The following is a 112,337-nucleotide window of genomic DNA, read 5'->3' on the forward strand; positions in this document are numbered from 1 at the left end:
GTGCCACCAATAAGTACAGACAGTCGTATGTATAAATCCCCTCGCATAGTCCCCGCAGCCGGGCAATTTTCTCATGGTTTCTGGAAGGAAATGCTGCTCAACGGTGTCGCTCATTCAGCTGACAGATACTTTCAAGCGGTTCTCCCCATTAAGCAACGAGTCAGAGTCTGAGTCTTCTCTGGTCTCTCCTCCACCCGTTACGGGGTCTGAGACGCCGAGGCCTCCCACCATTAGCTCTGACAAATTGAACACCCTAGTCATTGGCGACTCCATTACCCGTAGTATTAGACTTAAAAATAACCATCCAGCGATCATACACTTTTTACCAGGGGGCAGGGCTACCGACGTTAAGGCTAATCTGTAGATGGTGCTGGCTATGGCTAAATCTGGCATGTGTAGAGAGTATAGGCATACTGTTAACCACGTCAGCACCAACAATGTTAGGTTGAAACAGTCAGAGGTCACCAAGCGCAACATATCTTCAACGTGTAAATCAGCTAGAAAGATGTGTCGGCATCGAGTAATTGTCTCTGGCCCCTCCCAGTTAGGGGGAGTGATGAGCTCTCCCAAAATATATAATTTGTAGTTAATTGGCCTTCTTTCTGGGACTCATCCACAAACAGGACCAAGCCTGGCCTGCTGAGGAGGGGGGCTCTCATCTTATCTATGAACATAGACAGGGCTCTAACTCTAGCTCCACAATGAGATAGGGTGCAGGCCAGGCAGCAGGCTGTTAGCCACCCTGCCAGCTTAGTGGAGTCTGCCACTAGCATAGTCCGTGTAGTCAGCTCAGCTATCCCCATTGAGACCGTGTGTGCCTCAATCTAGGTTGGGCAAAACTAAACATGGCGGTGTTCGCTTTAGCAATCTCTCTGGAATAAAGACCTCCTCCATTCCTGCTATTGTTGAAAGAGATTGTGATATCTCACATCTCAAAATAGGGCTACTTAATGTTAGATCCCTCACTTCCATAGCAGTTATCGTCAATGAACTAATCACTGATCATAATCTTGATGTGATTGGCCTGACTGAAACATGACTTAAGCCTGATGAATTTACTGTGTAAATGAGGCCTCTCCTCCTGGTTACACTAGTGACCATATCCCCCCCGCATCCCGCAAAGACAGAGGTGTTGCTAACATTTACAATAGCAAATTTCAGTTTACCCAACTGTTGGGGTTAGTTCCTTGTTCCTTGCCAATCATTGGCTCATTGGTGAAATTATCATTCAGACAATATCTTTAATTAAATCAATCAAAAACCTTTATTAATGCAATTGCAGACAGACGTTGACAACAGGAACATAGCACGCATGTTTCCGAGTAAATAGAAAAGGGCCTGCAAATCGAAAGCAGTTCTGGAACGCCTTGGCTGTGAACAGCATTGCTGAGGAGTGACATGGAAGAGCACTGGAGAAGTTTTACTTAAAAATGAAAATGTTACAAAAAAATGAAATGTAACTATTGTTGGATGTTGTCAACTGTAGCTAAATGTCATTTGGTCCTCTTATGAAAATGTAAATATGTTTAAAATGAATTCTTAGTGTCACGACTTCTGCCGATGTCGGTCCCTCTCCTTGTTCGGGCGGCGTTCGGTGTTCAACGTCACCGGCCTTCTAGCCCCCGCAGATCCACTTTTAATTTTCCATTTGCTCTGTCTTTGTCTTTCACACATGGCTTCACTCAACCAATTACTTTTTTTTATTTAACCCTCTGTTCCCCATGTTTTGATTGTGAGTGATTGTTCTTTGTACACCGGTCTGTTTTTGTGGGCTCGCTATGTTGCTTTGTATTTTTGTAATTTTGAGTAAAAGTACGTTGATTACTCATATCTGCTGTCCTGCGCCTGACTCTCTACACCAGCTACACACAGGACCATTACATAAAGTTGTTATTTATTCAAAATAGTCTATGTAAGTGTCATTTGAAAAAATTATAATATAAAAATTTTTTTATTTAAAATCTCATGGTAATTTTTTATAATTAGCATTACCCTACATCATACTTTTATCATGTTCCAATACATCATTATATATTACAAGATAGGTAATCATTTAATGTAATTCAAACAATTGCAGTGCTGCTTTTCACATTTATTCTTATAACAAGACATGGGCTACTTGTATAACACAGTATGTAATGTGACTGACGCAGAACCTACATCTCCATGTAAATGCAACTGGTACGCAGTTTCAACTCTTGTTACACTGTAAGTAATTACACTGCTCTTTTATTAATAGCATAAATGAGAAGTATAATAAACTAACAAATGAAAATGGCAGATACTGCTCTTTGCTTTGGTATTACCCTGCAATTTGTAACATATCATGGCAAGGAAGAAGACAGTAACTGTCGTTTAAGGGTCAAAGGTCAAGTCAGAGGTCAGGGTCAACATGGATAAAACATTAACTCATAGTAAGACATCAGATCACCACATCTCCAATGATCTCCCAATAATTTTGGCTGGATAATTAAAAAACTTTTAAGCTGTTTTCTCAGTTCCATGCTATGAGCAGTTACTGCATTTTTGCTTGGAAGGGTAGTATAGTATCCTTAACTAGCATTGAAAAAGATAATCCATGATTTTCAAATAAAAAATCTCTCCCTAATTTCTGAATCACGCTTGTAAAATCAGTAGGCTCTAGTAGCCTATGTTTCGGAGGGGGAGGGGCAGGTAGACACACTGGCAAAGATTTTCAGCTGGCAGGCAGACACTGGAATAAGGTTCTGAGTGACAGAGCAATGGCTCTGCATAGGCGCTTGGTTGCGTTTTTTGTGGGACTGAAAAAATGCCTAGAATGTAAAATAAGAACCAGTTCCCATGATTGTTTTTTTGTTTTTTGATGTTCTTTTTCTGTTTTCGGTTCTGTTCTCTGAACCAGTTCCAACCCCTGGTTACAATAGCGCGCAAGTTGTGTAGTATAATGTTATTAAGTTATACAAAGTTTTATAGAGTTTAGGAATTTTCAAAGATTATGAACTGTCATTACTGATTGTAAGTAAGTAAGCTAGCTAGCTATCGTTAGCTTATTATAACGTCTGTCAATACTGAAAATCATTGGTTAAATAAAATGTGTGAGTTAAAATTAACAAGCAACCTATGATACTCTTCTAGCTTAATAAATATAATGAACAAAAATATCAAAGCAACATGCAACAATTTTCTAAAATGTTACTGAGTTACAGATCATAATAAAATCAGTCAATTTAAATAAATAAATAAGGCCCTAATCTATAGATTTCACATGATTGGGCAGGGGTGCAGTGCCCACTCACTTGGCCGCTAGGCCCACCCACTGAGGAGCCAGGTCCACCAATCAGAATTTGTTTTTCCCTCACAAAAGAGCTTTATTACAGACAGAAATACTCCTCCTTGTGGGGAAAACGAATTCTGATTGGCTGGATCTACTTATTTAAAATTTAGAGGGACGACAATTTTCTGATGATCTGTAACTAGCTAGCTAACATTACATTTTCAGATATTACACATTTTCAGATTTTGACAGAAAGTGGTTTAATTTCTAGCTAAAAGTGTACTGTTAGCTAGCTAGCTAACGTTAGCTGGCTGGCTCCCTAGCTGATGTTATTATTCGTTTCCCAGAGCCGCTAACTAGCTAACATTGAACATGGCTGGTTAGCTCCCAACACTATGGCATTGTTGTCACTGTTTATTGTTTAACTAGCTAACGTTGGCTGGCTGGCTCGTTAGCTAACATTACGTGACGTATATACGAAACCAGTTGAATTTAACTGGTGTCAGTAAACATCTGCAAAAAAAGCGTAATGAAATTGTTGCCAGCAGAGCTGGTTAGGCTGTTTTCACGTTATCCAGAGGTAAACAAATCATTGGCCAGAGCGTCAAGTGTGCGCTTCGAGAGCGAAACGAGATGGGTGAGGGTGTGAACAATGCTGAATGGGTGTAGACAAAGAAGAGATCTTCACTACATAGCAAAACATTCGAAGGCGATTTTCTGAAAAGTGAGTTTAAAGTTGATCAACTTTCAAAGCATAATTACTTTCACATTGTTCCTCAAATGCAGTGTATGATATACCATTTTGTAGCTCTGAGTCTCTACTTTATATAATGTAAAAAACTACAAATTTTGCTACATGAGACCGAATCCAGGTGGTGAGTAACATTTAATCAGCTTCTTGATATGCCACACCTGTCAGGTGGATAGATTATCTTGGCAAAAGAGAAATGGTCACTAACACCAACAAATTTGTGCACAATATTTGAGAGAAATAATACTTTTGTGCATATAAAACATTTGTGATCTTTTATTTGAGCTCATGAAACATGGGAACAACACTTTACATGTTGTGTTTATATTGTGTTTGGTGTACAGTACCAGTCAAAAGTTTGGACACCTACTCCTTCCAGGGTTTTAGCTTAATTTTTATTGTAGAATAATAGTGAAGACATCAAAACTATGAAATAACACATATGGAATCATGTAGTAACTAAAAAAGTAGCCACCCTTTGCCTTGATGACAGCTTTGCACACTCTTGGCATTCTCTCAACCTGCTTCATGAGGTAGTCACCTGGAATGCATTTCAATTAACAGGTGTTAATTGTTAATTTGTGGAATTTCTTTCCTTCTTAATGAGTTTGAGCCAATCAGTTGTGTTATGACAAGGTAGGGGTGGTATACAGAAGATAGCCCTATTTGGTAAAAGGCCAAGTCCATATTATGGCAAGAACAGCTCAAATAAGCTAAGAGAAACAACAGTCCATCATTACTTTAAGACATGAAGGTTAGTCAATCCAGAAAATGTCAAGGACTTTGAAAGTTTCTTCAAGTTAATTCGCAAAAACCATCAAGCGCTATGATGATACTGGCTCTCATGAGGACTGCCACAGGAAAGGCCCAGAGTTACCTCTGCTCCAGAGGATAAATTCATTAGAGTTAACTGCACCTCAGATTGCAGCCCAAATAAATGCTTCAAGTAACAGACACATCTCAACTATTCAGAGGAGACTGCGTGAATCAGTCCTTCATGGTCAAATTGCTGCAAAGAAACCACTACTAAAGGACACCAATAGGAAGAAGAGACTTGCTTGAGCCAAGAAACACCAGCAATGGACATTAGACCAGTGGAAATCTGTCCTTTGGTCTGATGAGTCCAAATTTTAGATGTTTGGTTCCAACCACTGTGTCTTTCTGATATGCAGAGTAAGTGAACGGATGATCTATGCATGTGTGGTTCCCACCGTGAAGCATGGAGGAGGAGGTGTGGGGGTTCTTTGCTGGTGACACTGTCAGTGATTTATTAGAATTTAAGGCACACTTAACCAGCATGGCTACCACAACATTCTGCAGCGATATGCCATCCCATCTGGTTTGCGCTTAGTGGGACTATCATTTGTTTTTCAACAGAACAATGACCCAAAACACACTTCCAGGCTGTGTAAGGGCTATTTGACCAAGAAGGAGGGTGATGGAGTGCTGCATCAGATGACCTGGCCTCCACAATCACCTGACCTCAACCCAATTGAGATGGTTTGGGATGAGTTGGACCACAGAGTGAAGGAAAAGCAGCCAGCAAGTGCTCAGCATATGTGAGAACTTCTTCAAGACTGTTGGAAAAGCATTCTTCGTGAAGCTGGTTGAGAGAATGCCAAGAGTGTGCAAAGCTGTCAAGGCAAAGGGTGGCTACTTCGTAGAATATAAAATGTAAAGTATATTTTGATTTGTTTAACACTTTTTAGGTTACTGCATGATTCCATATGTGTTATTTCATAGTTTTGATGTCTTCACTATTATTCTACTATGTAGAAAAACCCTGGAATGAGTAGGTGTGTCCAAACTCTTGACTAGTACTGTATGTGATAAAGTGAACATCTGACCCTAACACACACATATAGAAAATACACTGTTCAGTCAGATGTTTTGACAGGCCTTTTTAGATAGGCATGTTAAAATTTCCAACATTTTGGTAGACTATTTGTTAGCCAACTTGTCTATGCAGCTTCTCTTCCGTCATTACTTGTTGCCCTAGAAGATGAAATAAACCCTTACTCACCAAAATAATGTCATAAATCGATAGAGAGAATGCATCAATCTAGTTGACATGGGTAAAGGTAGTCTTCTCTTTTCTTTCATCTGACAAAGGAGCTGATCGTGGACTACAGGAAAAGGCGGGCCGAACATGCCCACATTAACATAGACGAGGCTGTAGTGGAGCGAGTCGAGAGTTTCAAGTTCCTTGGTGTCCACATCATCAACGAACTATCATGGTCCAAACACACCAAGACACATTTTCCCCCTCAGCAGACTGAAAATATTTGGCATGGATCCCCATATCCTCAAAAAGTTCTACAGCTGCACCATCGAGAGCATACTGACCGGTTGCATCACCGCCTGGTATTGCTCATCACCGCCTATAACTGCTCGGCATCTGACCGTAGAGCTCTACAGAGGGTAGTGCTTACAGCCCGAGTACATCACTTGGGCCAAGCTTCCTGCTGTCCAGGACCTACAGTTGAAGTCGGAAGTTTACATACACCTTAGCCAAGTACATTTAAACTCAGTTTTTCATCATTCCTGACATGTAATCATAGTAAAGATTCCCTGTCTTAGGTCAGTTAGGATCACCACTTTGTTTTAAGAATGAAATGTCAGAATAATAGTAGAGAGAATGATTTATTGCAGCTTTTATTTCTTTCATCACATTCCCAGTGGGTCAGAAGTTTACATACACTCAATTAGTATTTGGTAACATTGTCTTTAAATAGTTTAACTTGGGTCAAATGTTTTGGGTAGCCTTCCACAAGCTTCCCACAATAAGTTGGGTGAATTTTGGCCCATTCCTCCTGACAGAGCTGGTGTAACTGAGTCAGGTTTGTAGGCCTCCTTGCTCGCACAAGCTTTTTCAGTTCTGCCCACACATTTTCTATAGGATTGAGGTTGGGGCTTTGTGTTGGCCACTCCAATACCTTGACTTTGTTGACCTTAAGCCATTTTGCCACAACTTTGGAAGTATGCTTGGGGTCATTGTCCATTTGGAAGACCCATTTGCGACCAAGCTTTAACTTCCGGACTGATGTCTTGAGATGTTGCTTCAATATATTCACATAATTTTCCTTCCTCATGATGCCATCATATTTCTCCATTCCTTCTCAGTCTCTCAGAAGCTGCCAGTGAAGGTGCAGGAGGTTGGACATTGGCCTATACTTTCCCAGTTACTAGATGCCAATTCCTTGAAAATGTATAAAAAAAACTAAGTCAACAAAAGTTGCAGCTGTGCATATTTGACAACTTAATGTCCACCCAGCAGTAGAAAAAGTATTGTTGTTGCACTTCTGTACCTTTGTGTAATAAGTGTTGTTAACAGGAAGCTCATCTCGGAGGCAAGGTGTAAGGTGTATAGGTTCCCTTTCATCTTCCTTGCATGTACAGTGGAAAGAAAAAGTGTGTGAACCCTTTATAAATACCTGGATTTCTGCATAAATTGGTCATAAAATGTGATCTGATCATCTAGGTCACAACAATAGACAAACACAGTCTGCTTAAACTAATAACACACAAACAATTATACATTTTCGTGTCTTTATTGAACACACCGTGTAAACATTCAAAGTCCACGGTGGGAAGAGTATGTGAACCCTTGGATTTAATAACTGGTTGACCCTCCTTTGGCAGCAATAACCTCAACCAAATGTTTTGTCAGGAGGAATTTTGGACTCTTTGCAAAACTGTTTCAGTTCAGAAATATTCTTGGGATGTCTGGTGTGAACTGCTTTCTTGAGGTCATGCCACAGCATCTCAATCGGGTTGAGGTCAGGACTCAGACTGGGCCACTTCAGAAGGCATGTTTTCTTCTGTTGAAGCCATTCTGTTGTTGATTTACTTCTGTGTTTTGGGTCGTTGTCCTTTTGCATCACCCGACTTCTGTTGAGCTTCAATTGGTGGACAGATAGCCTAACATTCTCCTGTAAAATGTCTTGATAAACTTGGGAATTAATTTTTCCATCGATGATAGCAAGCTGTCCAGGCCCTGAGGGAGCAAAGCAGTCCCAAACCATGATGCTCCCTCCACCATACTTTACAGTTGTGATGAGCTTCTGATGTTGGTGTGCTGTGCCTCTTTTTCTCCACACATAGTATTGTGTGTTCCTTCCAAACAACGCAACTGTAGATTCATCTGTCCACAGAATATTATGCCAGTAGCGCTGTGGAACATCCAGGTGCACTTTTGCAAACTTCAGACGTGCAGGGGATGGAGCTCAGCCATCTCCTCAGACACACCCAGAGGGGGATGTAAATGCTAAGTGGGATGCTTGGGATACCCAATCTGATTTCACCCTATTGAAGTTGAGATTTAAAAGTGTAAGGTTAATGTTAGGGTAGGAGGTTATGGTCATAGCAAGGATTTCACTTAGCATATATTCTTTCATTTTCAAAAAGGCTTTTGTGGATAATTTGTTAGAGGTAACATCTCAGAAACAACATACAGTGAATTTGGGTTCCATGTAAAAACCCTTTAAACAGAGGGATCTACCTGGAACCAAAAATACTTCCGCTATGGGGACAGCCGAAGAATCCCTTTGGAACCATTTCTTCTAAGAGTGTATGGAACAGTGGATTCTTACAATAACAGTATACTTCTATGCTTACCACTTTCCACAGAATAAAGATATTAATACATTCAACTCTGCCTCCTGACTATTTGATGTTCTTTGGATGTGAATATTGAGTTAAAATAAAAAGATCCATGATTCTTACCTTGAAGCCACCTATATCCATCCAGTCAACCCTTTCTGCCTATCACGACCTATGCTCCCAATTGAAATGGCTAAATAGCTTTGTGTTTGCTCAATTAAACAAATATCACCAAGCAATAAAACAACTGTCATTTTTGTATTTTCTATTCATTAAAGGAAATCAAACTACCTGCCTCTGTGCACATATGTGCCCGTGACAACACAACATCATGACTGACTGCACACTATTAATAAAAGGGAATAAAGCCATCTCTCCGTCTGTGTGCATTCGTTTCCGTGGCAGCACAACATGATGACTACACACACAAGCACATAGCAGCTACATTGTAACTGCAATTGTGAGACAGTTAGTTATGGGGTCAGCAGTATCTGATAAATATGACACTTAATCTCTGCCAAGCTAGCCAACTAGCAATGTAAATATGTCACATACGTTGTTTAGTCTGTTGCCTCGCGTGAGAATTGGATCGCAAGTTTTTTAGTTCGACAAGACGTGAACCAATAACTGACTACCCGTAGAAACCCGAAGAAATAACCCGCCCACCGTTGGGTCTTGGTTCGAGCCACATGTTTAACCCCGCCCTGTTATGCGGACCGCAGCCAGGGGTACTTTTTATTTGCCCCGAAAGTAGCTCAGATGTGATCCAGCAGCCAATAGGAGTCGGGGAGAAAGCAGTAGGACTTTAATCGTACCGGGGTTAAATAGCACTCCGAAATATCATTCCCCCCAAGCAGTTGTTGTTTAAACGTTTTCATTTAAGATGGACGAGGATAGAGGGAAAGCAAACGATCAAATGAAGTTATGGAAAGAGGGCCAAAGCGTTAAGGTTGGTCAATTTTTATTCTTAGTTTGTGTTGTGCAGATCTTTTTAGAAATGAGTGAGAGATCATCCAGGGTCGCTTTCTGCCTCCTGGACTACTTAGCTATAATGCTAATGTTAGGTAGTTAGCTACACATTTACTGAACCATTATACTGTTCAATTCCACAACCAAAGAATGCATATTTTGTATTTGAATTGTCTTTTTTTTGATCGTGCAAGAATTGTTAGCTGGCTGCTGCCTACAACTAACGTTACCCTATTACTACTAGCTAGCTTGGACTAGCAGCTGGTCGTTACTAGCTGCTATACCCACAATCACAAAGTCAAACCCTGCCCATTTCTAACAAACCCATGCAGTTCGAGCTTTCTTGACATTTGTAGAATACAATTTCAAAATAATTCCAATGTTATCTAGGGTTTACTTGAAAATAAAATCTAGGGTTTACTCCCATACTCTTGTAATATGTTGAGGTAACATAACTGCAGAGTAGCTATTTGTTTTGATTAGCTAACTAACGTCAACTACCTACCTAATGAAATGCCAAGAAGAAGTTGACTGCTTGTGTTTTAATTTGCTGGTTTAACGTGAAAACATTGCAAGATGAGAATAGAATAATCAGTGACACTAACTGGATGATTATGGACCTTGATTTGTTGGGATAAGAAATGTAGCTAGGCCATTGTCTTGCCTATAGTTTAGCTTGGACTTTAGCCATGTCAAATCATCGTTATCTAATCATTAGTGCGCAGGAAGGGCATCTTTAATGGATCAACATTATGCAAGATTGTCAGTAAACAAGGCCTATTTCACACATACCTAATGGGACCATTGAGTCCTTTGCCCAGGCTATTAAGTGTCAGGTGCACAAAGTATACCTGTACATTACTAGTCTTATTGTGTGTGTGGTTATGTCTCCCGAAAACAAGTACATTAAGAGAGTGTAAGTGTAGCTGATGTGGAATCAGGGAAAGGACTGCCAAAGGAAAATGGAGAGAGTAGGCCTAATGACTGTGTAAATAAAGTGTGTAGTGCAATGTCTTATGTATGACGTCTATGTCATTGCTTCCCCTTCAGAGGCCAGACAACCTGACCACTGGGGCTGGTCACCCGATAGGGGACAAGCTGAATATAATAACAGCGGGTCCCCGGGGGCCCCTCCTAGTGCAGGACACCCCGTTCATAGACGAGATGGCCCACTTCGACCGCGAGCGCATCCCAGAGAGGGTGGTACACGCCAAGGGAGGCGGTGGGTGTCCACCAATACATTTTAACAGACACTGATTAGCATTTATGCAATATACAGTGAGCTCCAAAAGAATTACATCCAACAATTTTGTAAAGTCACAAGCTTGATGTAATCAATGTGTGTGGGGGGGACCGACCATGTGCTGTCATTTCTAAACGGTTCACCCAATATGGATGAAAATACTCTCAAATTAAAGCTGATAGTTATTGTATCATTTCAAATCTAAAGTGCTAGAGTACAGAGCCAAAGCAACAACAAAAAATGGTCATTGTCTGAATTATTTTGGAGCTCACTGTATTTGTCAAACGTTTTGAAGACAGGCTGGAAAGAGTCAGACGCTACTAGATTTGTTCTTAAAAGTGGACCCTCAAAGTAATGGTATAGGGAAATACTTCCCCCAGACATGCCTATCACATTTGAAATAAACATATTAAAGTGTTGGCCTACTTCTGGCTCTAGGCCAAAATACAAACTCTAACTCGTTAGTCTACTCGGGGCAGAATATTATAGGACCATACTTGATCATGTGATGTTCTGTGTTGGTCCACTATACAGAAGGGTAAAGTGCACCATGTGTATGGCATAAGTTGGTGTTTACTAACTAGCTAGATGTACAGTACCAGTTAAAAGTTTGGACACACCTACTCATTCAAGGGTTTTTCTTTATGTGTACTATTTTACACATTGTAGAATAACAGTGAAGACATCACAACTATGAAATAACCAAAAAGTGTTCAAATCAAAATGTATTCTTCAAAGTAACTACCCTTTGCCTTGACAGATTTGCATTCTCTCAACCAGCTTCACCTGGAATGCTTTTCCAACAGTCTTGAAGGAGTTCCCACATATGCTGAGCACTTGTTGGCTGCTTTTCCTTCACTCCTTCAACTCATCCCAAACCATCTCAATTAGGTTGAGGTTGGGTGACTGTGGAGGCCAGGTCATCTGATGCAGCACTCAAGCACTCTTCTTTTTGGTCAAATAGCCCATACACAGCCTGGGTGTGATGGGTCATTGTTCTGTTGAAAAACAAATGGTAGTCCCACTAAGCGCAAACCAGATGGGATGGTGTATTGCTGCAGAAAGTTGTGGTAGCCATGCTGGTTAAGTGTGCCTTGAATTCTAAATAAAGCATCTCACCACCTCCTCTGTGCTTCACGGTGGGAACCACACATGCAGACATCATTCGTTCACCTACTCTGCGTCTCACAAAGACACAGTGGGTCGAACCAAAAAAATTCAAATTTGGACTCATCAGACCAAAGGACAGATTTCTACCGGTTTAATGTCCATCGCTTGTGTTTCTTGGCCCAAGCAAGCCTCTTTTTATTATTGGTGTCCTTTTAGTAGTGGTTTCTTTGCAGCAATTCGACCATGAAGGCCTGATTCACACAGTCTCCTCTGAACAGTTGATGTTGACGTGTCTGTTACTTGAACTCTGAAGCGTTTATTTGGGCTTCAGTTTCTGAGGCTGGTAACTCTAATGAACTTATCCTCTGCAGCAGAGGTAACTCTGGCTCTTCCTTTCCTGTGGCGGTCCTCATGAGAGCCAGTTTCATCATAGCGCTTGATGGTTTTTGCTGTTTTATTTGTTTATTTATTTTAACTTTTTTTTTTTGCAACATTTTTATTTAAATAGACAAGACCGTTAACTTTCAAAGTTGTTTTAATTTTACGGATTGACTGACCTTCATGTCTTAAAGTAATATTGGACTGTTGTTTTTCTTTGCTTATGATGGATTCTGGGTTCTGACTCCTAAACTTGGAATAGTGTTAATTATCAGGTAACCTATTGAAATATTGAGTGCTATAGTCTAAGGTCTACACCAGAAGTTAATGGTTATCTGTAGGATGAATGTATATGGTGTAGGCAATTAAGCTTGGAATATACTGAGTGAAGGGAAGATGATCACATGTTGGCAGGCACTGGATAAGGGTGGCGAGATGTGGATTAGTGAGGAAGGGGTGCTGTTAGGTCACGTTAAGGGAGAAGGAACAGTTTATTGCCTGCGTCACTTCATTTCCGGCCTAGCAACAAATATGTAATGTTTAGAGGAGGAGAATCCACCTCAAGTTGGGGTATATACACATACTACCACTGGCGGAACCATGCTTTTGTCTTATGCAGTTGTATGACCCAATGGGTGAATAGACTTGGTTTAAGCTTTACTAATCGTACATGAGTTTTACTAGACTCATTTAGAACTTAACACTTATTTGAGCTGTTCTTGCCATAATATGGACTTGGTATTTTACCAAATAGGGCTATCTTCTGTGTACAACCCGTACCATGTCACCACACAAATGATTGGCTCAAACACATTAAGAAGGAAATACATTCCACAAATTAACTTTTAACAAGGCACACCTGTTTAATTAAAATGCATTCCAGGTGACTACCTCATGAAGCTGGTTGAGAGAGTGCCAAGAGTTTGCAAAGATGTCATCAAGGCAAAGGGTGGCTACTTTGAAAAATCTAAAATAAAACTTTTTTGGTTACTACATGAATCCATATGTGTTATTTAACAGTTTTGATGTCTTAACTGTTCTTCTACAATGTAAAAAATAGTGAAAATAAAGAAAAACCATTGAGTAGGTGTCCAAACTTTTTACTGGTACTATATACTCATTAACTGACAACTTTTTGCCTCTTCCTACACAGGAGCTTTTGGGTACTTTGAGGTGACACATGACATCTCTCGCTACTGCAAGGCCAAGGTGTTTGAGCATGTGGGCAAGACCACGCCTGTGGCCATTCGCTTCTCCACCGTGGGTAAGACATTAGCCTACATTCCATTTTCTTTGAACACAATTTTTTTCCCCTGGTATTTTGAGGCCGCTCACTCCGGTTTTTCTATAAAACTGCTACAAACTGTTACTTTTGTTTCCTTAAGGACATGCAAAAAGAAACCCTATTGGATTTGCTAGCTACCAATTTGACTACTGCCACTGTACAGGAAATGACTATGAGCACGCTTGTCTGCAAGAGCAGTGTTTGCCGATATCTGAATTCTGGACAGTCAGGTAGCCTAGTGGTTAAGCGCGTTGGCCCAATAACCAAAAGGTCGCCGTTTCAAATTCTGAGCCGACTAGGTGAAAAAGCTGTTGACGTACCCTTATTGCTCCTGTAAGTATAAAATGCAATATATACACTAGATGACTGACGGAGGGGTGCTTTCTGAAGCCAACACGCCTCCATCTTGGCACTTCCCAACCATTGTAAAAAAATAAATATAGAAATGCATTTATTAATGTCTAAATTTGTTTTTGCTATATTGATCTTTGACGTTATGGGGCTATTTTGCTTCCACTGGTCCTGGGGCTCTTGGTCAACGTTATCATGAACTTTACCCAGTACAAGAATGTATAATGTAAGTAGGTGACGTAATGACGCCACGAAAAATACAGCGCTACACAGAACAAAAGCAGAAAAATATTAAGCCCACACTTCCAACAAGTTCAAGTCGAGCAGTCATTTGAAAGAGTAAGAACATTTCAGTGAACTCAAAGGCGAAACCCATTAACGGCAAGATAATGGAATTCATTGCCCTTGAAAATCAACCATGCTCTGTCGTGGATGTTGGCTTTTGCCAACTGGTCGAGCCCCGGTACACACTATTTTTCAGATGTTGCCCTACCGGAGTTACACAATATTGTTGAAACTTGCCTCCGAGAGTCACTGCTATTAGCTTCACAACTGACATTTGGGCAAGCAATGTCAGCCCTATGAACATTATGAGTCTGACAGCACAGTGGGTCAATGAGGATTTCATGCTGAGGAAAGCCATATTGCATGCTCAAGAATGTGCTGGTTCTCATACCGCTGCTGCCATTTCATTGGCATTTGAGAACATGTTTGACACTTGGAAACATGAACACTCCTAGCTCCATTCGAAAAACTCACTTGAGAAAAAAGCTCAACTGCGTGTGCAGCAGACGCGATATCCTGTCATGACATTGAAACTACTGCTCAACAAAACTGCCGACAGACCGCGGGGTTAAAACGTACGAAAGTACTCGGCTGTGAACAAGCGATTTGGTGGCGTTCTCTCTGAGCCTCTACTGTGTCGCCACCATGCTCAATGCTATGTACAAGGACCGCTACTTCCACGCAGGCAAGAAGGAGCCTGCCTGTTACGCGAATGCAGTAAGAAGCCAAGGTAAGTTGCTAGCTAGCATTATACTTATCTTAAAAAACAATCAATCATAATCCCTAATGGTTGATATTACTAGTTTATCTAGCGTGTCCTGACTTGCATATAATCAATGCGCATTTGCGAAAAAGGATTGCCGTTGCTCCAACGTGTACCTAACCATAAACATCAATACCTTTCTGAAAATCAATACACAAGTATATATTTTTAAACCTGCATATTTAGTTAATATTGCCTGCTAACATGAATTTCTTTTAACTAGGGAAATTGTGTCACTTCTCTTGCAACAGAGTCAGGGTATATGCAGCAGTTTGGGCTGCCTGGCTCGTTGCGAACTGTGTGAAGACTATTTCTTCCTAACAAAGACAGACAACTTCGCCAAACGGGGGCTGATTTAACAAAAGCTCATTTGCGAAAAAAGCACAATCGTTGCACGACTGTACCTAACCATAAACATCAATGCCTTTCTTAAAGTCAATTATCAGAAGTATATATTTTTAAACCTGCATATTTAGCTAAAACAAATCCAATATTTCTGTGTTCTGTTAGACTTAATTATGTTTTGATAGAGCAGTCTGACTGAGTGTTGGTAGGCACCAGCAGGCTCGTAAGCATTCATTCAAACAGAACTTTCGTGCATTTTGCCAGCAGCTCTTCGCAATGCTTCAAGCATTGCCCTGTTTATGACTTGAAGTCTATCAACTCCCGAGATTAGGCTGGTGTAACCGATGTGAAATGGCTAGCTAGTTAGCGGGGTGCGTACAGAGAGAAATAGTCCTATAACCTAAAACTTCTTACCTGGGAATATTGAATACTCCTGTTAAAAGGAACCACCAGCTTTCATATGTTCTCATGTTCTGAGCAAGGAACTTAAATGTTAGCTTTCTTACATGGCACATATTGCACTTTTACTTTCTTCTCCATCACTTTGTTTTTGCATTATTTAAACCAAATTGAGCATGTTTCATTATTTATTTGAGGTTAAATTGATTTTATTGATGTATTATATTAAGTTAAAATAAGTGTTCATTCAGTATCGTTGTAATTGTCATTATTACAAATGTAAAAAATCGTCCGATTTAATCGGTATCGGCTTTTTTTGGTCCTCCAATCGTATCGGCATTGAAAAATCATAATCGGTCGACCTCTACCACAGACAGACTAAGCTGAAAAGCTCCATTGCATGATGAAATCCTGGTTGAGAATGAAATGACTGAACAATGAAACAGCACAGCAAGTAAGTGAAAGAAATAGGTTTTGATTATGTTTTACTGGTAATGTGGACATACAGTGGGGCAAAAAAGTATTTAGTCAGCCACCAATTGTGCAAGTTCTCCCACTTAAAAAGATGAGGCCTGTAATTTATCATAGGTACACTTCAACTATGACAGACAAAATGAGATTTTTTTTTCCAGACAATCACATTGTAGGATTTTTTAATGAATTTATTTGCAAATTATGGTGGAAAATAAGTATTTGGTCAATAACAAAAGTTTCTCAATAGTTTGTTATATACCCTTTGTTGGCAATGACAGAGGTCAAACGTTTTCTGTAAGTCTTCACAAGGTTTTCATTTTGGCCCATTCCTCCATGCAGATCTCCTCTAGAGCAGTGATGTTTTGGGGCTGTTGCTGGGCAGCATGGACTTTCAACTCCCTCCAAAGATTTTCTATGGGGTTGAGATCTGGAGACTGGCTAGGCCACTCCAGGACCTCGAAATGCTTCTTACGAAGCCACTCCTTCTTTGCCCGGGCAGTGTGTTTGGGATCATTGTCATGCTGAAAGACCCAGCCACGTTTCATCTTCAATGCCCTTGCTGATGGTAGGCTTAGTTACTTTGGTCCCAGCTCTCTGCAAGTCATTCATTAGGTCCCCCCATGTGGTTCTGGGATTTTTGCTCACAGTTCTTGTGATCATTTTGACCCCACGGGGTGAGATCTTGCGTGGAGCCCCAGATCGAGGGAGATTATCAGTGGTCTTGTATGTCTTCCATTTCCTAATAATTGCCCCCACAGTTGATTTCTTCAAACCAAGCTGCTTATCTATTGCAGATTCAGTCTTTCCAGCCTGGTGTAGGTCTACAATTTTGTTTCTGGTGTCCTTTGACAGCTCTTTGGTCTTGGCCATAGTGGAGTTTGGAGTGTGACTGTATGAGGTTGTGGACAGGTGTCTTTTATACTGATAACAAGTTCAAACAGGTGCCATTAATACAGGTAACGAGTGTAGGACAGAGGAGCCTCTTAAAGAAGTTACAGGTCTGTGAGAGCCAGAAATCTTGCTTGTTTGTAGGTGACCAAATACTTATTGTCCACCATAATTTGCAAATTCATTAAAATTCCTACAGTGATTTTCTGAAATTCTTCTCATTTTGTCTGTCATAGTTGAAGTGTACCTTTGATGGAAATTACAGGCCTCATCTTTTTAAGTAGAATAACTTGCACAATTGGTGGCTGACTAAATACTTTTTTGCCCCACTGTATGTAAATGCCAACAAAGTAACATTTTTTGTGTGTGTAACCTTTACTTAACAAGACAAGTTAAGAACAAATTCCTATTTACAATGGCAGCCTACCCCGCCCTATGGGACTCCCAATCACGGCCGTATGTGATACAGCCTGGATTCGAACCAGAGACTGTAGTGACGCCTCTTGCACTGAGATGGTGTGTGTTTACTATTTAACTGTACTAGAATGCTTAAAAGGCTGCAAAAATTGTAATTATCAGGGTTTTTTTTTTTTTTTTTTTTTTTTTGCAAGGTAAATATCGGGTATCGGCCAAAGATGTCATATCGGTGCATCCCTAGTATACAGTCATTTTTGCTTGTGTTTATCAAGGGAGTCGATCATTTCAGACCCCACTTTACATCAATACACCATTGAATAAATACCAGAAAATACACAATGTCATATTTTTAGTCTGCAAATAGTGTATTGTGTTTAAACTGGTTGTCATGTGTGTTTCTTATCAACCTATTTTTGTCTCTAACTCATGTAGCTGGGGAATCGGGCTCAGCGGACACAGTGAGAGATCCACGTGGCTTTGCAGTCAAGTTCTACACTGACGAGGGCAACTGGGACCTTACTGGCAACAACACCCCCATATTCTTTATCAGGGATGCAATGCTGGTGAGTTCAGATGTGTGAGTCAAGATTGCGCCTGGGTGTGCCTTGCTTAGATTCAGTCTGACACATGACATGGAGTACAAGGACTGGAATGTTAGCTGAACAGACTGGCAACCAGGCTAGTACATTAGTCCGTCTCCCTGTATGATATTAAATACCATTACCACATCTCTCTAATTTCCCTTTGTTTGTGCAGTTCCCATCATTCATCCACTCTCAGAAGCGCAACCCCCAGACTCACCTGAAGGACCCAGACATGGTGTGGGACTTCTGGAGCCTGCGGCCTGAGTGTATGCATCAGGTACTGCATCTGCTCCTCTCTACTCGCCACCAAACCTGTACACGCACGATAGTTAGAATCATAAAATGCATTGTATTTTCTGATTTCACCCCACACTAAGCCAAATTCTAGTAAGAACTTAAAAGCTGTGCCAGTATATCTAGAAATGGTGGTTGCTGCATTAATTTAAATAGAGTATTATATAATTCTAATCTCATTTACTTATCACAATGGCTAAATTGCTTATGACTATGTGCCTTTGTTCAAAATTGTGTCTTAATCTCTGCGAAGGTGTCCTTCCTGTTCAGTGACCGTGGTCTGCCCGACGGCTTCCGCCACATGAACGGCTACGGATCCCACACCTTCAAGCTGGTGAACGCCGACAGTCAGCCCGTCTACTGCAAGTTCCACTACAAGGTTAGAGCATAACTAAAAAAAATCTCATCACATTCTATTGGTCAAAGACACATGGTTAGCAGATGTTATTGCGAGGGTAGCGAAATTCTTGTGCTTCTGCTTCTGACAGTGCCGTAATATCTAACAAGTCATCTAACAATTTCACAACAACTACACACAAGTGTAACGGAATGAATAAGAGTATGCACATATATGGATGAGACATGGCCGAGTGGCATAGGCATGGTGCAATAGCTGGTATACGGTACAGTGTGTATATACATATGAGTAATGTAAGATATCTTAACGTTTATTAAAGTGGCATTGTTTAAAGTGACTAGTGATCCATTTATTAAAATGGGCAGTGATATGAGTCTATGTAGGCAGCAGCCTCTGAGTTAGTGATTTTGGTTTAGCAATTGGATGGCCTTGAGATGGACGCTGTTTTTCAGTCTCTCGGTCCCAGCTTTGATGCACCTGTACTGACCTCGCCTTCTGGATGGTAGCCGGGTGAACAGTCAGTGGCTCGGGTGGTTGTTGTCCTTGATGATCTTTTTGGCCTTCCTGTGACATCGGGTTCTGTAGGTGTCATGGAGGGCAGGTAGTTTTCCTCCCGTGATGCGTTGTGCAGACCACACCATCCTCTGGAAAGCCTTGCGGTTGAGGGCGGTGCAGTTGCCGTACTAGGCGGTGATACAGCCTGACAGGATGCTCTCGATTGTGCACTTTTAAAAGTTTGTCAGGGTTTTAGGTGACAAGCCAAATTTCTTCAGCCTCCTGAGGTTGAAGAGGCACTGTTGAGATTTATTCTCTATGCTGCCTGTGGGTGGACCATTTCAGTTTGTCTGTGATGTGTACGCCGAGGAACTTAAAACTTTCCACCTTCTCCACTACTGTCCCTTCCATGTGGATACGGGGGTGCTCCCTCTGCTGTTTCCTGAAGTCCACAATCATCTCCTTTGTTTTGTTTTCGTTGAGTGAGAGGTTGTTTTTCTGCCCTCGCCTCCTCCCTGTAGGCTGTCTCGTCGTTGTTAGTAATCAAGCCGGCTACTGTTGTGTTGTCTGCAAATTTGATGATTGAGTTGGAGGCGTGCATGGCCACGCAGTAATGGGTGAACAGTGAGTACAGGAGGGGGCTGAGCACGCACACTTGTGGGGCCCCAGTGTTGAGTGTCAGCGAAGTGGAAATGTTTCCTACCTTCAGCACCTGGGGGCGGCCTGTCAGAAAGTCCCTGACCCAGTTGCACAGGGCGGGGTTGAGACCCAGGGACTCCAGCTTAATGATGAGCTTTGAGGGTACTATGGTGTTGAGGGTACAATGAACAGTCAATGAACAGCATTCTTACATAGGTATTCCCCTTGTCCAGATGGGATAGGGCAGTGTGATGGCGATTGCATCATCTGTGGACCTATTGGGGTAGTATGCAAATTAAAGTGGGTCTAGGGTGGCAGGTAAGGTGGAGGTGATATGATCCTTGACTAGTCTCTCAAAGCACTTCATGATGACAGAAGTGAGTGCTACAGGGTCGTAGCCATTTAGTTTGCCTTCTTGTGTACAGTAGCAATGGTGGCCATCTTGAGTCCTTGTTAGCGGGCCACAACGGTGGCACTGCACTGTATTATCCTCAAAAAAAGATGCTACATGACTAGTGAAATGTACTACACTTAAATAGATATAGGAGTCGACTATACTTAATTAACTGAAGGATGAAAGAGTAATAGTGGGAAGAAGTAAACCTAGTTCGAAAAATTGGGACGTGTCCATAGCATCCTTCCTCTGCTCTCCTCTCAGACCAACCAGGGTATCAAGAACATGAAACCTGAGGACGCCGAGCGCCTGGCCTCCACCGACCCGGACTATGCCATTCGAGACCTTTACACCTCCATCGCCAACGGCAAATTCCCTTCCTGGTCATTCTACATCCAGGTCATGACCTTTGACCAGGCCGAGAAGTTCCAGTGGAACCCCTTTGACCTGACCAAGGTATCATAGAGATACAATTTTAATTTATTCAATTATGTGGGGACCCTAACCCTTATAGTAGGTGCATTCCTTAACATTTGATCAATACTTTGTTGTTTTTTAAAGAATGTGGCAGAAATACCTGAAATGTCTTAGTATTGTACTTTGTTAGCAATTTAAACACGATTTCCCCAAAAATATTGTCCATACAATGCAGTACTCTGACTTTTCCACCAGAGGGGGGACTTACTCCACATAACCTCTGAAAGTGGTCTGAGCTCTTATCATTGCGTTTGTGAATGGTAGAATAATGGGTAACTGACTGAATAGCTGCAATCTTTTCGGGATAATAATTAGGTGAAAATATAGGGTAGGGGCAAAATCTTTGTCCTCTCTTGCACTGCTATGCACCTTGGGTGGCCTGAAGTAGCAACACTTCTCTTTTTCCTTAGGTGTGGTCTCACAAGGAGTACCCCCTCATTCCGGTGGGGAGGTTGGTGCTCAACAGAAACCCTGCCAACTACTTTGCTGAGATCGAGCAACTGGCCTTTGACCCCAGCAATATGCCCCCTGGCATCGAGCCCAGCCCCGACAAGATGCTGCAGGGGCGTCTGTTCTCCTACCCAGACACACACCGCCACCGGCTGGGAACCAACTACCTGCAGCTGCCCGTCAACTGCCCCTTCAGGACCCGTGTGGCCAACTACCAGCGAGACGGGCCCATGTGCATGTTCGACAACCAGGCTGGCGCTCCCAACTACTTCCCCAACAGCTTCAGTGCTCCAGAGACCCAGCAACAGCACGTGGAGACCAGGTTTAAGGTGTCCCCAGATGTGGGCCGCTACAACAGCGCTGACGACGATGATGTCACACAGGTAAATGTATCTATGTAGCGCACAATGGATTAGTTCACTGAGATGGGCGCGAATCAAACAGGTGTGCCATTTAAAAAAAAAAAAAAGTATATATATTTTTGCTTCTGCTTGACAAAATAAAATCTTGGTCGACCAACAGCCTATCGACCAGTCAACTAAATGGGGTCAGCCCTAGTTACATTAAAGTAAACCAACGTTTTGGAAATACACTGAACATAGTAAATACAACATGTAAAGTGTTGGTCCCCTGTTTGATGAGCTGAAATAAAAGATCCCCGAAATGTTCTTCTTTCATCCTTGTTACTGATCATTTCTCATTTGCCTAGATAATCCATCCAGTCGACAAGTGTGGCATATCAAGAAGCTGATTTTAAACAGCATGATCATTACACAGATGCACCTTGTGGAAGGGACAATGAAAGGCCACTCTAAAATGTGCAGTTTTGTCACGCAACACAATGCCACAGATGTTTCAAGTTTTGAGGGAGAGTGCAATTGGCATGTTGACTGCAGGAATGTCCACTAGAGCTCTTGCCAGAGAATTGAATGTTAATTTTTCTACCGTAAGTCTCCTCTCTCTGTTCATCTTTGCCTCGACCCTGACTAGTCTTCCAGTACATTCAGGCCAAAGAGTTCAATCTTGGTTACATCAGAGAAGAGAATCTTGTTTCTCATGGTCTGAGGGTCTTTAGGTGCCTTTTTGGCAAACTCCAAGTGGGCTGTCATGTGGCTTCTGTCTGGCCGGATTGGTGGAGTGTTGCAGAGATGGTTGTCCTTCTGGAAGGTCCTCCCATCTCCACAGAGGAACTCTGGAGCTCTGTCAGTGACCATCGAGTTCTTGGTTACCTCCCTGACCAAGGCTCTTCTCCCCCGATTGCTCAGTTTGGCCAGGTGGCCAGCTTTAGGAAGAGTCTTGATGGTTCCAAACGTTTTCCATTTAAGAATGATGGAGGCCACTGTTCTTGAATCTTCAATGATGCAGAAATGTTTTGGTACCCTTCCCTAGCTCTGTGCCTCGACACAATCCTGTCTCGGAGCTCTACGGACAATTCCTTCGACCTCATGGCTTGGTTTTTTTCTGTGACATGCACTGTCAACTGTGGGACCTTTTTAAAAATATGTTTTTTTATATAGACAGGTCCAAGATCTGTTTTTTATTTTTTAGAAATGTAATGAACTTTGTCATTATGACCTTGCGTGCGTGTGTATTGCAGGTGCGTACCTTCTTCACTGAGGTGCTGAATGAGGAGGAGCGCCAGAGGCTCTGTCAGAACATGGCTGGGGCCCTGAAGGGGGCCCAAGTCTTCATCCAGAAACGCTGGGTGAGTTCTCATCATTATGATTAAGTCACCATTTTCATCATCATTGGGCTCAGCAATCATGTTATTTCTATCCTCATGTTTTTTTTAATCATTACTATTCAAATCGAACTCACTCTTCTCCACCACACTGTCATCAAAGTATTCACACCCCTTGACTTTTTACACATTTTGTTACAAAGTGGGATTACAATTTGATTTAATTGTCTTTAATTGTCTTTTTTTGTCAACGGTCTACACAAGTCTGTGGAAGAAAAAAAAAGTATATTTGTAAAAACAATTTGGTTTAAATAATGCAAAAACAAAGTGTTTGGAGAAGAAAGTAAAAGTGCACTATGAGCTAACGTTTCAGTTCCTTGCTCAGAACATGAGAACATATGAAAGCTGGTGGTTCCTTTTAACATGAGTCTTCAATATTCCCAGGTAAGAAGTTTTAGGTTGTGGTTATTATAGGACTATTTCCCTCTCTACCATTTTGTATTTCATTAACCTTTGACTATTGGATGGTCTTATAGGCACTTTAGTATTGCCAGTGTAACAGTATAGCTTTCGTCCCTCTCGCTCCTTTCTGGGCTCGAACCAGCAACACAACGACAATTAGCGCGCGCTAACTAGCTAGCCATTTCACTGGTTACACGAGCCAACATACTTAGAGTTTAATGGCTGTGATAGCAGAAAACTAACTGTTTTAAAGTCACCATTGGCCTCATGGTGAAATCCCTGTGCGGTTTCCTCCTTTTCTGTCAACTGAGTTAGGAAGGACGCCTGTAAATCTGTAGTGACTGGGTGTATTGATACACCATCCAAAGTGTCATTAAAAACTTCACCATGCTCAAAGGGATATTCAATGTCTGTTTTTTTTTTTTTTTTATCTACCAATTAGGTGCCCTTTGCAAGGCATTGAACAACCTCCCTGGTCTTTGTGGTTTACTCTGTTTGAAATTCACTGCTCGACTGAGGGACTGAGATACTTTTATGTGTGGGGTACAGAGATGAGGTAGTCGTTAAACAATATTGCACAGTGAGTCCATGTGACTTGTTAAACACATTTTTACTCCTGAACTTGTTAAGGCTGGCCATAACAAACAGGTTGAATACTTATTGACTCAAAACATTTCAGCTTTTCATTTTGTATTAATTTATAAATATCTAGAAAAACAATACATTTTGACATTATGGGGTATTGTGTGTAGGACACAGTGGGATAATTATTTTTAAAAATTAAATTCGGGCTGTATAACACAACAAAATGTGGAAAAAGTCAAGGGGTGTGAATACTTTCTGAAGGCACTGTATATTTCCCAGCCATCTTCCTCACTACCACGAAGGTCATCTTTGCAATGCAATATTGTATAATGTATCTATTTTACTGCCAATCGCTAACACTTCTGACCATCTCTCCCTGGTCTTGCACCCTGTTTTTCCAGATTCAGAACCTGATGGCTGTGCATGCAGACTATGGAAACGGGGTTCAGGCCCTACTCCACAACACTGAGCCCACCAAGGTAAGTCCATTCTTGTCAGCGGACACTAAAACTTGTGTCATTTAAAAGGGTATTTGCCTATTTCAATCAAGGTATAGTTAAAATAGGAAAAGCATGTATTTTTATTTTATACATGTTTACTTTTTTCATATTCCTTTACATTTAGTATATTTTTGTTGTAACTGTTTCTCTCAGGACCCCTCATAAACAAGATTGTGTTTTACTTGTTTATTTCCAGAATTCTTGTCAAATTAAATGAATGGAAGTTTAGCATTGGGCTCTAATTTATTTTTGTCTTTCTCTCCCTTTGTCTCCTTCCCTCCTCCTCTCTACCAGGACACTGTGAGAGTGTACACTCGTGGCGGTGCCTCTGCCGTCGCTGCCTCCTCCAAGATGTGATGCCTTAACTTCCACCTGGGGGCAGTTCTACCTGTTGCACTTACCATCCGCTATAGAAGATCTTACTACAGGCCGTCAGTAAATACTATAGCTAATTAAATGGCAAACTGTCATGATTGTTTTTGTAATTCCTCAGGCTACCTGCTGCACAGATGACGAGAGACAGCATTGCTGTCCGTTCTTACATGTAATTTCCTGTCCATTTTTCCTAAGTTCACACAGCCCTATGGGAGCAGATCTGTTCCCCAAATCAGTCAAATACACTGGCGCTATCTGAAAAGCCATGCCTTTATTCAGTTGCTTATAGTATAGTTTTCATTCCATTGTCAGTATAGTGTTTCATCTTTTTCCCAATGACTTATTGTTTGTGTATCCAGGCCTCATGTATGCCCTGATAGTTAGCTTAATAAACAGGTATGCTTTAGCTAGCCTATATGCAAAATATGCACGAAATATGGCATTTAAACAAACCACCAACGTTTTCAAATAAGATTCATAATTAATTTTATAGTATATCTAGCTGTTTAAACTTCTGAGTTCTCTTAACATTTTTCAGTACTTATGCCTACATCATATTTCTTGGTTATATCAGAAATGGTTTCAGGCCATCGATTTAGTGCGATTCACTAAATGTTTTCTGTAGATACTCTGTACCAGAATGAATCACTGAAGAGATGTTTGAGTTGGGGCTGGAGAATTAACAACCACCACTGTTTCCTGGGAAGGAAACTTAGTCGTTATATCTTCTCGCAAGCCTCCAGACTCACTTGCTATTTTGCGCCTTATCGCTGTTAATGTTTCTATGTTAGGTAGCATTCCCACTCATATCGCCTGTCTGAAGAGAAGTGATTTGTTATATGAATGTAAAATGGTGAACTTTTTTTTAACTACAAAATGAGATTGTAATAAATCAAAAGGTAATGCTGTTTGTCTGGTTTAAAGCAGGCTGATCTTAACTCCAGGGTATGCAGGCTTTTGTTACAGCCCAGGACTACACCTGATTCTACATATCGAACCCTTCATTAGTTGAGGTGTGTTACTGGGCTGGAGTAAAAGCCTGCACACCCTGTTGGTCTCTCAGACCAGGATTGAATACATTGAGCATGTTTATGGGGTTGTCATCTATGATGCAGTTCAAACTGTGAATGGTGGTTTGGCCTTTGGAGTGCCCAGCATTTCAACAAGTCATTCAGCTCCATTAGAAGATTTACATATGCAAACAGACACGGGAGAGTGGCTAAGACTAAAGTAAGCATACCAGACACTCAACAGACAGAGTTAAGGGTAAACACTTTGACAATGACTGATTTCAACTGTACAAAACACTCAAGCCAGGTTCACACTTAGTTCCCATCAATACATTGAACTGTATGCCTAAATTGTCTGAATAGTAAGTAGGTAGCAGCATTTTCTTCAGTGTAACCAGTTGATAATATTTTCTAGGTAATGTGGGGGAATGAGTTGGCTTTGTTGTATATTTCCCCCACCTTTCTTTATAATGTATTTGGTTACACTGTATCAATGAATCATAGCATCTCAATTGCCATGGTACCAGACTTTATTTTTCAAATATGTAAAAAAAAAAACTTTAGTTCCTGTTTGAGCTTGCCTTGCCTAACGTAGCAGGAGTAAAAGAAGCGCTTGCCTGCCATCTCTCTTAATACACCAATAGAAATGTCCCAACCCTGTAACCCAGGCCTGTCTAGCACTCCATGCAGACTCAAGCAAACACTCATTGGAAAGGAATGTAAGTATTTTGAACTCTGTTATACAGTGCCTTCGGAAAGTATTCAGACCCCTTGACTTTTTCCACCTTGTTAGGTTAAAGCCATATTCTAAAATGGATTAAATGTTTCTCATGAATCTGCACACAATAACCCATAATGACAAAGCAAAGAGGATTTTTAGACATGTTTCCTAATTATTATTTGTTTTAACTGGTCACATTTACAATATTCAGACTCTACTTTAACTGATCACAAGTATTCAGACTCTTTACTCAGTACTTTGTTGAAGCACCTTGGGCAGCGATAACAGCCTCAAGTCTTGGGTATGGCGCTACAGGCTTGGCACACCTGTATTTGGGTAGTTTCTCCCATTCTTCTCTGCAGATCCTTTTAATTTATTATTTTAAGATGTATTACATTACTTTCAAGAGTGAATTATATTGTATTTATTTTCTAAATTGTGTTAATGCTGTGATGTCATCAACGGGAGTGTCATATATACACATATTCATATACATAGCTCATATATCAAGCACATATATTAAGCCGCCTGACTCAAGTCATTGCACGCACCCCTGTCCAAACAGGAAGCACCCTAGCCCCAGCCATAAACTGCCAGTTTCAGTTCCCCTTATCTCACGACTCCTGGACACACAGACACTTCATCGCACGAACACACACAGCTCACTCCCCCTCTACTGGTCAGGTGCCAAGACCAGAGGACTCTGCTGTGCATCAAATCTGTTGCAACCTCTGTCTAGGTCCCTCTTTTCAGCTGACTCCTTACTGAGTTATATGACTAGGTCTGTGCACGTTAAACTGCAGGACAAGATATCTTTTGACTCAATAAACTGCCTTTTTGTTACAACTGAAATCCACTCTGTCCAGCGTCCATGATTTGGTCTCACTCTCCTGTAGTTAATCATCAACAGAAGCCATGCTCTGTGTTGCCAACTTACAGACTTTGTCGCTATATTTAGCGAGTATTCAGACCCCTCTAGCGACTTATTTTTAAAAAATCGACTAGTGACAAATCTAACAACTTTTTCTGGTGTTATTGGAGACTTTTGGAGACTGATGTGAAAGCATGTACCATTCTTACTCTTAGGCCCCCGTCCCAAAGCCCTCACAGGTGGCCCAGTCCTCGCGCAGCATTCCCTCCCAGCTGCAGTCAGAGCAGGAGATGTTCACCCCTCCCCGACCAGACTGCAAATGAATCGAGCATGCGGGAAGCCGCCGCTGGCTGATCCCGCCCTGGCTTACATTTAGGGCGGGATATAAATGTAAAATGTTCTTTGTCTAAAATAAATCACTGCACAAAAAATAAATCACTGCATTTGACTCACACAGCCTCAGTCACTTACTCACCTTGTCCACTGTGTGTGTGCCTCTCTGTGACATAAGCTAAACATCTAGCTGGCTAGCTCATCATGTCTCAGTCTAAACTGTACACTCAAAAATACAGAAAGGAGTGGGAATCAAACCCTGAATTCAAAGGCTGGTTGAAGCCGTTTATTGGAGATGATACACGGGCATACTGCCTGTATTGTAAGGATGATTTCTACACTAAACTTAGTGATGCAAAAAAAAAACGTGACAACTCAAAAACATACTCAAAAGGCAAAACAGTTCCACCCAAAACAAGCTGCCATTTATGGTTAAAAAATTGACTGCCAAAAAGGCTGTGGCCACCATGGCATTAGCTATCGCTGAACACTGTTCCATGCTGGCATGTGATCACATTGGAGAAGCATGTAGAGCTGCTTTCTCAGACTCCACTGCTGCTACCCACTTCAAAATGCACAGGACAAAGTGCACAGAGATGATTAATGGTGTTCTAGCACCATACTTTCTGAAAAAGTTGGACGCAGATGTGGGTGACCAGCCTCCTCCTCGATGAGTCCACGGATGTAAGTGTTTCTAAGTACCTGGGTACTTTGTATCAACATTTCTGGGGCTTGTTGAGTTGGAGGGAGGAGATGCCAAATCTATAGCCCGTGCTGTTGTGGCTTTTCTGAGGATTCTGTGTTATGCAATATAGACCGTTACCATATATGTGATTGAATATTATCTGCTGTTGGCTTGTGTGGATGTATTTATGTGTTATGCAACATAGTTGACTTGAAACATTGTTAACAGTTTCAGGGCCATGGGCCTTTCTCATGATGGAAAAATACAGAATAACATGAAGACAGGAACTGTGCAATGAATTGTGGGGGCACATTCAGAACGTAGTGTTGCGAGAACAAACAGTCTTTTGTTAGATAACAGGAGCCAGGTGCGTGACTGTATCGAGCATGGGCGCATAGATATTCTACACAACTACAACGACTGACCGCTGAAGCGCCTAGGGGGCTGGGACCAGCTCGGGCACCAACAATCAACGATAGGCTGAGTGAGTTTAAACCACGCCCAGTCTCTACTCTGACAGGCCGGCTCGGAAGCAGGAACTACTTCTGTCAGAGTATATTATAATACTTTTGTCAGGAACAAGTCAGTTCTCTGTTTGCCCTGCGAGGTGTGACAGAGAGCCCGTATATACGAAAATTGCATGTACCACTTATTGCTTAGCTAATAAAAAATACATAGCATACAATCGGTGACTCAGTGTCATACTTATCCTGATACCAGATTCGATTGACGCAACCTTTAACAAATGTGACGATTTTGTATTTCATGTTCAATATGCCTAGTTAGCTGTCGTTCATTTTGTTACTTGCCCGGGCATGTCAAAACTGGCGTTGTTGCTCCATTGGTATGCTTCAGGTATAATGGTACAATAGTACACTCTCTAAGAAATATTTTGCACTTATTAGCAAATTATTGGTGTACAACATTTAGAAAATGTAATGAGTCTTGAAAATATGAACATGTACATTTTGTACAATGTATTGTTTGTTTATACTCTTACTACGGAGTTTGCTCCGAGCATGATGAGGAGAGGCAAATATACTTGTATGGATTCCAGACTGCAGCAGTATTTTTGTATTTGTATCCATTCCATGCAGTCATTAAAAGAGAGACAACTGGCTGAATTGTGTCCAGAGCCTTATCTTCCACCTACACCTTACCAGAACACAATGCAGAAATGTACCGGTGAAGAACCGTTTGCACTAGCATAGCTAGCTAGCCCCCATTTAGCTAGCTAGCAACCTCACTAGCAGAAAGTCTGAGATGAAATAAATGCTTGCCAGCTAGTTAGCATAAAATGATGTCTGCTAGCATAGCTAGTTAGCAGGATTAGGGTTAGATAGGGACCAGGATTAGGATTAGAATAGGGGTTAGTTTAGGGTCAGAATAGGGTTTAGGTTTAGATTAGGGGTCAGTCCTCCACTGTTTCTAAAATACTTAAAAAATATATATTTTCAGATGAGAGTTTACAAGAAAATATGTGATCATGGTGGCTATGGCTAAGATGAGCTTCGTTGTGCCCTGAATGCTATTGAAAATGGGCAGGGCATTAAGATAGATGCCCATGCTTTTAATGTACCACCCAAAGCCCTGAGGCGCCACCGAGACAAGCAAGCCAAAACCCCAGGCCACAGCCATTTGGGTGGGTTTACCAGTCTTTACTATCTCTTTCAAATGTGACCTGGTGAGTCATATCCCAAAAATGTAAAGAGGCCTTTTTGGACTTACATCATGTGATGTGAAAACTTGCCTTTGACCTAGTGGAGTGGATGGGAATACAAAACACATCAAATAAAGAAAGGCAGTTGGCAGGCATAGACTGGTTTTACAGTTTTATGAAGCGGCACCTAGGGTAGCTGAGCAAAATGCCCCTTTCCTAAAAATTATTTTAGGATTATTATAATTATAAGAAACTATTATTATTAAATAACTATTATTAAATATCTAAAAGTCTGTTAAATATAGAAATGTATTTCCTTTATAGTTTGTTACCCTAAGCATCACCATCATCCACCTTTGCTATTTTGTGTCAGCAATTAGACATTGATCTTAGGGGGGGGGGGGGGGGGGGCGTCTTACCCCATGTTACCCTGTGATTGCTAGTTAGACTATTGCAAAACTGGACAAATGATCCACTTACCACTATTGTCACTATGAATGGTAGATAGAGGGCAGGATAGACATACTGGTATAAGTGCTGAGTGATTAGTGATTAGTGCTTTCTAAGGTCGTTTTGGTGTGTGTTAAATTATTCAAAAATAGTCATGTTTTTTTATTACAAATTATATATATTTTTACATTAAATGCACTATGCATTATGTGCGTTAGATGCTGTAACACAGAATAAAACAATAGAAGTCCCATGATGGTAGTGACTGCCCTTTACTGCTTATCACTTACAGTTGAAGTCACAAGTTTACATACACTTAGGTTGGAGTCATTAAAACTCGTTTTTCAACCACTCCACAAATTTCTTGTTAAACAAACTATAGTTTTGGCAAGTCGGTTAGGACATCTACTTGGTGCATGACACAAGTAATTTTTACAACAATTGTTTTACAACAGATTATTTCACTTATAATTCACTGTATCACAATTCCAGTGGGTCAGAAGTTTACATTACTGTGCCTTTAAACAGCTTGGAAAATTCCAGAAAATTATGTCAAGGCTTTAGAAGCTTCTGATAGGCTAATTGACATAATTTGAGTCAATTGGAGGTGTACCTGTGGATGTATTTCGAGGCCTACCTTCAAACTCAGTGCATCTTTGCTTGACATCATGGGAAAATCAAAATAATTCAGCCAAAAATGTGTAGACCTCCACAAGTCTGGTTCATCCTTGGGAGCAATTTCCAAATGCCTGAAGGTACCACGTTCATCTTTACAAACAATAGTACACAAGTATAAACACCATGGGACCACGCAGCCGTCATTCCGCTCATGAAGCGTTCTGTCTCCTAGAGATGAACGTACTTTGGTGCAAAAATTGCAAATCAATCCCAGAACAACAGCAAATGACCTTGTGAAGATGCTGGAAGAAACAGGTACAAAAGTATTTATATCCACAGTAAAAGGAGTTCTATATCGACATAACCTGAAAGGCCGCTCAGCAAGGAAGAAGCCACTGCTCCAAAACCGCCATAAAAAAACAGACTACAGTTTGCAACTGCACATGGGGACAAAGATAGTACTTTTTGAGAAATGTCCTCTGTTCTGATGAAACAAAAATAGAACTGTTTGGCCACATTGTCTACTGGTATGTTTGGAGAAAAAAGGGGGAGGCTTACAAGCCGAAGAACACCATCCCAACCGTGAAGCACGGGTGTGGCAGCATCATGTTATGGGGGTGCTTTGCTGCAGGAGGAACTGGTGCAGTTCACAAAATAGATGGCATCATGAGGTAGGAAAATTATTTGGATATAATGAAGCAACATCTCAAGACATCAGTCAGGAAGTTAAAGCTTGGTTGGACAATGACCCTTCGCATACTTCCAAAGTTGTGGCAAAATGGCTTAAGAACTACAAAGTCAAGGTATTGGAGTAGCCACCAATCCTATAGAAAATGTGTGGGCAGAACTGAAAAAGCGTGGGTGAGCAAGGAGGCCTACAAACCTGACTCGGTTACACCAGCTCTGTCAGGAGGAATGGGCCAAAATTCATAAAGTGGTGATCCTAACTGACCTAAGACAGGGAATTGTTACTAGGATTAAATGCCAGGAATTGTGAAAAACTGAGTTTAAATGTATTTGGCTAAGATGTGAGAGGAAGTCTAGTGTGAGAAGATGGAACTAGGTGAAACTTGGCAGACATTCTAACCAGTTAGAGGGCAGGATAGACAGACTGGTATACCACAGACAGAAGTGGTAACCCAGACATGTCACAGGGGCTATAAAGCTGAAGCATCCGTTCTTAACGTTATCTCATGACCAAATATGGTAGTGACAGGAAGTCCAGTCAAATATCTTTGGGTATACACTCCCAAAAGCAGCACAAAACGTTTGGCAATCATGCTATTGTGCAAGAGAGGGGGAGGGCCTCCAGAAATCAAAACATACACATTTACTGGAAACAGTGCTAATGACGCCATCATTCACCACCCACTCCTCTTATAAAACCTCCACCTCACCTCACAAAAGAAACGTCTCTTTGGGTCTAAATTTCTCGTTTGCACTAGAAGCTTTGATTATTTTTTTTAACACGAGGCTAAATAAGTAGCTATATTCGCTTGCCATGGATCAACCACCACCGTACCAGCCAGAGTTTGTCCCAATGAAAGGAAATAAGTACATGCGTCTTGAAGACACTCACGGAGCGCCCAAGTTCCAAAATACCGTCGTCTTGGGACAGCCACAGCCCGTTGTACCTCATCCCAGGGATCACATTATCTGGTCACTTTGCAGCCTCGTGTACTGCAACCCATTCTGTCTCGGAATGTTAGCGGTGTATTTCTCCATAAAGGTGAGTTGGAATTTTCCTTATATAGCTTTTTATAGCAATGTCTGGTGTTGGTGCTTGTATTGTCTGGATTTTGAAGTTGAGCAAGTTATTATATAGGCGACCAACTTTGAACTATGGAAGGAGGACAGCATAACAATTATCTACATTTGCGTTTCGTTTTCTTGTTATCAGACTGTTATAAAAATGTGTAGCCTATACTTCATCTATAGGCTCTATAGATCTTTACTCCAAAATAACTTTTTTATGGAGTATTAAACCACTAAGAGGGTAATTCATCACTGAGGTCATCTCATTAGTGTGACATGTCATGTGTGCATGTTGCTAACTAATATGCATAGCTACATAAACACAATCAGCAACACATGAAGGATTCTATAATATAAATTATTCTACATTTTGTCTTCCAGTCGAGGGATAGGAAGATGGTTGGAGACTTGGAGGGAGCAAGAAAACACGGGAAGACTGCATGCTGCTTTAATACTGTGACTCTGACTTTGGCAATCCTCGGGCTGCTCTTCTTCATCACCTATGGTATCATCATCTACCAAGTTGCACACTGAGGAGATCCAGTCTTTGCTTTTGTAATTTTTTTTTAATTTGAAGTCTTGGCAGGTGTTATACATCTCTAGGATTGTGTCCTGATACATTTCAGCTCATCTCTTTAATACACACACGCCACAGATGTTCCTTCAGCACTGTGTACCAGATCTTATTTGCTCTTCTTTAGTTTTGTGTTTTAAGGACGCAAGATGATTTTTTTGAAGTTCCATTCAAATGTATTTTTTTATGAATAAATGAAACCTTTTTGTAAATGCATTACATTTCAGTTTTTATAGCCGTGAATGGATGTTAACGACTCTGTGAGACTCATCCCATATAGACATACACTCACTTAACAAGAAAACAATTCCCATGGCTTTGTATCTACTTGGCAGAGACAGCGTAACAGAACTTGGCTCGGGTCAGCAATTAAACTGTTTACTGAATCTGAGAGGTCCATGAACATACATATCCTGACATGGCTTGTCTTTGTTGAATGAACAGTATTAGGTGTTTTTGACCTATTACTCTGATTCAACATCTGTTAATAATTTGTTAAAGTGGAATTTCCAGCAGTGTTGAAAGTCCAGGCCTGGTTTCCGGAGACAAGCTATGTCACCAGGAATCCCTGGCTGGCTGTGTACTGTGGTACTCTTGAATATCTATTTTCCATCTGGAGAAATATGCTGTGTAGGTTTGATGGGTAAAAAAAACACTATTCAATTCATGGCCCTGTTAAAATACTTACATTTATCATTCAGCAGGGCTTGTAACAAGGATGCAAATTTATAGGGATTCACACAGGTTTCCTCTTGTCAGTATAGTTCTTGAAGGAAAGCAGATCAGTAGAGTGAATTGAACTAGATCAGATGATTGGGACAAAGCTAAAAATAAATAGTGTGAGCTGGGGGCCATTTTCAGGCTCCTTGCAAAGCTCGATAGCCTGCAGAGTTCTGGGCCCTTTCGGGGCTAAAAGGAGGAGGAGACTATGGCTTAATGTTTTTATGCCAAGAGTGTGCCAAGCGTGTGCCAAGCTGTCATCAAGGCAAAGGGTGGCTACTTTGAAGAATCTCAAATATAAAATATATTTAGAGTTGTTTCAAAGGATCGGGTTCCTTTTTTAAAACTTTTTCTCTTATGTAATATGATATATCCAAATCTAACTGCCTGTAGCTCAGGACCTGAAGCAAGGATATGCATATTCTTAAACTTTTATTTCGTACCATTTGAAAGAAAATAATTTCTAGCTGCCATCCATATGTTTCCACTGTGCTGTGATGTTTCAAAAACCTTTATAATCTCAGAGTATTATATGATTGATTGACTTTTCCAATCACACAGCAGTGCTATTTGCAGAGTTAGCTGCAAGTAAATGTTGCAATTTTTCTGCCTTTCCTGTGCCTGCGACCAAAAACAAGCTGCATATGGGCATTACCACAACAAGTGATCTAATGATTCTATCTCTTCGAAGCACAATGTGCAGAGCTGGGATGGTTGTGTCCCCCATCTATAACATTCTATTAGTTGCAAAGAATTTTGTATAATAATTTAAATAGGTAATGCTGCAAACAGTTCGTTGTCATTTTGGATAGAGCAGACATTTCCACATTTCCCTACAAACTATGGGTATTGATCATATTCCGGCCTCTAATAGAAAAGGGGGCCATCTTAAACAGTTAAACCATGGGGAAAGTTTTGGGATTTACAAACTACAGGCCACTAAATACCCTGGTTTAAATGAAGATATGGATTTCTCACCCTTACTGTAGGGTCGTGATGGATCCATTTGCTGTCATCTAGTGGACATTTTGCTCAATTGGCCTCAGCTATGGTTAGACTGTTGTTGTTCATGTTTTGCTGTGTTCTAGTGTACTATGGAATATATAGCTTTCTTATTCTTGACACTTCTCCCAGTCATATTTAAGGTTAGAACTACCTTTTAGTGTTCTGATACTTCTAGTTTGGAGTTGTATTTTTATGATAACATAGCTACAGTATTTCACATTTTAATGTGTATAGTATTGCTTACTAGGTGTGTCCAATCAATTGTGTAACCACTCCCTCTTCCAATTAAGGCTAATTGAAAAGCTGTTAAAAAAGAGGACCTTGTATTCCTTTTTTTTGTACTTCCTGGCGAAGGCCATGCAGCCGAATCGCGTCAGTTTTTGAAAAACTTTGTTTCTATTGAACATGCCATACTAAAAGGCATTTTAAATCAATTATATGAAGAGTGCCTTGGTCCTCCTTTCTTTTTGATGCACTGTATATGTAACTTGAAATCACCTGAGATCACAATTTTGTTATTTGGATGAATGATTAACAGAAATTCTGAGAAATCAGCTAAGCAGAGTGGGACATGGCTTTCGTGGTCTATAGAGGGTTTCGACAAGCACAGATCATTGTCATTTTAACAATACAGCATGATGTTTAAAGTAACTGAGGTGACCGACAGATGTCCCTGCCATTTAGAGCATTTGAAAAATAGTGACTGTCACTCCACCTTTTTTTTCTCTCCCTTGTCTCAAATAATTAAAAAATCTATAGTTCGGTGAAGCTTCAATAAGACAAGTTTCAGTTAGAAACATGCAGTTCTAGATTGTGCTCTGGAATAAGTTTTATTAGAGTGATCTAACATTAACTAGTCCCATCCTTATGTTGACAGGGATGCCCTGTCTTTAAGGAAGCTGCCTTGAAATAGTTAATGCAACAGGCACAATATTTCTCACATTTGATCCAGGCTGTTTTGGTTGTCTAGATAACACCCGTGTGAAGCTAGCCACAATAAGGAATAACCACGATAGAGGAATTTGCAGTTCACCTTAAAAAAACAAAAGGGGGGCGGGGGGTAGTGTTAATGGTGAATATACTGAAAAGACAGGGCAAACAACAAAACACACAAACTGTCACAACATGTGTAGACTTCACTGTGAAATGCTAACTTACAAGCCCTTAACTCTTCTTGAACTGCACTGTTGGTTAAGAAAATATTTACAGAATAAGCTAAAGTAAAAAATAATAAAAAGTAACACACTAACGAGGCTATATAGAGGGGTTACCGGTACCGAGTCAGTGTGCAGGGGTACAGGTTAGTTGAGGTAATTTGTACATGTAGGCAGGGGTGAAGTGACCATGCATAGATAATAAATAGCGAATAGCAGCAGTGTACAAAACAAATGGGGTGGTCAATGTAAATGGTCCGGAGGCAATTTTATTAATTGTTCAGCAGTGTTATGGCTTGGGTGTAGAAGCTGTTAAGGAGCCTTTTGGTCCTAGACTTGGCGCTCCGGTACTGCTTGCCGTGTGGTAGCAGAGATAACAGTCTATGACCAAGGTGACTGGAGTCTCTGACAAGTTCATGGGCTTTCCTCTGACACCGCATATTATATAGGTCCTGGATGGCAGGAAGCTTGGCCCCAGTGATGTACTGGGCCGCACGCACTACCCTCTGTAGCGCCTTACGGTCAGTTACCATACCAGGCAGTGATGCAACCGGTCAGGATGCTCTCAATGGTGCAGCTGAAGACATTTGAGGATCTGGAGACCCATGCCAAATCTTTTCAGTCTCCTGAGGGGAGACTGTCTTGGTGTGTTTGGATCATGATAGTTCGTTGGTGATGTAGACACCGCTCCACTACAACCCCATCGATTAATGGGGGGCTGCTCGGCATTTTCCTGTAGTCCATGATCAACTCCTTTGTCTTGCTCACATTGAGGCTGTCTCATCATTGTCGGTGATCAGGCCTACCACTGTGGCGGCACCGGCGCGGGACGTGGACCCCACTCCACCATAGTCTTAGTCCGCTTTTTTAGCGTCCTTTGAGTGGCGACCCTCGCCGCCGACCTTGGCCTAGTAACCCTAACAAAGGACCCACCTGGAGTAAGGGGTGCCTCATTACTGAGGAAGCTCAGGACCGAGGGGTAGCTCAGGACTGAGGGGTAGCTCAGGACTAAGAGGTAGCTCAGGCAGGTTGACGGCTCTGGCGGATCCTGGCTGAATGGTGGCTCTGGCGGATCCTGGCTGAATGGCGGCTCTGACGGTTCCTGGCTGACTGGCGGCTCTGGCGGATCCTGGCTGACCGGCGGCTCTGGCGGATCCTGGCTGACCGGCGGCTCTGGCGGATCCTGGCTGACCGGCGGCTCTGGCGGATCCTGGCTGACCGGCGGCTCTGGCGGATCCTGGCTGACTGGCGGATCCATGCTGACTGGCGACTCTGGCGGCTCATGACAGACGGGAGACTCTGGCGGCTCATGACAGACGGGAGACTCTGGCGGCTCATGACAGACGGGAGACTCTGGCGGCTCTGGACAGACGGGAGACTCTGGCGGCTCTGGACAGACGGGAGACTCTGGCGGCTCTGGACAGACGGGAGACTCTGGCGGCTCTGGACAGACGGGAGACTCTGGCGGCTCTGGACAGACGGGAGACTCTGGCGGCTCTGGACAGACGGGAGACTCTGGCGGCTCTGGACAGACGGGAGACTCTGGCGGCTCTGGACAGACGGGAGACTCTGGCGGCTCTGGACAGACGGGAGACTCTGGCGGCTCTGGACAGACGGGAGACTCTGGCGGCTCTGGACAGACGGGAGACTCTGGCGGCTCTGGACAGACGGGAGACTCTGGCGGCTCTGGACAGACGGGAGACTCTGGCGGCTCTGGACAGACGGGAGACTCTGGCGGCTCTGGACAGACGGGAGACTCTGGCGGCTCTGGACAGACGGGAGACTCTGGCGGCTCTGGACAGACGGGAGACTCTGGCGGCTCTGGACAGACGGGAGACTCTGGCGGCTCTGGACAGACGGGAGACTCTGGCGGCTCTGGACAGACGGGAGACTCTGGCGGCTCTGGACAGACGGGAGACTCTGGCGGCTCTGGACAGACGGGAGACTCTGGCGGCTCTGGACAGACGGGAGACTCTGGCGGCTATGGACAGACGGGAGACTCTGGAGGCTATGGACAGACGGGAGACTCTGGAGGCTATGGACAGACGGGAGACTCTGGCGGCTCTGGACAGACGGGAGACTCTGGCGGCTCTGGACAGACGGGAGACTCTGGCGGCTCTGGACAGACGGGAGACTCTGGCGGCTCTGGACAGACGGGAGACTCTGGCGGCTCTGGACAGACGGGAGACTCTGGCGGCTCTGGACAGACGGGAGACTCTGGCGGCTCTGGACAGACGGGAGACTCTGGCGGCTCTGGACAGACGGGAGACTCTGGCGGCTCTGTACAGACGGGAGACTCTGGCGGCTCTGGACAGACGGGAGACTCTGGCGGCTCTGGACAGACGGGAGACTCTGGAGGCTCTGGACAGACGGGAGACTCTGGCGGCTCTGGACAGACGGGAGACTCTGGCGGCTCTGGACAGACGGGAGACTCTGGCGGCTCTGGACAGACGGGAGACTCTGGCGGCTCTGGACAGACGGGAGACTCTGGCGGCTCTGGACAGACGGGAGACTCTGGCGGCTCTGGACAGACGGGAGACTCTGGCGGCTCTGGACAGACGGGAGACTCTGGCGGCTCTGGACAGACGGGAGACTCTGGCGGCTCTGGACAGACGAGGCGCACTGTAGTCCTGGTGCGTGGTGCCGGCGCTGGTGGTACTGGGCCGAGGACATGCACCTCAGGGCGAGTGTGGGGAGGAGGAACAGGGTGGGCTCTGGACTGGGCTCTGGACACGCACAGGAAGCCTGGTGCGGGGGGCTGCCACCGGAGGGCTGGTGCGTGGAGGTGGCACTGAATAGACCGGACCGTGCAGGCGCACTGGAGCTCTTGAGCACCGAGCCTGCCCAACCTTACCTGGTTGAAGGCTCCCGGTCGCCCTGCCAGTGCGGCGAGGTGGAATAGCCCGCACTGGGCTGTGCAGGCGAACCGGGGACACCATGCGTAAGGCTGGTGCCATGTACGCCGGCCCAAGGAGACGCACTGGAGACCAGATGCGTAGAGCCGGCTTCATGGCACTTGGCTCGATGCCCACTCTAACCCGGCCGATACGAGAAGCTGGTATGTACCGCACCGGGCTATGCACCCGCACTGGGGACACTGTGCGCTCCACAGCATAACACGGTGCCTGCCCGGTCTCTCTCGCTCTCTGGTAAGCACAGGAAGTTGGTGCAGATCTCCTACCTGGCTTCGCCATACTTCCTGTGTGCCCCCGCCCAATAAATTTTAGGGGCTGACTCTCGGGCTTCCTACCGCGCCGCCGTGCTCGTTTCTCCAACTCCATTCGCCTATAACCCTCCTCGCACTGCTCCAGTGAATCCCAGGCGGGCTCCGGGACTCTCCCTGGGTCGACCGCCCACCTGTCTATCTCTTCCCAAGTCGTATAGTCCAGATTCTGCTTCTCTTGCTGTTGTTGCTGTTGTTGCTGCTGCTGCTGCTTTTCACCACGCCGCTTGGTCCTGTTGTGGTGGGTGATTCTGTCACGGCTTTCTTCCTGGTTCCATGGTTCTTTAATAAGATACAATTAACATGAACAAACTACAAAACAATAAACGTGAAAACCGAAATAGTCCTAACTGATGCATAATACACAAAGACAGGAAACGATCACCCACAAAATACCCAAAGAATATTGCTGCCTAAATATGGTTCCCAATCAGAGACAACGATAAACACCTGCCTCTGATTGAGAACCACTCTAGGCAATCATAGACTTACCTAGACAAATAAACTGAACACAACCCCATTATTCTAATAAACCCCTAGACAAGACAAACACAATAAATCACCCATGTCACACCCTGGCCTAACAAAAAATAATAAAGAAAACAAAGATAACTAAGGCCAGGGCGTGACACCTATTTGGGGAAAAATTGTGTTTGTACATGAGGTTCCAAGTTAGAAGTACTTGTTTATGAAAGTTTGCAAGCATAATAGGGATTTTACCCATATCAAAGTTGCATTTCAGTAAGAATTCTAGACCACCAATCTGTTGGAAAATTTAATTAGGGATGATATTCCAAATGCAAACCTTATCTCTGTAACGGCTGTTGGAAGGAGAGGACCAAGTTGCAGCGTGGTACATGTTAATGCTTTTATTAGAACTGAACACTGAAATAACAAAAATAACAAAGAGAATGAACGAAAACAGAAACAGTCCTGTCAGGTGCAGAAAGACACAAAACAGAAAATAGAAAAGGGATCGGTGGCAGCTAGTAGACCGGTGACGACGACCGCCGAGCACCGCCTGAACAGGAAGAGGAGCCACCTTCGGTAGGAGTCGTGACAATCTCTTAAATAGTTTTGTATCCATTTAAACTTAAATATTATATTAGAGGTTTTAAAATCCAGAATATTCAACCCTCCCTCACCTTGGGTGCTACATATTACCGCTTTTCTTAAATAATGATGTTTATTCCTCCATATGAAGTTAAATAATTTAGGATCAACCATTTTAGTTACTGACACAGGAACATCCAAGGCAAGGGAGGTATAAACTAATCTGGACAGACCTTCACATTTTAATAAAAGTACACATCCAGATAAAGAAAGATCTCTTAATAACCAGGAGTTAAATCTCTTTCCAATTTTCTCTACAATAGGAGAGACATTTAAGTTGGCCCTTTCTTTCTGATCTTTGCTAACTGTAATACCAAGATATGTGATCACATCTTTTACGGGGATATTACATACTAGGTTTAAGTCACATCTTTTCAAAGCAAATAATTCACATTTCCTAATATTCAAAGATAAACCTTATACATGTGTGAAGGCATTAATACACTCAATAGCCTACTTGACTTCATTATGATCTTTCAAAAAAATGGTGGTGTCGTCAGCCAATTGTGAACATTTGATCTCTTTGTCTTGTATCTGAATACCCCTAAAACTGTCCTTATTTATATACGGTGCAATAACTTGTGTGACCAATAAAAATAAGAAAGGAGAAATTGGGCATCCATGTTTAAATCCACGTCTAATGTCAAATCTTTGTGAAGTTCCATGGGATAATTTAACAGAGACTTTATTATTGTAAAGTGTCTTAATTACACTTTGAAATTATTGACCAAAACCCAAAAAATCGACGAGTCTCAAAAATAAAGTAATGTTCAACGGTATCAAATGCCTTGTAAAAGTCTACAAATAAAATTAAGCTATCTTCCATAGTGTGCTCATTGTAGTCTATCAAGTCCAATACTAGTAAAATATTATTACATATATGTCTGCCCTTAAGGTAGATACCCGTGATTTTAATGTATCAAGCACAAGGTGAGACCCAGATGCAAAGACAGGACACAGATGGTTGGAGTCTTACAATATTTATTCATCCAAAAAGGGGTAGGCAACACAATGGTCGTGTACAGGCGAAAGGTAAAAACCAGTTCAGAGTCCAATATGTACCGAAGGGCAGGCAGATTCAAGATCAGGGCAGGCAGGATGACCAGGCAGGTGGGAAGTATTCCGGAGTCAGGCAGAGGTCAAAACTGGGTTGACTTGACTAAACATACAAGACGAACTGGCACAGAGAGACAGGAAACACAGGGATAAATACACTGGGGAAAATAAGTGACACCTGGAGGGGGTGGAGACAATCACAGGGACAGGTGAAACAGATCAGGGCATGACATAATGTGCCACACAAAACTCTGAGGCGCCACCAAGACAAGCAGGTCAAAACCCCAGGCCACAGCCATTTGGGTGGGTTACCAGTCTTCATTAGCTCTTTCAAATGTGACCTAATGAGTCATATCCCAAAAATGTAAAGAGCCCTTTTTGGACTTACATCATGTGATGTGAAAATTTACCTTTGACCTAGCGGAGAGGAAGGCATTTGGCAGGCATAGACTGGCTTTTATAGTTTTATGAAGCGGCACCTAGGGTAGCTGGGCAAAATGCCCCTTTGCTAAAAAAAATCTATTGTATTAAATAACTACAAGTCTGTTAAATGTAGCCATTTATTTCCTTTATAATTTGTTACCCTAAGAATCACCATCATCCACCTTTGATATTTTGTGTCAGCAATTAGACATTGATCTTAGGGGGGGGGGGGGGGGGGGGGGGGGGGGGGGTCTTACCCTATGTTACCCTGTGATTGCTAGTTAGACTATTGCAAAATTGGACAAATAATCCACTTACTACCATTGTCACTATGAATGGTAGATAGAGGGCAGGGATAGACTGGTATTTGTGCTGAGTCAAAAATAGTCATGTTTATTTATTACAAATTATTAAAAAAATTACATTAAATGCACTATGCATTATGTGCGTTAAATGCTGTAACACAGAATAAAACAATAGAAGTCCATTGATGGTAGTGACTGCCCATTACTGCTTATCACTTATAGCTGAAGTCGCAAGTTTACATACACTTAGGTTGGAGTCATTAAAACTCGTTTTTCAACCACTCCACAAATTTCTTGATAGCAAAACTATAGTTTTGGCAAGTCGGTTAGGACATCTACTTGGTGCATGACTCCCTGATTGAGAATCATACTTAGTTAGCCTGGTTTCACTTTTGAGTTGTGGGTGTTTGTCTTCCGTGTCAGTGCTTGTTGCCACACGGGACTGTTTTATTTATTCACGTTTATTGTTTTGTTCCAGTGTTCTGTTGTGTTTTGATTAAACATTATGGACACTTACCACGCTGCGCATTGGTCCTCCGATCCTTCTCGCTACTCCTCCTCAGAAGAGGAGGATGAGATCCGTTACAGAAACACCCACTACCAAAGGACCAAGCAGTGTGGTAACGGGCAGCAGCAGCAAGCGATCGCAGGACTCCTGGACATGGGAGGAGATTCTGGATGGCAAGGGACCATGGGCACAGCCGGGAGAATATCGCCGCCCCAAGGCAGGGATAGAGGCAGCGAAAGTCGAGAGGCAGCGTTATGAGGAGGCAGCGCGGCTGGAAGCCTGAGAGGCAGCCCCAAAACTTTCTTGTGGTGAAGTCAGGTAGGAGACCTGCGCCATCTTCCCGTGCTTACCGTAGAGCGAGAGGGACCGGGCAGACACCGTGTTACGCGGTGGAGCGCACGGTGTCCCCAGTACGCGTGCTTAGCCCGGTGCGGTACATTGCAGTGCCTCGTATCGGCCGGGCTAGAGTGGGCATCGAGCCAGGTGCCATGAAGCGGGCTCAGCGCATCTGGTCTCCAGTGCATCTCCTCGGGCCAGGGTGTACATGGCACCAGCCTTACGCATGGTGTCCCCGGTTCGCCAGCACAGCCCAGTGCGGGCTATTTCACTTCACCGCACTGGCCTGGGTACGGTGAGCATTCAAACAGCTAAGGTTGGGCAGGCTCGGTACTCAAGAGCTCCAGTGCGCCTTCACGGTCCGGTCTATCCGGTGCCACCTCCACGCACCAGCCCTTCGGTGGCAGCCCCCCGCACCAGGCTGTCTCTCAGTCTTCTCCCTACAGGTGCTCCCGCCTGTCCAGCGCTGCCAGAGCTTTCCTCTTGCCCAGCGCTGCCAGTCTCCCGTCTCTCCTGAGCTGCCAGAGTCGCCAGTCTGTCCTGAGCTGCCAGAGTCGCCAGTCTGTCCTGAGCTGCCAGAGTCGCCAGTCTGTCCTGAGCTGCCAGAGTCGCCAGTCTGTCCTGAGCTGCCAGAGTCGCCAGTCTGTCCTGAGCTGCCAGAGTCGCCAGTCTGTCCTGAGCTGCCAGAGTCGCCAGTCTGTCCTGAGCTGCCAGAGTCGCCAGTCTGTCCTGAGCTGCCAGAGCCGCCAGTCTGTCCTGAGCTGCCAGAGCCGCCACTCTGTCCTGAGCTGCCAGAGCCGCCAGTCTGTCCTGAGCTGCCAGAGCCGCCAGTCTGTCCTGAGCTGCCAGAGCCGCCAGTCTGTCCTGAGCTGCCAGAGCCGCCAGTCTGTCCTGAGCTGCCAGAGCCGCCAGTCTGTCCTGAGCTGCCAGAGCCGCCAGTCTGTCCTGAGCTGCCAGAGCAGTCCGTCAGCCAGGAGCTGCCAGAGCCGTCCGTCAGCCAACAGCTACCAGAATCGCCCTTCACTCCGGAGCTGCCGGAGTCTCCCGCCTGTCCGGTGCTGCCGGAATCTCCCGTCCGTCCGGTGCTGCCGGAATCTCCCGTCCATTCGGGACCCGTGGCTAGGGTCCCCAGTCCGAGGTCGGCAGCGAGGGTCGCCGCTCAAACGAGGCCACGGAGGCGGGCTAAAAGGCGGACAAGGACTATGATGAAGGGGAGTCCACGTCCCACGCCAGAGCCGCCACCGCGGACAGACACCCACCCAGACCCTCCCCTATAGGTTCAGGTTTTCAGGTGCTCCCGCCTGTCCAGCGCTGCCAGAGCCTTCCTCATGCCCAGCGCTGCCAGAGTCTCCGGTCTGTCCTGAGCTGCCAGAGTCTCCCATCTGTCACGAGCTGCCAGAGTCTCTCGTCTGTCCTGAGCTGCCAGTCGCCATTCTGTCCTGAGCTGCCAGAGCCGCCAGTCTGTCCTGAGCTGCCAGAACCGTCAGTCAGCCAGGAGCGGCCAGAGCCGTCAGTCAGCCAGGAGCGGCCAGAGCCGTCAGTCAGCCAGGAGCTGCCAGAGCCGTCAGTCAGCCAGGAGCTGCCAGAGCCGTCCTCCAGCCAGCAGCTACCAGAATCTCCCTTCACTCCGGAGCTGCTGGAGTCTCCCGCCTGTCCGGTGCTGCCGGAATCTCCCGTCCATTCGGGACCCGTGGCTAGAGTCCCCAGTCCGAGGTCGGCGGCGAGGGTCGCCGCTCTAAAGAGGCCACGGAGGCGGGCTAAGAGCCGCCACCGCGGGCAGACACCCACCCAGACCCTCCCCTATAGGTTCAGGTTTTGCGGCCGGAGTCCGCACCTTTGGGGGGAGGGGGGGGTACTGTCACGTTCTGACCTTAGTTCTGTTATTATATCTTTGTTCTAGTATGGTCAGGGCGTGAGTTGGGTGGGTTGTCTATGTTCGTTTTTCTATCATTTTGGATTTTGTGTTCCATACTAGGCCTAGTATGGTTCTCAATCAGAGGCAGCTGTCAATTGTTGTCCCTGATTGAGAATCATACTTAGTTAGCCTGGTTTCACTTTTGAGTTGCGGGTGTTTGTCTTCCGTGTCAGTGCTTGTTGCCACACGGGACTGTTTTGTTTATTCACGTTTATTGTTTTGTTCCAGTGTTCTGTTGTGTTTCGATTAAACATTATGGACACTTACCACGCTGTGCATTGGTCCTCCGATCCTTCTCGCTACTCCTCCTCAGAAAAGGAGGACGAGATCCGTTACAGGTGATCCTAACTGACCTAAGGCAGGGAATTGTTACTAGGATTAAATGTCAGGAATTGTGAAAAACTGAGTATAAATGTATTTGGCTAAGGTGTATGTAAACTTCCGACTTCAACTCTATTAATTAACATGACTTTAAATATTTGTTTTATTTTATTACTTTATTATTTAATTACAAGTCATCTCATCTCTGTAGAGCTGCTGCCTATGGTGTCACAATTTGAGTAGTGATTTCAAAGTAAATAAGGCATACTTTTATGACTGCTGAACACCAACTATCAGTCACTTAGTTTATGCATTTTCAGGCTCGCGAAGCAACTGCTTTTTATCACTCGAAATCGTGTCTAATCTATTGATTTTACCACAGGTGTTCTCCAATCAACTTGTAGAAGCATCTCAAGAATGGTCAATGGAAAAAGGTTGCACCTGATCTCAATTTCGAGTCTCATAGCAAAGGGTCTGAATACTTATGTAAATTAGGTTTTTCAGTTTTTAAAATTTTTATACATTTGCAAACATTTCTAAAACACTGTTTTCACTTTGTCATTATGGGGTATTGTGTGTAGATTGATGAAGCCATTTTTTATGTAATCAATTTTAGAATAAGGCTGTAACACAAGGCTGTAACACAAAAAAGTCAAGGGGTCTGAATACTTTCCGAATGCACTGTACCACAGACAGAAGTGGTAACCCAGACACGCCAAGAACATATGGTAGTGTTAATGGTGAATATACTGAAAAGACAGGGCAAACAACAAAACACACAAACTGTCACAACATGTGTAGACTTCACTGTGAAATGCTAACTTACAAGCCCTTAACTCTTCTTGAACTGCACTGTTGGTTAAGAAAATATTTACAGAATAAGCTAAAATAAAAAATAATAAAAAGTAACACACTAACGAGGCTATATAGAGGGGTTACCGGTACCGAGTCAGTGTGCAGGGGTACAGGTTAGTTGAGGTAATTTGTACATGTAGGCAGGGGTGAAGTGACTATGCATAGATAATAAATAGCGAATAGCAGCAGTGTACAAAACAAATGGGGTGGTCAATGTAAATAGTCCGGAGGCCATTTTATTAATTGTTCAGCAGTGTTATGGCTTGGGTGTAGAAGCTGTTAAGGAGCCTTTTGGTCCTAGACTTGGCGCTCCGGTACTGCTTGCCGTGTGGTAGCAGAGAAAACAGTCTATGACTAAGGTGACTGGAGTCTCTGACAAGTTTATGGGCTTTCCTCTGACACTGCCTATTATATAGGTTCTGGATGGCAGGAAGCTTGGCCCCAGTGATGTACCGGGCCGTACGCACTACCCTCTGTAGCGCCTTACAGTCAGTTACCATACCAGGCAGTGATGCAACCGGTCAGGATGCTCTCAATGGTGCAGATGGAAGACATTTTAGGATCTGGAGACCCATGCCAAATCTTTTCAGTCTCCTGAGGGGAGACTGTCTTGGTGTGTTTGGATCATGATAGTTCGTTGGTGATGTAGACACCGCTCCACTACAGCCCCATCGATTAATGGGGGACTGCTCGGCCTGCATTTTCCTGTAGTCCACGATAAACTCCTTTGTCTTGCTCACATTGAGGCTGTCTCATCGTTGTCGGTGATCAGGCCACTGTTGTGTCGTCAGAAAACTCAATAATGGTGTTGGAGTTGTGTTTGGCCATGCAGTCATGGGTGAACAGGGAGTACAGGAGGGGACTATGTACACACTCCTGAGGGGCCCCAGTGTTGAGGATCAGCGTGGCAGATGTGTAAAGCATAGCTGTGAATGAAGCAATTCTGAATATGAGTCCTGTATGTGACATGTATAGTATGAGGTCCTTATTTTTTAAGACTTTGAGAGTATGGAAACCCAAATCACTCTATAAGTCACAATGGCCCTGTAAACACTCAGGTTGTACAACACATTTGACAATGTTAGCTATAATAAAAAATAAAAAATGTTTTATGAGTTTGTCTGCACACCCTTTTTTTTTACACTATCATGTCAAATTTGTTATAAGCTACATCAGTTGTACAACCTGAGAATGTACAGGGCAGATGTCTGCAAAACGTTACCTTGAATAAATAAGTAATAGTCTATTGTACACCGTCTTAACTTTTGCTGTCCCCTTTCGGTTTGGAGTGGGACAACAGCATTACGTTCAATGAGTAGGGCAGGGGTAATTCAACTCTTACCCTTCAAGGTCCAGACCCTGCTGCTTTTCTGTTCTACTTGATAATTAATTGTACACACACCTGGTGTCCCAGGTCTAAATCACTCCCTGATTGGAGGGGGACAATGAAAAAAAAAGCAGTGGAACTGGCTTCGAGGTCCAGAGTTGAGTGAGGGGAATAGGCGATTTACTTCAAACCATGAAATCCAAATGTAACAATCAAATATTTGTGTAAACAAGCAACAAATAATGCAGTGGTGTGCTGCCTCATAACTATCAAGCTGAACCACCATTGTAAAAAAAAAAAAAAAAAAAAAGTTAGCCTAGCAACAGGTTGCAACATATGACACAATAAGTCATTTTTATTTTACTGAGAAGCTAGTGCCCTTTCATATTTTACACAAATGCATTACAAAAGCCCTGATTTACATTTGACATCGTAAACGTATCCCACCGGGCACAGACGTCAATTCAATGTCTATTACACGCTGTTTCAATGTCATTTCATATAAATGACGTGGAAACAATTCTGATTCAACCAGTGTGGTCCAGTGGGATAATATTCAAAACAGGTTAAGCTGGTTTACCCAAAGGAAACACAAGACCTCTTTTAATCAGTTGCAGATGAAGTTAAACTGCATTGGGGATTCATTCAGAATGCTTATGCTATATTGGAAGTGTGAATCAAGTTTAAAAACAACACCACAATGAGCTGTTTTCACAGACATTGTTCTATATTGATGCCACACCTATAACACTGTTAACATTCTGAGAGAAGCCACATTGTGGTGTCCCTATCTGTCATTGATTGAATTGGAGTCTTGATGTCAAGCATATTGGCACAGTATTCCAATGCATCTCAGTCAAAAGGCAGTGTCCATTTTAAAAACCCTCCCTTAAGAAAAAATAATTGTTGTTAGAGTGCAGTAGAACTGCAGTATGCTGCAAATACTGCTTCCAAAATAACACTGTTTATTTTTACTGCAGTAATTTTGCAGTGTAACTACAGTTAGAGTGCAGAATAACAGCAGTACACTGCAGTTAATTCAGCAATTATTTTGTCCAAAATACCAGTCGACTGCAGTTACTGCACTTTAACTGCAGTTTCAAAACTTATCTTATTTTTTTTATAAGGACTGCTGTCGCTAGGGTGAATGGCCAGAGAAAAGGGAAGAAGCACCATTTTGTTGTGAAAACAAAAAACAAAGGCACAGATCCATGCTACCATGCACACGACTAAGGCCTCTCTTGTTGGAGGGATGTTACACAAACGTTATGTACAATGGGATACCTATGTACAGTGCATTCAAAAGTATTCAGACCCCTTGACTTTTCCCACATTTTGTTCAATTACAGCATCATTCTAAAATTGATAAAATATTATTTTTTCTTCAATCTACACACAATACCCTATGACAAAGCGAAAACAGATTAAAAATAAATAAATAAATACAGAAATACCTTACTTACATAAGTATTCAGACCCTTTGAGATTCGACATTGAGCTCAGGTGCGTCCTTTTTCCATTGATCACCCTTGAGATGTTTCTACAACTTGATTGGAGTCCACCTGTGGTAAATTAAATTCATTGGAAATTATGATTTGGGAAAGAACACACCTGTCTACTGTATATAAGGTCCCACAGTTAACATTGCATGTCAGAGCAAAAACCAAGCCATGAGGTCAAAGGAATTGTTTGTAGAGCGCCAAGACAGGGTTGTGTCGAGGCACAGATCTGGGGAAGGGTACCAAATAAATGTCTGCAGCATTGAAGGACCCCAAGAACACAGTGGCCTCCATCATTCTTAAATAGAAGAAGTTTGGAAGCACCAAGATTCTTCCTAGAGCTGGCTGGCAGGTCAAACTGAGCAAATCATGGGAGAAGGGCCTTGGTCAGGGAGGTGACCAAGAACCTGATGGTCACTCTGAAAAAGCTCCAGAGTTCCTCTGTGGAGACTGGAGAACCTTCCAGAAGGAAAACCCTCTCTGCAGCACTCTACCAATCAGGCCTTTACGGTAGTGGCCAGACTGCAGCCACTCCTCAGTAAAAAGGCACATGACTGCCCACTTGGAGTTTGCCAAAAGGCACCTAAAGGACTCTCATAAGAAACAAGATGCTCTGGTCTGATGAAACCAAGATTGAACTGTTTGGCATGAATGCCAAGCGTCACGTCTAGAGGAAACCTGGCATCAGACTGGGGCGATGGTTCACCTTGCAACAGGACAACGACTCAGGTGTGCCAAGCTTGTAGCGTCATAACAAAGACACAAGGTTGTAATCGCTGCCAAAGGTGCTTCAAAAAAGTACTGAGTAAAGGGTCTGAATACTTATATAAATGTTATATTTGTACTTTATTTTTTATAAATTTGCAAACATTTCTAAACACCTGTTTACACTTTGTCATAATGGGGTATTGTGTTTAGACTGATAAGGGAATTAAAAAAATTAAAATAAGGCAATAACATAAACATTTCTAAATGCACTGTACATGTGCCTTGTCTCAATGTACCGTTTAATTAATAATTTCAAATGTAAGGATATTTATACGTATTTATTTATAAAATCACTCCGACTATAATAGTTTGGAAGACAACAGCTGTATCATAACACACAATAAACAGTTTATTTGAACAGTCCTTAGAGTTAAAAGTAAAACAATAACAAAAACACCTCTGTTCAAAACACTTTTCAATCCACTGCCTCAATGGAGGTTCAGGGTTAGGACAGAGACTGTGTCCCCTCTCGGCTCATACACCAGTGGTGTCCCCATAGTCCTTGTTCCAGCGCACATACAGGTCCAGCGTTTGTGGTCCGACACTCCTCTTGATCTTCTTCAGTGACTCCACGAAATCAGAGAACCTGATATTCCTCACCTGCACAAAAGGCACAGAACACTACAGCGATGAAGGGTGCAACAACAGCAGGGTGGTTCATTCATTCACATCAAACGTAAGAAAACCGAATGAAACTGAGGGAACACCTTAACCTGTCCAATGAGAAGCGCTCATTTTCATTTTCTGTAGGAAAAAAGTTTTGCAACCATTAAGAGTTATTTAAAAAATGTAACCTTTATTTTACCAGGCCGTCAATTAGGAACAAATTCTTATTTACAACGATTGCCCGGCAATAGGCAAAAGGCCTCCCGTGGGGAAGGGTGCAGGGATTTTTTTTTTTTTTAAGTAAGACAAGATGGACAACACAGACAACACAGGGTTTTTCATTAAAAGTATATATTTAACTTTGTGAATGATGCACATTGTGAATGCTGCAAATACTTGAGCTTGCCTGTTGCAATGGAACCAATAGAGGTCCTGCAGGGGCCACACCACTGCCGAAGCCCCAGCAAGTTGAAGGAGGAAGGGGCCAACTTGAAGGACAAAGAAATTAGTCTGAAGAAGGATGGGACTAGGATCCATTATGTCAGAGGAACTATGTTAGACTCACTGTATTGAGGCATCTAGAGGCTCAGAAAGAGTCATAGACGCTGGAAGATTTTAGGGGGAAGATGTCTGTGCTACAGACAGCTATATTGGTCCACCAATACAGGACTAGTGAAGTACTACTTTTGTGACAAATATATATATATATATATTTTTTATTATGATTTTTCAGGGGGTGCTGCAACACCCTCCCTTAGTACCCCTACTCCTTGTGGCTATGGAAAGAATCAGAGAATCCTGGAATAATCATTTGACCTTTTACAGGTGACAGACTTGAGGATTTTTTGCCTAAATTCTGTTAATTTTTCCCCCAAATTCCATTTTCTCTATTTAGTTTTTACAAGTTTTGGATTTTCCCATTTTTTTCTTTCAGGCCTTTGATCTCACTTTTTTAATAGAAAATCAACTAAATTGAATGTACTAAAGTCCACAACAATGCTTAAACCACATCAGGAGATCATTTTTTTCTTCATTTTTGGGTGTAAATACCAGTTGGGTTCAAATACATAAATTAAATTCTCTCTCCCAGTAAATTCCATTTAATTCAATTCTAATTCCAGTCCTCTGAATTCCAATGTTAGGTCAATTCCAAGAATTCAATTCCACAAATTCCAAATTGAATTCAATTTCTGGAATAATTATACTGGAATTATAATAATATAGGTTGAAATTATTAAAAACAAATCCTACAGTCCATGTCGTATACTATGTGCATTAACTTCATTAACTGGGAAATGTAAAAATATAGAATTCCAATTAAATTAATTTTCAAAGATTAAACACAGAGCCGCCGCCATGGGCTCCCACCTCTCACGAAACCAATGGTCACTCTGACAGCTCCAGAGTTCCTCTGTGGCGATGGGAGAACCTTCCAGAAGGACAAGCATCTCTGCACTCCACCAATCAGGCCTTTATGGTGGCCAGACGGAAGCCACTCCTCAGTAAAAGGCACATGACAGCCAGCTTGGAGTTTGCCAAAAGACACCTAAAGGACTCTCAGACAGTAGTGAGAAACAAGATTCTCTGGTCTGATGAAACCAAGATTGAACTCTTTGGCCTGAATGCCAAGCGTCACGTCTGGAGGAAACCTGGCACCATTGCTACGGTGAAGCATGGTGGTGGCAGCATCATGGTGTGGGGATGTTTTTCAGTCAGGATCAAGGAAAAGATGAACAGAGGAAGGTACAGAGAAATCCTTAATGAAAACTTGCTCCAGAGCGCTCAAGACCTTAGACTGGGGTGAAGTTTAACCTTCTATCAGGACAACGCCCCTAAGCACACAGCCAATAGCTGTGCAGCAAAGCTCCCCATCCAACCTGACAGAGCTTGAGAGGATTTGCAGAGAAGAATGTGATAAACTCCCCAACTATAGGTGTGGCAAGCTTGTAGCTTCATACCCAAGAAGACTAAAGGCTGTATTCATAATATAGCTAGCTAACGTACATTTGGAGGAAACAAGTTATAATTAACTGGCTAGCTAACTAGCGTTAGCAGTCTTTTCAATGGTGGCAAGTCCAGCTAGCTAACCAGCTAGAAAACAACAGAATGAAAGTATAATTTTGGATTCGAAAACTAGTCCAACAGGCTCTGCATTTCAGGAATCACAATCGTAAGTACCCCTGGTGCACTGATAAATTATTTACCATTTAAACCATTTATTTAAACAATTTATTTGTTGATGAAAACTCTGTTTTGCAACTGCAGTCATCGGCTTCCTTGCATTTCAAATGTGACCTGGTTGGATTGGATTCTGGTTAGTGGCGGTTGCTATCCAACGGAGCGCTGTGATTGGTTGCACAAATATTCTGTGGCGGGCTTAGCGAAGGGGCAATTCCCACCCCATCCTCTGCATCTAATGACTTGAGGGAAATCTATCAAATGTTCATACCCTGACTACACCGCTCACGTTGCGTGCGCGAGCATTGCAAAATAAATGTAGAAATATATTATTCAATTATTGCACCCACACTGCTCGCGTGCGCCAACGAGCGTCTGCGTTGCCAAGGGCTAAAATAGAAGTCGGTTCTATTTGTGACACAGATCGCGCTGCAAGTCCTGCCTCTCCCATCTCGTCATTGGTTTATAGAAGCAGGTACCCACGTGCCATCTCATTGGTTATGAAAGACGGAAAGACGAACGAGGTCAGTGGCGGTAATGCACCAAATTTATGAAAGTTGCCAATCGCAATATAAAGTCCAGAGAAGAAAAAGCCTGGAAGGAGGAGAGATGACTAGAAACGATTTGGTTCACCGTTTTATGTGTGGATTAATTGTCGGAGTAAAGGACCTTCTGCATTTCAGGAAAAATAACAACTCAATATTTATATCCCAGGACAAATTTGCTAGCAACAGCAAGCTAGCTAAATAGGACAAATTAGCTAGCAAGTGCAAGCTGGCTAGCTAAATTGCCATAAATGTTTGTTTTGATATTTTAACCTGCGTGTCGTGATTGCGTTTGGTGTGGGGGGGCTAACTTAATTTATGCACGATGGCGCACGCGCGCAGCCGGTTTGGGTTACTTGTCAGTCTGCTCTGGTCGCGTCTGGTTTTCCAGGGACCTTAACAAAGAGTCAGCACACTCAACCCCAGCAATTATTAACTCAAACCCTGGTCCCTATGACTAATTCAAAAATGATTATATGGAAAGGTTAAGGTGATGTCTCTAGATGTTACATTAAGGTTGTTTAGTGTTTTTACAATGGATTCACTTTTTTTTGCATCACTTTTCAAAAAAAGTTAATAAAAAACTCATATGGCTTTTTTAAAAATGAGAATGTGACTATAATAAATAAGCACAAAAATAGCACAGTATGGAATTATAGGTGAGCTAATATCAGATATTTGGAGTAGCATATCGTGGAATAGATTTTCCCAAATATCGCCCACCCCAAACATGCCCTAATAAATAACACGCCAAGATTCATAGGTAGAACTTGCTGCCAAGGGCGCCAAGTTGGCACAGGAGGACCACTCTGTAGACAGGCTGCCGAAGGGTAGTCAACAACTAGAGCGTTGGACTAGTAACCGGAAGGTTTCTAGATCGAATCCCCGCGCTAACAAGGTAAAAATCTGTTGTTCTGCCCCTGAACAAGGCAGTTAACCCACTGTTCCTAGGCCGTCATTGTAAATAAGAATTTGTTCTTAACTGACTTGCCTTTTTAAATAATGGTTACAGTTTTAAAAAAACTTGAAAAAAAAACTAGCCATTGATTCTCAAACCGAACACTATCACTCAATATGCGCGTTCACGTGTCAATCTCAATTGCTAGTTGTCGAGTCTACGAGGGCTCCACTGAACCTTTGGCAGCCTCTTTACTGAGTGGGTATACTGTGCCGATTCAGTGTCCTTGGCAGCAACTTTTATCCATGAATTTTAAACCGTTACCTAGCAACAACATGGCCACTACTATTTTGCCCTCAAAATTGTCAGAATGAATCTAAGATAATCATTTGTTTAAGTTTTTGCCGAGGTCTTAGTCTTGCAATTTTACATCTAGCTAAGGTGTTTTGTGCTTGAAGGAGTAGTATTTTTTAAGTTTTAAAAAGTGCATGAAAACAAGTTAGTGCAGTAGAGAGTCTGCTGTGCTCAGCTGACCCGACACTGTTTAGAGAAACATGCGGTTCTACAGACTGATTTATGAGAACACGTCTACAACTTTATCAGCATGCTGGAATTGAAGGACAAGCTCATCAGTGCCCAAAATCAATAGCTTGTCACTAGCTTGTTATGTTCCATCCTTGTGTTTGTCAGGGAAGCTAGCCATTAGAACTAGCTAGCAGACACTATGAGCAGGCAGACTAAGTCAACTGGCGAGTTGCTTTGGTGCTATTTGTGCTGCAGTAAAGAGATGCCGTTTTGCTTCATAACGTATCATGCTACAAAACAGGTCACAGAAGGAGACAATGCTTGCAAATGGGTTTTGAATTTTGGAACATTGACAAGTGGCAGTTGGGATACAAGTGGTTGATTGGTCGAAGTGTTTGGTTTATTATTCAGCCTTAGTGTGATGTATACAGTGAATAGTGTAAACATACCTCGTTTGCGGCCATGTTCCTGACTTGTTCTGGACGCAACTCTTGAGAATTGAAATAGATTGCATTAGGAAACAAATAGACACATTTGTAAAGAGACCAATTGCTGTATCGATTCAAATGAATGAATTATGCCGCTTACCTCTGATGGGACCGAGGGACGCATCTTTGGCCAGCGAGGTCAGGTCACTGCCAGAATAGCCTTCTGTCATTCTGCAAGGATTACACATATACCAAGTATTTCCATTATACCACAATATTAAGTTAAGTTTGGGCACAGATAGCCTAGTAGTTAGAGCATTGGGCCAGTAACCGAAAGGTTGCAGGATCGAATCCCCGAGCGTACAAGGTAAAATTCTGTCGTTCTGCCCCCTAAACTAGGCAGTTAAACTACTATTCCCCGGTAAATAAGAATTTGTTCTTACTTAAATAAAGGTTAAAGATATTTTTTTATTTATCTACATCTCTATACAGTCAGGTCCAAAATTGTCACCCTTGATAAAGATTAGCAAAAAACGACTAAAATAAATAATACAAATACTGAGCTATATTATGAGCTATATTATATATTATATATATTATATTATATATAATATATTACTTGTTAAACAATCTGAGCAATTGTTTTAGTATAAAATAATATAAATAAATAACTGGAGCATTCGCGAAAAAAGCACATTTGTTGCACAAATGTACCTTACCATAAACATCAATGTCCTTCTTAAAATCAATACACAGAAGTATATATATATTTTTTAACCTGCATATTTAGTTAAAATAAATACATGTTAGCAGGCAATAGGGAAATTGTGTCACTTCTCTTGCGTTCAGTGCAAGCAGTGTCAGGGTATGTGCAACAGTTTGGGCCGCCTGTCTCGTTGCGAACTTTCTTCTTAAGAAAGGCCATAATTAATTTGCCAGAATTTTACATAATTATGACATAACATTGAAGGTTGTGCAATGTAACAGCAATATTTAGACTTAGGGTTGCCACCCGTATGATGAAATACGGAATGGTTCCGTATTTCACTGAAAGAATAAACGTTTTTTTTTCAGAATTATAGTTTCCGGATTTGACCATATTAATGATCAAAGACTTGTATTTCTGTGTGTTTATTATAATTAAGTCTCTGATTTGATATTTGATAGAGCAGTCTGACTGAGCGGTGGTAGACAGCAGGCTGGTAAGCATTCATTTAAACAGCACATTACTGCGTTTGCGAGCAGCTCTTAGCAGTGCTTGAAGCACAGCGCTGTTTATGACTTAATAAATAAATACAAAATCGTCCGATTAATCGGTATTGTTTTTTTTTGTTGTCCTCCAATAATCGGTATCGAAAAATCATAATCAGTTGATTCTGTGCTCTCCAGTGGGGATTTTAGCATGTAAATCTTGGTGGGAAAACAAAACAAAAAAATGTGGGATGCATGCCAGCAAAGCCACTACACAATACATTAATTGCACTATAACGCTGACAAACGATGCCCACAAACTTTTGGGACTCTGCTGTTGGGGCCCTAACACCTTACCACTGCTACACCTGGCTTTCAGCGGAGCCTTGTCTAGCGGTGAAACAGTTCATCCAGCCTCATTTACTGCCTTTAAAAAAACATAGCTGATATGGCTGACTTGCTTAAACAAATGTGGTTTCTACTGACAATTGAAATGTACAAACTATGGCATAAGGGGGCGAGAAGCGGATAAGAGGCAATCCGTAATTTTGATTAAGACTTTAATGAGCAAGCGACGAAGGACGTAGTCAGTATAACTATTTGTTCAGCACTTTTGAAATGTACAGCGACAGAATTCAGAACATTGGCCGTTCTTACAGTACTGTACAACAAGTCAGAACCGTAGGATAAACAAAGGGGGCATATAAACAGAATGAAAGCTCTTACAATATTCAATGACTACATTTCTCTAAAACAGGTTAAAGGCTTCATGTGCACCACCAAGTTAGAACAGTAGGCAAAATTAAGAGCTGAAAATATACCACATTTTTAGGGTGAGGCACATGGGCTACTAACAGCTTACTACACAACATACACTTAGTATTACTTTCTTAGCTACAGTATACATATCTCCCTTGCATCATTTATGCAGCAGCATACAAGACATTTTTGGACTCACCTTGTGAAGGTGGCGCGGCGGTCCTTTGTGGGCAAATTTTGTCATCAAACTTTGTCATCAAAGTCTGGCATTCTCTGGATTTATGATGGGAACTCAAACAAAAATAACACACAGCCACTCCATTGAATAGCAGGCGAACGTTAGTGGTTGCTTTGCAATGCTTGCAGTTAGTCACTGATTCCTTCCAAACAACTCATTGTTGAATTTGTGATTTCCAACTTGTTGTGTAATCTTTATGGCCGATGAGCACCGTTACGTTTTATCTATAATTTATCTTCATTATTTATCTTCATATGAAAAGGATTTGCCAGTAGATTGTCGACTTGATTCATGATGATGACTGCTAGCTAAGACTTTGAAATTAAGATGTTGACATGATCAGTCCAATCAAAGCTACTGTACATATAACGTGATTTGACGTAATTTTATCTGTGGCCAGTGACCTTGAGCCTTCTTGGAAGGGCACTTGTAATAACTCCACGGCAGGACCCAAAGGGCTGAAATTTTGGATGTCTACCCTTACTAAGGACATGAACTTGGCGATGGCGTAGTGTCCCCATGAGTGACAGAACACTGAGCCAATCACGGCACAATGCTCCTATTTTCTGCTGGCTCGCCCCACCACCAACAGAAAGCACTGAGCAAGGCTGAAATAACTGCATTTTGGAGCTGCCTTACTCAAGAAAACAAAAAAAGAGACCATGTGTGTATGCAGCTTTATTAACTGAATGACTTATATATATTTTTTACATTGTTTGCAAACTGATATGTGATACGTATTAATGCCAAAATAACAGGCAAAACAGGCAAGCCCCCACAAAAAATATATGGATAATATATATTTTCAAAACAATTGCTAAAAATGTGGGACCTGCGCTGAATGAAGGGTCGCCACTGGTGTTCTTCAATCTCATAAAACATTTGAGAAAAAGGCTCAGTCCCATAGGGCGGCGCACAATTGGACCAGCGTCGTCCAGGTTTGGCCCGGGGTAGGCTGTCATTGTAAATAAGAATTGGTTTTTAACTGACTTGCCTAGTTAAATAAATAAATAAAAAATTAAATAAATACCATTATCAAAGCGGAGGGTGCCGGAGTATTGAAAACTATCTTTTTTAAATTACTTGTTAAAGAAAATCTTTCACTGAGCAATTGTATTAGCATACAATAATATAGTTTTGCTCATCTTTATCTAGGTTGCCGATAATTTTAGACGTGACTGTATATCTCTGTATGTCATTCTGAAAGCATAGAGAGATAGCAAACATTTCAAATATAACATTATGTCTCTATTCTTCTCTATATATTAATATATCTATTGAAATCTCTTTATTTATCCATCATTTTGAAAGGATTACAGTGGACAAAACATGTTATATTATAAAGATATATGGATATACACAGGCAGTTAGAAAAGCCAAGGCTAGCTTTTTCAAGCAGAAATTTGCTTCCTGCAACACTAACTCCAAAAAGTTCTGGGACACTGTAAAGTCCATGGAGAATAAGAACACCTCCTCCCAGCTGCCCACTGCACTGAAGATAGGAAACACTGTCACCACTGATAAATCCACCATAATTGAGAATTTCAATAAGCATTTTTCTACGGGTGGCCATGCTTTCCAACTGGCTACTCCTACCCCAGTCAACAGCACTGCACCCCCCACAACAACTCGCCCAAGCCTTCCCCATTTTTCCTTCTCCCAAATCTGCTCAGCTGATGTTCTGAATGAGCTGCAAAATCTGGACATCTACAAATCAGCTGGGCTAGACAATCTGGACCCTTTCTTTCTAAAATTATCTGCCAAAATTGTTGCCACCCCTATTACTAGCCTGTTCAACCTCTCTTTCGTGTCGTCTGAGATTCCCAAAGATTGGAAAGCAGCTGCGGTCATCCCCCTCTTCAAAGGGGGTGACACTCTTGACCCAAACTGCTACAGACCTATATCTTTCCTACCATGCCTTTCTAAGGTCTTCGAAAGCCAAGTCAACAAACAGATTACCGACCATTTCGAATCTCACCATACCTTGCAATCTGGTTTCAGAGCTGGTCACGGGTGCACCTCAGCCACGCTCAAGGTCCTAAATGATATCTTAACCGCCATCGATAAGAAACATTACTGTGCAGCCGTATTCATTGATCTGGCCAAGGCTTTCGACTCTGTCAATCACCACATCCTCATCGGCAGACTCGACAGCCTTGGTTTCTCAAATGATTGCCTCGCCTGGTTCACCAACTACTTCTCTGATAGAGTTCAGTGTGTCAAATCGGAGGGTCTGCTGTCCGGACCTCTGGCAGTCTCTATGGGGGTGCCACAGGGTTCAATTCTTGGACCGACTCTCTTCTCTGTATACATCAATGAGGTCGCTCTTGCTGCTGGTGAGTCTCTGATCCACCTCTACGCAGACGACACCATTCTGTATACTTCTGGCCCTTCTTTGGACACTGTGTTAACAACCCTCCAGGCAAGCTTCAATGCCATACAACTCTCCTTCCGTGGCCACCAATTGCTCTTAAATACAAGTAAAACTAAATGCATGCTCTTCAACCGATCGCTACCTGTACCTACCCGCCTGTCCAACATTACTACTCTGGACGGCTCTGACTTAGAATACGTGGACAACTACAAATACTTAGGTGTCTGGTTAGACTGTAAACTCTCCCTCCAGACCCATATCAAACATCTCCAATCCAAAGTTAAATCTAGAATTGGCTTCCTATTTCGCAACAAAGCATCCTTCACTCATGCTGCCAAACATACCCTTGTAAAACTGACCATCCTACCAATCCTCGACTTTGGCGATGTCATTTACAAAATAGCCTCCAATACCCTACTCAACAAATTGGATGCAGTCTATCACAGTGCAATCCGTTTTGTCACCAAAGCCAAATATACTACCCACCATTGCGACCTGTACGCTCTCGTTGGCTGGCCCTCGCTTCATACTCGTCGCCAAACCCACTGGCTCCATGTCATCTACAAGACCCTGCTAGGTAAAGTCCCCCCTTATCTCAGCTCGCTGGTCACCATTGCATCTCCCACCTGTAGCACACACTCCAGCAGGTATCTCTCTCTAGTCACCCCCAAAACCAATTCTTTCTTTGGCCGCCTCTCCTTCCAGTTCTCTGCTGCCAATGACTGGAACGAACTACAAAAATCTCTGAAACTGGAAACACTTATCTCCCTCACTAGCTTTAAGCACCAACTGTCAGAGCAGCTCACAGATTACTGCACCAGTACATAGCCCACCTATAATTTAGCCCAAACAACTACCTCTTTCCCTACTGTATTTAATTTATTTATTTATTTTGCTCCTTTGCACCCCATTATTTTTATTTCTACTTTGCACATTCTCCCATTGCAAATCTACCATTCCAGTGTTTTACTTGCTATATTGTATTTACTTTGCCACCATGGCCTTTTTGCCTTTACCTCCCTTATCTCACCTCATTTGCTCACATCGTATATAGACTTGTTTATACTGTATTATTGACTGTATGTTTGTTTTACTCCATGTGTAAGTCTGTGTCGTTGTATGTGTCGAACTGCTTTGCTTTATCTTGGCCAGGTCGCAATTGTAAATGAGAACTTGTTCTCAACTTGCCTACCGGGTTAAATAAAGGTGAAATAAAAAATAAAATAAAAAATATCATGATCTATCGCTATATCTAATGGTCTATCAACTACCTATTGTACAAAGTTAATTCATACCATGGTAAAGGATATCTAAAAGTACATAACATATAGGTAGGTTTCCAAGTCAGTTTACCTGGCTAGCTGTGACAGTTCTTTCTGTGCGAGAGGATTTCCGTGCTTCTCCAAAAGGTTCTTGACCAGTTTTAGCCGTGTCTATACACAACACACAATTATATACATTTTTTGCAGGGAAATTGTATGGGGGAATGTGATTTGTTTACTGTATGGCTACAATTGTAAATTGAATTAATAGGTTTCTTAACATACCTCTTCTGTTGGTAAAGCCACATACACCCGTTTTGCAAATCGCCTGTGAATAGAAACAGTTTGAGAACATGTACCATTGGGTATGCCTTGAAGACTTAAATGACAATTCCACCACTTTATAACCAGTTATTATGCTGTTAGGATACACTGAGTGAACAAAACTTTAGGAACACCTGCTCTTTCAATGACAGACTGACCAGGTGAATCCAGATGAAAGCTTTGATCCCTTATTGATGTCAGTTGTTAAATCCACTTCAATCAGTGTAGATTAAGGGAAGGATACAGGTTAAATTATTTTTAGGCCTTGAGACAATTGAAACAATTGAATGTGTGCCATTCAGAGGGTGAATGGGCATTACAAAATATTTAAGTGCCTTTGAATGGGGTATGGTAGTAAGTGCCAGGCGCACAGGTTTGGCTGTGTCAAGAACTGCAACGCTGCTGGGTTTTTCACACAACAGTTTCCCGTGTTCACACAACAGTTTCCAGTTTCCCCAAAGGATATCAAGCCAACTTGACATACAACATGGGCCAGCATCCCCGTGGAACACTTGACACCTTGTAGAGTCCATGCCCGGACGAATTCAGGCTGTTCTGAGTGCAAAAGGGGTGTTCAACTTAGACCAAAGGATGTTTGTACAAAACATCCTTTGGTCTAAGTTGCACACAGTGTATATGAACTACTGTAGGATTTGATACACATTTTGATGTTTTATCATTTTTTGTTAGTCGTACTGCATGATTCCTCATTTTTGAAACCTGTGCATTGCCCTCATCTACAGTATAGTCAAATCACATTTTATTTGTCACGTGCCGAATACAACAGGTAGACCTTACCGTGAAATGCTTACTTACAAGCCCTAAACCAACAATGCAAAAAAAAAATTTAAGTAAGAAAATATTAGCAATAATATATAAAAATAAACTTAAGTACAAATAAAAAGTAAAAAATGAACTACAATTTCTGGGGTGCATTTCACCTCCCACAATGCAATACTCTGCCTAGTCTGCAGTTAGCTTAGCTCGCTAGCAAGCCCAGATGAAGCTTATCATAAGTTAAGTGCATTTCACATTCCTTTTGGGTTGTAATAATATTATTATAATGCTTGCATGAATAGAATTCTGAATATATGTTAATATCATTGTAACCAATCGACTGCATTACACACAAAAAAAAGGAGTTAGATGCTAACAAATGCTAACCATAAGTTACCGTATCTGATGGTTAGCAAGTATGCTAGCTAGCCCAACTTCTACATCAGAAATACGTTTTTCCAACAATCACAGTCGAGTTAAACTTAGCGACTCTCTTAAACAAATGTCCAAACAACCTGTTAGAACATTTATTAAGACATTTACAGGCAAATCACTATGGAATCCTAGTCTCTCATGGCTAAGTAGCTAACCCTGCTGCATCTGAAATAAAGTGTTTTCAACAATAACAGCCAAATACAGCCTGTCCAAGTAACCATCCAATAACACTGTAGGCCTATTAGAACTACTAAAAAGTATGACATTTATAAGTAATTCACTACAAAAATATAGGCTATTTGGAAAAGGGCGCAATGGCCGGAGTGGTTTTGCCAAATGGAATCATGGTAGTTCGAGCCTTGAACAACAGAAAAATATTGGAGTAAGCCAACTAAATATCATTCTATAGGTTCTTTGAGCGTCACCTTGCAAGCAAAACATTTTAACCGCCTCCCTCATGACAGCGAAGACAAAAAATGTATGTTTTGAAGTAAATTTTTTGGAGGCGGAGAGAAGATTTAGCAATTTTGTAACTCACTTCATACAATTCTACACATTTTTCCATAGGGTGGAGGAAAATGTTGGCAGTTTTTAATATGATAACTGAAGATCAAAGGGCCCACCCCGGTTGGTAATTTGACCATACTTACTACAAGTTTAGATAGCTGGCCACTAGACTAACTTATCAATCTAAAACATTTAAGCTGATGTACTAATTTAGTTACTGGCGATGCACAACCACCATTCTATTATTCTAACTCTCAACAGTAAGTTGAGACACCGACTGAGTTTCAAAATACATATTATTTATAGAAAATAAATATTGGTCCAATGGTCTACATTGCTGTATTAGACGAAGACAACCAGAGCAACACATAGCAGGGAGTTCGAATAAGATCATGTTCTATAAAGAGTTTTTTATTTTTATTTAACCTTTATTTAACTAGGCAAGTCAGTTAAGAACGCCCGGGTTTGGCCTAATCCAGGCGCCGCGCCGCCCTTTGACTCCCAATCACAGCCGGATGTGTTTCAGCGTTGATACAAACTAGGGACTGTAGTGACGCCTCTTGCACCCTTGCAGTGCCTTAGACTGCTGCGCCACTTGGGAGCCCCATAGATAGCTGAAAATGGCTGTCTATAATGTATTTGTATTAGTCATCTAAGGGATCCTACTTGAAAAAAAAACAGAGAAGCAATTTCCAGTTTTGCTCATCACGAAACAGTCATTAGCCATGAAATCACAAAATTACACTAAAAAAACTGTTTATGACATCACTAAATACTTCATAATTACAAACCAAATGTTACATGTGGCAGAGTTGCCCTTTGACAGTGCTGTGGCAGAGAGACCTTAACTGAAAAGTAAACCTGGGTTGTGTTCAGTAGGCACACAAAAACGGGTAGGGCGGTACTACATGAACAATTTGCATGTTTTCCATTGCAATACCCTGTGTCCTATTGAAAACAACCGTGGCATACTAAAAAAAAAACTGGGCATCCCCTGCCCCAGCCACACTGGCCTACAGTACCTAAGAACAGCTTCGTCCAGCTCCTGAGGTCTGTTGGTGGCTCCCATCACCAACACCCGCTCATCCCCACCAGACTGCACCTGAACACACACACACAAATAAATACTATTGGCAGAAACAGTGAGACAATGTATCTCTTGGACAGATTTAATGTGGAAGATGCAAAATCTTTCTGCAGGATATGGACAAAAAAATCCAATCAAAAGTTTATTGGTCGCGTACACAGTTTAGCAGATGTTATAGCAGGTGTAGCGAAATTCTTGTGTGACTAGCTCCTAAACAGACATGGCTGGTTGCAGGATGTGGCCAACACACAGAATCCCTCCAGGGACAAACATTGCATACACGTGTGCATACGCTCATGAACTCATAAAACAAAACAAATAAACAGGTCACAAAATTAACACTGGAACACACATGCATGCATACGCAGAAACACACACAGGGAGAGACCTCCTTACCCCATCAAATTCAATCAAGAACTCAGTCTTGAGTCGTCTGCTGGCATCATGCTCTCCCTCTCTCCTCTCACAGAGTAGACTGTCAATCTCATCTGTGTGGGGTAAGTAACTATAGTCATAATCTGAATGGAAGGGTCCCATTATCCTAGTATTCTATGCATAGTCGCACACTCCATTTCCATCAGTTATTAAATAGAAAAGTCTTGCCAACATGCTACAATGCAACTTTCTTGCATACAATATCTGTGCTTATTATTAGATTGCAGGTAATGAAACATCATTATCGTTATGTGCTTTCTTGACCAGTTCATTGCAGTTGCGCATTCATCTTGGTTCATCTAACAAAGTCAAAGTTACCTATGAAGATGATCGAGGGTTGCAGTTCTCTGGCGACGGCAAACAGAGCGCGCACCAGCTTCTCTCCCTCCCCCACCTACAGGGAAAGACCAAAAGAATAGTGAGTTTACTCTTTTTCTACAAGGGTCTACTTGAAATGACTGATATATGGTTGTTTTTCTGCTAAACTCAGCTGAATGCACTGACTAAGTTGCACTGGATAAGAGCATCTGCTAAATAACTAAACATGCAAAGTAATGTCAAATGTAACAAATTAAAGTGTAAAGAGGTCTCTACGCTAATAATGTACTCACATATTTCGAGGTCAAGCTGGCTGCACTTATGTTGAAGAATGTGGCGTTGGACTCCATGGCCACTGCTTTAGCCTATCCGTAAAAGAAAGAGCAAAAATGTCAAATGCAGAACATTATACTTATGAGATATTTTCAACGATATGCTCTATAATCCTTAAATTTCCTGTTCGCTTGGTTTTAAATTTGATAACATATCCAAATTCCTGCTCTATAGAATCACCATTTGTTTTAATGCAGGTCAGACACATTTTGTGAGATTGAGTACATACTAGAGTACATTAATGATGGCTAAACTACATTCATAATGGATAATGCAATGTTGTATGACAAAAAAAAACACAAAATATACATTTCCACGGATTTAGCCTATCCTTACATCATTCTGTGCCATCGGTCATAGTACTCTACTGTCAAAGTACTACCATATAAAATGTACTTACAACCTTAGACCTAAACCAACTCAACTCTTGGACAAAGCATCTTGTAGTTAGAGGATGTCTCAACCAGCTAATCCAGTGAAAAGACTATATCCACTGTCTATATTAATTATATTAGTCTTGTATTATAAAGATTTTACAAATGCATCGTTTTGTGCATTTTCTACGGCAGTTGTTATGTTATATCATGATCACTTGTGATCTTTGTGAGCCTAACCAAGACCCACTCTCCTAATCATTTCTCATTCGGTCTCTTGCCAATACCACATGGCACTGCACCACACTCACCAGCATCGTCTTTCCGTTGCCAGGAGGACCGAAGAGCAGAAGGCCTCGTGCTGGAGCCCTCAAGCCTGTGAACAACTGGAAAAAAACATCTACTCAGCACTTTTTCATAGTCCTGAAGTTCAAAATTACAGAGCAATACATAGTAATTTATTGATTCTGATAGGCTGATTTAACATTTACTGTATGCATACAGTATGAAGTGGGTAAAACAGTACATAAACATGACTAAAGTTACCAGTGTTCAATGACTATGTACATAGGGCAGCAGTCTTGAGTACCTGGTGGTAGCCAGCTAGAACAGTGACTAAGGTTCAGGGCAGGGTAGTGGGCGGAGGCCAGCTAGTGGTGACTGTTTAACAGTCTGATGGCCTGGAGATAAAATATGTTTTTCAGTCTCTCGGCCCCAGCTTTGATACACCTGTAATGTCTCTGCTTTCTAGATGGTAACGGGTGAACAAGCCGTGGCTCGGATGGCTGAGTTCCTTGATTTTCTTGGCCATTCTGTGACACCAGATGGCGTAGATGTCTTGGAGGGCAGGCAGTGTGCTACAGGGTGATGTGTTGGGCTCATCGCACTGCCATGGATGGCACAATTGCCGTACCAGGCTGTGATACAGCGTGACAGGATGCTCTCAATGGTCCATCTGTCGAAGTTTATGAGGATCCTAGGGGCCAAGACAAATTTCTTCAGCCTCCTGAGGTTGAAGAGGCGCTGTCGTGCTTTCCGCACCACACTGTCTGTGTGAAGGGACCATTTCAGGTTGTCAGTGATGTGCATGCCGAGGAACTTGAAGCTTTTGACCTTCTCCACTGCGACCCCATAAAAAAAAAAAAAAATCCTGGCACCACTCTGCCAGGGCTCATCATTGTTGGTAATCAGGCCTACCACTGTTGTCGTAACATGACTGAACAAGGCGTTAATGGCCCACAAATAGTTTTAGAATGGCTTGCGACATGGTTTAAGAATGTAAAATGCAGCCCACCGATGGAGATGCATCCAGCTGCAGCGCCAATGTGCAATAGAAGGGAGAAAAACATAGCGCCGGTAATATGGTCACAACTTTCAAACGGTTTGGGCTAGAGACAAGCGCTTTCTTTGTAGAAATGGTGCAACCGAAGCGCTGGCTTTGGCACACGGAAACAAAGTGGTACAACGAAGCCTAATCATTACAACAATTGTTAGCGGGCATATTATTTTTCTAGGTGCACGCACTGGTGCTACAAAATAAAAATTCCCTCCTATAAAGCTTGAACACATTTGCTCGTATCCACGGTTCCCCCTTATTCATTATGATTGAAAAGTCAAAACCGATCCTAGATTAGCACTCATACTCTGAGACACCTTTGTAGGCCATCATTGTAAATAAGAATTTGATCTTAACTGACTTGCCTAGTTAAATCAACAGAACAAAAAAATACAGACCAATATGTTAGGACTGCCCACATTAACGGTTGCTGCTCAACATTTTTACTGACGATGTTACTGAGAGGTGATACTTTGTAAGAGGCTGCCCATAACAGCCTGTGAAAAAAGACTACCATATACACTCCATTGTCCAGTGAATTGCTGTTCCTCTCCAATCTCACCTCTGGCCTCAGTGCAGGCAGGATGACTATTTCCTGTAGGGCCTGCTTAGCCAGCTCCTGGCCAGCAATGTCCTTGAACCTCACTGATGAGCCACTGGAACACACACACACACACAAACACACACATACACACACACACACACACACACACGAGACTGGTCTGAGTGCTCATTCCCATACAGAAATAAAGACATACTCAACTCTGCCTGGGTTGTATAAATTAGGCAGCAAAGACAGACTGAAACAGGCAGGCAGATCTTTTCAGTGTCAAAACGTTATAAAAAGTGTGCCCTATTGAACATGACCCAGGTCAAGCAGTCAACATCTATTGTGTTCCAAACTGAGACACCTTGCAAAGCACATGCTTTAAGTCTAGTGAATAATACATAACACTCCAAATCATTGTCTTTCACCTGTCTATGATCTCGCTGAGGATGAGGTTGGCACGCTTGCTGTCTACATTCTTCAAGTTCTTCATGTCCCGGTTCTTCAGTGGGGACATAGATGTGGGAGTGGTGGTGGTGGTGGGTTTACAGCCCGCTTTACCCTATAACAAAATAACCATGAATTCAGATTTGGTTACGATTTTAAACAAGCTAATCTCTTGTGACGATGATTGGAAATTCTCCTATTTTATTAAGTTTGTTAATTTGGTCTTCCTTTCATTAAAAATTTATATAGACTGGACATGTTCTTTTAGTATTCGTTTTTTTATTCCAGCTATTTTATAGTCCATGGCTGTAGTGCTAGTCTAGGATCAGTTATTCCGTTCAGAGCATAATTAATCAAATTTACATTGACAGAACTGGATCCCAGATCAGCATTCCTACTCTGAGACACTATAAATATGGGCCCTGGACTCTTGGCTAGATGTTGAGGAAAGACAATCTGTGTCTCACCTTGTTGCTGTTGGACTGGGGGGCCGGTCTGTGCTGTGTGAGACTGCTGGAGGGCCCACTGAAGCTGGGGGAGTGCTGGTGGCCCCCGTGGCCTGCCGCCAATGTTTTTTTTGCCGTATGCTTTGGTCGTGGGAGGGAGTGACTGGAGTGAGTAGTCAGGGAGTCCCTCTTTTTGGGTACAGCTCCACTTACTGCCAAGAGCAAGGAGACTGTTAAAACAATCAAGATTAATGATCGATGATTTATCATTAGGGTAGTTTTAGGACATTTAATTAAGCTGTGTGTGAGCTAATGTCCCTTCAGTAGAGGCATAATGATTCTCCAGGCCTGATTTAGTCTTAGACTGTGTGAATCTGAACAGGTCCAACAGACTTCAAACTTCAAGTCCATGTAGTCACTGGACAAAGCTGGATAAACACCCACCAGTGTTTCTATGAAAGAGAAATATGACTGTAGTTTGAGGTAGCCATCAGTGTCAGTGTGAAGAACATATTGATAAATACACAGACAAAGCAGCAGAAAGAGTAAAATACATCAAATCGTTAACACTTAACTTGGAGGAAGCTTACTGTACATTGGCATTCAAAGATGAAATAGGAACAAACAGGAAAAGTAGGTTTGGACGTAGATCAATTTCAATTATGTATGAAGAGAATAAAGCCAGAAAAACTGGAATTCCTGAATAAGGAGGAACAATTACACCCCTGAAAACAACACTTTTAAGAAACCAGTCATGACAACTGAAAGCAGATTCCCAGTAAGCACCCACCTGAGCGTAGATGGCCGTTATGGTACGACTGGTTTGAGCTCTCTGTATAGATGTCTCTCTGAGCTGGCCCTGAACACAGCTTTGCTATACAACAGGAATGACAACAACAAAAACAAAACGAAATTGGGAAACGGAATAGGAGAAGGGAGGGAAAAGGAGAAGCAAAGGAAATTATATTAAAATAAACAAATAAGATAAAGGGCCATGATTCTTTAAATGGGGGACAAACAGCAATGTTTTGGGAGGGTGCCTAAGTGAAGTTGTCATGCCACATCCAAAAAAGAGGCATATGGGGTAGGGCTGAGAGGATTGTCAGTGTCTTGGGCAGCAATGCCAAACATAGCAGCCATATGGGCTCCTGAGTGGCGCAGCAGTCTAAGTCACTGCATCTCAGTGCAAGAGGCGTCACTACAGTCACTGGTTCAAATCCAGGCTGTATCACATCTGGCCGTGATTGGGAGTCCCATAGGGCGGCGCACAATTGGCCCAGCGCCGTCCGGGTTTGGCCAGGGTAGGCCGTCATTGTAAATAAGAATTTGTTCTTAACTGACTTGCCTAGTTAAATAAAAGGTTAAATAAAAATAAATTAATAAAAATTCCAAACAGGACGAATCAAAACACCAAGAGTAGGGTCCTGTTCATTAGAGAAATGTTTTAAAACGTTCTGCAAAGCAAAAGGAAAATGATCATTTCTTATTGGACAAGTCTTTGTTATCTTAGGTTAGGTGCCTGATGAACATGACTCAGGATAATGAGCCAGCTGTGGAATGACGAGAAGCTTCTGAAAGAGCTTTGGGGGACCACGGAGTGGACTTTTACCCTAATTGACTAATTCTGTAATTTAAAGGAGTAAATCATGTTTTGGGGTGTCCATTACGGGTTTAATAAAAAGGTACTGGAGTATTTAGGGCCTAATCCCTTTTGGTGCATGAAGTACATTGTAGTTTGGAAATGATGTCAATACAAAAAGTATGTATGCGAATATACACTGAATTGCACCCCCTTTTGCCCTCAGAACAGCCTCAATTTGTCAGGGCATGGACTCTACAAGGTGTTGAAAGCAATCCACAGGGATGCTAGCCCGTGTTGACTCCAATGCTTCCCACAGTTGTGTCAAATTGTCTGGATGTCCCTTGGGTGGTGAACCATTCTTGATACACACAAGAATGTTGAGAGTGAAAAACACAGGAATGTTGCAGTTCTTGACACACTCAAACCGATGCGCCTGGCACCTACTACAATACCCCGATCAAAGGCACTTCAATATTTTGTCTTGCCAATTCACCCTCTGAAAGGCACATGTACACAATCCATGTCTCTCTGAAAAATCCTTCTTTAACCCATCTCCTCCCTTCATTTACACTGACTGAAGTGGATTTAACAGATGACATCAATAGGGGATCATAGCTTTCACCTGGATTCACCTGTCATGGAGATGTTTTGTACACTCAATGGAGACAAGGCCTACATGTTATTTTCCCCCCAAGAGATACAAAGCTATGGAGCGATTTCAGTGCCAACAGCAATTGTACTGGATTTGGATATTTAATTTTAATTAAATAATTTTGAATTTGTAATCCACAAATGGAATGAATAATTTCATTCAGTTTTAAAATTCAATTTCAATGTGATTGAATATTCAAAATTCTCTCTAAAAGCTCTCTAAATTCAGATTCAAAACCAGAGACAACATCATGGTACTTAGGCACAAATTAATCTGAAACAACCAAAACAAACAACAATGCATTCAACAAGTTTGTACAGTCACAAGCTTGCTGTAGTCATTGTGTGCTATGAATATGGGAGCAAATACTTACATAAGTTACTTTGTCCCAATACTTTTGGTCCCCTTAAATGGGGCGACTATGTACAAAAAGCGATATAATTTCCATATCGGTTCACCCGAGCATACAAGCATACAAGTATCTAAGTATCTGACTGAGCCGTGGTAGGCAGAAGCAGGCGCGTAAACATTAATTCAAACAGCACTTTCGTGCGTTTTGCCAGCAGCTCTTCGTTGTGCTTCAAGCCTGCGCTGTTTATGACTTCAAGCCTATCAACTGCCGAGATGAGGCTGGTGTAACCGAAGTGAAATGGCTAGCTAACGTCACTCGCTCTGAGCCTTCTAGTAGTTGTTCCCCTTGCTCTGCATGGGTAACGCTGCTTCGCTGGTGCTACCAGGCGGTTTCAAAAGGAAGGCCCTAAAAATTGCCAGACTCCAGCCACCCAAGTCATAGACCGTTCTCTCTGCTACCACACGTCAAACGGTACCAGAGTGCTAAATCTGGGACCAAAAGGCTCCTGAAGAGCTTCTACCCCCAAGCCATAAGACTGCTAAATAGTTCACCAAATAGCTACCTGGACTATCTGCATTGACCCTTTTTGCACTAACTCTTCTTGACTCTATGCACACACAATGGACTCTAACCACAAACTCACACATACAGTACTGCCACTGACACTCCAACACACACGTACACACAGGCACATATTCGCCACACACATCACATACGCTGCTGCTACCGTCTTATTTATCCTGTTGCCTAGTAACTTTACCCGTACCTATATGTACATACAGTATCTACCTCAATTTCCTAGTACCCCTGCACATCCACTTGGTACTGGTACCCCATATACATAGCCAAGCTATCATTGTTCATTGTCTATTTATTCCTCCTTGAACTTTTATTTTCTTCCTATTATTCTTCAATTCATTGTTGGGAAGGGCCCGTAAGTAAGCATTTCACTGTTAGTCTACACCTGTTTACGAAGCATGTGACAATTAAAATGTGATTTGATTTAAATACTGAATTTGAATATTAAAACAGAATGCAATATTCATTCAATTCAGTTTCAAATCTGGAAATTCAAGATCAATATATGAATTCAATGATTTAATTTGTGCATTACACATTCAAAAGTATTTCATTCAAATTCAAAAACAAATTCAAAATTATGGAATTCAAATACAATTTCTGTTGGCACTGAAATCGGTCCATACAAAGCTAACAGTATCTAAGCTAGCATGATGAAAAACAACAAATGTCACACAATCAACATGCATGTAGCCGTTCAGAAGGTGCCATGCGGTATCAATGTGGACACGCAAGGCAAGACCTTCAAATGTGTCCAAATGCTTGATTCTCACCTAAAAGCTCCAGGCGATCCTTTGCCATGATCAGATTGGTGATCATCTTGGCCTGTAGACGTTTATCACGTTCATATTTCTCGCCTGGAAGAGAAGAGAGATTAAATACAAATCTATTAGTAAAATAGCTGTATTCTTCCTTGTTTTCCACTACTGATTTTTAGTTTGTTGCTATAGCAGAGGTCGCCAACTCCGCTCCTATAGTTACTGGATATGCAGGTTTTTGTTCCAGCCCAGCAGCCACACACTAGGTGCTTACAATAATCAGCTGAGCATGGTCTTCAATCAGGACCGCGACTAGCTGAACCGTGTGTGTTAATGCTAGGTTGAAACAAAACCCTGCATATCACTAGCTCTCCAGGAACAGAGTTGTTCAGGAAATCTGCACTATAGGTCCTAGGGAATACAAAATACAGCAAAAGTGTGCACAGTCAACTCACCGTTTTCAGCTACCTTGATCGCGATGCCCCTCTCGAGCTCTGCGATTCCGCGTTTGTACCACTGGACTGCCTGTTCCTTGTGCACTAGTAACACACAAACCACAAGTCGGGACAGTCAGACGGGCAGAGAAAAAAAGCAATTTGAGGTACAACATACAAAGAAATTGCTCACAGTCAAATAAGATCCAACAAAAGTCAATGTAAACGGATTAGATATTTAGTACTTTTGCAGTAGGCTAAGCATCCTTTAGTGTACAATACACATTTGCCATGCATTAGGCTACATATTTGACATGATTTAAGTGTTGCATAAAGGTATAGCATCTCAAGAGGCATTGGAAGAGTAGTAAAAAAAATAAATGTGCATGACAGTCAATCATGACCTCAAACAAGGGTACAGAGACTCGTGGATCAATCAGTGCATAAACCATAATGAAGTGAACTATAATGAATCATTTCACATGACTGACCCGGTCTCTTAAACCCCTCTGGCCTGGAGCAGTGTTAAGTCATGGGACTGATTTTCATAGCTGTGGGAATATACAGCATATCCACTCCTTATGAGTGATTGAGTATTATTGAGACAGGGGCTCCCTAATCCCCAAGGCAGGCAGACAGACCCTAAAATTCTACTGGGTTCAGCTGAGTTGCGTTCATTAGGCACTAAACTGAAAAATTGCCTGAAACGGGGAGGAATTGTCATAAGAATTGCTGATTTAAAAAAATGTTAATATATTTTTTTATTACGTTGCATGCCTTGATCTATGTATTGCTTCCATTAGGATCTTAGCTATATGAGAAATGTCATTGTATCCTCTCTAGCCACTTAAGGACAATGATAGCTGCCACTCCAGCCATCCCCATTTCAATATATAAATAAGGTGGATTTGACTTACACTTCAAACCACCACTCATCTCTACCGGTTTAGGTTACTTAGGGGCATGATATAGGCCAGAGCCTTTAATTGCAAATAAATAGAGGGATGTGATATACAGTAGGGGCAAAAAAGTATTTAGTCAACCACCAATTGTGCAAGTTGTCCCACTTAAAAAGATGAGAGAGGCCTGTAATTTTCATCATAGGTACACTTCAACTATGACAGACCAAATGAGAAATAAAAATCCAGAACATCACATTGTAGGATTTTTAATGAATTTATTTGCAAATTATGGTGGAAAATAAGTATTTGGTCACCTACAAACAAGCAAGATTTCTGGCTCTCACAGACCTGTAACTTCTTCTTTAAGAGGCTCCTCTGTCCTCCACTCGTTACCTGTATTAATGGCACCTGTTTGAACTTGTTATCAGTATAAAATACACCTGTCCACAACCTCAAACAGTCACACTCCAAACTCCACTATGGCCAAGACCAAAGAGCTGTCAAAGGACACCAGAAACAAAATTGTAGACCTGCACCAGGCTGGGAAGACTGAATCTGCAATAGGTAAGCAGGTTGGTTTGAAGAAATCAACTGTGGGAGCAATTATTATTGGTCTTCACAAGGTTTTCACACACTGTTGCTGGTATTTTGGCCCATTCCTCCATGCAGATCTCCTCTAGAGCAGTGATGTTTTGGGGCTGTTGCTGGGCAACACGGACTTTCAACTCCCTCCAAAGATTTTCTATGGGGTTGAGATCTGGAGACTGGCTAGGCCACTCCAGGACCTTGAAATGCTTCTTACGAAGCCACTCCTTCGTTGCCCTGGCGGTGTGTTTGGGATCATTGTCATGCTAAAAGACCCAGCCACGTTTCATCTTCAATGCCCTTGCTGATGGAAGGAGCTTTTCACTCAAAATCTCACGATACATGGCCCCATTCATTCTTTCCTTTACAGTCGTCCTGGTCCCTTTGCAGAAAAACAGCCCCAAATCATGATGTTTCCACCCCCATGCTTCACAGTAGGTATGTTGTTCTTTGGATGCAACTCAGCATTCTTTGTCCTCCAAACACGACGAGTTGAGTTTTTACCAAAAAGTTATATTTTGGTTTCATCTGACCATATGACATTCTCCCAATCTTCTTCTGGATCATCCAAATGGTCTCTAGCAAACTTCAGACGGGCCTGGACATGTACTGGCTTAAGCAGGAGGACACGTCTGGCACTGCAGGATTTGAGACCCTGGCGGCGTAGTGTGTTACTGATGGTAGGCTTTGTTACTTTGGTCCCAGCTCTCTGCAGGTCATTCACTAGGTCCCCCCGTGTGGTTCTGGGATTTTTGCTCACCGTTCTTGTGATCATTTTGACCCCACGGGGTGAGATCTTGCATGGAGCCCCAGATCGAGGGAGATTATCAGTGGTCTTGTATGTCTTCCATTTCCTAATAATTGCTCTCACAGTTGATTTCTTCAAACCAAGCTGCTTACCTATTGCAGATTCAGTCTTCCCAGCCTAGTGCAGGTCTACAATTTTGTTTCTGGTGTCCTTTGACAGCTCTTTGGTCTTGGCCATAGTGGAGTTTGGAGTTTGACTGTTTGAGGTTGTGGACAGGTGTATTTTATACTGATAACAAGTTCAAACAGGTGCCATTAATACAGGTAACGAGTGGAGGACAGAGGAGCCTCTTAAAGAAGAAGTTACAGGTCTGTGAGAGCCAGAAATCTTGCTTGTTTGTAGGTGACCAAATACTTATTTTCCACCATAATTTGCAAATAAATTCATTAAAAATCCTACAATGTGATGTTCTAGATTTTTTTTTTCTCATTTGGTCTGTCATAGTTGAAGTGTACCTATGATGAAAATTACAGGCCTCTCTCATCTTTTTAAGTGGGAGAACTTGCACAATTGGTGGCTGACTGAATACTTTTTTGCCCCAATGTAGGCTTAGCCTTCATTGAATAAGTCATGACCTTTTCAATGAAGGCCAAGCCTATATCAATGAATTCCAGATCTAATTCCATTTATAAGCTAATGCCCAACCATGATAAAAACAAAGTAGGACATTTAGATGGAGCATTCCCAGTCCCTGTTTTGGTCTATCTTTCAATGAGACTAACCTAGATTTCGCTAACCCAGTCGTTTTTTTCAAAAGATGTGGGCCAACAGTGCTGCATACTGGGAGACTCCTGTTCAAAGTTATGGCATTCTCCACACTCCCAGAGGTAGAGCAAAGCGTTCAAAAAAGTCCAGGGCCCTCAACCAGGCCCTTTGTTCCGTGATGCCAAAACCATTTTCTCTCCCCATCCCATCACAATGGTGCTACACAGGGAAACGGGATGTCTAATATGGGAGGGGCCTGGTTGAAAAAGAGCATAAGGCTTTCTACACTACAGTACAGGCCTACTCCAAAAAACAGTGGTAGAAATATACTCCGGAGGTGATGGCTGTGGTTTTACGATCTCCTAACCTATTGTGTGTGTGTTTTATCGCATTATTTTACAATTATTTTGTACATAATGTTTCTGCCACTGTGTGTTATTACTCAGCCCGTACTGGAGGAATACTTTTTCTTCAATGAGTCAGACGGGAAGGATTTACTTCAGAAGCCCGACAAGGCCCTCATCATTCGCAGGACAAAGAGACAGAGCTATAGGGGACGTAGATCTGGGTGCCTTTTAAGGCTCTGACGCCGAGCGGGTAATCTCCCTTTTCCATCAGTCCTATTAGCCAGCATACAATCAATGGTAAATAAAATAGACGAACTACAATCACGTATAGTTGAAGCTGTAAGTTTACATACACTTAAGTTGGAGTCATTAAAAGTTGTTTTTCAACCACTCCACAAATTTCTTGTAAGTCGGTTAGAACAACTACTTTGTGCAAGACACAAGTAATTTTTCCAACAATTGTTTACAGACAGGTTATTTCACTTAATTCACTGTATCACAATTCCAGTGGGTCAGAAGTTTACTTACACTAAGTTGACTGTGCTTTTAAACAGCTTGGAAAATTCCAGAAAATGATGTCATGGCTTTAGAAGCTTCTGATAGGCTAATTGACCTGTGGATGTATTTCAAGGCCTACATTAAAACTCAGAGCCTCTTTGCTTGACATAGTGGGAAAATCTAAAGAAATCAGCAAAGACCTCAAAAAAATTGTAGACCTCCACAAGTCTGGTTCATCCTTGGGAGCAATTTCCAAATGCCTGAAGGTACCACGTTAATCGGTATAAACAATTGTAGGCAAGTATAAACACCATGGGACCACGCAGCCGTCATACCGCTCAGGAAGGAGACGCGTTCTGACTCCTTGAGATGAACGTACTTTGTTGGGAAAAGTGCAAATCAATACCAGAACAACAGCAAAGGACCTTGTGAAGAAGCTGGAGGAAACAGGTACAAAAGTATCTATGTCCACAGAAAACAAGTCCTATATCGACATAACCTGAAAGGCCGTTCAGCAAGGAAGAAGCCACTGCTCCAAAACCACCATAAAAAAGCCAGACTAAGGTTGGCAACTGCACATGGGGACCAAGGTTGTACTTTTTGGAGAAATGTCCTCTGGTCTGCTGAAACAAAAATAGAACTGTTTGGCCATAATGACCATTGTTATGTTTGGAGGAAAACGGGGGAGGCTTGCAAGCCGAAGAACACCGTCCCAATTGTGAAGCACGGAGTCGGCAGCATCATGTTGTGGAGGTGTTTGCTGCAGGAGGGACTGGTGTACTTCACAAAATAGATGGCATCATGAGGAAAGAAAATTATGTGGATATATTGAAGCAACATCTCAAGACATCAGTCAGGAAGTTAAAGCTTGGTCGCAAATGTGTCTTCCAACTGGACAATGACCCCAAGCATACTTCCAAAGTTGTGTCAAAATGGCTTAAGGACAACAAAGTTAAGGTATTGGAGTGGCCATCACAAAGCCCAGAGCTCAATCCTATAGAACATTTGTGGGCAGAACTGAAAAAGTGTGTGCGAACAAGGAGGCCTACAAACCTGACTCAGGGGATTTTTACAAGGATGAAATGTAACTGTCTTAGGTCAGTTAGGATCACCACTTTATTTTAAGAATGTGAAATGCCAGAATAATAGTAGAGTGATTTATTTCAGCTTTTATTTCTTTCATCACATTCCCAGTGGGTCAGGAGGAATGGGCCGAAATTCACCCAACTTATTGTGGGAAGCTAGTGGAAGGCTACCCGAAACGTTTGACCCAAGTTAAACAATTTATAGGCAATGCTACCAAATACTAATTGAGTGTATGTAAACTTCTGACCCACTGGGAATGTGATGAAAGAAATAAAAGCTGAAATAAATCACTCTACTATTATTCTGGCATTTCACATTCTTAAAATAAAGTGGTTATCCTAACTGACCTAAGACAGGGGATTTTTACAAGGATTAAATGTCAGGAATTGTGAAAAACTGAGTTTAAATGTATTTGGCTAAGGTGCATGTAAAATTCTGACTTCAACTGTATGTGAGAATACTATTCATTGACTACAGCTCAGCGTTCAACACCATAGTGCCCTCAAAGCTCATCACTAAGCTAATGACCCTGGGACTAAACACCTCCTTCTGCAACTGGATCCTGGACTTCCTGACGGGCCGCCCCCCAGGTGATAAGGGTAGGTAACAACACATCCGCCACGTTGATTCTCAACACAGGGGCCTCTCGGCGGTGCATGCTCAGTCCCCTCCTGTACTCCCTGTTCACTCATGACTTCATGGCAAGGCACGACTCCAACGCCATCATCAAGTTTGCCGACGACACAACAGTGGTAGGCCTGATCACCGACAACGATGAGACAGCCTATAGGGACAGGCCTACAGACAGCCTCATGGTCCAAACACACTAAGACAGTCGTGAATAGGGCACGACAAAACCTATTCCCCCTCAGGAGACTGAAAAGATTTGGCATGGGTCCTCAGATCCTCAAAAGTTTCTACAGCTGCACCATCAAGAGCATCCTGTCTGGTTGCCTGGTATGGACTCTGCTCGGCCTCCGACCGCAAGGCACTACAGAGGGTTGTGCGTACGGTCCAGTACATCACTGGGGCCAAGCTTCCTGCCATCGAGGACCTCTATACCAGGCGGTGTCGGAGGAAGGCCCTAAAAATTGTCAGACTCCAGCCACCTGGAGTCAGACTGTTCTCTCTGTTACCACATGGCAAGCAGTACCGGAGCGCCAAGTCTAAGTCCAAAAGGCTTCTACCCCTCCAAGCCATAAGACTCCTGAACAGCTCATCAAAGGGCTACCCAGAACGCACTTTTACACTGCTGCTACTCTCTGGTTGTTATCTATGGATAGTCACTTTAACTCTACCTTCATGTACATATTACCTCAATTACTTCGACTAGCCGGCGCACATTGACTCTGTACCGGTACCCCTTGTATATAGCCTTGCTGTTGTTATTTTACTGCTGCTTTTCAACAAAAAGAAATTACTTATCACTTTTTCATAACTTCTTAAAGTATTTTTGGTTAAGGGCTTGTAAGTAAGCATTTCACTGTAAGGTTGTTGTATTCTGTTGTACCTGTTGTATTCGGCGCATGTGACAAATATGATTTGATATACAATATCCAGTCAACCCCTGAGTGTCTGAAATAGTTTGGGACTGGTGTGACTGTGTGCACTAGGATAAACCTGAGCAAGTACAGTATAGTGGTAGAGTACAGTAAGCCCCTTGGCACGTCGCTCCAGCCAGTGCAGTAGGTCAATCGAACATTGGCAGAGAAGACGAGGATGCAGATGTGTGGGTTTCCAGGGCTGGAAGATTAGGCTGGATTCCAGTATCTCTGCTTTACTCCAACTACTATGATAAAGTGATAAAGCAGATGATCAGTTGTCTTAAAATTCTGCCTTCAGCAAAGTAAGGGTTTGGCTTATCTATAACCTGACTCTTAAGACTAGAGGTCGACCGATTAATCGGAATGGCCGATTAATTAGGGCAGATTTCAAGTTTTCATACCAATCAGAAATCTGTATTTTTGTACACCTATTTTGGCCATTTTTTTTGTTACACCTTTATTTAACTAGGCAAGTCAGTTAAGAACACATTCTTATTTTCAATGACGGCCTAGGAACGGTGGGTTAACTGCCTTGTTCAGGGGCGGAACGACAGATTTTTACCTTGTCAGCTCGGGGATTCAATCTTGCAACCTTACGGTAAACTAGTCCAACGCTCTAACCACCTGATTACATTGCACTCGACGAGAAGCCTGCCTGTTACGCGAATGCAGTAAGAAGCCAAGGTAAGTTGCTAGCTAGCATTAAACTTCTTATAAAAAACGAATCAATCATAATCACTAGTTAACTACACATGGTTGATGATATTACTAGTTTATCTAGCGTGTCCTGTGTTGCATATAATCGATGCAGTGGCATTTGCGAAGAAGGACTGTCGTTGCTCCAATGTGTACCTAACCATAAACATCAATGCCTTTCTTAAAATCAACTGAAGTATGTATTTTTAAACCCGCATATTTAGCTAAAAGTTAATTGTGTCACTTCTCTTGCGTTCATTGCACACAGAGTCAGGGTATATGCAACAGTTTGGGCTGCCTGGCTCGTTGCGAACTAATTTTTCAGAATTTTACGTAATTATGACATAACATTGAAGGTTGTGCAATGTAACAGGAATATTTAGACTTATGGATGCCACCCGTTAGATAAAATACGGAACGGTTCCGTATTTCACTGAAAGAATAAACGTTTTGTTTTCGAGATGATCGTTTCTGGATTCGACCATATTAATGACCTATGGCTCGTATTTCTGTGTGTTATTATGTTATAATTAAGTCTATGATTTGATAGAGCAGTCTGACTGAGCGATGGTAGGCACCAGCAGGCTCGTAAGCATTCATTCAAGCAGCACTTTCGTGCTTTTGCCAGCAGCTCGTCGCTGTGCTTCAAGCATTGCACTGTTTATGACTTCAAGCCTATCAACTCCCGAGATTAGGCTGGTATAACCGATGTGAAATGGCTAGCTAGTTAGCGGGGTGTACGCTAATAGCATTTCAAACATCACTCGCTCTGAGACTTGGAGTAGTTGTTACCCTTGCTCTGCATGGGTAACGCTGTTTCGAGGGTGGCTGTTGTCGATGTGTTCCTGTTTCGAGCCCAGTTAGGAGCCAGGAGAGGGACGGAAGCTATACTGTTACACTGGCAATACTAAAGTGCCTATAAGAACATCCAATAGTCAAAGGTATATGAAATACAAATCGTATAGAGAGAAATAATCCTATAATTCCTATAATAACTACAACCTAAAACTTCTTACCTGGGAATATTGAAGACTCATGTTAGCTTTCTTACATGGCACATATTGCACTTTTACTTTCTTCTCCAACACTTTGTTTTTGCATTATTTAAACCAAATTGAACATGTTTCATTATTTATTTGAGGCCAAATTGATTTTATTGATGTATTATATTAAGTTCAAATAAGTGTTCATTCAGTATTGTTGTAATTGCCATTATTACAAATAAATGTTTTTTGATTTTTTTAAATAAAATCGGCCGATTAATCGCTATCGGCTTTTTTTTGGTCCTCCAATAATCGGTGTCGGAAAATCATAATTAGTCGACCTCTACTCAAGACACCACTGTGCAAAATAGCTTGGGGATGAGGTTAGCTTATGACAGACCTAGGAGTCTGGGAGAAACATAATCAATACATTTTGTGTGTTTGCATTGAAAACACAGGTCTAACTAACCAAACTCACCAACATGATGAAAGTATAGCCTTTCAAAACAGCACTGACTGTAGACTGTTTTCCAAAGTGCTCCGGCCCCTGTGTATTGAGGGTAGGAGTTTCTTAAACACAAGCAAGAGGAACGAAATGGGGAGAGACCTACCTGAATTTGTCCAATAGAAACTTTTGTTTTAGTTGCAAAACCTTCCCTTTTCCAACTGTTTAACTAATGATAACACCCCAGTTACAGTACATTGGAACAGTGTAAATAGTCAGGGAGGAACTCGATTAATTCAGTTCGCTCATGCATGATGACACGGCCAACTCGGAGAGGAGAATCTGAGGCATTTTCCTCCCTGCTGACGATACCAATTAATGTCGGCTCACATCATCCAAGCACATGTCTATTGATCCCCTGGGATCACACAGATTGGAGAAAGGCACATGCAGATAGGCAGTAGCTCTGCTGTTATACTGTATAGGCTTGTGTGTGTGGACAGTATATTGGGAATATAAACTGTTCTGGTTTCAAAAACACGGTGGCACAAAGGAGGACAAAGCATATATATATATATATGCTGTTTTTTTTTTTTTGCATTTTTGCATATCCATACAGTATTGCCCATCATTGTTACTTTCATTTTGTTAACAAACTATAAAACATTCATTGGCACCTTAATTTATGCAGGCTAGTTATACTAGTTTGTGTTCCCCGCACTCAGCCACTAACATATTGCCCCTGGGCATACCATATGGCTGACCCTATTCAGCCAGTCTGAGACCTAGGTTGAGTAGGCAGGCACATTCTCCTAGCCATATTGAAAAGTCTGCATAACACTGTCAACTGGCTCAACATTAAGCCATTGTAGTAATAATGTGGTGGTATTAATGGACAGACATGTATCTGCAGTCCAATAAGCTAATATCTCTATGTGATTGCATACTGAATGTCATTGACAGAACAACTGTTCTCTTTGTCTGCATGATGACATTATAAAAACGGTGGTGGTTTCAATGGAAAAGTCCGAATAAATCAACTAAATATGATGGGATCAACACTTCAGCACCACACCTTGGGTAAAGAGCCTGCGTTTGAATCAATAGACCTAGTTAAATTTAACCAGTTTTGTTTCAATCTGTATTGACAGTAGTATCTTTGTTTGCATTATCCACACATCGGTGTATGACAGTTGATAATTTGACAACTGCTGTTTAAGCCCAGCTAGCCAACAGTCAGTGGTGCTGCTGCAAATAGCAGTCACACTACACTGAAAAATACCTTTGTCATCCTCGTCAATTCTCAGAGCCACTGAGATGTACTCGAATGCTTGTTTGTGGCTGTTTCGGATCTGCTCGCCGCTGTCCTGCTTGCACACCTTGTTCGCATGTTCATCTGCTGCCCGTTGTTTGGGTCTCGCAACCATAGCGCGAGACATCCGCTCGCACAGCCAGGCGAAGAGTACGCCAAAATTCAAGACTAGGACACGGAGCACTGTAAACAACGCCAGCAGTGGGTAGAAGAAGTAGTACACACTTCGTTTATGCAGTGACACCTGGACGCAGATGTCCCCTCCGTCGGGCGGGGACCCTGCAGGGCCTCGCTTCTTTCTGCTGCTTCTTCCTTCCGGAAAACTCATTCACCCGACGACTTGCTATCGTATCCATTACATTACATAGCCTTTTGCTTGGGTTCAACTTTTGAAGCGTCTATAGTTGCAATATATTCTCCGACATTCAAATGTTGATAAAATTGGACGGGGCGGTTACCAAACGAACAAAAGGGTAAGAGAGGAGGGGCACGCGCCCTCTTGTCCTATCATAGAAAGTACGTAACTGCAAACAAGAGTTTACGTAGAGACCACCCACATTGCGTAAATACTAACAACAAACATGGCGGACGGTAAGTGAAATGTTCGTTTATCGGCACCTTTGTGAGTTATATTATAATTGTAGTCAATTTTAGGGATACATTTAGCTTTAAATATTTCTTATACCCCAACAATTGGTTTAATCCAATCTGATCTCTCCGTAACAGTCATTGGTTCACGGTGGAAGGTCGTTGCCAACATGATAACGTTAGCTAGCCAACGACCTAAAGTAACGTTACTTTACTCGCCTCTAGAATTAATTTAACGTTACTATAGCTAGCCCGCCTGTAGGGTACCTTCTTTGGCTTTTAAGAATAGATGGTAGTGCTATGTTACTAGTCATCTACCTGAATTTAGTCTGGAGTAAGTGTGCGTATCTTACGTTATATAGGTAAACGATGACAGAACGACCGTCCTTGCGGTTGTTGACATTTTAATATTGTTTCTGATCGGTCTCCGAATGATTCTGAAGACATTTACGTTAACTGACTGACTGTCCTCTTCGGGTACGTTCGTAAATTCACTCTGGAGTGCCAGTATGCGCTCTCGGTGTACGTAAATTCGATGCGTTTCGCAGGGCGTTTAGAGCGCACACTGGACGCTCTGGCCAAGGAGTTTTTAATTTCCCCATTATTGAATCAGGCAGGCCAGTTGAGAACAAGTTCTCATTTACAACTGAAACCTGGCCAAGATAAAGCAATTTACAACTGAGACCTGGCCAAGATAAAGCAAAGCAGTGTGACAAAAACAACAGTTACACATGGGATAAACAAACGTACAGTCACTAACACAATAGAAAAATATATGTACAGTGTGTGCAAATGTAGTAAGATTGGGGAGGTAAGGCAATAAATAGGCCATAGAGGCAAAATAATTACAATTTAGTATTAACACTGGAGTAATAGATGTGCAGATGGTGTGCAAGTAGAGATACTGGGGTACAAAATAGCAAATAACAATATGGGGATGAGGTAGTTGGGTGTGCTATTTACAGAAGGGCTGTGTATGAGTAAGATTGATCTGACCTCACAATGGCAGTCAATCACCCAAGCTAACTGGCTAAAGGTAGATAGCTTGCTAGCTACTTCCAGACATAAATGAGAGAGAACCTCACTCTGGCCATTTGACTTGCCCTGGCAGAGCTGGTTAGGCTGTTCTCATGTTATCCAGAGTGTTGGTGACTGCAACTGTGCTACTGGCAACAATTTAATTAAACTTTTTTGTCTATTTTTACTGACAATGGCCATATTCAACAGGTGTTGAGCGTTCGTAAATTCATCAGTTATTCTGCGCTCTGAAATCGGAGTAGATAGCCAGAGTGAATTGCCTAGAATGTAGTAATGTTAGCTGACATTAATGTATGTTTCTCTCAGATCACACAGACGCAGACCAATCTATGGAGGGGAACACTCCAGTAAGTCTAATACAGATGTAGTTAGGGATTTGAAGTGGTTCTCTTCATTTAAAGTCGTGTTTTATAGTTAGACTAATTTCTGCTCCTTTTTAGATTGCTGAAAACCCCCATTCTGAATATGGACTGACAGAAAACATCCAGGTATGACCATCAATATAATTATTGTGCCTTTCAGAAAATTATGTCCATGAAAAGGGGTCAATTTCTAAGACTCAAACTATCACACTGCATTGTGGTAACCTTGCTTGTCTACTGAACAAGCACTGAATGCACAGCTCTCTAACATAGCAGGCACTAATATGTGAAGCCTATGCTTTTTGGTACAAATTGTTTAGGCTACATTGCATGAGATTGCAATTCTGAGTACACTTTTGAGACGCTTACATACATGGATAGTGGCGTGAGTAGCAGTAACTTGTGACATTTCTGTATCTCTGCTTCGTCTTTCACCACCTCATTGTGTAGAGAATAGTGGAAAATGAGAAAGCCAACACAGAGAAGGTCTCCAAACAGAAGGTGGATCTGCAGTCGCTCCCCACCAGGGCATATTTGGATCAGACAGTGGTGCCCATTCTTCTTCAAGGCTTATCTGTGTTGGCCAAGGAAAGGTATGTTGAAAATGTCTGTGCAGGGGCTCAGATTTTTTTCCCATTCACATTTCTGTGTGACATGCTTGGAAATGCATTTGTAAAAAATGCATTGAACAGGCAGTACTATGAAAAGGGAAGAGCATTTGAGTAACAATTGTCAAGCTAATATACTTTAAAGATGTGCCTTTCTCCATTTTGTCTTCTCTTTCAGACCTACAAATCCTATTGAATTCTTAGCAGCCTTCCTTCTCAAGAACAAATCACAGTTTGAAAATCGAAATTAAGCCCCAGACGGATGGAAATGTGCACTTTGAGGCCATATGTTTAAAATGAAGAAAGTTGTTGTTTCTGTCAATGGTTATGTTTGCTAATGATAGTGTGTTGTTTTTTAAACCAGAATAAAGATTGTGCTGCAGGGAAATATGGTACTCTTCTTTTAGGGCAAATGTCAGCAGTAAACTAATATCTACAAAACAGACACACACTAGTGTGCACCTTAAGTTCCCTTGCATCATGGTCCCCTTCAGGGTAAACTATTCTAAATTCAGTATATTTACCAAAATGCCTACAAGAGGAAACATTGCTTTTAAATTAACAATATCCTCTGTGATATAACATTGAGAACTAGTCCAGTCCATGTTTACATATTGCCAAATTACACATGTAATATTCCAGTGCCTATTTATTTTACCACTAGTTGAGCTATAGAGCTGGTGATGAACCCCTTTGATAAAAGGGTCAATCTCAGACGCCGCAACCTCCATTCTATTAATCATTAATTTTAGAATCAAATTTATTTATATAGCCCTTCGTACATCAGCTGATATCTCAAAGTACTGTACAGAAACCCAGCCTAAAACCCCAAACAGCAAGCAATGCAGGTGTAGAAGCACGGTGGCTAGGAAAAACTCCCTAGAAAGGCCAAAACCTAGGAAGAAACCTATAGAGGAATCCGGCTATGAGGGGTGGCCAGTCCTCTTCTAGCTGTGCCGGGTGGAGATTATAACAGAACATTGCCAAGATGTTCAAATGTTCATAAATGACCAGCATGGTCAAATAATAATAATCACAGGCAGAACAGTTGAAACTGGAGCAGCAGCATGGCCAGGTGGACTGGGGACAGCAAGGAGTCATCATGTCAGGTAGTCCTGAGGCATGGTCCTAGGGCTCAGGTCCTCTGAGAGAGAGAAAGAGAGAATTAGAGAGAGCATACTTAAATTCACACAGGACACCAGATAGGACAGGAGAAGTACTCCAGATATAACAAACTGACCCTAGCCCCCCGACGCATAAATACTGGAGGCTGAGACAGGAGGGGTCAGGAGACACTGTGGCCCCATCCGATGACACCCCCGGACAGGGCCAAACAGGAAGGATATAACCCCACCCACTTTGCCAAAGCACAGCCTCCACACCACTAGAGGGATATCTTCAACCACCAACTTACCATCCTGAGACAAGGCCGAGTATAGCCCACAAAGATCTCCGCCACGGCACAACCCAAGGGAGGGGGGTGCCAACCCAGACAGGAAGATCACATCAGTGACTCAACCCACTCAAGTGACGCACCCCTCCTAGGGACGGTATGAAAGATTCCTAGTAAGCCAGTGACTCAGCCCCTGTAATAGGGTTAGAGGCAGAGAATCTCAGTGGAAAGAGGGGAACCGGCCAGGCAGAGACAGCAAGGGCCGTTCGTCACACTCCTGGGCCAGACTACACTCAATCATATGACCCACTGAAGAGATGAGTCTTCAGTAAAGACTTAAAGGTTGAGACCGAGTTTACGTCTCTCACATGGGTAGGTAGACCATTCCATAAAAATTGAGCTCTATAGGAGAAAGCCCTGCCTCCAGCTGTTTGCTTAGAAATTCTAGGGACAATTAGGAGGCCTGCATCTTGTGACCGTAGCGTACGTGTAGGTATGTACAGCAGGACCAAATCAGAGAGATAGGTAGGAGCAAGCCCATGTAATGCTTTGTAGGTTAGCAGTAAAACCTTGAAATCAGCCCTTGCCTTGACAGGAAGCCAGTGTAGGGAGGCTAGCACTGGAGTAATATGATCACATTTGTTGGTTCTAGTCAGGATTCTAGCAGCCGTATTTAGCACTAACTGAAGTTTATTTAGTGCTTTATCCGGGTAGCCGGAAAGTAGAGCATTGCAGTAGTCTAACCTAGAAGTGACAAAAGCATGGATTAATTTTTCTGCATCATTTTTGGACAGAAAGTTTCTGATTTTTGCAATGTTGCGTAGATGGAAAAAAGCTGTCCTTGAAACAGTCTTGATATGTTCTTCAAAAGAGAGATCAGGGTCCAGAGTAACGCCGAGGTCCTTCACATTTTTATTTGAGACGACTGTACAACCATTAAGACTAATTGTCAGAATCACCCTTTCATCCATTGTTAGATTTGTGCTCTTGGAATTCATTTAGCAGAAGTACCACTTTATTGCACAACACAAAATCCATCAAACTTCATTTAAGTGTATTAATATAAAATGTTACAGCATTACATTCTATAAAATATATCTTCAATATAAAGACTACACACTCTCGTTGCATGCAAACAGCATACCAGTATTTTAGCTTTAAGCTACCGGCAAGTTTTGGTCTTCAGTGAGCATTTAGAACCTAGACTGCAATACAAACTGATGAACAGAGAATATCAGTTTGGATTTCAGGCTAGTTAGGACCATCATTCTTCATGTTTAGTTTCTGTTTTCGGGCTCTCCGGGATGTTTCCCCTAGGTACAGATCTAGCATCAGCCTCTCCCCCAATCCTACACCTTCACCATACATAGCAGCAATTATCAAAATAGAGAGTGTATGATTTGACTTCCATTTGGTTTCAAACCAACTATTAGAAAATGTAAAGTTAAATAATTTCCTACAAGTCATACAAGATTAAATCAATTGTTGACGAATAGAGTGCCTCAAACAGAACTTTCATTTGAATCTGCTTGATTGTCTTGCTTATTTACAGAAAGGCAATGGGGGTTAGAAGTGAAGACATAAAATAGACTTTCTGCTTTCAAGACATTAAAATCAGTGTAAAAAAAAACAACTTTATTTCATGAAAATAACACCAAATACACTCTGACCTCGATGCCTGCTTTATATAGCAAGCCCCAGACAGACAGATTCACTGTCTGTAGGAGCTAACCATTTTTTGTGAACGGGTTTATTGGTCAGAATAATCTGATCGGATTGTGATGTCATGCTGTGGGGGCCAAAAACTACATCCCACCTGAACAGGCAAATTCCAGGAGTAAAAAAATAAACCTCACACTAAAAGGGAATTATAATTTTCCCAATTTCAGAGTTATTTTGACCTTGGTGGGAAAATATCATTAAATCAAGTTTTGGACTGCACTGCCCCTTTAAAAACCAGTAGCCTTGAGCAGAGATTTGACTTGAATGGATCACTGCAGCATGTCTTGACTGTTCAAGTTACCACTTCACTTGAACTATTGAAGTGCCAAGTTATCCTCAAAAGAACCCAAAGTTGGTTGAGTGGGACATAAATGCCGAATTCAATTTGATCTATAGTGCGTAATACAAATGTGATTTCTCCTGATCATTCACAATGTCCTATTTTTCTGACCTGCATCTTATCAAAATTGACCTATCTAATGAGAAGAAACAAATTGACGCCATCCTATATCTGAAAAATAACAGACAGAAAGTTTCTGATTTTTGCAATGTTACGTAGATGGAAAAAAGCTGTCCTTGAAACAGTCTTGATATGTTCATCAAAAGAGAGATCAGGGTCCAGAGTAACGCCGAGGTCCTTCACAGTTTTATTTGAGACGACTGTACAACCATTAAGATGAATTGTCAGAATCACCCTTTCATCCATTGTTAGATGTGCTCTTGGAATTCATTTAGCAGAAGTACCACCTGCCACGTTGAAGGGGAAGTCAGATGTAGAACTGATGGGCAGCGAGGTTGTCCATAAAAGGGGCGGACCAGGTTATCTGTAGAGAAGTAGAAGACCAGGCCGAAGGTGATGGCCCTCCCAATCTCCTCCTTGTATATGGCCAGCAGCAGAAGAGTGAGGCAGAGTCCCTGTGAGGCACAGAAGGGGTCATTAAAAGAATGTTCAAAGTTCATACCATTCGCAACCAAAGCTCATGCTGATGTTGGCTTCATTCTGAAGTTATTATCTGAACCATTCTGACATCGGACCATCATCCTACATCCTCGGAACAGGAGGTTATATTGTCGTCAAGGGCTTATATAGGAAGGGAGAGGAGGGCGTGTTTGAAAAGTTTTATAGCCCATGTCCCTTCACAGGGGCGGGCCACTGATTGAGCAGAGCCCTATCTTATGAAAACCCAAATCTCACATTTTAGAAGCTAAAATCACATTTCATATTCAAACATTTAAATTGAACAATAATTCCATGTGAATCCGATAACTCTGATGTGTAGCCTTTCCACTGTAGAGTTTGTCATCTTATCATTGATGAGAATATCTCAGATGACAACTGAACTGACATCATATTCATTAAGAAAAATAACAAATAATTTGAGCGCAGCAGTAAAATAACAGGAGTGAGGCTGTATACAGGGAATACCGGTACAGAGTCAATGTGCGGGGACTCAGGGTAGTCGAGGTAATACAGTGGGGCAAAAAAAGTATTTAGTCAGCCACCAATTGTGCAAGTTCTCCCACTTAAAAATATGAGGCCTGTAATTTATCATAGGTACACTTCAACTATGACAGACAAAATGAGAAAAAAAAATCCAGAAAATCACATTGTAGGATTTTTAATGAATTTATTTGCAAATTATGGTGGAAAATTAGTATTTGGTCACCTACAAACAAGCAAGATTTCTGGCTCTCACAGACCTGTAACCTCCACTCGTTACCTGTATTAATGGCATCTGTTTGAACTTGTTATCAGTATAAAAGACACCTGTCCACAACCTCAAACAGTCACACTCCAAACTCCACTATGGCCACAACCAAAGAGCTGTCAAAGGACACCAGAAACAAAATTGTAGACCTGCACCAGGCTGGGAAGACTGAATCTGCAATAGGTAAGCAGCTTGGTTTGAAGAAATCAACTGTTAGGAAATGGAAGACATACAAGACCACTGATAATCTCCCTCCATCTGGGGCTCCACGCAAGATCTCACCCCGTGGGGTCAAAATGATCACAAGAACGGTGAGCAAAAATCCCAGAACCACACGGGGGGACCTAGTGAATGACCTACAGAGAGCTGGAACCAAAGTAACAAAGCCTACCATCAGTAACACACTACGCCGCCAGGGACTCAAATCCTGCAGTGCCAGACGTGTCCCCCCGCTTAAGCCAGTACATGTCCAGGCCCGTCTGAAGTTTGCTAGAGAGCATTTGGATGATCCAGAAGATGATTGGGAGAATGACATATGGTCAGATGAAACCACAATATAACTTTTTGGTAAAAACTCAACTCGTCGTGTTTGGAGGACAAAGAATGCTGAGTTGCATCCAAAGAACACCATATCTACTGTGAAGCATGGGGGTGGAAACATCATGCTTTTTGGGGCTGTTTTTCTGCAAAGGGACCAGGACGACTGATCCGTGTAAAGGAAAGAATGAATGGGGCCATGTATTGTGAGATTGAGTGAAAACCTCCTTCCATCAGCAAGGGCATTGAAGATGAAACGTGGCTGGGTTTTTCAGCATGACAATGATCCCAAACACACCGCCAGGGCAATGAAGGAGTGGCTTCGTAAGAAGCATTTCAAGGTCCTGGAGTGACCTAGCTAGTCTCCAGATCTCAACCCCATAGACAATCTTTGGAGGGAGTTGAAAGTCTGTGTTGCCCAGCAACAGCCCCAAAAAACCTTGTGAAGACTTACAGAAAACGTTTGACCTCTGTTATATACCCTTTGTTGGCAATGACAAAATATTGAGATAAACTTTTGTTATTGACCAAATACTTATTTTCCACCATAATTTGCAAATAAATTCATTAAAAATCCTACAATGTGATTTTCTGGATTGTTTCCCCTCATTTAGTCTGTCATAGTTGAAGTGTACCTATGATGAAAATTCCAGGCCTCGCTCATCTTTTTAAGTGGGAGAACTTGCGCAATTGGTGGCTGACAATACTTTTTTGCCCCACTGTATGTACATGTAGGTAGAGAAAGTGACTATGCATAAATAATAAACAGAGTAGCAGCAGCATAAAATACGGGGTGGGGAGGGTACAATGCAAATAGTCTGCATACCCATTTGATTAACTGTTCAGGAGTCTTATGGTTTGGGGATAAAAGCTGTTTAGACCTAGACTTGGCACTCCGGTACCGTCTGCCGTGCGGGAGCAGAGAGAACAGTCTATGACCAGGGTGGCTGGAGTCTGACAATTTTTAGGGCCATCCTCTGACACCGCCTGGTAATGAGGTCCTCGATGGCAGGAAGGTTGGCTCCAGTGATGTGCTGGGCCATACGCACTACCTTCTGTAGTATCTTGCGGTCAGAGGCTGAGCACTTGCCATACCAGGCAGTGATGCAACCATGCTCTCGATGGTGCAGCTGTAGAACCTTATTAAAGATCTGAGGACCCATGCCGAAGCTTTTCAGGCTCCTGAGGGGAAATAGGCTTTGTCGAGCCCTCTTCACTACTGTCTTGGTCTGTTCGGACCATGATAGTTTGTTGGTGATGTGGACACCAAAGAACTTAAGGCTCTCAACCTGCTCCACTACAGCCCTGTCGATGAGAATGGGGGAGTGCTCGGTCCTCCTTTTCCTGTAGTCCACAATCATCTCCTTTGTCTTGATCCTGTTGAGGGAGAGGTTGTTGTCCTGGCCCCAGACGGCCAGGTCTCTGACCTCCTCCCTATAGGCTGTCTCATCGTGGTCAGTGGTCAGGCCTACCACTGTTGTCATCGGCAAACTTGATGGTGTTGCAGTCGTGCCTGGCCATGCAGTTATGGGTGAAAAGGGAATACAGGAGGGGACTGAGCACGCAACCCTGAGGGGCCCCTGTGTTAAGAATCAGCATGGCGGATGTGTTGTTACCTACCCTTATTCAGACAGGGAGAGGTTGAAAATGCCAGTGAAGACCCTTGCCAGTTGGTCAGCGCATGCTCGGAGTACACGTCCTTGTAATCCACCTGGCTCTGCAGTGAATGTTGACCTGTTTAAAGGTCTTACTCACATCGGCTACGGAGAGCGCGATCACACAGTCGTATGGAACAGCTGATGCTGTCATGCATGCTTCAGTGTTGCTAACCTCGAAGCGAGCATAGAAGTAGTTCAGCTCTTCTAGTAGGCTTGTGGCTGTGTGTAGTCTAATAGTTTGCAAGCCCTGCCACATCTCACAGGTGTCGGAGCCGGTGTAGTACGATTCAATCTTAGTCCTGTATTAACGCTTTACCTGTTTGATGGTTCGTCAGAGGACATTGTGGAATTTCTTATAAAACGTCCTGGTTAGAGTTCCACTCCTTGAAAGCGGCAGTTCTACCCTTTAGCTCAGTGTGGATGTGATCTGTAATTCATGGCTTGTGGTATGTACATACGGTCACTATGGAGACGATGTCATCAATGCACTTATTGATGAAGCCAGTGGCTCATGTGGTGTACCATCGGAAGAAACCCGGAACATATTCCAGTCTGTGCTAGCAAAACAGTCCTGTAGCTTAGCATCTGTGTCATCTGACCACTTCTTTATTGACTGAGTCACTGGTGCTTCCTGCTTTAGTTTTTGCTTGTAAGCAGGAATCAGGAAGACAGAATTGTGGTCAGATTTGCCAAATGGAGGGCGAGGGAGAGCTTTGTACGCATCTCGGTTTGTGGAGTAAAGGTGGTCTAGAGTTATTTCCCCTCTGGTTGCATATTTTACATGCTGATAGAAAGGAGGTAAAAACGGATTTAAGTTTCCCTGCAATAAAGTCCCCGGCCACTAGGAGTGCCGCCTCGATGAGGGTTTTCCGGTTTTCTTAGGGCCGTATACAACTCATTGAGTGCAGTCTTAGTGCCAGCATCGGTTTGTGGTGGTAAATAAATAGCTACAAAGAATATAGATGACAATTCTTGGTAAATAGTGTGCTTATCATAAGATACTCTACCTCAGGCGAGCAGAACCTCGAGACTTCCTTATATTCCGCGCACCAGCTGTTGTTTACAAATATACATAGACCAGAGGCCGCTGTTCTATCCTGTCAAAAAGCTTAAAAATGCTTATAACCCACAGCAAACTGTGAATATAAAATGGATTTTATCAAACAAAACTATGTTATCTCTGGGACCCTCAGGATGATAAATCAGAGCAAGATTAATGAATGTACGTTTTTTTTATATTTTACCTTAACTAGGCAAGTCAGTTAAGAACAAATTCTTATTTTCAATGACGGCCTAGGAACATTGGACTGCCTGTTCAGGGGCAGAACGACAGCTCGGGGGTTTGAACTTGCAACCTTCCGGTTACTAGTCCAACACTCTAACCACTAGGCTACCCTGCCGCCCCAAGTACATTATTTACCTTCAGAGGTGAATGTATCAAACCAGTTGCTGTGATAAGTTTTGTTGTGCACTCCCCTCAAACAATAGCATGGTATTATTTCACTGTAATAGCTACTGTAAATTGGACAGTGCAGTTAGACTAACAAGAATGTAAGCTTTCTACCCATATAAGACATGTCTATGTCCTGGGAAATGTTCTTGTTACTTACAACTTCTTGCTAATCACATTAGCGACTTTAGCTCAACCATCCCGCGGGGGAACACTGACCCCGTAGAGGTTAATGTCCCGTTAGTTGGATATTTGTGATCGCAGCTCATCTATTTTGTTATCTTGTTATCCAATGATTGTACGTTGGTAGAGGAAGATTAGCCACTCGCCGTCGGATCCTTACAAGGCACCTCGAGAAGGCACTGTACGACCCTGATATCTCTCTTTCATGGCGAATGATGGGGATTTGGGCCTTCTCTGGTGTCTTAAATAAACCCTTCACGTCTGACAAAAAAATCTTTGTCCAGTACGTGGTGAGTAATCGCTGTCCAGATATCCAGAAGCTCTTTTCGGCCATAAGACAGAGGCAGAAACATTATGTACAAAATAAGTTACAAATAATGCAACAAAAATACACCCAATAGCACAATTGGTTATGAGGTCGTAAAACAGCAGCCATCTCCTCCGGCTGCTGTTGTAACCTCAAATATAAGCACCCACCATTTTTTTTAAATCATAGAATTCTAAGAATAAAAAAAAAAAGCTGAAATGATAGCAAAACATTTTGCAACAAAATTTTTAGTTTATTGGACATATTCAGGTAGATATCTTCGTTCCATTTGATTTCAAGAGAATACACACTTGTGAACTTTGATACAAGATACACTTTGTTGCAAAACATTTTACTACGGTGTGCCCCAATGAACAAAACCTTGTACTTACATGAATATATGAGTGCAGGGAAGGTGGGCTCGTTACGCTCCTGTGCTGTCTCCACAAGCATCCTTAGAGGACCTTTGGGGCACAAGACTGCAACCAAATCTGCAAACAAAGGAAAACAGCATGACACAGGAATTTCTGAATGAGCAAAAAAGTACTGAACTACTGGAAGAATGATTGCAACATCTATGCATGATGAAATTGCACACTTTTTGATAGGTGGTGCTCAGCTAATAGTCAAGGTCTATACAGCAGCATGATAACTGGTCTACCATTAACACCTAAGCCATTAAATCAAAGTTCACGTCCAGAAACAATCTGTAGCCTCTACCCATCTTGGCTAAGATCTAAAAGGATTAGATAGGTATACGTAATAAGAAGGTAGATTCACCTTGCACTGGGATAGGCAAGGTGGATTTGTATTTGTACCCCTTTTTCATGGTATTCCGGACAATGCTAGACAGTAGAAACCAACAACAATATGTACTCTGAGCCCTCTCACTCACCGTAGACAGAGATGGCTCCCAGGATGACCCAGGCGGACCACTTGGGCAGGTACTTGATGAACACCAGGGCCAAGAGGGCTGAGATGGCGATGAGGTAGGCCTGCTGCAGCTGCAGGGGCCCCTTCCAGTGTATGCAGATCATTCCCACCGCCCCAAAGTTCCAGATGATGATGGCTACTGTGGGGTAATCCATGGCCATGTTGTAGGTTTTAAATACCTCCCTGGATAGGAAGAGAGAGAAATGTCAAATCAAACTTCATGTAAAGTGCATTTAAACCTCAAACCGCTTTACAGACAAGGGATGTATCCCAATGGTCCTAGTTGCTTCCTTTCCTATCCTTCATCCATAGTGATTAGAGGACCGATGAATATCCTTCCTTTCATCTGCCTTGTCTGTTAGGATGAGGAATTCACATTAAAAACTGTTGATACTCCCATTCAGTTTGAACTGAGGAATTAGAATGCTGCCTTTCATGTACAGTACTAGTCAAAAGTTTGGACAAACCTAATCATTCAATCATTCAAGGGTAATTCTTTATTTGCCCTTTGATTTAATGGCATAGGTGTTAATGGTAGACCTCACAGCCTGGAGGTGTGTTGGGTCATTGTCCTGTTGAAAAACAAATGATATCCCATCTGGTTTGTGCTTAGTTGGACTGGCATATCACTTCAGAATACTGTGGTAGCCATGCTGGTTAAGTACGTCTTGAATTTTAAATAAATCATTAACAGTGTCACCAGAAAAGCACACCTTCCTGCTCCATGCTTCACAGTGCGAACCACACATGCAGAGTAGGTGAACGGATGATTTCTACATCTCACAAAGACACAGCAGTAGGAACAAAAAAATATCAAATTTGGACTCATCAATCCAAAGTACAGATTTCCACCAGTCTAATGTCCATTGCTGGTGTTTCTTGGCCCAAGCAAATCTCTTCTTATTGGTGTCCTTTAGTAGTGGTTTCTTTGCAGAAATTTGACCATGAAGGCCTGATCCACGCAGTCTCCTCTGAACAGTTGATGTTGAGATGTGTTTGTTACTTGAACTCTGAAGTATTTATTTGGACTGACATTTCTGAGGATGGTAACTCTAATGAACTTATCCTCTGCAGCAGAGGTAACTCTGGGTCTTCCTTTCTTGTGGTGGTCCTCATGAGAGCCAGTTCCATCATAGCGCTTGATGGTTTTTGAAACTACACCTGAAGAAACGTTCAAAGTTCTTGAAATTTTCCGGATTGACGGACCTTCATGTCTAAACCTCTCTGGGATCATTCGGGACGCTAGCGTCCCACCTCACCAACAGCCAGTGAAATTGCAGGGCGCCAAATTCAAAAACAACAGAAATCTCATAATTAAAATTCCATAACCATACAAGTATTTTACACCATTTAAAAAATATACACTTCTCGTTAATCCAACCACAGTGTCCGATTTCAAAAAGGCTTTTCGGCAAAAGCAGAACATATCATTATGTTTGGTCAGCAACCAGTCACAGAAAGCATTCAGCCATTTTCCAACCAAAGAGAGGTGCCACAAAAAGCAGAAATATAGATCAAATTAATCACTAACCTTTGACGATCTTCATCAGATGACACTCCCAAGACTCAATGTTACACAATACATGTTTTGTTCGATCAAGTTCATATTTATATCCAAAAACCTTGTTCAGAAATGCCTCCAAAACATCCGGAGAAATTGCAGAGCCACATCAAATAACAGAAATACTCATCATAAGCTTTGATGAAAGATACATGTTTTACATAGAATTAAAGATAAACTTGTTCTTAATGCAACCGCTGTGTCAGATTTCAAAAAAGTGTTACGGCAAAAGCACAATATTCAATAATCTGAGAACAGTGTTCAGCCACAAAATCAAGCCATACAGTTACCAGCCAAGTTGTGGAATCCACAAAAGTCATAAATAGAATTATAATTCATCACTTACATTTGCTGATCTTCGTCGGAATGCACTCCCAGGACTCCCACAACAAATGTGTTTTGTTCGATTACGTCCATATTTATGTCCAAATACCTCCGTTTTGTTTGCGCGTTTAGTGAGCTTGAGCGCAAAATCCAGACGAACAGTCAAAAGAGTTCCATTACAGTTTGTAGAAACATGTCAAACGATGTTTACAATCAATCCTTAGGGTCTTTTTATAATAAATCTTCAATAATATTCCAACCGGACAATAGCATATTCATTACAGAGGAAAAAGAAGGCACGGCGCGGTGCGCCCGTGCAGTAAACAACTGATTGGCCACAGCCTAGTCCACTTGTTGAAACAGCTCTTAAATCGACCCCCTTCCACAATAGAAGCCTCAAAACAACGTTCTAAAGACTGTTGACATCTGATGGAAGCCTTGGGAAGTGCAACCTGGCCCCATAGACATAGCATATTGGCTAGGCAATCACTTAAATGAAACTACAAACCTCAGATTTCCCACTTACTGGTTGGATTTGTCTCAGATTTTCACCTGCCATATGAGTTCTGTTATACTCCAGACATCATTCAAACAGTTTTAGAAACTTCAGAGTGTTTTCTATCCAATACTACTAATAATATGCATATATTAGCATCTGGGACAGAGTAGCAGGTAGTTTACTCTGGGCACCTTATTCATCCAAGCTACTCAATACTGCCCCCCTGTCACCAAGACGTTAAAGTAATGGACTGTTGTTTCTTTGCTTATTCAAGCTGTTCTTGCCATAATATAGACTTGGTCTTTTACCAAATAGGGCTATCTTCTGTATACCACCATTACCTTGTCACAACACAACTGATTGGCTCATATGCATTAAGGAGGAAAGAAATTCCACAACTTTTAACAAGGCACACCTGTTAATTGAAATACAATCCAGGTGACTACCTCATGAAGCTAGTTGAGAGAATGCCAAGAGTGTGCAAAGCTGTCAAGGCAAAGGGTGGCTACTTTGAAGAATCTTAAATATATTTTGATTTGTTTAACACTTTTTTGGTTACTTCATGATTCAATATGTGTTCTTTCATAGTTTTGATGTCTTCACTACTATTCTACAATGTAGAAAAAGAAAAACAATGGAACGAGTAGGTGTCCAAACTTTGGACTGGTACTATAAGTGAGGAAAGTGGGGATCTGTTTAAGTTAAATCTCTGGCCCAGGGACTAAGGTGATCTTTCAGATCTGTCAGACAGTTATTTAAACTGTAGTGACTCCCAGCCCGTGAACGGGCCCGTTATCATCATCTGACACTAATTAGCATAACGCAACGGACATACATCTTCCTAGAAAATCTTCCTATTCATGAAAATCACAAATTAAATATATTGAGACACAGCTTAGCCTTTTGTTAATCACACTGTCATCTCAGATTTTCAAAATATGCTTTACAGCCAACACTAGACAAGCATTTGTGTAAGTTTATCATAGCCTAGCATAGCATTATGCCCTAGCAGCAGGCAACATTTTCAGGAAAATAAGAAAAGCAATCAAATTAAATCATTTACCTTTGAAGAACTTCGGATGTTTTCACTCAAGAGACTCCCAGTTAGATAGCAAATGTTCCTTTTTTCCAAAAATATTATTTTTGTAGGCGAAATAGCTCCGTTTGTTCTTCATGTTTGGCTGAGAAATCAACCGGAAAATGCGGTCACTACAACGCCAAACTTTTTTCCAAATTAGCTCCATAATATCGACAGAAACATGGCAAACGTTGTTTAGAATCAATCATCAAGGTGTTTTTCACATATCTAATCGATAATATATCCATCGGGACAATTAGTTTTTCAGTAGGACCGATTGGAGTAATGGCTATCTCTCTATTTTACGCGAGAATCTCTCTGGGAGCATCAGGTGACCACTTGCGCAATGTAGCCGCTTACGGGTATTCTTCAACATAAATGCGTAAAACTATGTCACAATGCTGTAGACACCTTCGGGAATACGGAGAAAGAGTAATCTGGGTGATAGCCCATTCACTGCTCAATAGGGACTCATTGGAACGCAGCGCTTTCAAAACAGGAGGCACTTCCGGATTGGATTTCTCAGGCTTTCGCCTGCAACATCAGTTCTGTTATACTCACAGACAATATTTTTACAGTTTTGGAAACTTTAGAGTGTTTTTAATTATATGCATATTCTAGCATCTTGTCCTGACAAAATATCCCGTTTAGTACGGGAACGTTTTTTTTCCAAAAATGAAAATACTGCCCCCTAGTCACAACAGGTTTTAACATCACTGAATACACACCCTAAGTCTGTCTCACCTTGTAGCAGCGGTACTTGTAGAGCATGACCACTAACTATTAGTGGGGGAAATGCAGAACTGACCCTGGATCAGCATCAGGGGCAACTTCACTCTAAATCTAATATCATCTACACCTAATCTTTATCTCAGGATCAACCATCCTTCTCAGATTACTAGCTAGCTACCCTCCTGCAGGATTTTGCTAGCTAGCTACCCTTCAGCAGGATCCAGCCCTACTCGAACACACCTTATTCTACAAAATCAGGTTCCAGGTTTGTTATAGTAGGGCTGGAGCAAAAGCCTGCACACCCCGTAGCTCCCCATGTCCAGAGGGAGGGTTGGCCACCCCTAATTTAGCCTTAGTTCCAGCAAGATAGTTAGCTTGTACTAAAGTTTTGGAAAACCAGTCAAATATTCAAGTAATAGAGACATTAGTGTCTACTAAATTCTAAGCATGTCAGTGTCAAATCACAGGAAAATATCCCTTAAGAATCTGTCAAAGATATGCAAGAACCACTTCTTCTCATAATGTCCTGCATAGAAGCAGCTCATCTCATATTGTCACGCAAAAAAGCATCTCTCATATTACGCTGGGTCGTGTTCATTAGGGCACAACAGAAAATATTTGAAACGGAACACAAAAATTAGCATTTCTTATTGGAAAGGTCCAGATAGCAGCCCATCCCCACTTCTGTCCGTTTGATGCCTCATGAACATAACCCAAGGTGGGCTGCTAAACGGAAGGAGAAAAAAACCCACTAACAGCTGCTGTCAGTTCTTCTCAGTGTGGAAGCTGACCGACTTTATGGTGGCTACGACCACCATGCAAAGGGTGACTGGCACGAACAGCATGATGACATGCTTGGCGCCGTACTTGAGTGTGAGCTCCTCGTCTTCTTCCAGGTCTATGTGCTCCTGCTCCGTGGCACTCCTGTTCAGGCTGGGGGGTTCAGCTGCAGGCTCTGGGGCCACTAGGCGCCGCTGCAAGGTAATAGAGCATTTTCTAGCATTGCTTATCACATGGAATAGTACATGGTGTGAATAATAGTGTTATTATTGCACTATGAAGAAGTCAATAGAAAATAGCAAGTAGTGGCTGTGATACCCACAGTAATATCTTCATCACAATCACCACTATCTAAGTGCTGCAGACACTTGATTCAAAGGCTCTTTCTCAAGTCATGCTAAATTCCTTGCATCCTCTCCCCGACTTCTCAAAATGCGTTGAGGGTCCAGGGAGCGTCCTCCAATACATTTGCAAAGGAGGTGAGGAGATTGCGATTCCTTGTATCCTAAGACCAATTGAGATAGAGCCATTGAAATGATCCAAAGTGTCCCTGCTGTGGGAAAGGGCACTTGCCCAACAGTGCAGAGGACACCTACCCTGGGCTCCATGTCTGCAGGCTGGGTTTGGTCGGGGTCTTGTTGGTAAAAATGGCACAGACGGTATCTCGGATGCAACCTGAGCTGTCCTCTCTTTGTAGATGTCCCCTTCACTGTCCGAGGTAGATAGAATGTTAGCGACGGCAGAGGAGAGGGCACAGCTGCAACATTCTACAAATGAGTCATTCTACAAATGAGTCAAGACAAAATTCATTGCGACGATACTGACAAAAAAAACGGAGAAACTGCAACTTTACTGACGCTCAATCATTATAGTCCCGCAGGCTTTTTTTTTTTTTACATACTTGATAATCGAGTATGCTGATGTCGAAAAACGTAGCCCCAAACTGCATACATAATTTCAGGATACTCAAACGTTACTGTTGCTAGCTAAAAGGAGGATTACCCCAAATAGATTGATTTAGCCACTACAGTCCGGTATTTAGAACAGATTGTGAGAAGTGCAAATTAGCTTGCCGGTTAGCTAGCTAGCTAAGAAAAAAAGCTGTACGTACTATATTAAAGTGAGTTTTTAAATGTATCAAAGTACCTCCTTAATCCACAATTTGATATCAACAAGCCCAAGGAAACCGCGTCCGTTCTTTGATGAAAGAAAGCGCTTCTGCAATTGCTCATCTCCGACGACAAGCTGAATGGCAACAAGGAAGTCCTCGGCTGATAATAATATACATAAAAAATATGTTTATGAAACTTGCAAACACATCCCCCTCATCTTACAGTGCCAACAGAAATTCTACACACCCTTTCAAATGTTTTATTGCCTTATAGCCTGGAATTAAAATGCATTAAGATACACACCCCTAACAAATCAATCCCTAAACTTTAGACCTCAGCTGAATCTGGTAATTAATTACGTGGTGTTACCTTGGATTGAAAACTGTCATGGTCAAAACGGATAGATTCAATGGTTGTAAAGATGGGGAGAGGTCTGTCCATAGTAAAGAGATGCTCTGCTTTCTTTGACACCACACTAAAAAAAGCAACTCCTGCAGGATCTAGTTTTGTTGATTATCTTGATTATTGTCCAGTCATGTGGTCAAGTGCTGCAAAGAATGACCTAGTTAAGCTGCAGCTGGCCCAGAACATAGCGGCACATCTTGCTTTTCATTGTAATCAGGGCTAATATAAATACTAGGGCTAGTAGCTTTTATTTCTTTCATCACATTCCCAGTGGGTCAGAAGTTTACATACACACAATTAGTACTTGTTAGCACTGCCTATGCATTTAAAAAAAAACTTGGGTCAAACATTTCGGGTAGCCTTCCACAAGCTTCCCACAATAAGTTGGGTGAATTTCTGCCCATTCCTCCTGACAGAGCTGGTGTAACTGAGTCAGGTTTGTAGGCCTCCTTGCTCGCACACTTTTTCAGTTCTGCCCACAAATTTTCTATGGGATTGAGGTCAGGGCTTTGTGAGGGCCACTCCAATACCTTGACTTTGTTGTCCTTAAGCCATTTTGCTACAACTTTATGCTTGGGGTCATTGTCCATTTGGAAGACCCATTTGCGACCAAGCTTTAACTTGGTGTGTTGAGATGTTACTTCAATATATACACAATTTTCATTCCTCATGATGCCCTCTATTTTGTGAAGTGCACCAGTCCCTCCTGCAATAAAGCACCCCCACAACATGATGCTGCCACCCCCGTGCTTCATGGTTGGGATGGTGTTCTTTGGCTTGCAAGCCTCCCCCTTTTTCCTCCAAACACAACGATGGTCATTATGGCCAAATAGTTATATTTTTGCTTCATCAGACCAGAGGACATTTCTCCAAAAAGTACGATCTTTGTCCCCATGTGCAGTTGCAAACAGTAGTCTGGCTTTTTTATGGCGGTTTTTGAGCAGTGGCATCTTCCTCGCTGAGCGGCCTTTCAGGTTAAGTCGATATAGGACTCCTTTTACTGTGGATATAGATACTTTTGGACCTGTTTCCTCCAGCATCTTCACAAGGTCCTTTGCTGTTGTTCTGGGATTGATTTTCACTTTTCGCACCAAAGTACGTTCATCTCTAGGAGACAGAACGCGTCTCCTTCCTGAGCGGTATGACAGCTGCATGGTCCCATGGTGATTATACTTGCGTACTATTGTTTGTACAGATGAACGTGGCACATTCAGGCGTTTGGAAATTGCTCCCAAGGATGAACCAGACTTGTGGAGGTCTACATTTTTTTTCTTGGGTCTTGGCTGATTTCTTTTGATTTTCCAATGATGTCAAGCGAAGAGGCACTGAGTTTGAAGGTAGGCCTTGAAATACATTCACACGTACACCTCCAATTGACTCAAATTATGTCAATTAGCCTATCAGAAGCTTCTAACGCCATGTCATCATTTTCTGGAATTTTCCAAGCTGTTTAAAGGCACAGTCAACTTAGTGTATGTAAACTTCTGACCCACTGGAATTATTATAATTATTTTTTTTACCTTTATTTTACTAGGCAAGTCAGTTAAGAACAAATTCTTATTTTCAATGACGGCCTAGGAACAGTGGGTTAACTGCCTGTTCAGGGGCAGAACGACAGATTTTGTACCTTGTCAGCTCGGGGATTGTGATATAGTGAATTATAAGTGAAAGAATCTGTCTGTAAAAAATTGTTGGAAAAAAGACTTGTGTCTTCTTGTCTGCACAAACTAGTTGCCCTAACCGACTTGCCAAAACTATAGTTCATTAACATGAAATTTGTGGAGTGGTTGAAAAACGAGTTTTAATGAGTCCAACCTAAGTGTATGTAAACTTCAGACTTCAACTGTATGTACGTCTGTCCCTGAGCTGTCATTGTCTATTAATATTCTGTATTACGCAGTGGTGGAAAACGTACCCAATTGTCATACGTGAGTAAACGTAAAGATATCTTAATAGAAAACTCCTCAAGTAAAAGTGACTCACCCAGTAAAATACTACCTGAGTAAAAGTCTAAAACTATTTTGTATCAAAAGTAAATGTAATTACAAAAAATGTACATAAATATCAAAAGTAAAAGTATGAATCATTTATAATTACCTATATTAAGCAAACCAGTAGGCACAATTGTTTTTTTTGTTTTTTTTTACATTTACGGATAGCCAGGGGAACACTCCAAAACTCAGATATAATTTACCAACAAAGAATTTGTGTTTCGTGAGCCCGCCAGATCAGAGGCAGTAGGGATGACTAGGGATGTCTTCTTGATAAGTGTATGAATTGGACCATGTTCTGTCCTGTTAAGCATTCAAAATGTAACGAGTACTTTTGGCTGTCAGGGGAAACGTATCGAGTAAAAAGTACATAATTTTCATTAGGAATGTAGTGAAGCAAAAGTAAAAGTTGTCAAAAATATTAATAGTAAAGTACAGATACCCCAAAATTAAGTAGTACTTTAAAGTATTTTTACTTAAGTACTTTACACCACTGGTATTATGTCATGTTTCGTGTTTTGAATTGACCCCAGGAAGAGTAGCAGCTGCTTTCGCAATAGCTAATGGGGATCCTAATAAACAGTGGTGTAAAGTACTTAAGTAAAAATACTTTAAAATACTACTTAAGTAGTTTTTGGGGTATCTGTTCTTTACATCTTTGACAATTTTTACTTTTACTTCACTACATTCCTACAGAAAAGAATGTACCTTTTACTCCAATTCACACACTTATCAAGAGAACATCCCTGGTCATCTCTACGGTCTCTGATCTGGCAGAATCACTAAACACAAATGCTTCATTTGGAGTGTGCCCCTGGCTATCCATAAATAAAAAACAAAAAAATGGTGCAGTTTGAATTTCTTAATATAAGGAATTTGAAATCATTTATACTTTTACTTTAGATACTGAAGTATATTTAAAACAAAATACTTTAAGGCTTTTACTCAAGTAGTATTTTACTGGTAACTGACTTTTACTTGAGTAATTTTCTATTAATGTATCTTAACTTTTACTCAAGTATGTATTTGTCACAACAGGTGTAGACTTGACTGTGAAATGCTTACTTACAAACCCTTACCCAACAATGCAGTTCAAGAAAGAGTTAAGAAAATAGTTACTAAATAAACTAAAGTAAAAATGCTTAAATAGAAATAAAAAGTAACATAATAAAAACAATGAGGCTATATACAGGGGGTACCGGTACCGACTCAACGTGCGTACAGGTTAGTTGAGTTATTTTGTATATGTAGGTAGGGGTAAAGTGACTATGCATAGATAATAAACAGACTGGAGTCTTTGAAAACATTTTGGCCTTCCTCTGACACGCCTAGTATATACAGTGGGGAGAACAAGTATTTGATACACTGCCGATTTTGCAGGTTTTCCTACTTACAAAGCTTGTAGAGGTCTGTAAAATCCAGAAAATCATATTATATGATTTCTAAGTAATTAATTTGCATTTTATGGCATTACATAATTATTTGATACATCAGAAAAGCAGAACTTAATATTTGGTACAGAAACCTTTGTTTGCAATTACAGAGATCATACGTTTCCTGTAGTTCTTGACCAGGTTTGCACACACTGCAGCAGGGATTTTGGCCCACTCCTCCATACAGACCTTCTCCAGATCCTTCAGGTTTCGGGGCCGTCACTGGGCAATACAGACTTTCAGCTCCCTCCAAAGATTTTCTATTGGGTTCAGGTCTGGAGACTGGCTAGGCCACTCTAGGACCTTGAGATGCTTCTTACAGAGCCACTCCTTAGTTGCCCTGGCTGTGTGTTTCAGGTCGTTGTCATGCTGGAAGACCCAGCCACGACCCATCTTCAATGCTCTTACTGAGGGAACGAGGTTGTTGGCAAAGATCTTGCGATACATGGCCCCATCCATCCTCCCCTGAATACAGTGCAGTCGTTCTGTCCCCTTTGCAGAAAAGCATCCCCAAAGAATGATGTTTCCACCTCCATGCTTCACGGTTGGGATGGTGTTCTTGGAGTTGTACTCATCCTTCTTCTTCCTCCAAACACGGCGAGTGGAGTTTAGACCAAAAAGCTCTATTTTTGTCTCATCAGACCACATGACCTTCTCTCATTCCTCCTCTGGATCATCCAGATGGTCATTGGCAAACTTCAGACGGGCCTGGACTTGCGCTGGCTTGAGCAGGGGGACCTTGCGTGCGCTGCAGGATTTTAATCCATGACGGCGTAGTGTGTTACTAATGGTTTTCTTTGAGACTGTGGTCCCAGCTCTCTTCAGGTCATTGACCAGGTCCTGCCGTGTAGTTCTGGGCTGATCACTCACCTTCCTCACGAGGTGAGATCTTGCATGGAGCCCCAGACCGAGGGTGATTGACCATCATCTTGAACTTCTTCCATTTTCTAATAATTGCGCCAACAGTCGTTGCCTTCTCACCAAGCTGCTTGCCTATTGTCCTGTAGCCCATCCCAGCCTTGTGCATGTCTACAATTTTATCCATGATGTCCTTACACAGCTCTCTGGTCTTGGCCATTGTGGAGAGGTTGGAGTCTGTTTGATTGAGTGTGTGGACAGGTGTATTTTATACAGGTAACGAGTTCAAACAGGTGCAGTTAATACAGGTAATGAGTGGAGAACAGGAGGGCTTCTTAAAGAAAAACGAACAGGTCTGTGAGAGCCGTAATTCTTACTGGTTGGTAGGTGATCAAATAATGATGTCATGCAATAAAATGCAAATCAATTACTTAAAAATCATACAATGTGATTTTCTGGATTTTTGTTTTAGATTCCGTCTCACAGTTGAAGTGTACCTATGATAAAATGTACAACCCTCGACATGCTTTGTAAGTAGGAAAACCCGCAAAATCGGCAGTGTATCAAATACTTGTTCTCCCCACTGTAGGTCCTGGATGGTAAGATGATTGGCCCCAGTGATGTACTGGGTCGTACGCACTACCCGCTGTAGCGCCTTATGGTCAGATTCCGAGCAGTTGCCATACCAGGCGGTGATGCAATCAATGCTCTCGATGGTGCAGCTGTAACTTTTTGAGGATCTGGGGACCCATGCCAAATATTTTCAGTCTCCTGAGGGGGAAAAGGTTGTGCCCTCTTCACGACTGTCTTGGTTTGTTTGGACCATTGATAGTATGTTGGTAATCTGGACACCATGGAACATGAAACTCTCGACCTGCTCCACTACAGCCGCGTCAATGTTAATGTGGGCCTGTTCGGCCTGCCTTTTCCTGTAGTCCATGATCAGCTTATTTGTCTTGCTCACATTTAGGTAGAGGATGCTGTCCTGGCACCACACTGCCAGGTCTCTGACCTCTTCCCTATAGGCTATCTCATCGTTGTCGGTGATCAGGCCTACCACTGCTGTGTTGTCAGCAAACTTAATGATGGTGTTGGAGTTGTGTTGTTGCCACGCAGTCGTGGGTGAACAGGGAGTACAGGAGAGGACTAAGCACTACCCTGAGGGGCCCCAGTTGCACAGGGCTGGGTCGAGACCCAGGGTCTCGAGCTTAATGACGAGTTTGGAGGGTACTATGGTGTTAAATGCTGAGCTGTATTCGATGAACAGCATTTTTACGTAGGTATTCCTCTTGTCCAGATGGGTTAGGGCAGTGTGCAGTGTGATTGTGTCGTTTGTGGACCTATTGGGGCGGTAAGCAAATTGGAGTGGGTCTAGGGTGTCAGGTAGGTTGTAAGTGATATGGTCCTTGACTAGTCTCTCAAAGCACTTCATGATGACGGAAGTGAGTGCTACGGGGCGGTAGTCGTTTAGCTCAGTTACCTTCGCTTTCTTGGGAACAGGAACAATGGTGGCCCTCTTGAAGCATGTGGGAACAGCAGACTGGGATAAGGATTCATTGAATATGTCCGTAAACACACCAGCCAGCTGGTCTGTGCATGCTCTGAGGACGCGGCTGGGGATGCCGTCTGGGCCGGCAGCCTTGCGAGGGTTAACACGTTTAAATGTTTAAATGTTGGCTGCAGTGAAGGAGAGCCTGTAGGTTTTGGTAGCGGGCCGTGTCAGTGGCACCGTGTTGTCCTCAAAGCGAGCAAAGAAGTTGTTTAGTTTGACTGGGAGCAAGACATTGTGGTCCGCGACGGGGCTGGTTTTCCTTTTGTAGTCCGTGATTGACTGTAAATCCTGCCACATACCTCTCGTGTCTGAGCCGTTGAATTGCGACTCTACTTTGTCTCTATACTAACGCTTAGCTTGTTTGATTGCCATGCGGTGGGTTTAACTACACTGTTTGTATTCGGTCATGTTTCCGGTCACCCTGATTAAAAGCAGTGGTTCGCGCTTTCAGTTTTGCACGAATGCTGCCATCAATCCACGGTTTCTGGTTGGGGAATGTTATAATAGACGCTGTTGGTACAACATCACCGATGTACTTGCTAATAAACTCGCTCACCAAATCAGCGTATTCATCAATGTTATTGTCTGACGCTATGCGGAACATATCCCAGTCCACGTGATCGAAGCAGTCTTGAAGCATGGAATCCGATTTTTCGGACCAGCGTTGAACAGAACTGAGGACGGGCGCTTCCTGTTTTAGTTTATGTCTATAGGCTGGCAGCAACAAAATGGAGTCGTGGTCAGATTCTCCGAAAGGAGGGCGGGGGAGGGCTTTATATGCGTCACGGAAGTTAGAATAACAATGTTCCAGGGTTTTGCCAGCCTGGATCGCGCATTCAATATGCAGAATTATTTTAGGGAGCCTTGTTTTCATATTAGCCTTGTTAAATCCCCAGCTACAATAAATGCAGCCTCAGGATATGTGGTTTCCAGTTTAGATAGAGTCAAATGAAGTTCTTTCAGGGCCGTCGATGTGTCTGATTGGGGCGGGATATACACGACTGTGATTATGATCGAAGGGAATTCTCTTGGTAGATAATGCAGTCGGCATTTGATTGTAAGGAATTCTAGGTCAGGTGAACAAAAGGACTTGAGTTCCTGTATGTTGTTATGATCACACCACGTCTCGTTAAACATAAGGCATACACCCCTGCCCATCTTCTTACCAGATAGATGTTTGTTTCTGTCGGCGCGATGCGTGAAGAAGCAGGGTGGCTGTACCGACTCTGATGACGTATCCCGAGTGAGCCATGTTTCCGTGAAACAAAGAATGTTACAATCTCTGATGTCTCTCTGGAAGGCAACCCTTGCTCGGATTTCGTATACCTTGTCAAGAGACTGGACATTGGCGAGTAGTATACTCGGGAGCAGTGCACGATGTGCCCGTCTATGGAGCCTGGCCAGAAGACCGCTCCGTCTGCCCCTTCTGCGGCGCCGTTGTTTTGGGTCGCCGGTTGGGATCCGATCCATTTTCCCTAGGGTGGTGGACCAAATAGAGGATCCTCTTCGGGAAAGTCGTATTCCTGGTCGTAATGTTGGTGAGTTGACGTTGCTCTTATATCCAATAGTTCCTCCTGAATGTATGTAATAAATCCTAATATTTCCTGGGGTAACAATGTAAGACATAACACATAAAAAAAAAAAAATACTGCATTGTTTCCTAGGAACGCAAAGCGAGGCGGCCATCTCTGTCGGCGACGGAAATAGTGGGATTTGATTTGATTTTAAATGCCATGGCTTCCTACTACAGTGCTCCCTCTACTTTGCGTACCAGATGGGAGCCCCAACCACCGAGAGGTCCAAGGTTGCCACGGTTAGTTCTCTGCTGACTGGGCGGGCATTGGAATGGGCCACAGCTGTCTGGGAGAGAGGAGAGGAGGAGCTGAATTCATATGAGGGTTTCATGGCTCTGCTCAGAGGTGTCTACGATCATCCACCGGAGGGCAGAGAGGAGGGTGAGCGCCTACTCCAACTATGGCAGGAGGACCAGACTGCTGCTGAGTACACGCTCACCTTCCAGACAGTAGCAGCATCCAGCGGATGGAATGAGCCGGCGCTTCGTATGCTATTCAGAAGAGGACTGTGCGAGGAGGTTCAGACGGAACTGGCCTGTCAGAGACAACAACCTCTCCTTGTACGCATTCATTGCGATCGCCATCCGTCTGGATAATCTACTTCGGGAGCGTCGGTACTCTCATTGCTTCTCTCCCTCCCTAAGTGAACACCTTGGATCAGAGCCTGAACTCATGGAGGTAGGGGTCACACGGCTCCCCGCGCTGCAGCGACGCAGACGGAGACAGCTGCGGCTCTGTCTCTATTGTGTTCAAGGAGGGCTTCAGCAATGTCCGGTTTGTCCCAACTCGGGATCCACGAGAGCAGAGGGACTGTCACGTGATCTTCCACCTCCTGGGGCAGGGGTGTGAGTATCCCCTAATCATCACTTTCAGCCAAACCCTTTTTGGTGTCGATCCCAATTTTTGACTGTCCCTCATGTACTGTTCCTACAGTGTTAGTGAATTCCGGTGCCACGGGGAACATTATTGACCAGACCCTTGCCTCCCCTCTTAACATCACCTCATAACCACTCTCCTTTTCTGGTTCAAGACCTCAGTAATCGGCCACTAGGTTGTCCATCACACACATCACCAAACCACTCACCCTCACCATGGAGTCCATCCATCAGGAGAACATTCCCTTCTTCATCACCAGTGCACCAGCTCACAAGATCATCCTCTGCCTCCCTTGGCTTCAACGCCATAACCACACAATCTCATGAAAATCACGGACTGGGCACCCGAATGCCGGAGGACCTGCTTTCCTGTCCCCTGTGGTTCCACGTCGGTTGAGAGTTCTGTGGTTGCCCTTCAGCCCATCATCCCGGAGGTATATTATACCAGGACCTGCTGGATGTATTTTCCAAGACCCGCAACACCTGTCTCCCTCCTCATCGCCCATGGGACTGTGCCATCTACCTGCTTGCAGGCTCTGCGCCCCCGCGCAGACGCATCTACCCTCTGTCGGTGGCTGAAACCAAGGCCATGGAGGAGTACATCCATGAGGCTCACCACCAAGGTTTTATCCGCTCGTCCACTTCTCCTGCATCTGCAGGCTTCTTCTTCGTGTCCAAGAAGGCTGGAGGGTTACGCCCGTGTATTGATTACAGAGGACTCAATGATATCACCACCAAGTACCGTTACCCTCTCCTGTTGGTGCCACCAGACATTGAACAGCTACGCGGGGCCCGGTTCTTTACCAAATTGGACCTGCAGAGTGCATACAATCTCATGTGCATCTGGGGGGGATGAATGGAAGACAGCTTTTAGCATGATGTCTGGTCACTGAGTACTCTGTGATGCATTTTGGCTTAGCCAATGCTCCATCAGTGTTCCAGACATTTGGGTGGGTGGTCCCCGTAGGTTGGTGTGGAGTCCAGCAGCTGACGAGGCCTTCCGCCCACTGAAGGGACGTTTCACCTCCGCCCCATTGATCAATCACCCAGATCCCACTATACCCTTTGTGGTGGAGGTGGAAGCTTCAGAGGTGGGGGTTGGGGCAGTTCTGTCTCAATGACAAGGTAATCCACAAAAATTGTATCCGTGTGCACATTACTCAGAGAAACTGTCCCCTGCAGAGAGGAATTACGGCGTCGGCGATCGAGAGCTCCTGGCGGTGAAGTTGGCATTAGAGGAGTGGAGACACTGGCTGGAGGGCGCCAAGGACACATTCGTCATCCTCACTGACCATCGGAACCTGGAGTACATAGGGACAACGAGGAGGCTGAATCCACGCCAAGCAAGGTGGAAGTAAAAAAAAATATGTAAGTTAATTCTTTCATTTTTTTCCCACAAACGAAATAAAACATTGTACAGCATAAAAACATTGAGCATGACATCAAGATATATCCTCCAACAGTGCACATATACACAGTCAAATAGTATGTCGCAATTTAAAATACAGACCGAAATGGGTTCACAAGCCTAAGTAATCACCTCCCAGTCTTAGAAACATGACAAATAAAACTCATCCAGCTTCTAGGACTGTTGTTTCTACCAGTGATCCTAGCAAGCATTTGTTCCTAAGATGCTACCTCCAACATTGATTCTCTCCACTGTTTCAGAGTAGGAGTGGCAGGACCCTTCCCTCTGGCCGGCTTCGTCCTGCGGCCGGAGCCATGCATCGGGCTCCAAACCTTGACGGTTTACTAACCACCGGTCTTGGCAGCTATTATTACCCGCACCTGCGCTTCATCATGAGGTACACCTGGACTCCATTACCTCCCCTTTATCTGGCACTCCCTTAGGTTAATTCCCCAGGCAGTATGGTTTCTGTGTTTCATGTCAAGATGCTACTCCTATGTTGTATTGTTCAATGTTCTTTGTTTTATTAAACTTACCACCTGCACTTGCTTCTCGGCTTCTCGACCTGCACCTGTTTCCCAGCATCTACATTACACAAGGAGCTTTCAAAAGAACTCCGGGACAAAGTTATGGAAAGGCACAGATCAGGGGATGGGTATAAAAATATTTTAAAAGCCTTGAATATCCATTGGAACATGGTCAAGACGATTAAGAAGTGAATGGTATATGGCAAGACCCTGCCTAGGTCAGGCCGTCCCTCAGAACTGGATGACTGATCAAGTAGGAGACTGATCAAAGAGGCTACCAAGAGTCCAATGGCAACTTTGAAAGAGCTATAGGCTTTTATGCCCAAGACTGGTCAGTGTGCATGTGACAACAAAAACCCAAGCACTTCAAACGGGATTGAAGATGGGATGGGATATCTTGAGTAATGGCTTCCTTCTTGCCATCCTATCATACATGCCACATTTGTGGAGCAGAGGAGGCTGGTAGGAGGAGCTATAGAAGGACAGGCTC

General features: G+C 42.5%; 4 protein-coding genes across 6 annotated transcripts; 2 read left to right on the forward strand and 2 right to left on the reverse strand.

Annotated features, from left to right (window-relative positions):
• Positions 1-9,295: 9,295 nt before the first annotated feature.
• On the forward strand, positions 9,296-25,717 carry LOC139424723 (catalase-like). The gene is made up of 11 exons (XM_071176822.1): positions 9,296-9,555; positions 10,626-10,797; positions 13,460-13,570; positions 17,946-18,076; positions 18,270-18,374; positions 18,645-18,770; positions 20,542-20,733; positions 21,165-21,587; positions 22,802-22,909; positions 24,334-24,411; positions 24,727-25,717. Exons 1-11 carry the CDS (start codon positions 9,490-9,492, stop codon positions 24,787-24,789), a joined length of 1,575 nt encoding a protein of 524 aa, XP_071032923.1. The 5' UTR covers positions 9,296-9,489; the 3' UTR covers positions 24,790-25,717.
• Positions 25,718-50,071: 24,354 nt separating this feature from the next.
• Positions 50,072-83,172, reverse strand: LOC139424725 (spastin-like). 2 transcript variants are annotated; one of them, XM_071176828.1, is made up of 17 exons: positions 82,621-83,172; positions 72,761-72,844; positions 72,321-72,404; positions 69,173-69,256; positions 68,404-68,594; positions 67,918-68,051; positions 67,505-67,598; positions 65,918-65,992; positions 65,193-65,264; positions 64,900-64,975; positions 64,543-64,634; positions 64,082-64,161; positions 61,302-61,344; positions 61,108-61,187; positions 55,353-55,423; positions 55,214-55,254; positions 50,072-50,612 (listed from the first exon to the last, which is right to left on the reverse strand). In XM_071176828.1, the coding sequence occupies exons 1-17, from the start codon at positions 82,976-82,978 to the stop codon at positions 50,487-50,489; spliced, it is 1,785 nt and encodes a 594-aa protein (XP_071032929.1). In that variant the 5' UTR covers positions 82,979-83,172; the 3' UTR covers positions 50,072-50,486. The 2 variants fall into 2 exon arrangements, with proteins under 2 accessions (XP_071032929.1, XP_071032930.1); XM_071176829.1 differs by lacking the exon at positions 69,173-69,256 and having other exon boundaries at positions 82,621-83,093.
• LOC139424726 (protein dpy-30 homolog) lies at positions 82,929-85,634 on the forward strand. 2 transcript variants are annotated; one of them, XM_071176831.1, is made up of 5 exons: positions 82,929-83,123; positions 84,583-84,623; positions 84,717-84,764; positions 85,089-85,231; positions 85,425-85,634. In XM_071176831.1, the coding sequence occupies exons 2-5, from the start codon at positions 84,606-84,608 to the stop codon at positions 85,495-85,497; spliced, it is 282 nt and encodes a 93-aa protein (XP_071032932.1). In that variant the 5' UTR covers positions 82,929-83,123; positions 84,583-84,605; the 3' UTR covers positions 85,498-85,634. The 2 variants fall into 2 exon arrangements, with proteins under 2 accessions (XP_071032932.1, XP_071032931.1); XM_071176830.1 differs by having other exon boundaries at positions 83,080-83,241.
• A 2,622-nt stretch (positions 85,635-88,256) lies between these two features.
• Positions 88,257-101,363, reverse strand: LOC139423868 (presenilin-2-like). Its single transcript, XM_071175510.1, has 4 exons — positions 101,259-101,363; positions 95,101-95,321; positions 94,598-94,696; positions 88,257-89,276 (listed from the first exon to the last, which is right to left on the reverse strand). Exons 1-4 carry the CDS (start codon positions 101,342-101,344, stop codon positions 89,182-89,184), a joined length of 501 nt encoding a protein of 166 aa, XP_071031611.1. The 5' UTR covers positions 101,345-101,363; the 3' UTR covers positions 88,257-89,181.
• Positions 101,364-112,337: the final 10,974 nt, after the last annotated feature.

Source organism: Oncorhynchus clarkii, chromosome 13, assembly GCF_045791955.1.
Source record: "Oncorhynchus clarkii lewisi isolate Uvic-CL-2024 chromosome 13, UVic_Ocla_1.0, whole genome shotgun sequence".
NCBI lineage: Eukaryota > Metazoa > Chordata > Actinopteri > Salmoniformes > Salmonidae > Oncorhynchus > Oncorhynchus clarkii.

Excerpts from the sequence above, each read along its gene's own strand:
- LOC139424725 (XM_071176828.1), bottom strand. The coding sequence starts at position 82,978 with ATGAGTTTTCCGGAAGGAAGAAGCAGCAGAAAGAAGCGAGGCCCTGCA. Across the intron at positions 64,635-64,899 it reads ACCCTCGATCATCTTCATAG|ATGAGATTGACAGTCTACTC; the intron begins GTAACTTTGACT and ends TACCCCACACAG. Across the intron at positions 64,162-64,542 it reads TCTTGATTGAATTTGATGGG|GTGCAGTCTGGTGGGGATGA; the intron begins GTAAGGAGGTCT and ends GTGTGTGTTCAG.
- LOC139424726 (XM_071176830.1), top strand. Across the intron at positions 84,624-84,716 it reads CTATGGAGGGGAACACTCCA|ATTGCTGAAAACCCCCATTC; the intron begins GTAAGTCTAATA and ends GCTCCTTTTTAG. Across the intron at positions 84,765-85,088 it reads GACTGACAGAAAACATCCAG|AGAATAGTGGAAAATGAGAA; the intron begins GTATGACCATCA and ends CTCATTGTGTAG.
- LOC139423868 (XM_071175510.1), bottom strand. The coding sequence starts at position 101,344 with ATGAGCAATTGCAGAAGCGCTTTCTTTCATCAAAGAACGGACGCGGTT. Across the intron at positions 94,697-95,100 it reads GGGAGCCATCTCTGTCTACG|ATTTGGTTGCAGTCTTGTGC; the intron begins GTGAGTGAGAGG and ends CTTTGTTTGCAG. Across the intron at positions 89,277-94,597 it reads CCCTGCACTCATATATTCAT|GGACTCTGCCTCACTCTTCT; the intron begins GTAAGTACAAGG and ends TGTGCCTCACAG.
- LOC139424723 (XM_071176822.1), top strand. The coding sequence starts at position 9,490 with ATGGACGAGGATAGAGGGAAAGCAAACGATCAAATGAAGTTATGGAAA. Across the intron at positions 18,771-20,541 it reads ACTGCAAGTTCCACTACAAG|ACCAACCAGGGTATCAAGAA; the intron begins GTTAGAGCATAA and ends CTCTCCTCTCAG. Across the intron at positions 21,588-22,801 it reads ACGACGATGATGTCACACAG|GTGCGTACCTTCTTCACTGA; the intron begins GTAAATGTATCT and ends TGTGTATTGCAG.